At 44.2% G+C, this 143,860-nt stretch overlaps 6 protein-coding genes across 7 annotated transcripts; 5 read left to right on the top strand and 1 right to left on the bottom strand.

Annotated features, from left to right (window-relative positions):
• The first annotated feature begins 24,816 nt into the window (after window positions 1-24,816).
• LOC116893465 (zinc finger protein 582-like) lies at window positions 24,817-35,132 on the top strand. Its single transcript, XM_032895224.1, is given in 3 exon segments — window positions 24,817-25,503; window positions 25,561-25,655; window positions 34,853-35,132. Coding segments are annotated over 3 exon segments (855 nt in total). The 5' UTR covers window positions 24,817-25,023.
• A 511-nt stretch (window positions 35,133-35,643) lies between these two features.
• Window positions 35,644-50,178, top strand: LOC116892739 (zinc finger protein 471-like). Its single transcript, XM_032894613.1, has 5 exons — window positions 35,644-35,714; window positions 42,721-42,810; window positions 43,869-43,995; window positions 46,011-46,106; window positions 48,554-50,178. The coding sequence occupies exons 2-5, from the start codon at window positions 42,778-42,780 to the stop codon at window positions 50,176-50,178; spliced, it is 1,881 nt and encodes a 626-aa protein (XP_032750504.1). The 5' UTR covers window positions 35,644-35,714; window positions 42,721-42,777.
• Window positions 50,179-54,674: 4,496 nt separating this feature from the next.
• Zfp28 (ZFP28 zinc finger protein) lies at window positions 54,675-66,945 on the top strand. Its single transcript, XM_032894587.1, has 7 exons — window positions 54,675-54,979; window positions 55,576-55,667; window positions 61,523-61,649; window positions 61,844-61,927; window positions 62,481-62,638; window positions 64,035-64,149; window positions 65,139-66,945. Exons 1-7 carry the CDS (start codon window positions 54,775-54,777, stop codon window positions 66,821-66,823), a joined length of 2,466 nt encoding a protein of 821 aa, XP_032750478.1. The 5' UTR covers window positions 54,675-54,774; the 3' UTR covers window positions 66,824-66,945.
• A 3,112-nt stretch (window positions 66,946-70,057) lies between these two features.
• On the top strand, window positions 70,058-114,412 carry Smim17 (small integral membrane protein 17). 2 transcript variants are annotated; one of them, XM_032894611.1, is made up of 5 exons: window positions 70,058-70,375; window positions 71,387-71,520; window positions 107,358-107,591; window positions 110,216-110,292; window positions 113,694-114,412. In XM_032894611.1, the coding sequence occupies exons 3-5, from the start codon at window positions 107,450-107,452 to the stop codon at window positions 113,802-113,804; spliced, it is 330 nt and encodes a 109-aa protein (XP_032750502.1). In that variant the 5' UTR covers window positions 70,058-70,375; window positions 71,387-71,520; window positions 107,358-107,449; the 3' UTR covers window positions 113,805-114,412. The 2 variants fall into 2 exon arrangements, with proteins under 2 accessions (XP_032750502.1, XP_032750501.1); XM_032894610.1 differs by lacking the exons at window positions 70,058-70,375; window positions 71,387-71,520 and adding an exon at window positions 98,295-98,344.
• LOC116893463 (short coiled-coil protein-like) lies at window positions 86,319-100,679 on the bottom strand. The gene is made up of 3 exons (XM_032895223.1): window positions 100,635-100,679; window positions 99,004-99,115; window positions 86,319-88,064 (listed from the first exon to the last, which is right to left on the bottom strand). Exons 1-3 carry the CDS (start codon window positions 100,677-100,679, stop codon window positions 87,667-87,669), a joined length of 555 nt encoding a protein of 184 aa, XP_032751114.1. The 3' UTR covers window positions 86,319-87,666.
• A 23,144-nt stretch (window positions 114,413-137,556) lies between the features above and the next one.
• Window positions 137,557-138,522, top strand: LOC116892726 (olfactory receptor 2A1/2A42-like). The gene has a single exon (XM_032894600.1). The coding sequence runs from the start codon at window positions 137,557-137,559 to the stop codon at window positions 138,520-138,522; it is 966 nt and encodes a 321-aa protein (XP_032750491.1).
• Window positions 138,523-143,860: the final 5,338 nt, after the last annotated feature.

Raw genomic sequence — 143,860 nt, 5'->3', positions numbered from 1 at the left:
GCCTGGAATCCAGTCTCCTAGAAGCCTTCAGATGAAGATGTAGAACTCTCAGCTCCTCCTTCACCATTCCTGTAAGGAGAGGTTCTGTCACTAAGGTCTAGTTCCCTAATTGGTTCTTGATTTGTCAATAAAGAAGTTCGAGAGCCCATTGCTGGATGGAAGGTACAAGTGAGACTTCTGGATCCCAGGAGGAAAAGGCAGACACAAGGGAAGAGAGAGGGCTTTTCTGCCATGCTTTGGAGGAAACACAACACTTCAATCACGTAAGGCCTTGGTGCAGCTAGGACCTGTGGTCTCCTCCTTCAAGCTGAAGTTTGGCGGGGGCTAGCTGATACAAGCAACACATGCCTGCCCGGATGCTGCAATGCTCTCCCACCTTGATAATGGACTGAACCTGTAAGCCAGCCACAAGTAAGTGTTGTCCTTATAAGCATTGCCTTGGTCATGACGTCTGTTCACAGCAGTATGTCTATCCTCTTATTGGATTTTTCCTTTGTTGATTTATGAAGTATCCTTCAATGTTTCTTTTGATTACTTTTGGTTGAAAGCTTTTTATTTGATATTAGAATGGCTGATCCAGCTTAGTTTTTAGGTTCATTTGCTTGCAAAACCTTTTTCCAGCCCTTTATACTGAGATAATGACTATCTTTTGTTGAGATGAGTTTCTGTATTCAGTAGAATGATGGATTCTGTTTACGCATCCATTCTGTAAGCCTGTGCCTTTTTACTGGGAATTGAGGGCATTGCTGCTGAAAGATTAATGACCAATGATTGTTATTTCCTGTTATTTTGATGTTGTTGGTGGTTGAATGGTATGTTTGTGAGTGTTTCTCTTCTATTGGTTTTAATGGAGTGTAATTAATTATTTTTTGCATTTTATTGAGTACAGTTAGCCTCATTGTGTTAGAGTTTTCCTTCTAGTATCCTCTGTAGGGCTAGGTTAGTGGAAACATAGTTAGAATTTGGTTTTGTCATGGAATATCTTGGTTTCTCCATCTATGATGATTGAAAGTTTTGCTGGGTATAGTAGTCTGGGCTGACATTTGTGGTCTCTTAGGATCTTCAAGAACTGTGCCCAGGCCCTTCTAGCTTTTAAATTCTCAGATGAGAAATTAAGTGTAATTCTGATAGGTCTGCCTTCATCTGTTACTTGGCCTTTTCCCTGGCTACTTTTGAAGTTCTTTCTTTGTTCCATATATTTAGTGTTTGGATTATTATGTGGCAAAAGGATTTTCTTTTCTTGTCTAATCTGTTTGGTGTTCTGTAAGCATCTTGTACCTTTATAAGCATCTCTTTCTTTAGGTTAGGGAAATTTTCTTCTATGATTTTGCTGAAGACGTTTTCTGGGCCTTTGTGCTGGGAATATTGTTCTCCTATTCCTATTATTAATAGGTTTTGTCTTTTCTTTTTTCTTTTTTTTCTTTTCTTTTTTTTCGGAGCTGGGGACCGAACCCAGGGCCTTGCGCTCGCTAGGCAAGTGCTCTTCCGCTGAGCTAAATCCCCAACCTGGTTTTGTCTTTTCATAGTGTCCCAAATTTCCTGGATGTTTTTGTGTTGTGAACTTTTTAGATTTTGCATTTTCCTTGACTGATACATCAATTTCTTCTATTGTATCTTCTATACCTGAGATTGTCTCTCCCAACTCCTGTATTCTATTGATGATGCTTATATCTGTAGTTCTTGTTCTCTTTCCTAAGTTTCCCATCTCCAGCATCATCTCAGTTTGTGTTTTCTTTATTGCTTTCATTTCTCTTTTCAGGTCTTGGACAGTTTTATTCATATCCTTCACCTGTTTGATTATTTTCCTATATTTCTTTATATTTATTTGCTTCCTCTTTTAATGTCTCTACCTGTTTGGATGTATTTTCCTGTATTTTCGTAAGGGGTTTATCCATGCCCTCTTTGAAGTCTTCTATCATCTTTATAAGACTGACTTTATGATCCTTTTCTTGTGCTTCAGCTTCCTTAGGATATTCAGGGTTTATTATGGCAAGATATGGGATCTGGTTTTGCCATATTGCCCTGGGACTTGTTGGTTGTGTTCTTACACTGTTCTTTAAGCATCTGGTTTTCCCTGGTGTTGGCTGGATGATCCTGACGGCAGCAGGACTTCTTGGGAAGGTGGGGGAAGCCATGGGCCAGACAGTGGTGGTCAGGGTATCCTACTCTGTTGGCTGCGCCTCAGGCAGATACCACTCTGCAGGTTGTCCCAGGGAGACCAGCTTGAGTGGCAGGTGAATCAATCCAACTAAGATGGGAAGTCAGGTAGGGTTAGTTGGTTAGTTTTGTGCTGGACAGCATACCATGACAGGGACTGCCAGCAGTAGGCTGGGATGGAGATACCTCAGAAGCCCACAGCAGCTCCTTGTAAAAAAAAAAAAAAAAGGTGGCATCTGGGACCCTGAGAAGCAGGAGACACATCCCTCCAGGGAACCAGTCATCTGATATAAGGGAAGGGACTGCCTGCAGTGGGCCAGGATGGAGACATCTCAGCAGCCCATGGCAGTTCTTTGTGAAAAACAGTTGTTCCGATTTCTCCTAACCTTAACCCTAGACAATGGCTTTATAAATTTCATTTACGTGTGACTGCTTTTCAGTTGGCCTTGTTGTGCATAATTATCCTATTATATCTGACTTTCTTACTTCTCTCTCCTTCTGCTCTGGTGAATTCTGTGAAACTAGATGTTCCTTGATTTAATGATTCTTAAACAATTAGAAATTGAGTCAAAGGGGCACAGCACAGCCCTAGTGGCCCAGGTGCATGCTGTGTGTTCTCATCTTGGAAACAATGTAATAACTGCACAATGGTAGTTCCAGATTAGTGCTTGACTTGCAAAGAAAGTTTGAAGAAATTATTAGAAAATGAATTAGATCCATACTGGGACCCCAAGAAAGGAAAAAGTTATTGAAGTTATGAAATAAGTTTTGCACAACATTTGAGAGTGGTTCCTGGATAAGAAAGTATAGAATGCTTAAAATTATATACTAGTAAAACTAAATCGAGATACTGGGACTCGAAGGAGAGTCATTGTGTGTAATGTGCGGAAGCAGAAAGCTAGAGGAACTACTGAGTTAAGGGTTAACGTGATTCTTTCTGGCCACTCTTTGGCAGTCATTTATCATTAAAGCTTCACAAGAAAATGCAAGTAGCTGACCTCAGAACTCTGAGCTCTGAAGTATAATAAGTCAAAAGTTAAAGTTTAAATAATGACAAGTTTGGAATTATTTTTGGCCACAGGCCTGGGAATAGGAGAAGTTTGAAACTTTGGGGAACCATTGTAATTCTTGATTCTTTGTGGATGTGATTTGAGTTTGATTTGGCAATGATTATATAACGTCTTTTTTCTACCTGTTTTTGGAGTATCAATAAAAGACTGGGGCAAGAGAAAGGCAAGAGAGCAAGTGAGAGCAACTGGAGAGAATGGGAGAGCATGAGGAGAGCATGTGAAGAGGGAGTGAGGAGAGCATGTGAGGCATGTATGGAGAGGGCGGGTGTGAGTGAAAGGGGGAGTGCATGTGGTGTGTGTGACGTGTGTGTGAAGTGTGTGTGTGTGAGAGTGAAAGGGGAACACACAAAGGTGTGTAGGAGTGTGGGAGTTTGAGAAAAGTGCACGGGAGAAAAGCAGAGGGCACAGGAGAATGCAGAGTATGTTCTGCCCAAGCTGTGAGCGAGCGAGTGAGCAAGAGAGAAAGAGAGCAGAAAGACAGACGAGAGAGTAACTTTAAGCCTTGAAAAATTACCTGTCAGTTTGTACCCCCCCAAAATAGTCAGTGTTTATTGATTGTGTGCCTTCCAGATATCCCTGCTTCCAGTTGAGAACTCCGATCCTGTGTCCAGGCTGGGGAGCCCAACAGTTTTGGGCTCCCCAAAGGTTTCCACAGGGAGGCAGGATGCTCTTGGAGTCCTAAGGGGCTCCTCTAGACCAAGGAGCAAGGCCAGAGTTACACAATGGGGCTCTGGGGACGGTTTGTGCCACTCACCTCTGGAAATTAAAAATTTTAAATGATACTAAACACATAGGAAATAGACTTTTAACAAGATATTAAGGTCATTCAGTTAGGCCAGGTGTGGTGATCCATGGCTATAATCCCTGCGGGACTTTTTGAGTTGGAAGAAAGCAGGATTAGGATTTGGAGATCCTGGGCTGGAGAGATGGCTCAGTGGTTAAGAGCACTGACTGTTCTTCCAGAGGTCCTGAGTTCAATTCCCAGCAACTGTCGTGCCCACCTCGGCCGGCAAGGAAGACGCAACACGGTTGGATTCTTCTCAACAGCCTTTACTGCAGGACACCTTCATTGTTGACATGGGGACCACGAGCGGCAAATTCGCTTGCCTTATATACACAACAGTATGCTAATAATCTCTCAGGGATTGGTGGGGCAGGGGTCACCCCACTATCACCCCACTACTTGTCCTCCAGGGATTGGCGGAGAACAAATCACCTCACCAGCATGGTACCGCCCCCTCATTAGCATATTACCGGCCAAATGACACCAGGTGCAAAAGCCGCGCATGCGCAGTACTATTGTTCACCACAGGAGGGCGCCGGATCATACAGCTGCCCTGACCAGGGGACAAGCCTGCGCATGCGCGGTAAGTTGTTTACATTCAGACAGGGCTGGCTGTCGGCGCCATCTTTGTTTTGCCGAGCCGTTCCCTACAAGCAACCACATGGTGGCTCATCCACCATCTGTAATGAGATCCGATGCCCTCTTCTGGTGTGTCTGAAGACAGCTGCAGAGTACTCATATAATGAATGAGTAAACAAATGAACAAAGGTTTGGATATACAAACTAGGTATATCGGTGCAAGCCTTCAATCCCAGCACTCTCAGCGGCAGAGGCAGGCAGATCTCAGTGAGTTCAAGGCCAGCCCGGTCTCCAGTTAGTTCCCGGACAGCCAGTGCTATGTGGAGAGACTGTCTTCAAAGAACAAGCAAACAGAAAAAGACTTGGAGATCAGGCTTGGCAATAGAACAAGAGTGTCCTAAACTTTCCTAATGCTGAATACAGTTCACTGTTGCAGATACCCCAACCATAGAATTATTTTTGGTGCTCCTTCATAGCTGTAATTTTGCGACTATTATGAATTGTAATGTCAATAGCAGATATTTCCAATGGTCTTAGGCAAACCCTGTGAAAAGGTCATTCCACCCTGCAAAGGGGTCACAACCCACAGGTTGAGAGGAATCACTCTTCTCAGTGATCAGACTGTTGAACCCAAGAAATTGGAATTTCCTGCAGGAATCTCGTGCTGGGGAGTGGGAAAAGCTCAAAGTCTGGTGCCTGCCAGACAAGGAACTTAAACCCAAACCTTTCTTAGGACTCTGAAATGGAGTTAGGGGCTGTGCGTGTAGGATGTCACCATTGTTCTTTTTTTCTTTTTTTTTTTTTTTTTTTTTTGAGTTCAGGAGTCAGCACACAAAACCATATGAACACCAGTCTCAGTCAGACATGGATGACTAATTTGAGCATAGACACCTAAAGACTGATTGGTCAGGGCAACAGCTAAAAGCTGTGCTCCGAACATTTCTCAGGACCAGCTTAAAAGGCTAAAACCACAATGAGCTCATAGGCAGGGGCATGACGTGCTTCCTGGTGGTTGGTACCGAGTCAAGCCATTTTAGACATAGCAGTTTATATTGTCCTTTAACTTGATGGGTGCTAAGTGAAGTTTTTGGTTGAGGAATTTCTTAATATCAACAAACCTCATAACATGCAGAGTATCACATGGTCAGCACGACCCTGCCCTGAGTCAAGTTATTTGTCTTTGTCGGTGACTGGCAAAACATATTATAGCAGCAATAAGAAATAGTTGGTGGGCATGGAACAAAATGGCTACAGCTATGCTAGAGGGGCAGGCCTCAACAGTTTTCCAAACATGGCCATGCTAAATAGACCCCCTTTCTCTGCATTTCGATTGTAAGGAAAGTTGTAATAAAAATAAACAGGAACACTATGTCTAAAAGTAGAAAACATCCAGCATTTAAAACTGTGTAACTTGTATTTTTTTAAAGATTTATTTATTTTATATAAGTACACCGTAGCTGACTTCGGACATACAAGAAGAGGGCATCAGATCTCATTACAGATGGCTGTGAGCCACCATGTGGTTGCTGGGATTTGAACTCAGAACCTCTGGAAGAGGAGTCGGTGCTCTTAACCACTGAGCTATCTCTCCAGCCCGTATTTTTTTTTTTTCCCGGGGCTGGGGATTGAACCCAGGACCTTGCGCTTCCTAGGCAAGCGCTCTACCACTGAGCCAAATCACCAACCCCCAGCCCGTATTTTTTAAAAAGTTATTTTTACTTTCACCCTGGAGAGATGGCTCTATGATTAAGAGTAATTACCACTCTAACCTTCAATACAAAATTTATTCTGCCTACAAGATGCACGGGGATAAAGATGAGCTGAGATTGTTGGAAGGTCCAACCAATGACTGGCCAATTTAGGACCATGGGAAAGAGCCAACCCCCAACACTATTAATGGTACTCTGCTATGCTTCTAGACAGGAAGGAGCCTAGCATAACTGTCTCCTGAAAGGCTTCATTCAGCAGCTGATGGAACCAGATGCAGAGACCCACAGCCAAACAGCAGGCAGAGATTGGGGAATCTTATGGAAGAGTTGGGGGTAGAATTGAGTGATCTGGAGAGGTCGAGGATACCACAAGAAGACCTACAGAGCCCACTAACCTGGGCCTATGGGGGCTCACAAACTAAACCACCAATCAAGAAGCCTGCAGGGGCTGAACCCCCTACACATTTGTAGTAGATGTATAGCTTGGTCTTCATGTGGGTCCCCTAAAATTGGGAGGGGGCTGTCCCTGCCTCTGTTGCCTGCCATTGGTTCCCCTTCCCCTAGCTGGACTGCTTGGTTGGGCCTCAGTGGGAGAGGATGCACTTAGTCTGGATGTGACTTGATGTCCTAGGATGAGGTGGTCCTTAAGGGGACTTCCCTGAGGAGAAGGGGAGTGGGTAATGGGAGGAGGGACTTGTGAGGGTGGGACTGGGTGGGGCGGGGCTGAGATTGGGATGTAAAGTGAACTCATAAATGATGGGGAATAAAAGAGCAGTTACTGCTCTTGCAGGGACCTGGGTTTAGTTTCCAGCACCCATATGGTGGTTCGTGACTGTCTATGGCTCCAGTTCTGGGGCACTTGTGTTCTCTCTGGTCCCTGTTGGCACCACATGCATAGAATGCACATACATACACCCATACATACGTAAAATAAAACATTGTCTTAGTCACTGGTCTATTGCTGTGAAGAGGCATCATGACCATGGCTTATAAAGGAAGGCATTTAATTGGGACTGACTTACAGGGTCAGAGGTTAAGTTCATTGTCATCACGGCAGGGAACATGGTGGCATGCAGGCAGCCATAGTGCTAGAGAAGGAGCTTAGAGTTCTACATCTGGATCTTCAGGCAGCAGGAAGAAAGAGACACTGGGCCTAGCTTGACCTTTTGAAATCCCAAACTCCACCCACAGTAACACACCTCCTCCAAAGGGGCCAGACCATTAATCCCTCTCAAGTAGTGCCACCCTTTTGGGATGACCAAGCATTTAAATATACTGGCCTATGAAGCTATTGGTATTCAAAACATCACAAACATCTTTTAAAAAAATTATATTTATTCGTCTGAGTGTTTTGACTGATTATATGCATATGCATCATGTATATGGTTGGTGCTTGGTTGTTTTGGGTGCTGGGGCAGATCAATGGCGTTTCACAAGTTAGAGAATCTCTTTTGCCACTGAGCTACATCTCCAACCCTTGTTCTTTTGAGGTAAGGTCTTGCCTATTTTCCTTGTGTACCCTTTCTGCTTCTGCCTTCCGAATGCTGAAGTTACAGTGTACCACTGCTGTTTTATTTGGGTGAACACACAAACAGTATTTTGAAATTTCACATTCCACACGGTCATGTTGAGCATAGGGGAACATGATCAATTCTTGGAGAACTTATATCTTGACACCTTGCTGGTCTCATGAAATAATTCTAGGAACATTGGCATATTTGGGTTTTTCTTGAGATTTTATTTATTAATTAAAATTTGTTTTTATTTATGTGTATGTGTGTATATGCTCATGTACATGAGTGCCCAAGGAGATCATAAGGGGGCATCAGGTTTCTTGAAGATGGGATTATAGGAAGTTGTAAGTCACCCACTGTGGTATGGTTCCAGTCAAACTCTAGTCCTCTGCAAGAGCAACAAGAGCTCTTAACTACTCAGCCATCTTTCCAGTCCAGATTTCTTGAGATTTTCTATTTGGCTACTCATATCATCTGTAAAAAGAATCTTTTATTTACCTTCTGATCTACACATTGCCTTGTTTCAATCTTAGGTTAAAGCTATCGTTTTGTTTGTTTTGTTCTTTTCCCATATTAAGTGATATGTTAACTGTTTTCAATAAATGAAAACTTTTCAGTCACATTTTCACAAGTGTGCATCACGGTTAACTGGTCCCAGTTGCACACTCAACTACTTGCACAGGATTAAAACGAAACACCATACCTGTTCTCAGGAGTTACTGCATACACAGCCATGCCCATGCTCTCATAGCCAGAGAGGGAACCACATGTGACTTTCAAAGGATTACAGAATCGGAACCTCTTAGCACATGGCACACCCTTCACACAACATCAGAACATCTGTCTGCTTGACAGCTGGGTTGGGGTCTACTTGCCTCGAGACTACATTTCCCAGAAAGGAATGCGATGTTAGCAGCATCAGCGGCGTTTCTACACTTGCGCCATTTTCCGGCAGCGGGCAGAGTCTGCTGGTATTGAGGTGGGAGATCTTTCTGTGGGCAGCAGGCAACTGGACCAGGGAGGAAATAGGTAAAGGATCCGGAGCTATCCGGAAGCTCCACAGTGAGTATGGGAGCAGGCGCTGCGGAACATAGAGTCTCAGCCTTCAGACTAATTGCGATGCTTGGCCCCACCGTTTCCATAGTCTTCCCTGCCTTGGACTACATTTCCCATTGTCCCTCGCGGGCTTGAGTTATGTTGGTACCCCCAATTCAGTGCCCAGTTTCTCTGCCAACTGGTAGATTTAGGGCAGTTTGGGAAGTGTTCTCCACCTTCTGAAATTAGGGATGTTTTGCATTCAGTACTATGTTTGCTCTTATTTATTCTGAGACGAAATCTTGTTTTATTATATCTACTGCATATTAAAGGAGAGCTGACGTTGATTACGATACATTTAAAACAGTAAAATAATTTTAAAAAGCATTTATTCATTTGCATGTGTGTGGGTGTTTTGCATGCATGTATTGTCCTTAGAGAACAGAAGAAGGTGTTGGATCTCGAAGTGGTGTTACGTACAAGTTGGCAGTCGCCATGTGTGTTCTGAGATTCCAATCTGAGTCCTCCCCAGGGGCAGCAAATTCTCATAGCCATCTCAGTTAAAAATTTTAACAGTTTTAAGCACCGGGGTTAATGAGCGATTAGGAAAGAATAACATACCCAAGTGCGAGTATAGTCTTCTAAAGGGAGATCTTGTTTTATATTATATATATTGCAGGAGTTCCAAAACATTTTAGAACCAGAGCACACTAGCGTAGACACAATACTCAGGACATCTAAATGATCTAGGTTTAGGTTCACTGTCCAACCGTTGAGTGAGTCACAGGCTATTCGCACAATCGGATGTTGTACCAGTAAATGGTGCTTATAATAAGGGACTGCTTCCCATTACATCACGCTTAGTACTTACAAATTAGAAGTATTTGTAATGTGACAGGGATTCCTTTATGATCCTTTACGAGGTAGCATTTGTCCAATGAACTCAAGAGGTAGTTAAATGACAATGAAACAAAACTTTGGATTTTTTTTTTATTATTATTCATTTGGGGAGCGGGGCTTGTATGTCATGAACACTGGAGCGGAGGTCAGGGGACAACTTGCAGGAGTAGATTCTCTCCTCCCACCGTGTCAGACTTCTATGTAAGTCAAACTCAGTTTGTCACACTTCACAGCTAGTGCCTTTACCCTTTACGGCGCCATTTCATTGGCTACCTACGATGCTTTTCTGTTCTGTTGCTTTGTTTTATTATGTTTCGAACCCATCTATCAGTAGCTTGGTAGTTTGATTTCTTTTTGCAAAGCCGTGCAAAGGATCCAGTTGTGCTCGTCATGAGTAACTTCCCTTGATAACTGCTGTTTGTCTGAGACGGGGTCTCTCTGTGTAGCCTTGGCTGTCCTGGAACTCCCCCTGTAGGCCCGGCTGGCCTCTGCCTCCCAAGTGCTGGAATTAAATTCATGAGCTACCAATGCCTGGCTTTATTTATTTTTTGAGAGGGGAAGTCTCTATGTTGCCCTGATTGGCCTGGAGCTCACAGAGATACACTTGCCTCTGCCTCCTGAGTGCTGGGATTAAAAGTCTGTGTCACTGTGCCCAGCCCTCAGTATCATATTTTTAGATTTTGATTTTTAAAATTTTGTGTGTCATGTGTGTTTGTATTGGTACATGTGAGTGTGGTTGCTTGAAGAGTCTAGAAGAGGGTGTGCTGTCTTCTGGAACTGAAGTTACAGGCAGCTGTGAACTGCCAGTTGTGGGTGCTGGGCACTGATCCCACATTCTCCGCAAGGGCAGCGAGTACTCTTAACCACTGAGCCATCTCTTGCCCCTTGAAATCAAGTTTGATCATTGGGTGTCATATTCTATTATTATGGCTATGCCAAAAATGATTCTACACTTAACTGCTTGTGGAATCACTGATTTTGTGGGGTTTTTTCTTCAGCGGATATGATTGTGCGTGCAGCTTTGCACATGACTGTGTCTGCTCCATCTAATTGTGCGATTTTTCTCTGCAGTGTCACCCTATTTCTCCACTCAAAGTCGGTCGAGTTTGGGCTGTGGCGCTCTTTGTGAGTTTGGAAGTTGTAGAAATGGCTGGGTTGACTTGAGAGTGGTTCCATTTGATGCATGGGAGGATGAAATGGCTGAGTGCTGTGAATGCTGGAAGTCCTGTGGAGTCTGGGGTTGTGCACATTTTGCAAGCTCTCCTCGCTCCCTGGTCGAGGAGAGCCTTCACTGTCTTCTGAGTACCGTGTGGGTCTGGAATAGGTCTGAGGACCTCTGTCTGAGCTTTGAACTACCTGTGGTATTTCAGGACACACAAGAGGAAGGACCATTCATTCTATACCTCTTCTGCAGTAGCTAAATTGGCCTGGTGGTGATGGGTGACAGTTTAACCTAGCTGTCTATAATGGACAGTTAGAGAAAAACAGGTGGGGACATAACCATGGCATTCAGGGAGCTTCGAGGCAAGCTTAGACCTCCATGTTTGCTTTTTCCTCAGCTCTGACACCTGAGGACTCTGTCAGAGAGTTCTCCCCAAGAGAGAAACTTGGAGGAAGATCTGTCAGTCTTTGGATTCCTGAAAGTCATGCTGCTCGTGAGTTTTAAAGTCATGTAAATATTTGTTATCCCGAGACTTCCCACTCGGATTCCATGAGTTAATCTGGTCCCCTGAGATCTGTTTAAGTGAAAAAAAAAAAAACAACAAAAAAAACCATGGTCAGCTATGCCCTTTCTTGTTGTTCTATTTTCTCTGACAAATGCGATTTGTAAATTCAGTAGAGAGATTTTCCTAGCAGATCTTTCTTTCCCCTCATGAAGTGGGAACTCAAATTTGAAGGAGAGAGTGATCACACAGGAAAATGGGGAGGTGGTGTTGATCACCGTTTCAGCCCTTGGTTTATGGCTCTGCCTTGGCAGAGACTGATGTTTGGGTGTGATGGAGATGCCATGACCATGACAATGCTAGAAACTACTCACACACCTTCTTCAGCAAAGCCATGCCCACCACAAGGCCACACCTTCTAGTAGTGCCACTCTCTACAGGCCTATGGGGGACATTTTCTTTCAAACCACCACACTAAGCATTCGTATCTTTCTCCACCAGCTCCTTCAGTTTTAACACAAGAGAAGTACAGAGCTGAGGATCCTAGGAATAGCAAGTGGGATTCTTCAGACGGCGGGTTGGTGCTTGAGTTCTCAGAGCTTTGAAGCGCTTTAGAGATCTGATGTCTGCTTTGGCCCACTATGAGGATGTTTTAGTCATTCTTTTCACTTATTTGTAGTTCATAAAAGTATAATGCTTATGCTGTGTTCTGAGTAATGGTGAGCTGAGCTTGGCAACAAACTCTGGACTAGATGTGAAGCTCCTTGTCCTAAGATACACTACCTTCTCTTTGAGACAGGGTCCTACAACATAGCGCTAGCTGGCCTGGAACCCGGTTTGTAGATCAGGTTGGCCTCAGACTCACAGTGATCCACCTGCCTTGGCTCTTGGAGTACTGGTGTTATAGGCACACGATACCGTGGTGGTTAGAAAATATTGAAATATTTTCTTAAAATATTTAGTGTTGTAGAAATATTTAATCCCAGCCCTCTACAATTTAGGGAACAGTTCATCAAATATTTGTTATTCCATAAATTAGACGTGACACTTCTTCCCTGAAGTGAACATTTATGCCTTCTAATGTTTGCTACCGTGAGAAAAACTCATCTAACCTTTGAATTTTCATCCCAGACCTATACACAGAAATGTTGGCCCACAGCAAGGTGGGCTACGTGAAACTATTTTACCACTGTGTCTTCCTTGTGCTCATTTTCTTCTTGACAGCCGGTTCCAGCTGTGGTGTGCGAGAACCACCCCTTCCTGCAGAGATCTCCAGCTCCTGTCATGCCACCGTGAACCAGTCCCTGAATGAAATATTCACACCTCATTCATCCTTCTGGTTTCAGGGTTCAGAACTGTTCAGGGATGCTGTTCAGGGATAACTTTCTCCCAGGAAGAGTGGGAGTGCCTGGAGCCTGTTCCGAGGGATTTGTACAGAGATGTGATGTTGGAGAACTCCAGCCTCCTGGTCTCACTGGGTAAAGTGGTGTGGTTAGTTATCGGGTACCCTTGGCATAGCCCTTCCCGGTCAGTTAGCCATTGGGTGTCTTTCAATTCCGTGTCTGGTTACTTTTGAACTAACAAAAGGCAGCCAGTTGTTTGAAGCCATGTTTTCTGCTACTCTTAGGTCACTATTACATTTTTTGTTTTGTTTCGTTGTTTGTTTTTTCTTTGTTTTGGCCCTTCCTGCAATTATCTCCCTACTCAGTGACAGGTCCCTGGATCTGAATTCCAAGGCCGCTCAGTGTAACCACCTGGTGGCTTTTTCTCCTCTTCTCTAGGTCTTGCCATGTCCAAACCTGATGTGATATCCATCCTAGAGCAAGGGAACGAGCCCTGGGTACAGGAAAGGGCCACAGCAGGAAGTGCTGGGTTCAGGTGAGTGCCGGACCTCGTCAGGAGCCAGAGGCTCAGAACACCTCACAAACGTTGCCACTTTGCACCGTTAGAGTTAAGCAGAATTAGAAATCCCCAGTATTTGGAAGGCTTTGTATAGTATAGAATTAGGGATGGCCTTAATTAGAAGAGTAGAAACGTGGAATGAACCTACAAAACTCAGTTATTTGAAGTGGATACGGTAGAGAAAACTGCAATTTGGAGAAAGGAGAGCCTTTGAAAGCTTGTTTTTTTTTGGGGGGGGTGGGCTTTTTGAGAGGCAGTTTCTCTGTGTAGCCCTACTTGTCCTGGAACTTGCTCTTTGGTCCAGGCTGGCTTTGAACTCAGAGATCTGCCTGCCCTGCCTCCTGAGTGCTAGGATTAAAGGTGTGTGCCACATCCCTGCACCCCTAGCTCTAAAGCCATTTCTTTACAAGTAGCTAAAGTAATTTTTCCACATGACCAGAATAGAACAAGCACTCTGGGGTCACCGGAGTTCCCACAGCTCTGTCCACGAAGGTGTAGATTGCTATGCTCAAAGTCTCCTTCCGTCCATCAAGCCAGTAGTTTAATGTCCATGGACTGCTCTACTCTTAGCCCCCTTCCTTCTTAAGATGATAGGCAGCTGTTCTAGCCTTTGAGTGGGTCAGTATATAAGTGGGCATCCTAATATTTGGAGTCTGTCTCACCAGGTGGTTAGACCACAGTAGATACTTCTCAATTTTCTCTTAACCAATTAACTGATGTTTGAGAAAAAAGTAAATCTTTACTCTGTGGCCTTTTCTTATTTTAAAATTTTATTTATTTATTTTTCCACTGCAGATTTTAGTCCCCTTTTGTTCACCCCCCCCCCAAAAAAAACAGTTCCACATCCCATATCTCCTCCCCACCCCTGCCACCCCCTACCCATCCCGTTTCTACAAGGATGTTCCCACCCTACCAGACCTCTAAACTTCCTGGGGCCTCCAATCTCTCAAGGGTTAGGTGCATCTTCTCTGACTGAACCCAGGCCCTGGAGTCCTCTGATGTATATGTGTTGGAGGCCTCATCTCAGCTGGTCTAAGCTGCCTGGTTGGTGATTCAATGTCTGAGAGAGCTCAGGGGTCCAGGTTAATTGAGACTGCTGGTCCTCTTACAGGGTTGCCCTCCCTCCTCCTCAGCTTCCTCCAGCTGTTCCCTAATTCAACCGGCGGGGTCAGCAGCTTCTGTTCATTGCTTTGGTGCACATCTCTGTATCTGACTCTTTCAGCTGCTTGTTGGGTCTTTCGGAGGGCAGTCATGTTAGATCCCTTTTTGTGAACACCCCATGGCCTCAGTAATGGTGTCAGGTCTTGGGGACTCCCCTGTGCTGTACCCCACTTTGGGCCTGTCACTGGACCTTCTTTTCCTCAGCCTCTTCTCCATTTCCATCGTGCATTTTTTTCAGACAGGAAGAATTATGAGTCAGAGCTTTGACTTTGGGATAGCAAACCCATCTCTTACTTGATGCCCTGTCTTTCTGCTGGAGGTGGGTTCAGTCAGTTCCCTCTCCCCACTGTAGGGCATTTCATTTAACCTCCCCTCCCCCACTTTGAGCCCCGAGAGTCTCTCACTTCCCAGGTCTTTGGCACATTCTAGAGGGTCCTCCCGACCTCTGTTTCCATTCTTTCTGCTGGTCCTACTCTGTGACTTTTTCACCTTGATTTGTCCTTCAGTGTCCTAGGGATTGATTATGTTTGTGGCATTCATACTCGAGGTGGAAGCAGCCAGTGTCTTCCTCACAGAATCTGATGCCTCTTTGATAGCATTTCTTACTTTCCATTCTAGAAGCGTCTTTTCTCCTGTTGCCTTCACCCAGTACATTCTCAAATAGAGTGAGTGGACTTCAGGTGCTGCTGTGATTGTGCAGTCCTCTGGGGTCATCTGCTTCACGAACTTTATGAACATATTCAGAAGCAGTGGCCGCTTTCACCCATGGTTCATTGCATCAGACTGTAAATGAGCCTTTTTACTATTGATGCCAGTTGCAGTTAAGCTGCTACTGTGACTCAAGTCACGTGCCAGGTAGAACTGGATGGACTACACCCTGGAGCCTTTAAAAATTACGTGTGTGTGTGTGTGTGTGTGTGTGTGGGTATGTATGTGTATATGTGTATATGTGTGTATGAGTACGTGTGTATGCATGAGTGTTCACGTGTGCATGCATGTGAAGGCCAGTGTGCCTGTGTGTGTGTGTGTGTGTGTGTGTGTATGTGTGTGTGTGTGTGTATGTGAATGCCTGTATGCTGAGGCAATTGTGTGAAGGTCAAACGATAACGTCTGGGAGTGGATCCCTTACCTGACTAAGAGAGTTTCTCTTCTTTCTGGCCATACTGCATAATCCAGGATATTCCAGGAGCTTCCAGGTGACTCTTTACTGTTTTGTGTCCTCCCTCCCTCCCTCCCTCCCTTTTTTGCCTCTCATCTAATTGTAGGAGTGCTGGGATTACAGACATAGCTAGTGCATCTGACTTCTTGTAGGTCCTGGGATTAGACTCGGGTCGTGAGGCTTTGGTGCATTTATGCACGGAGCTATGTTGCCTTCTCCTGTGCAGTTTCTTCTTAGAATCTGAATAAGATCAGCGCATGTTGGCGCAGAAGTCTCACCCGGTAAACTGCAGTCTAAGCCAGGCACGAGGTCATCCTTCCCACAGTCCCCTTTAAGCCTTGGAAAAGTCTGAGGGAGACTACTCCAGAGTTGACAATGGCCACAGCAGTTAGTCAGATTTCAGGAACAGGAAACCACAGGAGAGAGGGAGGACCCTGTGTGCCTGAGGATTGGTGCTGTGCTGTTGCCAAGTTCCGGAAGACAGATGTGCCACATGCTTTTTTTCTTCATTATTTATTTAATTAAAATATAGTGTTATATCTATTTCCTCATGTTATATATTATTAACATTATAGAGATTATTTAAAGTACACAGGTAATTAAGCGTATAGTATATTGTATATGTAAATGCAATTTATTTTGTATAAAACGTAGTCATACACAGATTTTAATATCCTCTTGGTTTCTAGAACCAATGCACCATTATGTGGAGAATTACTATATGTCTATCTTCATGGAGGACTTTTTGCATAATCTTCTTTCTTAGAGATTTATCTAGTATATAAAACATTGTCTTCCCACGAGGTGTAATCTTTTCTTTGGACAAACAACTGTGTAACTTACTTTTACTAGGCATACTTGCTGTACCTGCTCAAGGACTAGGTCTAGTGTTATCGATAAGAACTCTTATATTTTGATGACTATTTCACATACTGTTTTAATTATAAACTATATATAGACACAGCTAAACAGGGCAGAATTTTTGCTATTGTGATGTTAATGAGGAGACTGAATTAACAAAAATATAATTCTATAAGGCCATCAGGAATGCTCGTCACAAATCTAAGAAGGAGCAAAAATTATACTTCTTTTTTTTAATCTGTATTAACTTGAGTATTTCTTATTTACATTTCGATTGTTCCCCTTCCCGGTTTCCAGGCCAACATCCCCCAACCCCTCCCACTCCCCTTCTGTATGGGCTTCCCCTCCCCATCCTCCCCCCATTACCACCCTCCCCACAACAATCACGTTCTCTGGGGGTTCAGTCTTGGAGGACCAAGGGCTTCCCCTTCCACTGGTGCTCTTACTAGGCTATTCATTGCTACCTATGAGGTTGGAGTCCAGGGTCAGTCCATGTATATAGTTTTTGGGTAGTGGCTTAGTCCCTGGAAGCTCTGATTGCTTGGCATTGGTGTTCATATGGGGTATCGAGCCCCTTCAAGCTCTTTCAGTCCTTTCTCTGATTCCTTCAACGGGGGTCCTGTTCTCAGTTCAGTGGATTGCTGCTGGCAATCGCCTATGTATTTGCTGTATTCTCGGTGTGTCTCTCAGGAGAGATCTACATCCGGTTCCTGTCGGCCTGCACTTCTTTGCTTCATCCATCTTATCTATTTTGGTGGCTGTATATGTATGGGCCACATGTGGGGCAGGTTCTGAATGGGTGTTCCTTCTGCCTCTGTTCTAAACTTTGCCTCCCTATTCCCTGCCAAGGATATTCTTGTTCCCCTTTTAAAGAAGGAGTCAAGCATTCACATTTTGGTCATCCTTCTTCAGTTTCATGTGTTCTGTGCATCTAGGGCAATTCAAGCATTTGGGCTAATAGCCACTTATCAATGAGTGCATACCATGTGTGTTTTTCTGTGATTGGGTTACCTCACTCAGGATGATATTTTCCAGTTCCATCCATTTGCCTATGAATTTCATAAAGTCATTGTTTTTGATAGCTGAGTAATATTCCATTGTGCAGATGTACCCCATTTTCTGAATCCATTCCTCTGTTGAAGGGCATCTGGGTTCTTTCCAGCTTCTGGCTATTATAAATAAGGCTGCTGTGAACATAGTGGAGCATGTGTCTTTTTTATATGTTGGGGCATCTTTTGGATATATGCTCAAGAGAGGTATAGCTGGGTCCTCAGGTAGTTCAATGTCCAATTTTCTGATTTCCAGAATGGTTGTACCAGTCTGCAATCTCACCAACAATGGAGGAGTGTTCCTCTTTCTCCACATCCTCGCCAGCATTTGCTGTCACCTGAGTTTTTGATCTTAGCCATTCTCACTGGTGTGAGGTGAAATCTCAGGATTGTTTTGATTTGCATTTCCCTTATGACTAAAGATGTTGAACATTTCTTTAGGTGTTTCTCAGCCATTCGGCATTCCTAAGCTGTGAATTCTTTGTTTAGCTCTGGACCCCATTTTTAATAGGGTTATTTGTCTCCCTGCGGCCTAACTTCTTGAGTTCTTTTTATATTTTGGATATAAGGCCTCTATCTGTTGTAGGATTGGTAAAGATCTTTTCCCAATCTGTTGGTTGCCATTTTGTCCTAACAACAGTGTCCTCTGCCTTACAGAAGCTTTGCAGTTTTATGAGATCCCATTTGTCGATTCTTGATCTTAGAGCATAAGCCATTGGTGTTTTATTAAGGAAATTTTCTCCAGTGCCCATGTGTTCGAGATACTTCCCCACTTTTTCTTCTATTAGTTTGAGTGTATCTGGTTTGATGTGGAGGTCCTTGATCCACTTGGACTTACGCTTTGTACAGGGTGATAAGAATGGATCAATCTGCATTGTTTTACATGCTGACCTCCATTTGAACCAGCACCATTGCTGAAAATGCTATCTTTTTTCCATTGGATGGTTTTGGCTCCTTTGTCAAAAATCAAATGACCATAGGTGTGTGGGTTCATTTCTGGGTCTTCAATTCTATTCCACTGGTCTATCTGTCTGTCTTTGTACCAATACCATACAGTTTTTATCACTATTGCTCTGTAATACTGCTTGAGTTCAGGGACAGTGATTCCCCTAGAAGTCCTTTTATTGTTGAGGATAGTTTTAGCTATACTGGGTTTTTTGTTATTCCAGATAAATTTGCAAATTGTTCTGATTAACTCTCTGAAGAATCAGATTGGTATTTTGATGGGAATTGCATTGAATCTGTAGATCGCTTTTGGTAAAATGGCCAGTTTTACTATGTTAATCCTGCTAATCCATGAGCCTGGGAGATCTTTCCATTTCTGAGGTCTTCTTCACTTTCTTCCTTCAGAGGCTTGAAGTTCTTATCATACAGATCTTTCACTTGCTTGGTTAAAGTCACACCAAGGTATTTTATATTATTTGGGACTATTATGAAGGGTGTCGTTTCCCTAATTTCTTTCTCGGCTTGTTTCTCTTTTGTGTAGAGGAAGGCTACTGATTTATTTGAGTTAATTTTATACCCAGCCACTTTGCTGAAGGTGTTTATCAGGTTTGGGAGTTCTGTGGTGGAACTTTTGGGATCACTTAAATATACTATCATATCATCTGCAAATAGTGATAATTTGACTTCTTCTTTTCCAATCTGTATCCCCTTGATCTCCTTTTGTTGTCTGATTGCTCTGGCTAGAACTTCAAGAAGTATATTGAATAAATAGGGAGAAAGTGAGGAGCCTTGTCTAGTCCCTGATTTTAGTGGGATTGCTTCAAATTTCTATCCATTTAGTTTAATATTAGCTACTGGTTTGCTGTATATGACTTTTACTATTTTTAGGTATGGGCCTTGAATTCCTATCTTTCCAGGACTTTTATCATGAAGGGGTTTTGAATTTTGTCAAATGCTTTTTCAGCATCTAATAAAATGATCATGTGGTTTGGTTCTTTCAGTTTGTTTATATAGTGGATTACGTTGATGGTTTTCCATATATTAAACCATCCCTGCATGCCTGGGATGAAGCCTACTTGATCATGGTGGATGATTGTTTTGATGTGCTCTTGGATTTAGTTTGCCAGAATTTTATTGAGTATTTTTCCGTCAATATTCATAAGAGAAATTGGTCCGAAGTTCTCTTTCTTTGTTGGGTCTTTGTGTGGTTTAGGTATAAGAGTAATTGTGGCTTCATAGAAGGAATTCGGTAGTGCTCCACCTGTTTCAATTTTGTGGAATAGTTTGGATAATATTGGTATGAGGTCTTCTATAAAGGTCTGATAGAATTCTGCACTAAACCCATCTGGACCTGGGCTGTTTTTGGTTGGGTGACCTTTAATGACTGCTTCTATTTCTTTGGGAGTTATGGGGTTGTTTAAATGGTTTATCTGTTCCTGATTTAACTTTGGTACCTGGTATCCATCTAGGAAGTTGTCCATTTCCTGCAGATTTTCAAGTTTTGTTGAAAAAAGGCTTTTGTAGTAGGATCTGATGATTTTTTGAATTTCCTCTGATTCTGTAGTTATGTCTCCCTTTTCATTTCTGATTTTGTTAATTTGTACACACTCTCTGTGTCCTCTCATTAGTCTGGCTAAGGGTTTATCTATCTTGTTGATTTTCTCAAAGAACCAACTCTTGGTTCTGTTGGTTCTTTCTATGGTCCTTTTTGTTTCTACTTCGTTGATTTCAGCTCTGAGTTTGATTATTTCCTGCCTTCTACTCCTCCTGGGTGTATTTGCTTCTTTTTGTTCTAGAGCTTTTAGGTGTGCTGTCAAGCTGCTGATATATGCTCTCTCCTGTTTCTTTCTGCAGACACTCAGAGCTATGAGTTTTCCTTTTAGCACAACTTTCATTGTGTCCCATAGGTTTGGGGGTTTGGGTATGTTGTACCTTCATTTTCATTAAATTCTAAGAAGTCTTTAAGTTCTTTCTTTATTTCTTCCTTGACTAGATTATCATTGAGTAGAGCATTGTTCAACTTCCATGTATATGTGGGCGTTCTTCCCTTATTGTTATTGAAGACCAGCTTTAGCCCGTGGTGGTCTGATAGGATGCATGGGATTATTTCTATCTTTCCGTATCTATTGAGGCCTGTTTTATCACCAATTATATGGTCAATTTTGGACAAAGTACCATGAGGTGGTGAGAAGAATGTATATCCATTTGTTTTAGGAAAGAATGTTCTATAAATATCTGTTAAGTCCATTTGGATCATGACTTCTCTTAGTCTGTCTATGTCCCTGTTTAATTTCTGTTTCCATGACCTGTCCATTGATGACAGTGGGGTGTAGAAATCTCCTACTATTGTTGTGTGAGGTGCAATGTGTGTTTTGAGCTTTAGTAAGATTTCTTTTATGTATGTAGGTGCCCTTGTATTTGTAGCATAGATATTTAGGATTGAGAGTTCATCTTGGTGGATTTTTCCTTTGATGAATATGAAGTGTCCTTTCTTATCTTTTTTGATGACCTTTGGTTGGAAATCGACTTTATTCGATATTAGAATGGCTATTCCGGCTTGCTTCTTCAGACCATTTGCTTGGAAAGTTGTTTTCCAGCCTTTCACTCTGAGGTAGTGTCTGTCTTTGTCTCTGAGTTGTGTTTCCTGTAGGCAGCAGGATGCAGGGTCCTCATTGCGTATCCAGTTTGTTAATCTATGTCTTTTTATTGGGGAATTGAGTCCATTGATGTTGAGAGATATTAAGGAACAGTGATTGTTGCTTCCTGTTATATTTGTATTTGGATATGAGATTATGTTTGTATGCTTTTTTTCTCTTTGTTTTGTTGCCAAGATGATTAGTTTCTTGCTTTTTCTAGGGTGTAGCTTGCCTCCTTATGTTGGGCTTTACCATTTATTATCCTTTGTAGGGCTGGATTTGTAGAAAGATATTATGTAAATTTGGTTTTGTCATGGAATATCTTGGTTTTCCATTTATGTTAATTGAGCGTTTTGCTGTATACAGTAACCTGGGCTGGCATCTGTGTTCTCTTAGGGTCTGTATGACATCTGTCCAGGATCTTCTGGCTTTCATAGTCTCTGGTGAGAAGTCTGGTGTAATTCTGATAGGTCTGCCTTTATATGTTACTTGAACTTTTTCCCTTACTGTTTTTTAATATTCTTTCTTTGTTTTGTGTGTTTGATGTTTTGACTATTATGTGATGGGAGGATTTTCTTTTCTGGTCCAATCCATTTGGAGTTCTGTAGGCTTCTTGTATGTTTATGGGCATCTCTTTCTTTAGGTTAGGGAAGTTTTCTTCTATGATTTTGTTGAAGATATTTACTGATCCTTTCACCAGACTGGGAGTCCTCACTCTCTTCTATACCTATTATCCTTAGGTTTGATCTTCTCATTGAGTCCTGGATTTCCTGTATGTTTTGGACCAGTAGCCTTTTCCATTTTACATTATCTTTGACAGTTGTGTCGATGGTTTCTATGGAATCTTCTGCTCCTGAGATTCTCTCTTCTATCTCTTGTATTCTGGTGGTGATGTTTGTATCTACAGCTCCTTGTCTCTTCCTTTGGTTTTCTTTATCCAGGGTTGTCTCCCTTTGTGCTTTGTTTATTGCTTCTATTTCCATTTTTAATTCCTTAACCTGTTTGATTGTGTTTTCCTGGAATTCTTTCAGGAATTTTTGTGATTCCTCTCTATAGGCTTCTACTTGTTTATTTATGTTTTCCTACATTTCTCTAAGGGAGTTCTTTATGTCTTTCTTGAAGTCCTCCATCATCTTGATCAAATGTGATTTAAAATCAAGATCTTGCTTTTCTGGTGTGTTTGGATATTCAGTGTTTGCTTTGGTGGGAAAATTGGGCTCCAATGTTGCCAAGTAGTCTTGGTTTCTGTTGCTTGGGTTCCTGTGCTTGGCTCTCGCCATCAGGTTGTCTCTGGTGTGTTACCTTGTTCTGCTATTTCTTTTTTCTTTCTTTTTTTTTTTTTTTTCGGAGCTGGGGACCGAACCCAGGGCCTTGCGCTTGCTTGGCAAGCGCTCTACCACTGAGCTAAATCCCCAACCCTTGTTCTGCTATTTCTGACAGTGGCTAGACTGTCCTATAGGCCTGTGTGTCAGGAGTGCTGTAGACCTGTTTTCCTGTTTTCTTTCAGTCAGTTATGGGAACAGAGTGTTCTGCTTTCAGGCGTGTAGTCTTTCCTGTCTACTGGTCTTCAGTTGTTCCTGTGGGCATGTGTCCCGAGTCCACCAGGCAGGTCACTTAGAGCAGAAAAGGTGGTCTTACCTCTGGTTCTGGTGCTGAAGTTGCTCCTGGGGGGCTGTTTTTGAGCTCTCCATGAGGGCGGCAACCAGAAGGGCCTGCCCCGCCTTTTCCCGGGGCCCGGTGCACCGGGGTCCCAGGTGGCGTTAGGTGTTTTCCTCTGGGTCAGAAATATGGGCAGAGTGTAGTCTCTTCTGGCTTCCCAGGTGTGTCTGCCCCTCTGAAGGTTTAGCTCTCCCTCCCACCGGATTTGGGTGCAGGGAGCTGTTGACCGGGTCCCTTCAGATCTGGGTGGTGTCTGGACCGCAGGGGACCTGCAGCTTGAGTGCCCCTATCTTCCTGTTCCCAGAGGCCCTATACAGTTTCCTCTTGGGCCAGGGATGTGGGCAGGGGTGGGCAATATCGGTGGTCTGTCCTGCTCTGCAGTCTCAGGAGTGCCCACCTGGCTGGGTGGTGAGCTCTCTCTCCCACAGGGTTTGGGAGCAGGGAGCTGTGGCCCAGGCCACATGCTTTTAAATGCAGACACAGGACAAGGACCCAGCCCCTCACCCCTCCATCTCTTTTCCCTTTTGGTTAACTGAGACAGGGTTTCTCTGTGTAGCCCTGTCTGTCCTGGAACTTGCTCTGTAGCTCAGGCTGGCTTTGAACTAACAGAAATCTGTCTGCCTCTGCCTCTGCCTCCCTGCCTCTCTGCCTCTCTGCCCCGCCCCGTCCCGCCCCACCTCCACCTCTGCCTGGAGTGCTAGGACTAAAGGTGTGTGTCACTACCACCGGGCTTCCATCACTTCTTTTTAAATTTTTGGTTAAATATACATAACCAAAGTACCATGTTAACTGCTATTTAAAGCACACAGTTCAGCAATATTAAGATCATTCACATTGTGTGATTCCACCCACATTCCATCACCTGATCTTCAGAGCATCTGGCAGAATCCTTATGATTTTTGTAGATGCATTTCTACTAGAGTATAATTTAAATGCTGGATATTGGCAAGTTCGTGCACCCGTGTTGCCACAGTCAAGATTTGTACCCTGCTCTGCACAACCCCTGAAGCTCCAGCCCAGGAAGCCTGCCATTTACAGAAGTTACTCTTGATTATATTTCTGTCCTTATGCTGCGACCCTTTAACATGCTTCCTCATGTTGTGGTGACCCCAGCCATAACATTATTTTCCTTGCCACTTCCTAACTGTAATGTTGCTGTTATGAACCGTAATGTAAACATGTGTTTTCCTATGGGGGTGAACTCTGTGAAAGGGCCATTCGATCCCAGAGAGGTCTCGTCCCACAGGTTGAGAATTGCTGATATAGGCTCTACTGGTGTTTTTCTAAGCATGGTTCAGAGTTAAACTATTTTAGAACTGGTATAACACCCTGTCTTTATCCACTTTTTATTTCTAGTGCTGACTTCCCCTCCATTCTGTTTGTCTAATTTCAAATTGCTTAGCCATTTTCAAGGGTGTATAGATGTCAAACCTTCATATATATATGTGTGTGTGCGTGTGCGCATGTGTATGCACATGTGTTAATACACACACACACATATATATCTTTCATATATATATGAAAGATATATATGTGTGTGCATACACACACACATATACACACACACACAAAATCTCATCGGGCAAGGATATATTAGAAAGGTAATTAATCACAGTGAATAAAAGACGAACCAGGAAATGATGGTAGTTGTAGGCACTGGGCCTATAACACAAGTTAGAGTGTAGTAAACATCAGCATGCTTCCAAGGGTAATCTTGGCAATGTCTTGGTCGCCTACAAACAAACATTTGGCTCTCCATGCTCCCCAACAGATTGCTTGGCTAGAGTGTGGGAAAGAAGATCTTCCCCCAAGGAGTCACACAACAGAGCCACTGCCTTTCCAGCTGTCGCCATGGGATACTTGTGTGTGACCACAGACACCATGCTGGGAACCCTGACAAGAATGCTGAGCAGTGACTAGGAGGGGGCAAGCAGAGGCGTGCATTTCTTGCTGGGGACCCTCCTGAGTGCCTTCCGGTTTTCACCATAGTTTTCTTTTTCTGTCTTTTGGCTTCTCTTCTCTTTCAGCATTGGAGTCTGGATGTGGCACCAAGATAACACCCTCCCAGCAACGCACTCACGAGGAGGACTCGCCACAGTGGGCGACAACAGAAAGCCTTCCAAGCTGCAGTCTTGAGAGCGCAAGTCTCTGAGATGACTGGGAAGGCAAAGGCCTATTTGATAGACAAGCAGGCAATCCGGCCAGAAACGCCGGGCCAGTGTTAATCTGTCACCAAGAAATGCCCGCATTAAACCAGCACATGTCTCTTACTTTTTACCAGACAAAGTCCCGTAGGTATAAAGAACACAGAAGAGACTTCTGTAAAGAGCAGTTCCTTATTAACCAAGGACTTCGTACGAATGAGAAACCCTACAAGTGTAGGCAGTGTGGGAAGGCTTTTAAATACGGCTTGTGGCTAATCCAGCATGAGAACATTCATTCGGGCAAGAAGCCTTATGAATGCAAAGAGTGTGGGAAGGCCTTCAATTCTGGTTCTAATTTCATACAACACCAGAGAGTTCATACAGGCGAGAAACCTTACGCGTGTAAAGACTGTGCTAAAGCCTTCAGTCGAAGGTCTTAGCTCATCGAGCATCAGAGAATCCATACTGGGGAGAAACCCTATCAATGTAAGGAGTGTGGCAAGGCTTTCAATCGTATCTCACATCTCAAAGTACATCACAGAATCCATAGTGGGGAAAGCCCTATGTGTGTAAGAGTGTGGGAAGACCTTTAGTCACAGGTCTCAGTTGACTCAACTGTTCATACTGGCAAGAAACTCTTTGAGTGCAGAGAGTGCGGGAAGGCTTTTAATCACAGGTCCACTCTAATCCGACACCAGAGAATTCATACGGGAAAGAAACTACAAGTGTAAGGCATGTGGCAAGGCGTTAAGAGTGAACTCATAGCTTAAGCAACAGCACAGAATTCACACTGGAGAGAAGTTGTACCAGTGTAAGGTTTGCAAAAGGGCCTTCAAGCGGGTCTCACATCTCACGGTACATTATACAATTCATATGGCTGAGAAGCCGTTCCAATGTGAGGAATGGGAAGACGCCTTTAGTCACTGCTCACAACTGACGCAACGGCAGATGATCCATTCCGAGGAAAAGCCCTACAAGCATAAGGGATGCCGGGAGAGCATAAATCATGATCCAACATCCGAGCACCTGAGGCTGTGTGATAGAGGAACACATGTGAACATAGTAAATGTAGAAAAGCCATCCCTTGGCACTTACCCACTATTAATCATCGGGGAATTGGTTGGCAAGCAACCACGTGAGTGGAAGTAATGCAAAGAGCCCATTAGCTTAGGGTAATCACAGGTTGTGCATCTACAAGGAAGGGTAGATAAGCGCGCTGCACATGAGACGCCGCTATCCCGTTTATTCTAAATGAAAAAATGTGTATGTTGTCTCCCAACACAATCCTAGTCGTGGGATTTTTGCGTTGTTTAAGGTTTGTTGTTTGTTTGTTTGTTTTGAGACAAGGTCTGTCTCTGCAGCCCTGGCTGGCCTGGAGTTTGCTATGTAAACCAGGCTGACCTGAAACTCAGAGAGATCTGCCTGCTTCTCCCTTCAGGGTATATTAGATGTGTGTGCCACAACACCCAGTTTTAGCAACAAGGAAAAGAAAGCCAAATCATTCTTCATTTAATATTTTTTCAAACTCCATGAACTGCAAGAAAAAGAATGGCTTGATACTTTTACATGCTAAGAAAGGTAAGATGAAGCTATAACTAGGGTGTGGTGGCCCACACCTTGAATCCTCGGCACTTGGAAGGCAGAAGCAGAAGGAGCTCTGAGTTCTGGGCCAGCTGGCTACACAGTGAGACCCTGTCTCCAAACAGCAACAACCCCATCCCCAAAAGCACAGAGGAATTTAAAGATTTTTTTTTAGAAATATCTGTGTGTGTGTGTGTGTGTGTGTGTGTGTGTGTGTGTGAGAGAGAGAGAGAGAGAGAGAGAGAGAGAGAGAGAGAGCCGAGGGCAGACTTGTGGAGTCATGTCTTTCTGTCTTCCTTTATGAGAGTTGCAGACGTTGAACTTAGATCATCAGGCTTATCCACTGAGCTACCTCACTGGCCTTTTTAATAATTAAAAAAAAAAAATTAACTCCCAGAGGAATGAATGGTTTGCAAGTTTTAAATACATGCTTGTATATGAAAACTCAAATGAGTATCCAAACACACTAAATGAAGGGGTCAGAATTACAAAACAGCTATGCATGGTGGTGAGTGCTTGGAATCTTAGCTCTTAAGCAGGAGGATTGCCACAAGTCAAGGCCAGCTTGGGCTACATGGTGATGCACTAAAAAACAAAGTACCAAACATCCAGGCAATAGATTAAAAAAAAAAAGGTAGTAGTCTCATGGTTGGTTTTGTTTTTTAATAGTCCAAGGAATTTTTCTAAATTCGGTTATTTATAAGATTGGGGCCTGGACAAGATATGGCTGTGTAGTCCTGGCTGGTCTCCAGTTTGGGGCAGTCCTCACTAGATCTGGGATTTCAGGCATGAGACCCAAAGTCTGACTCTATTTCTAATCTGAAATGTTCATAATCTAGAAGGCATAAAAATCTAGAGTAAAAGGTCTTCCTGTCCTATGCCCGAGTCTTACATTCCTCTCAGTTATTTCTTCCTGTTTCAGGAATAGCCTTGATTTTGGAGAGTGTTTCTCAATTTCTACGTAGTTCGATTGTTTTGGGGTCCTCATTTGACTTGTATCACAGGTAGATTTTTACTGCTCACCCGTTTTGCTGCTCGCCTGTCAGTGATACCCAGTTATTGGTAGCATCTGCCTCTTGCTTTAGAGTCTTGTCGCTGTGGGCTTTTCCACCTGGAATCTAATGGAGGCTTCTGGAAAGAAGTTCATGTCCTAACGAGAGATGTTAGCCTATCAAACCGATTTGCAACAGAAAATGTGCCTCAGGGTGGAGGGCCTTTGAGGCCATGCAGTGAGAAGGAACGAAAAGCTACCACTGCATCCTCAAAGTGATGCCCCAACCCACTCCCTGATCTAGCTTTGCACTCTCTGACCACAGTACACTTGATTTTTCTCATATGATTCCTATAGTTTTGCTGTATTTTAAAGATCTTAATTGCTGTGTTTTATTACCCGTGAACAAGACTAGATAGATGGCAGAGACCTCAGGGACTGATGAACATCAAGAGGGAAAGAGAGATAGAGGCTCCTATGGAACATTTCAACGCATCTTTAATTACTATAGGTGTCAGTTTATGGGGGTGGGGTGGAGATCATCATTAACATCTATGATAGAGAACGGGGCGCCAGCACCAGAAAATCCCCACAGTGCCCTTGAAATGCTATTTCCTTGTTCTTTGTATTAGTTTTCCTTCTATTGCTGTGATAAACATTGTGAGCAAACAACACAGGGAGCAAAGGGTTAACTTCCCTTCCAGCTTACAGTCTACTAGGAACTGAACTCAAGGCTAGAACTGGAGCTAAGACCATGAACCTCTCTGGCTTACTGGCTTGCTCAGACGTTTTGTTTTCCTACAGAGGACCATCTGCTCAAGGGAAGCACCACTCACAGCTGAACCCTCAGACACCAGTCTTTAATAAAAACAGACAAAGAAAACAACACCATCAACAACAGAAAGCCAAAACACCCCGGGGCTTGAGAGATGGTTCAGCAGTTAAGAGCACTGGCTACAATTCCTAGCACTAGTCACAACTGTCTGTAATTCCAGTTCCAGGGGGTCCTACACCCCCATCTAGACATACAAATAGGCAAAACACCAATGCTCAAAAAAAAAAATCATTTAAAAAATGCTCCATGCAGATACCTGTCCACCAACTAATCTGATGGAGACTATTCCCTCTTTTAAGGTTCCTCTTCCCAGAAGATTCTAGCTTGTGTCCAGTTGAAAAACAATCTAGCCAGCACACTCTATTGTGGGTATCTAGTTTGTAAAGTTATGTTGCCGTCTTAGGCTCTTCCTTGTCGTTTTGCCACAGTACCACAGTACCACGATTCCCAAAGACATGACAAATTTTTTGGGCCCACAACCCAATATTTTCTGACTTGTGTCTTCATGATTTTTTTTCTTTTTCTTTTCTTTCTTTCTTTCTTTTTTTTTTTCTTTTGGTTTTGGTTGTTATTGTTCTTCAAGACAGGGTTTCTTTATGTAGCCCTTTATGTAGCTGTCCTGGAAGTTACTGTTACTTAAATCTTGGCTCGAGCCTGGAAAAAGCACACCAAGCCAACATGGTTCCATGTGGAGAGGTTTAATGAGAGAAGAACAGAAGAAGGGAGAAGCAAAGGAGGCCGCCATGAGCACGTGAAGGGAAGAGGGGATAGAGGGAAGGGACAGGGAAGAGGGCAAAAGCAGAGAAGAACAAAGAGAGAGCAAGAGGGGAGTAAGAGGGAGAGGGGGCAAGCAGTCCGCTTTACAGTTAGGCACTGTTGGCTGTTGCCAGGCAACTGTGGGGCGGGGCACAACTGGCTGTTTCCAGGTAGCTGTGGGGGTGGAGCTTAGACAGAATACCAACACTTACTCTGTAGATCAGGCTAGCTTCAAACTCACACAGATCTGTCTGCTTCTGCCTTCTGAGTGCTGGGATGAGATGTATAACCCACCACTTCCTAGCTTTGTCTTCAAAACTTTAAAAAAAATTCTTTTTTTTTTCGGTCTTTTCCTCCCTTCTCTCATACACTCCATCCCAACTGTCATTTCTCCTCCCTCCCCTCCCCTTAGTTTCTCCCTCCCACCTCACCTCTCTCCTAGACCCAACCCTTCCTCCCTTCAAAAAAGAGCAGGCCTCCCAGAGACATCAACCAAACGGGATAACAAACTACAATAAGACCAGGCGCATGCCATCACATCAAAGCAGGATGAGACAACTCAGTAGGAGGAGAAGGATCCTATAAACAGGAAAAGTCAGAGACGGGCCCTGATAGCACTGTTAGAAATTCTGCAAGGACACCAATCTGCTTAGCCATAACATACACAGAACCTAGGTCAGACCCCTACAGGCTGCCTGATCTCTGAAAGCCCCCACGAGTCCATGATTTTGTGGCTGTGTTCTTGTGTCCCTGATCCCGCTGGATTCTCTGACCCTTCGTCTTTCTCCACAGGACTCCCAAGCTCCATCTAATGTGTGGCTGGGACTCCACATCTGCTCCCATCATTTGCTGGATGGAGTCTCTTTGGTCTCTTTGAAGCGATTCTGCTAGGCCCCAGTCTGCAGGCAGGGCAGACTGCAGGTTGAAGTTTTTGTGGCAGGATTGGTGTTCTAGTCCCAACCAGCCTTGCCTGGTTACAGAAGATGGTTGGTTTAGGCCCCGTGTTCCCCACTATTAGGAGTAAAAAGGATTTTTGTATGTTGACACATCAGCTGATTGCTGTTACCACAGTGTTAACTGCCTTGTGAGGCCCAGCAATGGTTGTCTCCATTTCTCTGTTGCAGAATATTCAGCTTGCTTTAAAACACTCTGATGGGCATCTTATCCATCCATGTTTGGAGGGAACCTGGGGAGTTACATCCACAAGAATATTTCCAGGGTAGAGGTCTAATGGGAGATACCTGGATCATGCAGCTTTACTCACTGCTGTTGGCATTCTGTCTAAGCTCCACCCCCACAGTTACCTGGCAACAGTCAGGTATGCTCCGCCCCACAGTTACCTGGCAACAGTCAAATATGCCTGACTCACTATAAAAGGGGCTTGCTTGGCCCCTCCACGTCTCTTACTCTCTTGCCCTTGCCCTCTTCCCCTTTGTCCCTTCTCTCCCCATCCCCCTCTCCTCCTCCCTCCGTGTGCTCATGGCTGGCCTTTACTCCTCTCCTACTCGTCTCTCATTAAACCTTTCCACGTGGAACAATGTTGGCCCGTTGAGTTTTGTCCAGACGCGAGCCTACCCCAACAACTGCAGCCCAACTTGAGAACTGTTGCTGCGTCTGGACAGTAGCCACCATCCAGCTGCCACGAGCTGTCGAGCTCTCAGTCAGAACATCAGGAAATTGGACTCGGGTACTTAGGGAGACCTCTGACTAGAAAATCCATTGATCTGGTGGCCTTTTAGGAGTTCTCATGATCCCTTCAGTAAAATTAGGATTAGTTTGGAAGCCCAGCCTACTGAGTTCATAAAAACACTATTAATAGTGGCTTGAGGAGTCCCTTCTTTTCAAAGCATTGAGTCTGAGGTAACTTGTCCCAAAATGTGAATGTCTACCTGGGGGAAGCATGTGAGAAAATTTTGGCTTAACAGAGCAACATCTCTGGCTGGAGAGATGAATCCGTGATTAAGAGAGCACTGGCTGCTCTTTCAGAGGACCCTGGTTCAAATCCCATGTAACCCACATGGCAGGTAACAATTTAACTCCAGTTCCAGGAGATCCAACACCGCTACATAGACAAATGTGCAGGCAAAACACCAACACACATAAAATAAAAATAAATGAAAATGGAAAAAAAGAGCAAAATCGTTGTAGTAGGACCCAAACTATCCAATGTTTTGAAAACAGGTTGGCTGAGCGTGGTGGCATTGTAATACAAGAGCATCACTGGGGCCTCGAACTTCCAGAGAACAATATTCCACCTTAAAAGAAAAAAGAAAGAAAGAAGAGAGAGAGAGAGAGAGAGAGAGAGAGAGAGAGAGAGAGAGAGAGAGAGAGAGAGAGAGGTATCTGAACCCTTTTCCCGGTAGGTGGCAGTAGAGTACTGTGAAACATCCTTCAATACCCTGGTGCTTTTAAAGATTATTAAAAACCCTTTCATCTTTTCACGTGTTAGCCCCAGATTGGTCAATATCTTCTGATTCCTTGCGTATGGCTTTGCAGGACAGAAATAGTGATGTTGTTTTTGTTGAGACAGGATCTCACTACGTAGCTAAGGCTGGAATTGCAGGTAAGCACGTCCTGGTATTTTCCCCTCGATCCAATCTGTGACACCCCCCCACACACACACACTTTCATGCTTTAGCGCTGAGTTGCCTCTGCAAGTTCAGTAAGACATTGGATCTAGTGCAATTTACCTTCCTTCCCTACAAACTTGGTTTTTGTGTGTCAGTTAAATTCTGGCATCCCCAGCCCCCACTGTAGAAGCGGGAGCCCACGGAGCTTAATACCTAAAGGATAGAGTTAGTCAGAGCCAAGCTGACTCCATGGCAGGCTGCAAACTGGCAGTTTGAGAGACTAGGCCCACGTTTCTGTTTGCCAGAACTGGAAAAGTCCAAATTAAGTCAAATCCAAGAAAAACCACCCCTCACAGGCAGCCAGTCAGGAAGCTGCCCCATGACGTAGCCTGAGCCTACCTTACAGGCAGCCAATTAGGAACTGTAGAAGCTGCCCCAACACATAGCTTGAGCCAAGTATAATTAATCAGCAAAAGTTCCCCAAATCCTCCAGAGCCTTAACCAATCACAAAGGCACCCATACCCCTGAAGAAAGAGCTAACCAATCAAGGGAAAGAAAGATAAAAGTCATCCACCCTAACAGGCTTAAAACTGACCCTGCAAAGTCCACATATGTCTTCCATCCTGATGTATGGTGGACCCCTGCATGCAGGTTCTCTGCAGAATAAGTTCTCTTTGACATTACAGATTATTTGAGGATGGGGTATCAGTGTTTGCAAGTCACAGACCCTTACAATACATCTACTCTTTACCTCAGTTGCAGGGTTAGATCATCTTGTTCTCTGTCTAGGAACACAAAAAAGTATAGAAAGTCAGGAAAGATGTGTCGATGGTGAGACCAACAAGGAGGCTTTTATCCATCCATCTCTCTCTCCATCCATTTCTACCCACCTACCATCTGCCTCCCCATCTATCAGTAATCCATGTCTATTCATCTACCATACTTCCCTCACCTATATGTTCTCTCAACATTTCCGCAAGGAAAAATAGCCTTTTGTTATTTATAAGACCATTTCAATCATGAGTTTCTGTTAATGAAGTCATTCCATGTTTTGTTTTGCTGATTTATGTTTTCTTCACTTCTGCACCTCTAGCTCCTGGGAGCTAAAAGTGTTTGGAAAAACGATTTCATTCTAGCCTAGGCCTCGAACTCACTATGAAACCAAGACTGGATTTGAATTTGTGGCAGTTCTCCTGCCTCAGTGGAGTGCTGAGATTGCAGGAATCAGCCCCTATACTCAACATGGTTCGTTAAGGAGGCTTTTCTCAACTGGGGAGTTGAGACCTCTTTTGGGGGGCGGGGGTCAGCCCACCCTTTCACAGGAGTTGCATATTAGATATACTTCATATCAGATACTTACATTATGATTTATAACAGTAGCAAAATCACAGTTATGAAGTAGCAATGGAAGTAATGTTATAGTGGGGGTCATCACAACATGAGGAACTGTATTAAAGGGTCGCAGCATTAGGAAGGTGGAGAACCACTATGTTAAGATACTTTAGGTGATTACAGGGAGCTAGCTGGTTGCCAGTGGAACCAATCAAGGGCTAAGACAGCTGTAACTCACAGCTCTATCTTTGGAATGGGGGAGGATGGGAGGTGAGGGTGTGTGTGGGGGGCCATGAGGTGCATAAAGGTAACACTGACTTACAGTAGCCTATGACTTCATCAATCATATCTAATGAAGCCTCAGCTTCTCCTGTCCCCTACCCCCTAGCAATTCAAGGCTTTCAGAAAGATCAAGAAGAATACAGCCATGTGCTAGGAGAGTGACACACTTCAACCCTGTGGGGTGAGAAGCTCCAATTCTTAGGGTCCTTCTGGACTTTGTCTTCGATTTGTTCATTTGTGTTCTTTAAGGTCTCCTATAGTAAACAACAAGAAGAAAAATCCTGCATTTCCTTGATATCTTTCATGCTAGCAAATTAATAGAACTCGAGAAGCGAGGGTGGTAGACACCCCAGTTTAGAGTCAGAAACACAGGCAAAACAACTGAAGTTTGGGAGTTCCATCACAAACAGTGGGAAGTTTTGTAGGGACAAGCCTTCAACTCCAGGTAGCATCAAGATTGAATTGATGACAACCAGGATATATCTTTTATGGAATAAGTTTTCAAAGATGTTGTAATGTTATCTGAAGAGATTAGGAAATGTCTGGTACACCCTTCCTACTTTATATTTCTTTATAGCCCCTCCCCCACTTGTCAGGTCTGTATCTGTGGAAATTAAGATTTAAGAAGCCAGGGAATTATGTTTGCTTCTTTTCCCCCCCTCTCTTCACCCAAGTGACCTTGTCTTATTTGTTTCAGCTTTTAATACAACTATTGATTTCTTGATCCTTCAAAACAGGGATACTTTTTAGTTTGGCAAAAGGCAGAAAAAAATCTGACTGTTGTATTTTGGTTCCTATGACGTTGTCACATTCGCTGCTTCCAACACTAATAATGACATTTCCATTTTGTAGGTGAAACATATGCTGGTTTGCTGGTCACGGAGGTGATCAACATGAGTGAGAGGGAGGAGACAATCAGATACAGAATAGTGGCTGTTCTTGTGGCAAAGCTTAGCTTGCAAAGGTCAAACTTCCAAGCCTGGAGTCGTGGAGGCTTACACCTTTAATCTCAATTTGGAAGATGGATTCGGAAAGATCAAGAGTTCAGAGTCATCTTTGGCTGCTTATCCATTTTAGAAGTTAGTCTGGGCTAACCACCTCAAATCTTCTCCCTCTCTAAAAAATCAGAGTCTCAAAATCTAACAATAAAGATCGAGCTTAGTTAAGTAATGAACAGTGACATCAAGAAGATTGATGGATGAATAGTGTGAGGCTCCGCAGCAGCTGGTAACTAGAGACATTGCTGGTCTCCATGAAAGATGGGAAGCCTAATGAAGAGCTGGAGCAAGAGTCGCCCTAAGCGACAAGGCCAGGAACCCTAGGCAACGCTTGTGCATAATCACGCACTCAGCCACACACTGTCCCAGCTCTCATCCCTTCTGCCACCTGTTGTAGTAGAACAGCCTTAAATTGTGCCCTTCTCCTCAAGCCCTGTCCTTTTCCTCTGACTCGTCTGAGAACCCGCCCCTTCTCCTTCAAACCGGTGCTCTCTCTAGGACTGCTGGGAGGACCGCCTTACTGGCTAAGCTCCGCCCCTCCCCTCAGAGTGCTGTGAATCCTCCCCTTTTCCGCTTAGCGCCTCCCTTACCAGACACTACTCAGAGAACCTGCTCTTTGGCCTCAAGCCCCGCCTCTTACCTCATATTCTGCTGAGGACCCGCCCTTCTCCACTGAGTCCCGCCCTCAATCTAGATTCTGAGAACCAGCCCCTTCTCCTAGCCGCGCCCTCACCTCAGACTGAGCGAAGAACCGCCCTACTCGCTAGCCCCACCCCTTACTTCGGATTGCTGAGGACCCGCCCCTTCCCCCAAGCCCCGCCCTCACCTCGGGCCGCCCGTACCAACCCTACTGCCTAAGCCCCGCCCTCACCTCAGATTAGGCTGAGAACCTGCCCCTCTCCCAAGCCCTGCCCTCACCTCAGACCGCTGAGAACCCGCCCTACTTGATAACCCCGCCCCTCATTAATACTGATAAGCTCACGTCCCTTCTCCGTTTAGCACCGCCCTCTCCAGGGACTCCGCTGAGAGCCCGCCCTTTCTCCACCAAGCCCCGCCCCTTACTCCAGATTCTGCTGGGAACCTTCCCTAATAAGTCCAGCCCCTCACAATGAACTTCTGAGATCCTTGCTCTTCTCTGCTTAGCCTTTTGCCTTCACCCTCAGACTAAGAAACTGTTCTCCGTAAGACCAGTTTCTCACCGCAGACTTCGCCGAGTACACCCCCCTTAAGCCCCGCCTTTCTCAGATTAGGTTTTTCTGTTGTCGCTGGCACAGGCTGCGCTTGCGCACATTTAGCTTGTATGACACCTCCCAGCGTCCCTCGGTTGACAGCGTCTGGATAAGGTAGCTGGCGGGTGAGTTGAGGCTCTTGTTAGGGAGTAGGAGCCCGAGCGCTGCGGGGAGGGGAGATCCTCGTGGTCCCTGTGTTTTCTGTCTGGAGGTAGGCGGGCGGTTGCGTGGAATCTGGGGGGCGCGAGGGCTCAGACGACTGGCGTCCGGAACTAAGTCTGTGCTTGGGTGTGCCAGGCCGGCGTGTGTTTGAAACGGACTGGGTTGTGAGTTTTCAGTGTGAGAGAGGGAGACAAGTCTCTGAGAGAAATAAGTGCTGTGAATGTGAGAGGACTGTGAAACGTATGGTAGGTCTGTCTTCTGGTGATCTGCATTACAACACTTAAATGCTTGGAATCTCCAAAGTAATATCTTGTTGACCGCTCTTGATTGGTGGCTGACAGACTCAAGGTAGCTTCACTAAACGGGATTAGATGATCAGTCCCAAACCCCATCGAGGAGAGGAGAGGAGAGGGGCTGAAGGGTAAGTTGATCACTAGAGGCCATCCCTTTTGTTGATATTTTGAGATAGAGTGTCATATACTCCAGCTAGTCTCAAACTCTTTATGTAAGTAGAAGATGACTTCGAAACCTTGATCTTCCTAACTATCTTTCAAATGCTGTCTGTGATTACTGGCAGGTGCAACCCACACTCAGATAAGTGAATTACACAGCCATGCTTGTGTAATGAAGTGTCCATAGAGACTCAAAAGGAAAGGATTCAAAGAGCTTTCTGACAGGGGTATCCCTGCATAGAAATCCTGAGGGGCGGTTGAGTGAAGCTGGGAATTTGAAGACAGGATTGTGTTGGAGACTTCAAGATGTTGAAGATGGTAGAGTCATGGGATAGCTGCATCCTAAGTGTGGATCCAGCCTGAGAGAGAGAAGTTCGCAGTAGTCAACAAAGGTGAAAAGATTTGGAGATCTGACTGACACGGAGATGCAGAATTTAGAGTTTGCCCTGCTTGTTTTTCTGTCTTTTCTTTGATCCAGTATTGATTTCCCCACTGTGCTCTTTTTCCTCCCTTTTGGAATGTGTTTTTTTGTTTTTAAAGATTTATTTATTTTACTTGTTTGGGTATTTTGCATATATATATACCAAATGCATGATGCATGCCTGGTACCATGGATCTCCTGGAACTGGAGTTGCAGGAGGTTGTAAGCGGCCATGTGGGTTCTGGTAATTGAACCCCAATCCTCTAGAGGAACATCCAGTGCTCCGAGCCACTGAGTCATTTCTCCAGCCCCACGTCTGGAAATAATAATGTTTGGCATTGTATGTTGGAAGTCATGTTATCTGCAGTGGTTACAGTTAAGCATGAATCTCAGAAGACACTGACTTTGGACTTTAGTGTGGAGACTGTGATAGCCTATGAAGGCCTTTGAAGTTGAACTAAATGCATTTTTGCATTGTGATATGGCTATAAGCCTATGTGGGCCAGGGAGTGAAATGCGGTGGTTTGAATAAGAATGGCCCCCATAGGCTCATATATTTGAATGCTTAGTCATCAGGATACCACTTGAGAAGAATTAAAAGGTGTGGCCTTGTTGGAGTAGGTGTGGTCTTGTTGGAGTAGGTATGGCCTTATTGGAGGAAGTGATTCACTGGGGGGGTGGGCTTTGGGGATTCAAAAGCCCAAGCCACTCCCAGTGGCTTTTACTTCCTGCTGCCTGTTCTCAGCTATTTCCCCAGAACTATGTCTGTGTGCCACTATGCTCTTGCCCTGATGAACATGGACTAAACCTCTGGAACTGTAAGCAGGCCCCAATGGAATGCTTTCTCTTACAGGAATGCCATAGTCCAGTGTCTCTTGGGAGATGTTAGAGGATATAGCACGTGAGGGGTTAACTGAAAGGGCAACTCAGATGCAGAATTCATGAAGCTGTCATCTATGACAGGGTGAGACTTTGGGGTGATACAGAAGTTTTGGGGTTACCCATGCTCCTATAGGTAACTCTTTACCCAATAAACCTGCTCTTTCCCCAGGTTAGGTTTTTGTGGGATCATTACGTTGCTCTGTCACTGGTACCCCTGTCTGAGGTAAACAGAATTTGTTCTATGTCTCCTCAGAAAAAGCTCATGCAATGAGAACCAGATATACTAATATATCAAATATCAAGAAATGCATGAAGCTCCTTGGAGAGGTTGAATGAGAAGGGTCATGGTACACACACACGTGTGTGTGTATGTGTGTGTATGTGTGTGTGTGTGTGTGTGTGTGTGTGTGTGTGTGTGTGTGAAAGCAAGAAACTGGGCTGTGAAAGATTATGTTGGTATGCATGAGAGAGATCAGTGCACAGTAAGATTGGAGTATGCCTGTGTCTGGCCTATATGACTGTGTGCACATTTGACTGACTGGGATGAAAAATAACAGTATGTGTTTTGTTTGTGTGAGAAAGTAACTGGAATGTAAGTTACTAGGGTAATTCGTATATATATTAATGTTAGAGGATATGTATGTATATCTGTGAAACAAGATGGAACATATAAGCAACTAACATTATCTCTGAAAGATAAAATTGTGAGTGTGTGAAAGACCACTATGGTTTTCCTTTCTTATTATTGATTTTGGGTTAAAATTTTTATTGTTTTTCAATTAGCTTATGAAATAATATATTCCTCTTGCCTCATTCTTTTTCTAAGTCTCCCCAACTCACTCTTGTTAGTCCGTTTCCCTCCACTAAAAAATTCTTTTTTACAGCCCCCCAAATTCCATTGTGTATACATACCATATTTTCTTTCTCCATTCATTGTTGATGGACATCTAGACTGACAGCATTTTTCAACTGTTATGTTCATGTTAGTGTGCCTGGGGTAAGCTATAGAACCCCTTGGGGAAATGCTCTGGAGCGGTATAGGTCTAGTTTTTTTTTTTTTTTTTTTTTTTGTTTTGAGAAATTTGATAGTGATTTCCTTGGTGAAAGCATTAGCTCGTTCTCCCACATGAAAGTTTCACCAGGTAGTTCAGGCTGGAATGGGACTGTCCTGTACCTCAGCTTATCCTTCAAACTCATTATCTCCTTGCCTGCGGCGGCTTGAATAGGAATGGCCTCCATAACTCATGGGTTTGAATGTTTGGCTCTAGGAAGTGGCACTCTTAGGAGGTGTGGCCTTGTTGGAATGGGCGTGGCTTTATTGGAGGAAGTGTATCACTGTAGGAGTGGCCTTCGAGGTCCCCTATGCTCAAGCTCCTGCCAATGTGATGCACAGTCTAATTCTGCTGTCTGTGGATAAAGATTTAGAGCCCTTAGCTCCAGCGCCATGTCTGTCTGCATGCCAGCATGCCTCCTGCTACTACTGGACTAAACTGATGAAACTGTAAGCCAGCCCCAATAACATGCTTTTCAAAAATGAGTTACCAGGGTCTTAGTGTCTCTTCACAGAATAAAACCCTAACTAAGACGCTGCCTTCCAAATGCGGGGGTTATAGTAGCATACCTCTGTGCCCAGAAAACATCACATTCATGTGGGTGGGAATGGGAGAAAAGGACGAGCAGTTCTGCATAAGATCAGCTTGGATGAAAGGGATACTTGGAACCATGGTGTGGTATTTAGGGATGTAGGGTTGTTGAAGTTGTAGAGTCTGAGCATGTGAGAGGAACAGATGAGAGGCTATGAGCTTGGTGTGGGCATGAGAGAGAGTAAGATCGGGGTGCCTGTGAAGATGTGCGTGCCCTAAGCCTCTCTGAGATCACGGTGTGTGTATCTGTGATGTGTCTTCTCTCTGGAAGGTCCTTGCTGGTGTGTGTAGCATGAGATTAGTCAGCAGGCGAGATCAGGTGGGTACTTGCATTTCCCCTTTTAGGCTGTACTCATAGCCCTACGTGCATGGGATGACTACTTTGAAAGTTTATAGAATTAGAATTTTTTAAAAAAGAATTATTTATTTTGTGTATAAGACTACACTGTAGCTGTCTTCAGACACACCAGAAGAGGGCATCTGATCCCACTACAGATGGCTGTGAGCTACCATGTGGTTGCTGGGAATTGAAGTCAGGACCTCTGGAAGAGCAGCCCGTGTTCTTAACTGCTGAACCACCTCTTCAGTCCCGGATTAGATTTTTAAAACATAAAAGTACTGTTACATTTTGAATTAAATTTTTGTTTGTTAGTTTTGTTGCCAGGGCTTATGCATGCCACAGCATGGAGTGGTGTATGTGTGGTGTGTGTGTGTGTGTGTGTGTGTGTGTGTGTGTGTGTGTGTGTGTGTGTGTGTAGTCCCAGGTATTTACCTCTCTGAGCTATTTTTTATCTGTCTGTCTGTCTGTCTGTCTGTCTGTCTGCCTATCTATCTATCTATCTATCTATCTATCTATCTATCTATCTATCTATCTAGTCAGGGTTTTTGCTGGCTAGTCTTGCACTCCTGGGAAGTACTCTGCCTCAGATGTCTAGTATTTGGGATTGCAGGTATTCACTACGATGGTACAATAGTACATAAACAGAGTTTTTTTTTTTTTTAAGAAGTATATTTACTTTTGTTTTATGCATATGAGTGTTTTGCCTGAATGTTTATCTATGTACCACAGGCATTCCTGTGGAGACCAGAGTAAGACATTGGTTCCCCTGAAACTGGAGTCATAGATGGTTGTGACCTGCCGTATGGCTGCTGGGAACCAAGCTGGGTCCTCAAGAGCAGTGGGTGCTTTTAACTGCTGAGCCATCTCTCCGGCCCCCAGCATTAGATTCTCTCTGTTTGGCTGTTTGCAACGGTGTGTGGCGTGGGTTAAGAATCCTAGAGCTAAGCATTTGAGAAACTGCAGTAGCTGGGCTGAGCCATCTAGGGAAAGGGAAGCCTTCCCATCTAGTTCAGAAAGGAGGAGCAATGGGTGAGCTAAGGGCGGACGTGACACAGTGGCGGAACTGGTTCCCAAAGTTCTGTTGTTCCAGAGTGAGAAGGAAGTGAAGGCACTGGGGTTTGGGGTAGAGAAAGATAGTGTCTTAGTTAGAGTTTCCATTGCTGTGGAGCAGACACCATGACCAAAGCAGCTCTTGACAACATTTAATTGGGGCTGGCTTACAGGTTCAGAGGTACAGTCCATTATCATCATGGCGGGAAGCAGGGCAGCAGGCGTACATATTGCCGGAGGAGGAGTTGAGAGAGTTCTGCCTCTTGATCTGAAGGCAACCAGGTGAGACTGACATCCTCAGGCGGTAAGGAGGAAGCTCTCTTCTGCAATGGGTGGAGCCTGAGCGTAGGAGGAGCCCTCCAAAGCCCACTCCCACAGTGACACGCCACCTCCAACAAGGCCACACCTCCTAACAGCACCATTTCCTATGGGTCAATCATATTAAAACTACCACAGATAGAAACCCTTGTGGCATTAGGTGTGGGATTTCAAACCGACTGTGCTAAGTCATAGATCAGAAACCTCCAAAGGGAACTATTCCACCTTCGCCCAGAAAATGGAAGGAAGGAGTAACTATTTGTAGGACCTTTTATCTACAGTCAGGCCAGATACCAGGAAGGGGCCTTAGGGATAACAATGTAGGACTTCTACCGTATGGGAGGGAATGACTGAGTGAGTATTTGTTCTACTCTCCTAGTGACCATGCATGCGTTGCCAGCTTAGCAGTTACTTTTCTCATTGCTCTAACAAAAATTCCTGACCAAAAAAAAAAAAAAAGACTCAAGATGGAGAGGTAGCTCAGTGGTTAAGAGCACTGACTGCCCTTCCAGAGGTCCTGAGTTCAATTCCCAGCAACCACATGGTGGCTCACACCCATCTATAATGGGACACAATGCTCTCTTCTGGTGTGTCTGAAGACAGTTACAGGGTATTTGTGTAAACAAAATAAATAAATATTTAAAAAAAAAGACTCACGACTTGAATACAGTCTGTCACGGCACAGAAGTCACAGTATCAAAGTGAGGAGACTGATCACATTGCCTTTGAGGGGTAGAGACAGAGTCATGAACTGATAGCTGACTTGCCTCTTTTGTCATGTTGTTGTTGTTGTTGTTTTTTGCTTTAAATTAACATGAGATCTCAGCCCATGGGATGGTGCTGCCCTCAGGGTGAATCTACTTCTTTTGTTAAACCTCACTGGAAAAACCTTCACAGACATGTCAAGTATCATGTCTCCTGGGAGATTTTGTGGTTTATTTATTTGAAATAATTTTTTTCATAAATATATTCTGATCACGGTTCCTCCTTACCCATCCAACACCATGCCTTCTCTTTCTCTCTTTAGGAAACAAAACAAACCAGGCAGATAATAAAACAGATAAACCAAAATAAAACAAAACAGAAAAAAAGCAAAGAAAAGGTATGAGAAACACTTACACACAGACACACAGACACACAGACACAGACATACAGACACACATACAAACAAACCCCAGAAAAACACAAAATCAGAAACCATAATGATATATAGGCAACAGATCAGTAAGGTATAAAAAATGCCCAGACATAGCAAAACATTATAAAACTTAAAGAACCTTTCCACGGAGTTAATTTTGTGTTGGCCATCTACTGCCTTGAAGCCTGCCCTTGAGCATAGTTTGTTCCCTGGTGAGACTGCTTGGGAGAGGTTGACAATTGGAGATAGCTCCTGCATTAAGGACAGTGGCTCATGTCTGCTTCCACTGTCAAACCCGGGACCCCTTTTGGCTTGGATTCATCCAGGTTCTGTGCATGCCGCCACAGTGTCTGCGAGTTCATGCGAGCATCAGTGCTGTTGTGTCTAGAAGACACTAGAAGACGCTCGTTCCTGGGTGTCCTCTATCCCCACTGGCTCTTACCGTCTTCTACCTCCTCTTCCACATATTTACCTAATCCCTGAGAGGATGGGTTGGAGGAAGACATCCCATTTAGGACCAAGAGTTCCAAAGTCTCTCTCTCTGTGCACACTGTCCAGTAGCTTGTCTTTGTGTTAGTTCCCATCTCCCATGGGAGGAAGCCTCTTTGATAATGGGTGAGAATCACACGGATCTGATTCCCAGCTTGGTGCCATAGATGATTTTAGATCCAGTCACATTGACAATGAAGTTGAAGCGTCTTGCCTGCTCTTAGCCACCTAAACCTGGGAGGAAAGACAAGGAACAGTTTACACTGGTAAATCTGGGAGGACAATGAACACCTTGGCTTTCAACTACCCTCTCTTCCCCTAGGCTGGACTTCCCAGGACACAGTTGTTCTCCAAGAGAGAAACCAGAAGGAGACAGAACATGAACGTTGAACTAATGAAAGCCATGCTACAGGTTAGTTTGTGTCTGCTCTCTTCCATGGGAAGGGGTCTTGATTACCACTAAGTAATGATACTTGGGAAATTCTGACCAAGTCTGTTCCAGGGCTTGGTCATTCCTTCTCCACAGGACATTATCCTTAAATGTAGAGCCCACTCAGAACCCCTTTGTCTTCATGCCTCATATATACACTTTTATGATGTAGAATCTTACTAGTTCATGGTTGTACCGTCTTGAATGTGCCTGGTATCATTGGATCCTGAAAGTTAAGGAGGGTTGGGCCTGATTAGTACTCAGATGAGAGACAGAGTCTGATTATGAAGCTCAGGCTGCTTTCAAACCTGTAGCAACCCTCCGGCCCCCTGCTCCAGTGTAGGATTCAAGGCGTGTACCGCCATGCCTTGTCAAAAGACTTGTCTCCTTTTTACATCAAACAGAGGTATCTCAGTACTAGTATGAGTCGGGTTCCGGGTTAGATGGACATACAAAGCCCCTCCTGTGTATCCGTCCACATGAATTTTAGTCCAAGTCTCTTAGAACATGGAGCTTGTAATTGGCAACTGAATTTGAGGAAGTCTTGTGACATTCAACCCTCAGCCTGTGATATCTGACACTGGGGAATGTATGTCAAGCAGAGCTGACTGGTTGCAGGTAGGCAGATCCGACCTATTTTGATCATCAAAGATCATGGATGTTTTGAGAGTGTGGGAGGAGAAAAGGAGTGTTTTGTTTGTTTGTTTAATATTCTGTCACTCATCACAAGTCATTTTACTCTTTTTCTTTTTGTTCTGAGATGGCAGGAGGTGGCCCAACATGTTGGCCAAGCTGGCTTTAAACTCCTAGACAGAAACATCTTCACTTCCTAAACGATCACACTTAATCTCTGTCCCGCTCCCAGCCAACTACTAGTTTGTTTTCTATCTACATATTCGAACTTTCCAGACATTTCTAATAAGTGCAGTGATGCAAGATACAGTCCCTAGAACTGACTTGCAAGGGGAACTCTTCCCTTTCCCCCAAACAAAAGAATAAAAACATAACGAAAATTTGCAAATGTATTTGTATCATCTCAGGACGCAGTGACATTCAAAGATGTTGCAATAGACTTTTCTCAGGAGGAATGGGAGTGGCTGAATCCTGCTCAGAGGAGTTTGTACAGGACTGTGGTGCTGGAGAATTATCAGAACTTGGTTTCAGTGGGTAAGCAATGCTTTTCCCTGTGGATAATCCTTTCATACTTTTATTACCAAAGCTGTGTTTATTGTGTCAGGGTTAGATGAAAAATTCAGATGCAGCCTGTGAATTTGATGTACATCAGATATTGGCAGGTATATCTTCAGGCAATTGGAACTGCAGACATGGTGGGAACTGTGGCAGGTACCTCTGTTTTATGTTGCCTTTATGTTACAGTTCTGCTATTCTCAACAGTGTAACTGTTACACCTCTGCGGGGAAAGGTTTCCCCAGTGTGTTACAGCTCTGAGGGGAAAGGCACCCCTAAAAGTTTAACAGCTCTGGGGGTGGGGAAAGGGGAGGCAGGGAGATTTCTCCAAGGGAAAGGTATCCTGACAGGATGGAAAGGAATACCAAAAAGTTACATTGCACAGCAAATCTCACAAAAGAGATTTATTGGGAGAGACACAAGAGGGTGACTGCCTTTGCTTTGGTGAGAAGTAGCAGGGGAGGGGAGGTGGGCATTGTGTAGTGTTTCTTGGAGACACGGGAGTGGGGGAGTGTGGGGACTTGGGGGTGGGCCTGAGGGTGGTGGCAGAGATTTCCAGGCTGGGGATTGCTGGGATTTCGAGTTCAGAGCTTGGGGCTTTTTACTGTGCACACGAGTGTGTGGTGTGTGGTGTGTGGTGTGGTGTGTGTGTGTGTGTGTGTTGGAGTAGTCCTGCTGTTAGCGCAGTTAGAGTGTTCTGTATGTGGAACCTGGAGGTTTGCGCCTGGCCACTGGACAGTCTCAAAACCGGTAGGAAGTAACAGGGATAGAGAAGAATATGGCCTGGTTACTAAAAATATAGAAAATCACTTTTCAAATATGTATCCTAAATTTTTTTATGACATTGATTTTTATTAGTGGAGGGGGCATGTGTATGTCACCTACACATTAGAGTATGACTTGTATAGAACCTGGATCAGCTGAGGTCATCAGGCTTGGTAGCAAGTGACTTTAATTTCTGAGCCATCTCACTGACCCCAAAATATGTATTTTTATTAATTTATGATAAATAAGTGAAATCCAATGTCTTAAAATATCTTCAGATGCTTGCTCTTATAGATACTAATATGGGCCCTTCTAAGCCGGGGAAATACACCAAAAGTAAAAACTACAGAGGCTCTGGATCCTGCCGTTCTCCTCTGAAGAGTGTTGTTTTGATACAGAGTTTCAAGTGCTGGGATTACAACCACAAACTCCTATGCTGTGTTCTGTTTTAGACAGGTAGTTCATTTGACTCAAACGCCAAACTGTCTCTAGTAGTCTTTAAAAATTTATTTATTTTAGTTTTAAAAAGAGATTTCATTTGTGTTTTAAAGTATACATTCAAAATGTCTATGCTGCCAGGTAGCAGTGGTACATGTGTTTAATCCTAGCACTTGGGAGGCAGAGACAGGTGGATCTCTTGAGTTAGAGGCTAGCCTGGCCTACAGAGTGAGTTCCGGGACAGCCAGGGCTACACAGAGAAACCCCAAAAAACAAAACAAAAATGTATATGTGTGTGTGTGTGTGTGTGTGTGTGTGTGTGTGTGTGTGTGTGTGTCTATCTGGAGGTGTGTACATTGAGTGTAGTTGCATGCACAAGAGGGTCTTAAATCTCCTGGGGCTGCAGTTATGGGTGTGGCTGAACTGCTAGTTATGGGGGCTGTGAACTGAACCTAGTTCTTCAAGAACAGCCTGTGCTCCCAAGCACTGAGCTATCTCTTTACACTTATCTCCTGTCGGGCTATTTAAAAAAAAAATCTCATTTATTACTGTGATGGCCCTTTACCTTGAGCTAAGTTCTTACCCTTCCCCCACTCCATAAGAAACAGTATAATTGCTGTAGGGTTGCCTGTTGACAGCTGCCACCAGACGACTTCAGAGTTTTATGTAGTCTGTCCTTCAAATGTGTTTGATCCTTTTATTTTGTAGTTGCATCATATTTAAGGAGCTGACCTAGGAAGCCAAACAACCAAAACATGGCTTGTTTTGTGTCTTTTTTTTTTTAAATGCAGGAGCATGCATTTCCAAACCATCTCTAATCTCTTTATTGGAGCATGGGAAGGAGCCTTGGGAGGTGAAGTGTCAGGTGACAAGAAGCCCAGTACAAGGTAAGAATTCGAGAAGCAGATTGAAAAACCTTTGTAGGGAATGGCTCCACCACCTTCAGAGGTCCTTACCTGGGCTGAAGCTGCCCAGAAACTCTTCCTAAGCCTGAGGATCCCGGGTGTGAATTGAAGTTTCCTTGCCTGGCTTGGATTCCCTTCTCTTCACGCTTGTCTCTTCTGCTTTCCTCTTGTCTTGGTAGTAAGTCATTTTGTACAAAGGAGAATGTCCTAGTTTCACTTCGGATGCTGTGATGAAGCTCCCTGAAGCTTTAAGGGGGACAGTGTTTATTTTAGCTGTAGTTCCACATTGTAGTCTGTCATTGTGGGGAATTCATATAGGCGTGACATTGAAACAGCTGGTCACAGACAGTGGAAGCATGCTTGCCTGCTATGAAGTTAGCTTTCTCTACTAAGACACAGTCCTGTTGTTTTCAAAGCAAACATCCTAGCCATTCCATTTTACCAGTGAAGACTCCAGCTGGATGCTGGGGTGACAGTCTGCTAGCTCAGAGAGGCAGAAAAAGCACCCAGCTGACCTTCCTATTCACTGATGTCTCAGAACAAAAAAGCCTCTGTCTCCCCATGCTGTCTTAAAAACTACCCCTTTCCTCAGTGTCCCTCCTTTCTGTTTACTATGTTCACTCCCTGTTGGCTGGTTACTTGCTTTGCCTCTTGACCTAGGTTTGACTTTATTTAGCTTTTGGATCAAAGGTGTGTGCTGGAGCTGAGCCACACTACAGCAAAGTTTTCCCAGTTCACAATCTTGAGTTGCCAATGCGATCAAATGTCCTGCAACACAGAATGGTGCGGCCTATATTCAGGCTGGATCTTCCCACATCAATTCAGTCAAGACGATCCCCTACAGACATGCTCACGATTCAGTCTGAGCTCCATAGTCCTTCACTGAGACACCTTTTCCTAACCATCAGATAACAACAAACCCCCATATTCTTTTTTTTTTTTTTTTCGAGCTGGGGACCAACCCAGGGCCTTGCGCTTCCTAGGCAAGCGCTCTACCACTGAGCTAAATCCCCAACCCCCATATTCTTTTTAAAAGCAATCTTTTCTTAAGAGTCATTCATTTATTTTATGTATATGACATGCTATATCTGCATGTCCACCTGGTTGTGAGCCACCATGTGGTTGCTGGGACTTGAACTCAGGACCTCTGGAAGAGCAGACAATTGAGCCATCTCTCCAGCCTCTAAACCCCTATATTAACTGACCTGAAAAGTGACACCTTTCCTACGTTGTTGAAAGTGAGAAAATGAATGAAAAAAATTCCTTGCTACGAAGCCTGAGTTCTATGAGAAATAAAGCGTTTGGTGAACTGAGACACTAACACATAAAGGCTTACTTAAGAGCACTGTCTTCTGACTAGGAAATTATATTCACTCGCTTGCCTTTAAATCCCAAGGGAAGTCATAAAGCATAGTGTGTGTGTGTGTGTGTGTGTGTGTGTGTGTGTGTGTGTGTGTGTGTGTGTTTGCTGGAATCTCTTGAGGGTTCCGAGAAACAGTAGTAATTAAATATATTGGCCGTTAAACTAAGTGAACTTAACTATATATACTAATTAATTAAAAGTAGGAAACAGGAGGCTGTGAAGTTACCTGAGTGGCTGAGACTTGGTTTCCATTCCCAGCACCCACATGGCAGCTCCCAGCTGTCTGTAACTCCAGATCTAGCGGAATCTTCTGGCCTCTGAAGGCATGCACAGGGTGCACAGAGATACATGCAGACAAATCATCCATACATATTGAATGAGTAAATAAATAAATGGTTTTAAAGGTAGGAAATATTATAGAAGTGAATTTAATTTGTATTCTGGCCAAATTAGCATTATCATTACAGATGACTTCTAGGACCTCATCTTAGTTTTCCTTGTCATTTCCCCATGTCATTCTGTATCTCTTCCCTGCTGCCACAGTTGTTTCTAGCACAGCCTAAGGGGGGGGGTTATTTTTTTGGCCCATGCTTTCAGAGTTTTACATCTATGGTCAGCTGGCTCTGTTGCTTTTGGACTGGTGGCCATGAAGAACAATGGAGGAAGGGCATGATGGAGGAAACCTATTTAGTCATGGCGGGCAGAAAGCAAATAGAAGCCTGCCTCTGCTATGGAATTTCCTCCTCCTTTTTCCTTTATTTCAGTCTCTCAGTGCATTGGATAGTAACACCCATGTCCAGGCGTTACCTTCCTAGTTGTTCTTTGGGAACAGTCTCACATATACACTCAGAGGTGTGCTTTCCTAGTCTCCTGTTCAGTTTTTCATCCAATAAAGATTAATTATCACAAAGCTCTTATTCTCAGGCACATCCTTGCACCTTTTCCAGTTGAAATACTTGCATGCGATTGTATGGAATTTATTAAATTGTTTAGAATTGCTTCACTTGAAGTGTTGCTTTTGTTAATAACACATGATAAAGAAGACTCCTTGTTTTACATTTTTCAGGTGGAGAATCTGTACAGAAGACACAAGAATTATCTCTGAGGCAATTGGCTTTTGATGCCGTGTCAGTGGAGAACATTGCAAGCCTCGGTTGTGAGTCTCCCACTTCTGGAAAAAAGCAGCAATGCAAAGACCTTTTTGATAGACAGAAGATGAGTCAGGATATATTTAACCTGAAAGAAACAGTCACTCACAAAGGAACTCACACTAAAGAAATAGGCTACAAACACACGGAATCTTTACAATCTGTCCATCTGGATAGTGTAGAAGAGAATATTTATAGTCACAAGACAAATAAGAAAAGCTTCTCCCAAAATCCCAAGGTACGAAAATACAAGAAAATCTGGGCAGGGAAGAACATTTTTAAATGTAACGAATGCGAGAAAACCTTCACCCACAGCTCATCTGTGACTGTGCATCAGAGAATTCACACGGGCGAAAAGCCGTATAAATGCACAGTCTGTGGAAAGGCCTTCAAGCAGAGCCACCACCTAGCTCAGCACCACACAACACACACCCACGAGAAACTCTTTGAGTGTAAGGAATGTAACAAAGCCTTCAGCCAGAATTCATACCTTATTGTACACCAAAGAATCCACACCGGAGAAAAACCGTACAAGTGTAAGGAGTGTACGAAGTCCTTCAGGCAGCCCGCCCACCTGGCTCAGCATCAGAGGATTCACACTGGGGAGAAGCCCTATAAGTGTAAGGAGTGTGGGAAGGCCTTCAGGGACAGTTCTACCTTTGCTCAGCATAAGAGGTGTCATAATGATAAGCGACCCTTTCAGTGTGCTGAGTGTGGTCAAGCCTTCAGGTGCAACATGTCCCTAACCCGTCACTCTAGGCATTATCATACCGGAGAGAAGCCATTCGACTGCGCTGACTGTGGGAAAGTCTTCAGTGTTCACATAGGACTAACTTTGCACAGGAGAATTCACACCGGAGAGAAACCATACCCATGTAACGTCTGTGGGAAAGCTTTCCGCAGTGGGTCGTCCCTGACTGTGCACCACAGGATTCACACAGGTGAGAAACCTTACAAATGTGACATTTGTGGGAAGGCCTTTAGCCACAGCATGTCGCTCACTGGCCATCAAAGAGTACACTCTGGAGAGAAACCTTATACATGCAAGGAGTGCGGGAAAGCTTTTCGGCAGAGTATACATCTTGTTGTTCACTCAAGAATTCATACTGGAGAAAAGCCCTATGAATGTAAGGAATGTGGGAAGGCCTTTCGAGAGAGTTCCCAACTGGCCACTCATCAGAGAAACCACACAGGAGAAAAACCTTTCGAATGTAAGCAGTGTGGTAAATTTTTCAAAAGAAGTACCTATCTTGCCAGACATCAGAAAATCCATACAGGAGAGAAACCTTATGAGTGTAACGAATGTGGCAAAACCTTCACGCATACTGCCTACCTCATACGACATAAGAGGGTTCACACTGGAGAGAAGCCGTACAAATGTTCTGAGTGTGGGAAGGCATTTGGTGATGGCTCCTCCCGTGCTCAGCATCAGAGACTTCACTCTGGTCAGAGGCCCTACGCATGTGAGAAATGTGGAAGGGCGTTCAGAACAAAGTCATCCTTTAATTGCCACCAAAGCTGTCACACTAGAAAGAAACTGTAAAACTGTGTCCCCGGTAGTGACCCTTTAGCCGCTGACAAACCTGGAGCATTCATCAGAGAATTTAGCTTCCAACCAGATTGTTCACGTGGAAGATTTCACAGAAGTCAGAGAGCTCTTGGGAATTCGAGGGATGGGGAGGAGTCTTCACAAATGTTCTTAAACCATCCATCATTGGTGAGTACTTGACACAGTCATCTTGGGCATCCCTCTGTCACCAAGTCCTGTGCATATACTTGCTAAGTATTCCCATTTATTTTTGTTCCCGTTAGCCTGCTCTGAAACACGATTGTCTCGCTTGGACTTTTCCAAATGTCTGTAGCTTGTCCTGTTTCCTTCAAGTTTATTATTCATTCGTCTTACAGTCAGAAAAACGCTTTATAAAAATATAAATGTTATTTATGTAACAATTCTAATACTCCTTGTGACATGTTTAATGCATTTGAAATGCTTGGCGACGAGACTGACTGTATTAAGTTTGGATGGAAAACATCCCTCCAATGATCAGGAGACAGATTGGCCCAGAACACAGAGGCCGCACACAGGGGCAAAGGGACACGAGGTGGGGTATCCTTGAGCTGATGCTTCATGGGGTCCAGGGTTACAGATTTCCTTTGCTGAATGGCAACAAGCAGGCATGAGTGCTGGGAGGTCATCTCATGTGTGGAATGTGATCATTGTGACATACGTGCCCAATCCACCTTCAGCAGTCTGTTTAACAGGAAGCCCTGAGACCAGGGATCCCAGTTTGACAGAAGTGCTTCTAAGTTCTTATTCTTGGCACCAGCTTGAGCCATCTGTGGACAGCATGATAGTTGGAAGTGTCAAGGGTGACTGACCTTCACTTCCAGCCTGGGAAATAGATATCAAGAGAACATAAAATGATAGGACTTCAGCACACTGACCCGTACAAAGTGCCTAGAAAAATGTGTGGGATCAGAAATATTATTTCTAAACCAGGGCCTCTGGGACTTGGGATACAGCTTAGGTGATGCTAATAATTTAGAAACTGAAAGTATCTTCAGGTGGATGACAATTAGCATGTGCAGTGTTTAAGATGGAAACTTTCTAATGATTCTAAGGTTACGGTTCCTTCTTGGTAAAGAAATTAAATATGGTCTGATATGGAGAATCTGTTTGGAAGTGCCTAGAAGTTAGAGATTGGAATAAATTTTAGGATTTATTTGGAAACACACACACACACACACACACACACACACACACACACACACACACACTCCCCAAACCAGTTTAGCTGAAATAGCTCCAGTTTCTCCATGAGATCCTATCTGAAAATATAAGGTGGAGGGTGATACCAATAATGACTTCTGCTCTCTGCACATGCCCGCATGGGTGATCAAACCCACAAATACAAATACATAAAAATAAAATTTAAAAGGGTGATTGTGGCTGGGATTGGTGGCACTCTGGAGGTAGAGTCAGGTGGATCTCTGAATTAGAGACCAGCCTGGTTTACAGAGTTCTAGGGCAGTCAGGGCTACATAGTGAGACCTTGAATAAAAACAAAATGAAAAGATCACATGCAAGATGAGTACACACTGCAGAAATAGGAAAATAAGGGGACTCATACTTCTATTCTAGCTGTTCTAGAGGACTATGGGTGATTTTTGTAAAGTCCATCTCATGGTAGGTTCTGTTGGACTTTATGCTCTATGCTCGCCTTTTCTTGTCCCCCACCCACCCACACATAACATATTATAGTTTAGGTCTATTTTTCCCAGAGGCTTTTGCCAACTGGTTTCTGTATCAGGAATTCACTGGGAGACAACAAATATTGGAAGCTGGGAGTTAGGGGAGAAACCAGGGTATGTGTTTCAGCTGCTTGTGCTTTGGGTGAGATGCAGTGTGTAGTCTCTTCCAAATTCTTTCACAAGCTGTGAGTTCTGACTCCAGCTTCTGTCAGGGCAGCCCCTAGGAGTTTGGCTCCTAGAGAGGGTCCTGGCTCGTGGATCTTGGTAATGGTTCCAGATGGTTCTAAGTCAGCAGCTCTCAACCTGTGGGTTGTGACCCCTTTGGAGGTTGAAAGACCCTTTCACAGGAGTTGCATATCAGATATCTTGCATATCAGATATTTACATTTCTATTCCTAACAGTGGCAAAATGACAGTTATGAAGTAGCAACATGCTATGAGGAGCTGTACTAAAGGACCACAACGTGAGGAACTGTATATTAAAGAGCTGCAGATTGGGGAAGGTTGAACACCACAGTTCTAAGACTCTAGAGTTGAGTGTGATTTTCGTTTAGCTTGTTAACTGTGGTAAATTAGGTAAATTGAGTTTTGAATGTTGAACCAGCCTTCCATCCCTGAATGAACCCCAGGTAGTCTTTTAGTGGCCAAGTTGAGCATCCTTAACATGACTGTTTAGAATCTAAAATGCTTCAAAGTCTGAAACTTTCTGAATGCTTACATGCCATCACAAGGGGCAAATTCTACTCCCGATCCCATGTAACAGGTTGCAATAAAAATAAGAAAACTAAAATTTTGTTTTCAAATTGCCAGAGCTAGGGATGGCTCAGTGGCTAGGAGCACTTGCTGTTTTTAGAGAGGACTTGGATTTGGGTCCCAGAATCTAGCAGCTCATAACTATCTGCAACCCGACTTCCAGGGGATGCTGCTTTCTGGCCTCCACAAGGACTGTGGGCACACAATGCACATAAATACACAAAGACAAAATACTCATACACATAAAATAAAAGCAAATCTTTCAGGGGCTGGAGAAATGACTCAGAGGTTAAGAGCAGTGTGCTCTTCCCAAGATCTTGAGTTCAATTTCCAGCAACCACATGGGGGCTCACACTCCTAGGATCTGATGCCCTCTTCTAGCAAGCAGATGTACATACAGATAGAGCACTCATTTACGTAAAAGAAACAGGTAAACCCTTTAAAAATCTTTCAGGCGACAATCAATCCTGCAAGATTGATTCTGCTTAAAAATTTTTAGTGTAACATTTCCTTCAGGTTGATGGGGTATTTGTGAAGCATAGATGCTTTTTATATTTAGACTTTGGTTTCCTTTCTAAAATATTTCACCATGGTATGCACATATCTCCAACTCAGAAAAACATGAACGCTTCTGGTCTCAAACATTTTATATAAAGAACATGCCACTTGCTCGGTGGCAGAGATGACACACACCTGTAAAACTAGCACTTCTGGAGGCAGAGGCAGGCGGATCTGAGTTCGAGGCCAGCCTGGTCTACAGAGTTCCAGAACAGCCAGGGCCACATGGCACTCTCTCAGATGATAATTGAATGACAAAAACAGGCAGCTCGCAGCCCTAAGCAGGACATTTATGTATACCTTCTCAAGGGTCGGGGAACATCTTACTATACGGAGGAGGAAGGTGTAAGACTGAGAATGGCAATGAGAGCTGGGGAATGGTTCTGGGCATGTCATGACTGTTGTACTCATGAACTTATAGGAACTGTGACTACCAGCACAAAATCGAGTCAATCACTATTCTAGCATGGGTGGAGGAAGGGCTTGCCCCTCCACACCTAGCTGAGGAGCTATAGGCAACTGAAGGCACCTGGGAGAGAGGGAGTCATTTTTCTTTTGGGATGTGGCCCTTGGTAGATTGTCCACACTCAAGTGGGCAGTGTCACACCCTTGTACTGGTAGGCAGCACTAACTGGATTTAGTTGGCTATATCCAGTGTTGGGGAGCGGGGCAAGAATGTGGAAGTGTTGCTGGTGGTTGGGAGAGGAGATTTGTGCTGGAGATGATCAAGATACAGTGTGTGTGTGTGTGTGTGTGTGTGTGTGTGTGTGTGTGTGTGTATCCCCACCCCACCCCACCCCGTTTCTCTGTGTAGCCCTGACTGACCTAGAACTCGCTCTGCAGATCAGGTTGGCCTCAAATTCAGAGATCCGGCTGCCTCTGACTCCTGAGTTTTGGGATTAAAGGCAAGAATAAATATTTTAAAGGAACACCCAAGAAGAAAACCTGGGGGAAGCCTGCAGACCTAGGACTTGGTGGTACTTACAGAGGGGCATTTTGAACATTAGACCCTAGAGTTGAGGTGGTCTGGAGAGTATTGAAAGTATGGCAGCAGTTGAATCCCAAACTGAAAAGTACTTGCAACCAGAACCACTGTGGACTTGTCTAAAGCCCGGCATTACCCCCGCCCAATTCACACCATCCTCCAACTGCCCTCCCTCAAATCGATCTCAAACCACGCTCCACTAGCCCTGCCGCTGCACACGTACGCTCCGATTGCACCTCAACTCCCAGAAGCCTCTGAGGAACTGTTTTGTATTTTGCGGGACCCATGTTTCCGGCAGGGTCCCACGGCTCTCCTAGGTGGTCTTTCAAAGACCACTGAGCCTGCTGGGCTCAACCAGATTTCTCCGCTGGGGACTACACTTCCCAGCGGGCCTTGCGCTCAAGCAAAGTCCACTTCCGGCGCGTTCCGGCCGAACTGTCTGAGGGTGGATCCTTCTGGTCCCGGTTCGGCGGGGCGAGGGCGTGGCTGCCCGGGGCGTGGCGGGCGTGGGTGTTGCCGGGGGTGTGTCCCTGAGCAGCGGCCTTGGGGTGCCTGCAGCCTGGCAAGGAGAGCGTGCGCCCCTCGCGTGACATGCGGGGGGTGGCCAGTATGGGGTCCTGCGAACCCCGGGCCCTCCTGGGGCGCGGCGTGCTCTGCACAAAGCCCTGGCCTGGCGGAGGTCCGGCGGGGACTACAGCTGTTCCCGGGCGTCCCGCCCGGGGAAGGCCGCGCTCCAGGAACAGCCTGGCTTCCCAGGGCAGGCAAGGAGCAGTGACCTCGGGGCCTGCGCACAAAGGTGAGTGTCATGTGTCCGCGCTGAGTGGACCAAGATGAATCTATTCTGGGTGTGAAGGAAGGATAAGGTTCGAGGGTTCTCGAGGCCCTGGTGTTGGAGATGGTGTCTCTGTGCTCTTGATTGTGATGGTTAATTAAGAATCAGTCCTTGAAAGCTCAGCTTGAATCAGAGCAGTCAGGCAGAGGTACTGGAGGGACATTGACATCTCCAGGGTCAACTTAGTTTAGACTTGTCTCCACGTCCATGCTTCAAGAAATGAAACTCTCAGTGGGACAAGAGATGGCTTAGCCATTGCGAGTACTTGTTTGGTTCCTAGTATCCACATGGTGGTTCACAACCATCCCTAACTCCAGTTACAGGGGCTATAACATTCTCCTCTGAACTTTATGGGCAACAGGCACATACGTGGTGCACATGTATTCATGCAAGCAAGACAAAAAAGAAAAGAGAGACAATCCCACTCCACATCCCACCCTCTCCTTACTCCCACACAGTGTAATATGGGGATTTCATCTCTCTTTTAAAAACTGTCCCGCTCTGCTCATGCAGGGTGTAGTCTTGTGTAGACTTGGTGTCTAGTCCTTCCTTTCCCCCAGCTCTGCTTTCCAGAGATACCAACTTCCTCCAGGAGATAAACCGCAAAGAGGAAGCTGCCCCTACAGGGACTAAACTTAAAGCCAAGTCTCAGGTGAGTCACGTTTCCGCTCTGCTTCCTGAAATAGTCTTGCTTTCACAACACTTAGTGTTGTTTATTTTCTCTGAAAAGTTTTCAGTTAAGGAGACCTGTTCTGGTTGCTGCTTCTTCCTATTCTGGTGAGTGATGGGCTATAGGGATAGCTTCAAACTGATTCTCCTTCCCTTTCATCCCAGCTATTCTTTCTTGGTTGAGGAAATGACTCATCCCCTTCATTGTTCCATTTATTTCAGAAGGATTTTTGTTTGTTTGTTTTGATTTGGATAAGGTCTATCTACATAGCCTTGGCTGCCCTGGAACTCACTATGTAGACTATACAGACCAGGCTGGCCTTGAACTCACAGAGCTCTGCCTGCCTCTTACAAGTGCTGGGATTAGAGGGGTTTACCACCATATCCTACTTCAGAAGGATTCCTGTGTTCAGAACTGTAGCAGTCCTACCTGGTTTCTATGATGCTCACAAGGGAGGAGAAATATATAATGGCTGGGGCTTGTTTAGTGGGTTGAGGAGAAGGCTCAATGGGTAAGAGCACTTGCTCTTGAAGCAGATGGACCTGAGTTTTAATACCCAGTACCTGTGTAAGACGGCAGGTATGTACCTATAGACTGGAATTTCCAGGCAGAGGCAGATCCATTTATAGAGCTCTCTGGCTAGTCAGCTTAGCCAAAAAGGTCAACTTCTAATTCAGTGAGAAAACCTGTCTCAAAGCAATAAAGAAAGAGGCTCAGCATGCTGGTTATGGCAGGGACACACATATACAACACACATGCGCGCGCACACACACACACCACAGTTTTTGGTTGTGAACCTAGCCCCACCCACAGTTTTGACTGGGCTGGTAGTATAGCTCAGAGGTAAACTACTTGCTTCCAAGCCAGACAACCTGAGTTTGATCCCCAGGAGCCACAGGAAGGAGGAAGAGAACCTGAAAAGTTTTCTTCTGACATTGACATATGCACTTGTAGACCCATTCACACACACACACACACACACACACACACACACACACACACACACACGCACACACACACACACATAAATGTAATGAGATTTTTGGAACTGATTTTAAGTTTAAAGAACATTTCTTGATCTCTAGGAGCTTACAACAGAAAAGTTCACAGAAAGTCAAGGCAGCATGTAAGAGTCCAGATTCCCTACCTTGGGTCTGGTACCCCTTTCTCTTATTTCTTTAATTTTGAGACAGGGTCTCACAATGTTGTCTTGGCTAACCAGGAGCTCACTATGTGGACAGCTTTGAACTCATGGAGCTCTTCTTGCCTCTGTCTTCCTAATGCTAGGATTAACCTTATTGTTTACTGTTGATCTCATGACTGTGTTTCTGTGATATTTGCTTCTACTCCCTTCTCTTCTGAATGCCAGATAGTTCACCACAGGTCAGCTCTTGCTACTTTTGCTCAAAACTCTCCAAGGTGTCCTTGAAGAAAGGCCCCATCCCGAAAGTGACAGAGCAGATAGATGACTGAGACGTGGTTTCTCACTACCTCTGACTTCTGCCTGTCATCTTCATTCTCTTTGTGTCTGGAAAGTTGCCTTCACATTTCATGATCAGAGCCTTTAAAATCTCAAATATTGGGGCCGGAGAGATAGGTCTGTGGTTAAGAGTACTTACTGCTGTATCAGAGGGCCAGAGTTTGGATCTCAACATGGAAATCAGGCAGCTGAAAGCTGCCTGTGCCTGTAGCTCCAGGGGATCTGATGCCTACTTCTAGCCTCTGCAGGCACAGGTGCATGGGTACACACACACACACACACACACACACACACACACACACACACACTCACACACACACACTCCCCACCCACACACACACACACTCATACATACACACACCACCCAACACCCACACACACACCCCCCCACCCACCCCACACACACACCCCACACACACCCACACACCCCCCACACACACACCACACACATACACACACACCACCACACACATACACCACACACACACACACACACACACACACACACACACCACACCCACACACACACCACACACACCACCCCACACACACACACCCCACACACACACACACACACACACACACACACACACACACACACACACACACACACCCCCACACACACACCCCACACACACACCACACACACAACATCCACACACACACACACACACCCACATACACACACACACACACACACCTCGCACACACCCCACACACACAACATACACACACACCACACACACACACACACACACACACACACACACACACACACACACACACACACCACACACACACATACTCACACACACACACACACACTCACACACACACACACACACACACACACACACACACACACACACACACACACACACACACACACACACACACAACACACACACACACACACACACACACACACACACACTCACACACACACACACCCCCACACACACACTCCCAACACACACACACACACTCACACCCCCTCCTTGAAACCACACTCACCCCCTCCACACCCAACCCCCCACCCTCGCACACCCACACACACACCCCCATACACACACACACACCCCTACTCACCCACCCATCCCTCCCCCCACACACACACTCATACATACACACACACACACACTTACACACACACACCCCCACACACACACTCACATACACACACATGAAGGGGAGAAAATGAATGTAAAAAAATCAAAAGGGAGGAAGGATGGCATGGCAAGGTGTGCGGTCATGGGCTGTTGCCTCAGGCACTCAGGATGCTGTGATGAGTAGGACCAGCAGCACCTTGAGCCTAGGGGTTTGAGATAAGCCAGGCATCAGAGCGAGATTGTTTTTTTCAAGAAGGAAAAGAAAAGTCAAAACAAATTATTGCCAGCTATGAGAAAACACCCTACTGCTTTTCTTTCCCTCAGGAGTCATGCAATTCTCTTCTCCTTGATGGTGACAAAGTAGCAACAATTGCTAGAGAAATAGACACAAGCACTCTAGGACTCAGGCATAACGAGACACTGAACATATTTGTCCCATTGACTCACTTAGAAAAGTGATTTAAAAAAAAACACCTTTAGGATGAGTTTTGTAACCTGAAGATTTTCCCTTTTAAAAAAATTTTGTTTAAAAACTATAAAATCATTCTATTGTGGTTCCACTTAACATGTAAACTGTATTACTGCATACACAATGTGGTTTTTCATATTACCCCCAAAATTAGGCACCATCTTCTCATTCTCTTATTTTTGTAAAAACATACAGATTTCTAAAAACATAAATATGACTTGGTTTGGTTACTAAAGCAAATCTGAAAAGTATTAGAGGATCTGAAGGAGAAAATAATAAGTACAAGATTGATCTTCCAGAATCATGAAGTTGGGACTCTAGGACTGGGCGCTGTAGACAGCCTCTGGGAGACCGTGTGAAAATACAAAACATAAAACAAAAGGTCAGCAGTGGTCTGAGACCAGGATTTTCCTTGCTTTCTTTGTCTATTTTGAAAGAGAGTATCTTTACTTACTCTTTGTCAGTTCTTGGTATGCAATCAATGTACCTTGATGATAGCCTCCTTACCCCCAACCCCACCCCGTCCCCCAACTTCACGTCATTTCCACTGTATCCAGTTAGTGCAGTCTGCTCTAGTGTTGTCTAGTGCAGTCTGTTAGTGTCGACTGCTCTTGTTGGCACTCAGTTCTGTTCTTTGTAACAGGACACTATGGCAGGCAGGATGTTGAGGGCCAAGAAGCATTTGTTTTAGGCTAGATGGCTCAGACAGGCATGGTAGGCCATGCTTTGCTCAGGCTCACAGAGCAGTTCTCAGCTCTCCAAGTGCTGTCAGCATCAGCTCTTTTCACTCTCCAGCTAAGGAAATTTCTCTATCAGGGGTTTACTAACATTGGACTAGGAGATGGCTAAGTAGGTAAGTGTTTGCTAGGTAAGTACAAGGCCCTGAGTTCATTCCAACACACACACACACACACACACACACACACACACACTCACACACATTCACACACACACCCACACTCCTACCCCCCACTCACTCACATACTCACACCAACTCACACTCACACACATTCACACACACACACACCTACTCCCCCACTCACCACACACCACACCACACACATTCACACACACACACACACACACACCCCCCCCACCCACCCCACACTCACCAACTCACACCCCACACACATTCACACACACACACACACACCCCTACCCCCCACCACTCACATACTCACACCAACTCACACCACACACATTCACACACACACACTCCCACCCCCCTCACACACACTCACATACACTAACTCACACTCCACACACATTCACACACACACACCACACACACCCCTACCCCCACACACACACCCCACATACCACACCAACTCACACTCCCCACACACATTCACACACACACTCACACCCACCCCTACCCCCCACACTCACATACTCACACCAACCACACACATCACACACACACACCCACACCCACTCTACCCCCCTCACACACACACTCACATACTCACACCAACTCAGACTCACACACATTCACACACACACACACTCACTCACACACACTCCTACCCCCCCCACTCACATACTCACACCACACCACACACATTCACACACACACACTCACACCCACTCTTACCCCCCTCACACACACACTCACATACTCACACCAACTCACAATCACACACATTCTCGCTCACTTACTCACTCACTCACTCACTCACTCACTCACTCACTCACTCAAAGATAACCACCAGAGCCATTTGGTCCTGTTTTTCCAAGATTGAGTAAGGTGCCTTTAGGTTAAAGTTACGGTGGTGTCTTATTCACAGACTGACATTCTGTGGGAACTTTGCTTTGTAGTATACAGACCTTCCAGTAGAAGAGCTCAGGTATTGGTCAGTGCCGCGATTTTTATTATATTTATTAGGTTTGGTGTCATCAGGTTTGGTACAGTGAGAGATACTCAGATTGGAAGGCTGAAAAGATTGGCTTATCTATCTTTCTTCCTGGTCTTTTATTTTGAGACAGGATCTTGAGGTGTGTGGTTGCTCTTGTTTTCTTCTTAATGAGCCTCCAGTGAAAGTGGCAGGCAATAGCATCCCTCAGGCCCTGCTGAGGGATGACCTGTCCTGGATTCTTTCCCGGTCCTTGGTCTTGTGCTGTTCCAGGATCACATGTGTCACAAGGTTGAGACAGACTCTAAGAACCTGGAGTGCCAAGGAGAACTCAGCTTTCATTCTGTATTGTTAGAAATTGATGACATTTTTATGTGATTACATGCCTGTGCTGATTTGTTTTATGTCAACTTAACACAAGCTATAGTCATCTGAGGGAAGGGAACCTCAGGAAAATGTCTCCATTGATCAGGTTGTTTGCAAGCCTGTAAGGCATTTTGTAACCTACTGATCAATGGGGCCCAGTTCATCATGGGTGGGGTCACCCCTGGGCAGGCGGTCCTGGGTTCTATAAGAAAAGTGAGTAAGCCATGAGGAGCAAGCCAGTAAGCAGTACCCCTCCATGGCCTCTGCTTCACCTCCTGACTCTGGTTTCCTGTCCTGCTTGAATTTCTGTCTGACTTCCTCCAATTATGGACTACAGTGTGGAGTGTAAGCTGAATAAACCCTTTCCTCCCAACTTGTCATGGTGTTTCATCATAGCAGTAGTGACCTTAACTAAGACACTCTCCAAATGCATTTCCCTCCTAAAGGACTAGGATGGGGACTTGAACACAGGGTGGGGTGGACACAGTTTATTTAAGAACCCTCTGGTGACCTGTGATCATGGGCACTGGCTGAGCAACAGTACATTTTTGTCATTTCAGGGCTTGGTGACATTTGGGGATGTGGCTGTAGTTTTCTCCCAGGAGGAGTGGGAATGGCTCACCTCTGAGCAGAGGAGTCTGTACTGGAAGGTGATGCTGGACAACTACAGGAACCTGGCATCCCTGGGTGAGGGAATCCCCACTCCCGCCCTACTTTTTCCTCATTCATGCCTGAGGTAGTAGAATCTTCCATTTATTCTTCCACGGTCCCTGCAGGGCCCACTTTTGTCGAGCCAAGGGGACTGCATTCCAAGTCAAAACCCCCAGCATGACCACATCTTGGTTTTCTTTCTTTTTTTCCTGTTTTTCTTATGGATCTAGGACTTTGTGCTTCTAAGCCAGATATGATTGCCTTGCTGGAACAAGGCACGGGCCCCTGGATGATGGGAAGAGGCCGGTGCACAGGTGAGTGTGAGGAAGTGGACAGTGTGGCTGCTGCTGGCCCAGCTTATTCCCTCAGACTCAGAATTGCTCCATCCTCTCTCTGCTCTGCAGCATGGCCTCAGGCCCTCTGTAGACAATTTACTTTTCTCCGCATGCCTCCTTTGCCTCCCAGTCTTATAGAATCATCTTTGTTATCTATCTATCTATCTATCTATCTATCTATCTATCTATCTATCTATCTATGATGTGTCTGTATGACTTAGTTTTGTGTATGTGGGTGCTTTACCTGTGCATGTGTCTGGGCACGGCAGCATATGCATGCCTGGTGCCTGCAAAGGGTAGAAGAGGACAGTAGATCTTCTGGAATTGGAGTTACAGTTGTGAGCCGCCATTCAGGTGTTGGGAATCGAACTCAGGCCATCTGGAAGAGCAGCAAGCCATCTCTCTAGCCTTTCTTTAAGAATTATCTTGCGTGTTTGGGTATTTTGCGGGCATGCATGTCTGTGCACCATGTGCGCACCCCCATCCCCACACAACACATAAAAGAGCTGTTTGCTTTGTTAATTTCTTTTAGACTTGAAGGCTGTGCAGGAGACCAAGGAGCTCCCTCCAAAGGACTTAAGTGAAGAAACATCCCAGGCAGTGCTAAGAAGACGGCTCCTGCACCGTAGACCCACGTGCTACATGTCAGGGGCATCCTGGGATGGAGGTGCTGGGTTCAAGGCACAGAGGGTGAGTTGCTATGTGTTTATGTGTGTGTACCTGTGTGTGTTTAGGTTTAGGTGAGTATACCCGTGTGTATTTATATGTATGCTACAAGTCAGAGGCTAATGTTTGAGACACAGAGGGTAAGTTGGGGGTAAACTTCGGGCAGCATTTATGACTCCTTGGAGAGTAGAGAAATTTCCACTTGAACACAATCCTCTCCACAAGAGATGGAGGAGGAGAGAGTTATGGCAGTTCCTCGAATCATAGAGCAAGAGTGTGGGGGTGGGATGAATCACAAACATGCTATTCATGTGTCTGATGTGATTTAGAGCGAATGTCTGAAAACTGTGAGCAGGATCTCGGTGGTCCCTCCTATTCCTCTCTGCTGGGAGAATTCCTTCCCTGAGAAGATGAGGACATCTACCCCTCCTCATAAAGTCCTAATGACCAAACGTCTTAGTTAGGTTTCTGTCGCTCTGATAGACCATCATGACCAAAAGCAACCTGGGGACAAAGGTTTTATTTCATATAACGGCTTGTAGACCATTGTCCAGGGAAGTCAGGGTGGAAACTCAAACAAGGCAAGGAACCTAGAGGCAGGGGCTGATGCAGAGGCCATAGAGGAGTGCTGCTTACTGGCTGGCTTCCCATGGCTTGTTCAGCCTGTCTTCTTATATCTGGACCACAGGTCTAGTGGTGACACCAGTTACAGTGGGTTGGGCCTTCCCACATCAGTCACTAATTAAGAAAATACCCTACAGGCTTGCCTGTAGGCCTTTCCGGTAGGATTATTTCCTCAACTGAGGTTCTCTCTTCTCGAATGACTCTAGCCTGTACCAACTTGACAGAAAACTAGCCAACACACCAATGTATGGTTCCACCAAAGTTCATCCAGGGGAACTAATGCACTTACTGGCTTTAACTCCAGAGCATAGGTCAGGAGATACTGGGAGAAGTGTGGGTGACCCCAAAGTGGCTGTACCAGAAAGTCTTCACCCATTATGATGGTAGCTCTTACACACTGGCAGAGATAGAATTCATTTTTAACAAACCTCTCCAGCCTGTATACTTCCTGATACCATGTGCAGTTAGGGCTGAACTGCATTCAGGTGTCTGGGATGGGGGCTGGATCTCAAGTGAGTCCTGCGACTTTCCCCTACCTGTCTATGAGAGTGTCACCAGCCCACGGTTGCTCTGCTGGTCTCATGCAAGCAGACAGCTGATCTGATGAAGGTAGCAGAGTTTTCCCAGAGGACCCCACTCTGTGACACCCCCCAACCCCCACATACAAAATAAGGCCATTCCCAATCTAACCTCAATTGCTTAGCAGCCAGTAACACAGACTTCCACTTCCAGTGGATGGACACATTTCCACCCTACTCTGGCCACCCATTTCACACATATGTTCATACCATTTCAGGGCTCAAAGACCAACTCGGATATGGCTAGAGATAGTCCTCCAGAGCTTGTGTCAGCTCAGAAGAATTTCCGTAAGAATGCGACATGGGAGAACCGTGATGACCTGGGGCTCTTAGGTAAGGCCTGCTCCCTCCCAGGTCTGAGCCTTACCTTCAGAAGCCCTTACTTCCTACCTGTGGAGATTAGATCCCCGGAGCTGCAGTTACAGGTGATTGTGCACTGCCTGATATGAGCTCTGAGAACCAAACTCGGATCCTCTTCAGGAGAAGTCTGTCTTTGAGGGATCCTTCTCCCTCGTTCTAGTTCTTCTTGCAGTAACAGTTGTTTTCAGTCAGAATCAGGAAGCTGCTTACTCAGTTTCACGGTGACTAGAGAATAAGCAGACACTGTTGTTTTTAGGTGTTTCTGAAATGCATTTTATCTCTTTATTGGGGTAAGAGAAGGAGCCCTCAGGTACAGAGACAGCTAGCACCCAACTTGTTCTCAGGTGAGTATGCAGATGGCGTGGTGATGTCACTGTAGCTCTGATCAGGATGCGAATCCTCACCATCACACACTTACCAGGTCTCATAATCCTAGAGAGAGAATCACACTCTTAGACTTCAGAGTGACTCCTCTTCCTTTCTGCCTTCTTTTAACAGCTCATTTCCCTGTAGTTTTCTTTTTATTCTTACTGCTTGGTGCTTGTCAGCCTCTCAGGTTCCTGAGCATCTTTAAATGTTAAGTGACCTGTTGGTTTCATTTTGCATACTTGCTGGGCATCAGCAGAGGACTGGAGAAAGGAAAAACTGTGTCTGTCTGTCTGTCTGTCTCTGTCTCTGTTTCCCTGTCTCTGTCTCTGTCTCTGTCTCTCTCTGTGTGTGTGTGTGTGTATGTGTGTGTGTGTGTGTGTGAGAGAGAGAGAGAGAGAGAGAGAGACAGAGACAGAGACAGAGACAGAGACAAGTGTCAAGTTCAGGTATTGCAGGGAAACAAAGGTGTTATTCCTAATGGCTCCTTTATGCCAGCAGGATAGGGCAGACAGAGGATATATTGCAAGGAGACAGAGCAGATCTCTTCCTCTTGGTGCGTAATAAAGGAGATGTGTTTTCTTGGTCTGTTTCAGGCCAGCAGTCTGTACAGGAAGCCCAGGATTCGCTTCCAAGGCAGGACTCACATGCTGGAAGGGTAACAGGCAGCACTTGGAGCACTGAACGTGCGTGCTCCGCCTTCAGAGGAGATCAGGATTCTGAGTGTGTGTTTGAAAGGAATGGGCAGGACACAGCATTTGAGAGCCAGAACAGAGCCTTCTCAGAGGGGAGAGATGGTGTGTGTCTCAACTCTGGAAGATGGTTTCATTTGAACAGTTCAGAAGAGAGAAGTCATAATTGTGACTCAGGTAAAACTTCCCTCCCAAACCCAACAGTCATAAAAGAAACCAGAATCTATTCAGGAAAAAAACTTTTCAAATGTAATGAATGTAAGAAAACTTTCACCCAGAGCTCATCCCTTACTGTTCACCAGAGAATCCATACTGGAGAGAAGCCCTATAAATGCAATGAGTGTGGGAAGGCCTTCAGTGATGGTTCCTCCTTTGCACGACACCAGAGGTGCCATACAGGCAAGAAGCCGTATGAGTGCCTGGAGTGTGGCAAAGCTTTCATTCAGAACACCTCGCTAGTCCGTCACTGGAGGTACTATCACACTGGGGAGAAACCCTTCGACTGCATTGACTGTGGGAAAGCCTTCAGTGACCACATAGGACTCAATCAACACAGGCGGATTCACACCGGAGAGAAACCGTACACGTGTGACGTGTGCCACAAGTCCTTTAGGTATGGCTCATCCCTCACTGTGCACCAAAGGATTCATACTGGAGAGAAACCGTATGAGTGTGAGATTTGCAGAAAAGCCTTCAGCCACCACGCATCCCTCACTCAGCATCAGAGAGTGCATTCTGGAGAAAAGCCTTTTAAATGTAAAGAGTGTGGGAAAGCATTTAGGCAGAATATACATCTTGCTAGTCATTTGAGGATCCATACCGGGGAGAAGCCCTTTGAGTGTGGGGATTGTGGGAAGTCTTTCAGCATCAGCTCTCAGCTTGCCACACATCAGAGAATTCATACAGGAGAGAAGCCTTATGAATGTAAGGTTTGTAATAAAGCATTTACTCAGAAGGCTCACCTTGCACAACATCAGAAGACTCATACCGGGGAGAAGCCATATGAGTGTAAGGAATGTGGCAAGGCCTTCAGCCAGACCACTCACCTCATTCAACATCAGAGGGTTCATACCGGAGAGAAGCCCTATAAATGCCTAGAATGTGGGAAGGCGTTTGGTGACAACTCATCTTGTACTCAACATCAGAGACTTCACACTGGCCAGAGACCTTATGAGTGTGTGGAATGTGGGAAGGCATTCAAGACCAAGTCGTCCCTTATCTGTCATCGTAGATGTCACACAGGAGAGAAACCTTATGAGTGCAGTGCATGTGGCAAAGCCTTTAGCCATCGTCAGTCCCTTAGTGTACATCAGAGAATTCATTCTGGGAAGAAGCCGTATGAATGTAAGGAGTGTAGGAAAACCTTCATTCAGATTGGACACCTCAACCAACATAAGAGAGTCCATGCCGGAGAGAGAGCGTATAACTGCAGGAAGGGCAGGAGGGCCTTCAGGCAGATTGCACGTTTCACCCACCATCAGCGGATTCATTCTGAATCGCCAGCTCACCCTACTTTGCCTTCCACATCGAGTCCTGTGGATCTCTTCTCCAAGTTCGTCTGGAATCCATCCTCACTGTCATCGTCATAGTCTTAAAACCTCACCATTTCCACCACAACTCGTCTCACTGCCCCTTTGTTCATTTTTGTTGCTTAAAAGCCCTTTATGTTACAACCATGTTGGGTTATTTTTGGAGTGTAAATGTAATTAATTTGGTCACATAAAACTTACATTCACTGGTTAAAGCCTATCTTAGCACAGTGCCTGATCCATACCAAGTATTCAGCAAACTTGGGTCTTTTGAAATTTATTTTTGAAAATGGAAAATTTTTGTAATCAGCTCTGATAGAAACAATGCAGTAGAAAAAGATTAGGAGAAACCAGAGTTTAGAACAGGAAAGAAGTTCTCTAGGTTGGTAATGAGGTTGGCTTCTTTTCCTTGAAAACTTGGTTCTAAGCCAGGGGTATGGTGGGCTTACCTGCAATGCTAGAGTTCATGAATTCAAGGCCGATCCTGCAACTTAGTGAGACCCTATCCAAATAAAAATGAAACAGCTGGTCCTACAGTGCTGAGTGGTATTGTGGCTGTGGATTTGAACTACGTGAATGTAAGGTAAGGATAATGAGTGAGGAAGTTCTCCTGTACACTTGGCAATATCCTTAAGGACAGACAGCATAAGTGTATGTAGGCTACTTGGAACAAATGAATCAAAATAATTGGAAAATACAAGATTTTATATACATGAAGTTAAAACTACCAACAAATAAGAAAGAAAATCGAAGGGTTTGATCTATTTAAAAGTCACTGCTTTGTGAATGCATTCTTGGTAAACTTGCAAAGGAGTATGAGCTCTGGGGTAAACCGATCTACAGTAGAGGCAGCAAACTGACTTACAGAGAGTCTCACCGACTCTTTTCGTAGGGCCCATAATCTAAATTCCTGAAAATACCTTTATGTAGCTTTAAATTGGACAAATATTTTCAACATGATAATTATGTGAAGTTTACATTTCACTGTCTGAAGGTGAAGCATTGGCATGAAGACACATACTTACATACTTTTTGTGGTGCTTCTGTCTACAAAGGGGAAATTGTTCTGTGATGAAGACCGTTTGACTCAGAGAGGAAAAAAAGACGATATCTGAATCTTTATGGAAAATGCCTGCTGAACTGCGCAAAAACAGTTTGTTCTGTTTTTGAAAATAGAGTTTTACTGAGCCACACCCAGTCATTGGTTTACACATGGTCTTTGGCTGTTTGCTTACAGTGTCAGGATTGAGTCGCTGCACTGGGGACTGTCTGGCCCTATAGAGACACAGACAGAGCTGAAGAATGGAGGGGAATGGACAGAGCTTTCTAACCCCACGGCAGTAATAAGCCCTGACGGAAACCAAACAAAACCAAACAAGCCAAGCAACCAACAACAAAGCCCAAGAATAGGCCAGTGCGGTGGCTCAGCCGGTAAAGGCTCTCTTGCCATCTGGTGACCTGAGGTGGATGCTCGAAGCTCTAGTGATAGAAGGAGAAATCTCACTAGGAGAGTCCTCCAACCTTCACACAAGCGCTATCACATGCGTACCCCAAGCACATACAACACATATTTAAAATACAACTTATAAAGCAATTTATGAAGAGGTAAAATTATTAAATGAAATAAAAGCCTATAAAAGAGAAATATATGTAGAAGAAGTATTATTAAAATGTTTATAAATTATCTTTTCAAAACGGTCTCATAAAGGTATGTGGACAACTTCAGGAAATAATTAGGCAAAATCATAAAGATTATTTTTTTTAGAAAGATGTTTATTTGTTGATTGATTTATTTATTTTGAGGCAGAGTCTTTCTTTTTAGCCTTGGCTATCTTGGAACTTGCTATATAGACTAGGCTATCTCTGAGTTCACAGAAATCTGTCTGCCTCTGCCTCCCAAGTACTGGGATTAAAGGCATGTACCACCAGGCTTGGCTGTTTATTTATTTATTTATATATGTGGTGTGTGTGTGTGTGTGTGTGTGTGTGTGTGTGTGTGTGTGTGTGCACACCACGTGTGTTTGTGTACCCACAGAAGCCAGAAGAGAGCACTGGATCCTCAAGAGAACAACTCAGAACAGGAATTTAAAAAAAAATGCCAATCCAATCCAAAGATATTTAATACATGCTGAGGAATGACAGGAGGAAAATACTGTCTCATTTTATGTTAAGAGCAGCAAGCTTTGTATCTGTAGTATAGATGCTGCAACTCATAGCATTCAAGTCTCAGTCAAGGTGGTCCAGGGAGCCTTTGTTGGCACTGTGTGGTGTAGCAACATCCACACAGCAACGTACACAAGTTACACAGCCAAGGTTGCAGCGGAGCCGTAATGCAAAATTGGAGATTGCTGCCAGAAAAGCCTCAGGCTCATTACGTGTTGAAATCTGAATTTTTAGTTGTACATTCAGGAGCCTATTGTTTGCATTTTTTCAGTGTTTATATTCAGTGAGGCAACTTAAGAAGCTGTAATTTAGAGTTCACTGGGGCTTATGGTATATGGACTGTTGGGGACACACCTGACTGTGTCTGTGCCTTTAGGGGCTGGAGAAATCAGCTACCATAGTTGCACACTCGGGGTATGCCTTGAGTGTTCAAAACGACCCATGCTTACATAAAGGTAGTCTAATTTGAGTGTTTTGACTGACGATTCTTTTGCTAAAGGTAGCCAGGCAGCAAGAGAGGGAGAGGGGAGAGACTGAAGCTGCCATCTGGAGGCTTGAACCACTCCACCCAACATGTTTGCCTAGTAACAAGAAGTGAAGAACACTAGAGGCGCTGCTATGGATTTTAACAACTTTACATTAATAGTTGTAATGGCTTTTGTTTGTATGTTTGTTTATTTTTGAGACAGGAGCTCTACATAGCCCTGGCTGTCCTGGAACTCACTATGTAGGCCAGGCTTGGCTCAAACTCAGAGATCAGCCTGTCCAATTTATCTCCTGAGTACTGGGTTTAAAGGTTTGTGTCACCATGGCCAGCGAGTAGTGACTTTAAGAGTATGCTTTAATTACACCGAACATCTGCCTTATCTGTTCCGAAGCTCCTATGTGTCAAACACTCTTTTGTCATTGAACATAAAGTCCTGAATAGGGTGAAGATGTGTAGTCTTGGAATGTTCAGCCTTGTAGACACAGGTAGACACGGGGTTAAGGTGGGTTATGTCAGGAAGCTAAAGCATGTAATTGGTTACACATTGAAATCACAAGTACACAAATCAAAATCAAATATTTTTATCCTATCTTTTTCTGTGTCCCTGATGCTTTCTAAATCTCACTCGTCTTGAACTCCTGGACCCAAACACGAGGCCGAGAGGTTACTAATGACTGTATTCTAAAACGGAGGACATCAACTAGGGAAAAGAGCCGCGACCAATTGACCTACTGGAAAGGCTTCTTGTCATTCTCTTGTGAAAATCTTGATCTAGACTCACCTAGCGAGGACTACATATCCCAAGTGCCATTGCGAGGGGCAACTCACCCACCTCCGGTATAAACCGGAAGTCACTGACGCTTCAGACCAGTCTTGGTGGAAATGGGCTGGAAGTTGGATAGGTCTGGGAAAACTGCCAGGAGCGATGTCTTGATCCGCGCAAGTGTGGTCTGGCATCCGTGGTACTGACACATGTGTTCTGTGTGAATGTGGGCATGTGGGACTGACTGGAAGGAGACGGCGGGAAAGTGTGAAACGGGATGCGTGGTGGGCGGGGTATGTGTCTCCTGGCTTGCTTTCAAGTTCCAGCAGGGACTACTGTGTGTACTGGAATGAGTGAAACACTGATACGTGGTTGAGGCGATACCTTTTCACCTTCAGATACGTGGTCTCAGATGGCAAATTCAAGAATCTAGAGATAGTGTGCAGGCAGTTTAAGTATTTCTTGCTTGACCTTTCTGGAGGAGACAGAGCTCAGGACTTCTCTAAAAGCAATTTTTACTTAGGTAAAAATGAGAGATAGTTTGGGTCTGGCTAAAAAGGTGAGAGGTTGAGATTTGAGAAAGATGTTATTTGGAGTGCCAAGTGTTAGAGGGTGTCGGTGGTCTCTAGTGCTGGTAAACTCCAGTCTAAAGATTTGGAAGGTCACTTTGGTTTATACTGTGGAGCCAAATTCAGGAAGGTACCTAGACTTGCTCAGAATTACTTAACCAGACTCTGCTACATTCTTTCAGGGTGCTGTACACTGATACCGGCTTTTAGTTTTTCACCCGTCAGCTCCTTGTCCTGTCACGGGAGACTAAGACTTGGATTGGAGAGGATATTCACAGCTTTATTTAGAAATGTCAAGGGATTTCCAAGCTTTATTCCATGTAAGAATTTATTCACCTTTCCCAAGGTTACTTGCTTCCTTTCTCTCACTGCCCACCCTAGTAACAAAGAGGAAGGGGCAAGAATTGTTCATAGTCCTCTGAGCCACTTAACTGTTCCATTCATTCCAGCCCACTATGCTTGCTTCCCTGGACAGAGTTACAACGGCTAGTGTTTATTATGTGGCAGACACAGACTGGGTCTCCTGGTAATTCTAAGACCTTTGGGGAAGGGAGTATTAAGAAGTAGAAAATACTTAGTCACTCTTTTTTTTTTTTTTTTTTTTTTTGATGTGGACCTCAGACACTCTTTCTTTTTAATAGATAAGGACTCTGAAGCACAAAGGGGGCAAGTAATCACCAGGAGGTGAAAGGCAGGATTAAGAATCAGCAAATGATGACTCCAGCGTCCCCCCACTTTTCTTGCTGTCATGAAATCTCCTCAGGGCCTGTATAAGGTAGGTATTTTTTAATACCCTTTGACAGCTGTTCCAGATGGTTAAGTAACATCAAGAGTTCAGACTTCAAACTTCCACTCCATGAGTTTTTGTCTTTTATGACTGTAATGATTTGTATATGCTCGACTCAGGGAGTGGCACTATTAGAAGGTATGGCCCTGTTGGAGTAGATGTGTCACTGAGGGTGTGGGCTTTAAGACCCTCATCCTAGATGCCTGGAAGTCAGTATTCTGCTAGTAGCCTTCAGATGAAGATGTAGAACTCTCAGCTCCTCTTGCACCATGCCTGCCTGGATGCTGCTCTGTTCCTGCCTTGATGATGATGGACTGAACCTCTGAACCTGTAAGCCAGCCACAATTAAACGTCCTTATAAGAGTTGCCTTGGTCATGATGTCTGTTCACAGCAGTAAAACCCTAACTAAGACAATGACTCTTAGTTCTTAGGCTAAATGGAGAACTCTAATATATTCTTCATAAGACTTTCATAAAGATTAAATGAGCTCACACATCCTAGGTGCAGTCCCTGCCACATATGAGTTCACTTAAGAGTTCATTTTATTATACTAATCTTTTGAGAAGGCGATGGAATTTGTACTAAAACAGTCAGAATCAGGGGCTGAAGAGACATATCAGCAGTTAAGGGCACTTGCTGCTCTTGCTGAAGACCCAGGCTCAATGCCCAGCACCTACATGGTGACTCACAACCATCTGTAACTTCAGGTCCATGGGATCCTATGCTCTCTTCAGACATCCTCGGTTCTGCATGCATGCATGTGGTGCAGATAACACAATTCGGGCACACACGCGCACATGCACACACACACACATGTGCACACACACACGTGCACACACACACATACACACACACACACATACAATAAAATAAATAAATAGTTTAAAAAACTTTAGAATTAATACAGCTGGGCTCCCCCTTTGTAATTAAAGGAACGAGTCAGAGTAGGTAACAAGGGACTTCTTCAAAGCTCATTTGCCATGAAGCAAACTGAAAACTGGGTCTCACGACAGTTCTCTGAAACTCACAAGGGCTATTTGTTGTATTGAAGTTACAGCCTTTGGGGAACATGGCTCATCAAAGCTGGACTAGTTAGTTTCATAGAGAGGTGTATTTTCAAGTAGTGTCTACTTGAATAAAGAGTTCTGGGGTCTAGCAGACTTAGCTTGGTGACTATTTCTCCTTACTTATAGGCTGTTTGATTTGTAAAAAAGCTTTCCCAGGGATTTCATATATAAAATGGTGATGTTATTCCTCTTTTTGAAGATTCTGAAAAATAAAAGAGTATTAAAAGGACCGGAGTGATGGCTCAGTGGGTAAGAGCACTGGCTGCTCACCCAGAAGACCTGGCTTCTGTCTACACCCATACTATGGCTCACAACTGTCAATAACTCTAGACACATGGTAAGCCAGTGCTCTTTTCTGGCCTCCATGGGCCAGGCTGGCAGGTGGTACACACATATACATACAGTCAAAACATCCATACATATAAAATGAGATACAATTTTTTTAAAAATTAGAAAAAGTATTAAATATGCATCATATTCTTTACATCGCTGTTCATGAATGGGTCTGGCTGTGGGAAACATCGAAGGATTGGTTGGTTGTGTTCAACCTGCAAATCTAGAGTGGAAGGGAATTCTTAGCTATATTTAGGTTTCCACTGAAGAGCTGATCAGTTGGACTCAGTGTCTTGGTCTGGCTTGTGTGTGTGTGCGAGCATGTGTGTGTGTGTGTGTGTGTGTGTGTGTGTGTGTGTAGTGTGCTGGTGTGTTTCTGAGTTGTATCTGCAACTTGATCTCCACAACTTCTTCCTCAGTTGTATGCTCTCTAATTGAAGTCCTCCTACAAATGAAGAACCAGGAATAAGTGTAAGTGACAGAATCAAGTTGGTTAAAGACCTGTCCCCATTGAGCAAGTCAGTAGTCCGTATTCTTTCTTTCCCTACTGAAATAAAGTCTTGTGGGATTTGGCAGTGTTTGTTTCCCTTTGTTGTACTTTCTTCAGAAGGCTCCATTTCCTAAGATGTCCACAGCCTCTCCAGACAGTTCTGCCAACTTCAGAATCAAGTGTTCCAGTACCTGAGTCTGAGGGGAACATTTTTCATTCAAACCACCAGGAAGTCCATTTCACTTAAACTCCTTGCCTCCTTGGTGAAGGATCTTTGTGGGGGATGTAACAGCCCAGTTTGACTCGCTGCTGGGAGGGGAAAGTGGTCAAAGGACTTGCAATTCCTGAGCTGTACCTGGAAAAAAGTGTTTTTCCATTGAAAAAAATGCGTACAGCCTAAGCAGGCGGCAGCTGGTGAGTATCTCACCTGGGTCCTTCAGACCTTTGGGATTGCTTGCACATTCTTTTATCCCGTAAATGAGAACAGTGCGACTCTTTGCCCTAGAGCCAATGACCCCAGGGACCTTGGCTAAGATTTTGTTTGTGTCATTTTAGGGCTTAATAACGTTCACAGATGTGGCCATAAATTTCTCCCAAGATGAGTGGGAATGGCTGAATCTTGTGCAGAGGAGTCTGTACAGGAAGGTGATGCTGGACAACCACAGGAACCCAGTTGCCGTGGGTAAGGGTAGCACTGGCACTCACCGTGACTGCGGATCTTCTTAGGTCTTTATCAGTTTCTGACACTATCCCTCTTTAGACCAACAGTAGCCCTTGCTTACAAACTTCACAGTCAACTTTCATATTTTATATGCATGTCTCTGTATTTCTTTTTTTAAAAGATTTATTTATTTTATTTTTTGCATCTGTGAGTGCATAGAGGTCAGATGGGGGCATTGGATACCCTAGAACTGGAGTTATGAATGATTGTGAGCTTCCATGGGGGTACTGGGATAGAACCTGGGTCCTCTGGAAGAGCAGTCAGTGCTCTTAACCACTGAGCCATCTCTCCAGTCTGAGGTCTTCTGCATTTCTAAAACAAATGTGATTTTCCTGGAGCAAGAGAAGGAGCTGTGGGAAATAGAAGGAGAGATGTTCAGAGGTCTGCACCCACTGGTGATTAAAGCTGGAGAAGTCATACTCAGGAGCTTCTTCCCTTTGGTGTTTGTTGCCAGATTCCTCTCTGACTCTCTCTCTACTGGTTATAGTAGAAGTTCTTGTGTTTCTTCTCCACTGATACAACCTATCACATTTACCTTTATTTATTTCCTATGCATACCAAAGTCTGTTTCTTGACTTCTGTTCCACTGATGTTCCCATAGTTCTGATCAGGTGGTCTTGAGTCGTACAAGGAATGGAGCTGAGCTTGAGCCAGTGAGCAGGTCAGGGGCAGTATTCTCCCTCAGTTTTACTTCACCTCCTGCCTGGGCCTTGCCCTGATTTCCCTTGCTGATGGACTGTGACCTGGAAGTGTAAGCTGAGATAAATCCCTTTCTTTTCAAGGTTTAGAGTGTTTTGTCACAGCAGCTGAAAAGTGGGACAAATAGGCATCTAATTCGAGATAAAGAACAGAATGAGGGCTGGGGATTTAGCTCAGTGGTAGAGCGCTTACCTAGGAAGCGCAAGGCCCTGGGTTTGGTCCCCAGCTCCGAAAAAAGAACCAAAAAAAAAAAAAAAAAAAAAGAACAGAATGAATTAAGGAATTAATGAATTAAGGAATGCCAGAATAAGTTATCAATACTCACTGGTGTTTCTAGAGATCAGAGTAGGAATAAGTGAATGGGGAAACTGTATCTAATGAAATCAAGTATGCTTGTCTTTAAGAAAAGCAATAAAACATGTAAATTGAGGACAAGTGAGTGGAAATATACAAATCCACAACACAGAGGACTTAAAAGAATCGTATGAAGAGTTAGGGTGTGGGTTTACCTATGCAAGGCCTTGGATTTGACCCTCAGTGACTACCCCTCCCCAAGTTTAAATAAATAAAATAAAATCATAAACATCTGTCACTAATCTGAAAGCCTAGGTGGAAAGGGTGGTATTGTAGGAGAGCACAGAGGCACAGAGGAGCACAGCAGATACAAGAGAGAGATCAGAAAGCAACACAGGAAGTTGTTTCTGAGCTGCCGCCTCCCACCAAAAGAGGATAAGCCACAATCTAAATGGCTTCACAAATCCATAAACCCTTAAAGGAAAAATGCCCTCCACATTACTTAGAATGAAACTTGGGGTAAATAGTAAGAAAGCAAGCTGTGGTCAGAGAGCTGGCTCAGTGGTTAAGAGCACTTGCTGCTCTTGCGAAGGACCCGCGTTTGGTTCTCAGCACCAAGTCGGTGGCTCACAGTCATTTGTCACTCCAGTTCTGATGTACACTTCTGGCCTCTTCGTGTACCAGGCACGTATGTGGTATATACACCTACACGCAGGGAAAACTCATACACATAAAGCTTTAAAAATTATTTTAATATAAAATGAAAAAGAAAGCTTACCAAAATCATTGTTGATAAAGACAGCAGGCTCTTTGACAACAGAGTTTACCAAAACCACCAAAAATGTAAGTTTCAGATAAATTCCAAATACTAATATTGGTGCAAAGGAAAGGCTGTACATAATATTGTCTTGTGGCCAGTGCTGGTTCATTCCAGGTATGCATGGATGGTTGTGACATCTGATTTCACTTAAGAGACGGTAAAAGCCACAGGCCTCTTCTGGGTTCCAATAACCATTTGATTGGTGGGGTTTCTTTCTAACACCTAGTAGAGGAATTGTCTGCCACTATCTTTCAGACCTGGAGTACATGTGGGTGACTAAAGAATTACATTCAAATCAGGACACATATTCCAAGGCGAGAATGGTGGAGAGACTTACAGAGTGTGCCCTGGACTGGTGCATTAGGTGGAAACTGGTGATGTGAAGACTTTGTGAAATGTAATCAGTTGGTCAGAAAGCACATCTTAGGCATGAGATGCTCTCACTCATAGAGAAGCCCTTATGAAAAGGGACTATGACATTATCTTACCTAAGAGAATGCCTAATTTCAATACAGATGAGAACATACATTGTCATGAACAAATACATACAGACTTTGGAGAAAAACAGATAGAATTTAATGGTCGTGAGAAACATTTAACAGAATATCAACCCTTCCTCTTCATCAGAGAACAGAGGGCACTGGAGAGAAGCCCTATGAATGTGTTGACTGTAGGTAAGCCTTTAGTCAGGGTTCCCGTTCTGCTTAGCATCAGAGAATGCACACAGGACAGCCCTAGGGATATGAATGTGGAAAAGCCTTCGGGCAGAGTGCCTGTCTTGCACAGCGCACTCAACCTGAAGGGTCATCCTGGGGCATTTCTTTCTCACTGCCTGCCACCAAGGCCTGTAGTTTCAGCCTTCAAAATGCCCCTTTCGAATCCACATTATATCATTGTAGTGCAAGATACAACCTTGTCATCTGTGTTTCTGTGATAATGTGAAGCTATTGTCCATCTTGTGCTTGCTCTAATGCCATCTAATAAGTGCAGTTTTATCTTTCAAAAATAAAAATATACGATCATGTTTTTTTTCCATTTAGAATATATTTTAAACATAAACAGGCAAATATTAAAGGCTTACTATGCAATCCTGGGTGTATAGTTAGTGCTAAATGAACGTTAGCTATTGGAGTAAATGCTTCCTAAGGTTGCTGTGGTGGTACATGCCTTTAACTCTACCATTCTCAAGGCAAAGGGTCAGAGACAGGACGATGTCTGGGAGTTCAGGGCCAGCCTGGTCTGTATAGTGGGTTCCAGGGCTATGCAGTGAAACCTTGCTTTACATGGAGCTGTGAGAAAAAGATGGCGGACCCCAACTAGGAACCCTACAGTCTTGGAACAGAGGGAAGCCTTTGCTCTCCAAGGTGGCAGTAAAGGTGCCCCAGGAAGTAAAATAATGGCTTACCACTCTTTGTGTAAGAATGTCAGTATCACAGATAACACTGTTGATGATGAGTCCTCCTCACCTGACAGAATCAGTCAATTAGAATAGCATCCTGTTGTTGTTACTGTGAAAGGTTTCCCAGGGGACAGTATTAAAAACAAACGAGAAAGCTTCAACAGGTGAATAGCTGTACCGCGTCAACTGAACATGTGGCTCAGTGCTTTAACCTCTAAAATAGCATGGATGCAGCTGGGTGTGGTGGCGAACGCCTTTAATCCCTGTGCCTAGAAGACAGAGATGGAACTCTGCGGGTTTGAGGCCAGCCTGGTCTACACAGTGTAGACCCCTTTCAAAGCAAGTATTAGGGAAGTGAGATGTGTCTTATAGAAATAGTTGGGTGAACATGTTTTTCAAGTTAAATAGTCATGGATAGTGCAATAACTCCAATGTACTTTGCAGTGGACAGCCTGAGTCTGACTGTACATATTTGTGATTATAGGAAGGGTTGTAGTTTACTGTTCATGACTGCTGTACTCATTCTGGTGATAGTGAACATTTAGTAATGATCAGGTAGAGTTTTGGGTGCTGGGGATAGAACATGGTACAAAATGGACATGGTTTCAGATTGGTTGGGAGAAGACACACACCACAGTGCTGTGTGATAAATACATACTGTGTGCCATAAAGATAAATTTGAAGGAGGCTGTAGGGAGTACTGGGTGTGGGAAACCTTGAATGACATTGGAGGCAAAGGACGAGGGAGTAGCTAGAGCCATCAAAACCAAGGTGCAGTGAGAGCATGACAGGCTCATGGTAAATAGTCATGGTATGAGTGTCTACTGGGGAATCCGTGACCTAAGGAGGACCATGAGAATCTTGTCAGTCATGGTGCTTAAAGACCTGAAAGTGGGCTGGGCAGATGGCTCAGCACCTAAGAGCACTGGCTGCTTTTCCAGAGGTCTTGAGTTTAATTCCCAGCAACCACATGGCAGCTCACAACCATCTTAATGGGATCCAATGCCCTCTTCTGGTGTGTCCGAAGACAGCTACAGTGTACTCATATACATAAAATAAATCTTTAAAAAAATCTTAAAAAAAAAAAAAAGAACTGAAGGTAGGGTTTAGTTTCTAAATTGTGTGTGTGTGTATGTATGTATGAACATGTGCATGTATGAAGGTGTGTGTGTTAGGTGCATGTATGAAGGTGTGTGTGTTAGGTGTGCATGCATGCGGGTGTGTGTATGTTATGTGTGCATATGTATGAACATGTGACATAGCACATGTGGAAGGTGAGAGGACAACTCTCAGGCATTGGTTCTCTGCTGCTGCCGTGAGATCCAGGATTAACCTCAGGTTTGTCAGGGCCTTTGCACAGACATTTTATCTGCTGAGCCATCTCACCAGCCCAAATTGTCTATGATACGGGAAGTTTTACTCAGATTGTGTGTAGAGCTTTCAGATTTCCTATGCTTAATTTCAGGGTTTTCGCTCACAGTAGGGAAGAGATGGGCTAACCAAGCGTTATTGGGGTACTTACCTCTCTAGAAAAACACAGATTTGTGGTTTCACACAGGAAAGCCTTCTAAGAGACTGAAGACTTAAATGTAAAAGAAGTACAAGGGAAATTGACAGGGCTGTAATTAAGCATTACAGGTAACCCAGAAGATGACATTGATTTCTTTGAAATCGATGTGAGATCTGTCTGTCTGTCTGTCTGCCTCTCTCTCTCTCTCTCTCACACACACACAAGACAAAGACTACTCTGAAGAAACAAATGTGGGTGGCAAAGGGGTATGGCCCTTGATATTCAAAGTCATATTACAGGGCTGGGGATGAGCTTACCTGTAGTGTACTTGTCTAGGTTGGGCAAGGCCCTGTGCTAAGGCCTAGCAGCAACATTGGCAACTGACATGGGAAATATAAGCAATTAGTGGGAAATTTCCAGGATTATTTCCTGGAAATGATAATTTGCTGGTAATCAAGGAAATGCATGTTAGAGTGATGATATATATCCCCCCCAACAAATTCAACTTCAATTTTAGAGATATGACAATCTTCAGTTATTAGTGACTTCATGAAAAATAAGAATTTAAAAAATGTTGGTTATTTATGCTACTACATTATGAGCCATTTGAATTAGAATTCTTTAGAAAGTATACAAAGGTAGGTGGGATGGCTTTATTCAACTTGATACAATCTTGAATTACCCGAGAAGAGTGTCTTGAAGAGGTTGCTGGCTACATTGGGTTGGCTCACAGGTCATCCCAGTGTATGTATGTGGGGATTCTTAATTGCAGTAATTGATGTGGAAGGACTTAGCCCACTGTGGGTGGCACCATTTTCTGAGCTTGGGCCCTAGATCGCTTAAGTTTAGAGAAAGAGAGCTGGATTAGGTATGGTACAGCCATCCTGTTCTGCTCTTGACTATAGGCGTGATGTGGCCAGCTGGTTTAGGTTCCTGCCACCCTGAGACTCCTGCTATGATTCTATGGTTCCTGGTGGTGTGTCCCAGAGAATCTGTGGCCTGGAGTCAATATCCCGAGTAATATTTTAATAAGCATCCCTAGCATTGCTAGTCCTTTGAGAACTGCTATAATTGTTAAAAGCTTGTAGGAAGAGAACCTCCATCTTTGCTCATTCTACAGAAAGCAGTGATACCAAGGGCAGCTATGTGGAGGTCCAGGCACAGTAGGGTTTATAAACTCATCACGATTGGAGCTCCCATTGTCATGCAGAAGATGTTATGACAAGGTGTGCAAATTTGAAGTGCGGTTGGAGAAGAAGCAAGAGGGAGAAGATTCGGAGCCCAATTGAGTAGCTCCAAGCAAGTTTTATTTGACCCCCTTGTACCTTTAGTTCCTCATTCTAGAAACGAAAGAATAATGAGAGACACTTAGCAGTTTGATGAAGGATTAGACGGGAGAAGAAAATGCTTCAAGGCATGGTGAGATTTCTTAACATCTACTGCCAATCCTGATAACTTGAGTTCAGTCCTGGGACCCATGTAGTGGAAGAAGAGAACCGGTTCCCTGAAGCTGTCCTCTGAGTGCCACAATGTAAGTTAAAAATAAGTTAAAAACATTAACGCTGCATTACAAGTGGGTTCTGATCTGTGAGGCCATTTTAGGACAAAGGTTCCTCATATCTTTGATGATGTACCTCTCCCTGGTGACCAAATCTTCACTTATTTAGGTATGTATGTATGTATGTATGTATGTATGTATGTATGTATGTATGTGTGTATGTGTGTATGTGTGTATGTGTGTATGTGTGTATGTGTATATTAATTAATTAATTAATTAATTCATTCATGTTTTTAGGAAGTGGATTTTATTCCAGTGACTTTTTCTTTAAAGAGCCTGCATAATTCAAAACACACATAACTCAAGGCTAATTCTGACAGACAGTAATAGATATGCCTATTCTTCACTTAAGGGGATACAAAAGACAACAAAGGTACTACTTTACAAGATAGTTTTGGTTACATTTTAAAGTATAGGTATCTGAAGCATTTTTAAATTGCAAACCTTTTTATCATTAAGAAAATACCACTTGAGCTGGAGAAGTGGCTCAGCGGTTAAGAGCCCTGACTGCTCTTCCAGAGGTCCTGAGTTCAGTTCCCAGCAACCACATGGTGGCTCCCAACCATCCATACAGGGATCTGATGCCCTCTTCTGCGTGTCTGAAGACAGCTACAGTGTACTCATATGTAACAAATAAATAAAACAGAAAAAAAATAAAATACCATTCAAAGTTCATCTTTTCAAGTGTTCAAAGTAATATGTAGTAATGATATACCTTTATAAATTAGCAATCACATCCCTCTCTTTTTCGAATTTAGTTACTGGTTTGAGGTTAGGGGCCGTGTGTCAGCACCGTGGACAGCGCACAGATGCAAACCTTTAGTGTATGCATGTTTTTGACTGTACATGGGTGCATGCATGTATGAAGGTGCACATGCATGTGGGATACCAAAGTTGATGTCAGATGTCTTCCTCAAGCACTCTTCACCTTCATATATCAAGGAAGGGCTTCTCACTGAACCCGGAGATCACCATTTTGGATAGATAGGCTAGCCTGCTTGCTCTGGGTTATCCTCGTGTCTGCTTCCCACACCACTGGGAATAGAGGAAGGCTGCCATTCTCACATGGCATTCACATTGGTGCTGGGGATCTGAATAGCAGTCCTCACACTGTCATGGCAGGTGTTTTTATTTATTGGGCTACTTCCTTAGCTCCCAGTATCTACACCTTTCTTATGACCCCAGCCTACAACATAAAAATAACCATAAGAACTCAGGATCACACTTTACTATACTCAAAATCAGCAACCTGAACCAGAGGCAGGTCATTCCAGTTTTTTTTTTTTTTTCCTGCATTGCCTTCCAAGGATGTTTTAGAAATTCAGTTAAAAAAATTTATAGAGGGTGTAATAAAATTTAAATATATCTCCAACTTTATATATGAAGGTGGAGAGTACTTGAAGGAGACATCTGACCGTACTCTACTGAGGACTAAAGCTGCCTCTTTAAAGTGACTCTGCAGTTTTTGTCTTAATTAGCTTCTGTCCTGTGCTCTCCACAGTCCACAGAGAACTGTGTTTCCCAGCAACAGCGGGGGTTTTTTCTACTCAGGTAGTTACTTGAGGTGTCTGTATTGGAGGTTAAGGAGCTCTCTCTGTTATACTGCATAAAATCAGCACCAATATAGGTCATGTAGTAACTGGTCCCAGGTTGGGGCAATTCATGGTGCCGTGAGTCAGCACCGCGGACAGCGCACAGCTTGCTGTCGTTTTAGTCCGCATACATTGCTCTGTGGTTCAGCACCACGGATAGCGTAGCCGCTGTCTGGTGCGTTATGGGCCGTGGTTCAGCACCACGGACAGCATACTTTCTTGGTTTCAGAACTGCAGACAGTCCCCAAAGCTGTTTAGCTCTGACCAACACTAAAGGAAAGCAGTTTCTGCAGTGGTTGAGTAGTTGAGTGGTTTCTGCAGTTTCTGGCTCTTCCCTTCCACCCCCAAACTGGTTAGGACCAGAGACAACTCACCTACAAATGGTTCAACAGGTCAGACATATTCCACTGGCTTAGCACAGCATGCTGCTCAAAGAGGACTTCCAGCATCAGAGATCAAATTGCAGCTTTTTTATTTTTATTTTTTTGAGCAGTATCCTAAGCCTACTTTTCCAATCTCCGAGTCGTAGAGTTTTCTGCTTGGGGATATTTGTTTCCTTCAAGGATGTCTTGGACCTCACCCACAGAAGCACAGGTCTGGGTTTTCACTGCAAACAAACAAACACTGATACCACTCAATATACTACATGACATTCAGTTGCATGGACGCATGACCCAGCTCTTCCTAGATTCATCCCTTGCTTTTATACCTCAAAGCAATCTGCTTACCAGCCTTCTTAGCTCCAACAGTATGGTGAGTATCAAATATACCCACATTTGTCATCTAATGACCACTGCACTTCAGGCCACCATTTCCTCTCACAACTGTCACTGCAAGAGCCTCTTATACAGTCTTTCCATCATGCTCCCTTCTGTTGCATTCCCCACACAGAGATTTTGGGCACACTTTCATAATGTAAATTAGAGTTCATCTCAACACTCCTCAGTTCTCTGCTACTGCTTCCCAAGCAACCCACAATCAAACCCAACGACCTTCCTGTGCTTTCAAGTCCCTGGATGCCTTTCAGAATTTATATCTCACTTCTGTCCCTTGTCTAGCCTCACTACCCACATTGTTCTCTTTATTCCTTTGTGGCTTTATTGATTCATTCTGCCATGGGTTCTTATTTAACTAGCTCCATCCCATCTTTTAGGTCTTAGTGCAAGTGCCACTTAGGTCTTCTCTGGGCTCTGGTAGCTCAGTGTAAGAACACTTGTCTATCATGCATGATACCCTAGTTCTATTTCCAGTAGCCCCCCCCCACTGATAGAAAGATGACAGATGATAGATATGTAGATGAGTAGGTAGACAGACTCTTGGAGTCACTACCACACTGAACCATCTCATAGGGTTTAGTATGAGTTACATTTTATTGCTTTGTGTGTCTCTTGTGTACTTTCATGACTCAGTGGGTAAAGGTTATTGCTGCCAAGCTTGGGAGGGAAAGAACCAATTCCAGCAAGTTGCCCTCTGCCTCTCACAAGCATACCATTTCATGCACATGTGTAATGCACACACTCAATAAATAAAATAAATGTTATGTGTATCTTTTTCATTTTTTATTGGATATTTTCTTAATCTACATTTCAAATGTTATCTCCCTTCCCTGTTTCCCCTCTGGAAACCCCCTATCCCATACTCCCACCCCCTGCCTCCATGAGGGTGCTCCCACCCATCCAATCCCTCCCACTTCCCCACCTTGGCATTCCCCTACAATGGAGGAATCAAGCTGTCAGAGGACCAAGGTCCTATCCTCCCGTTGATGCCCAACAAGGCCATTCTCTGCTACATATGTGGCTGGTGCCATGGGTCACTCCATGTTTACTCTTTGGTTGGTGTTTTAGTCCCTGGGAATTCTGGGGAATCTGGTTGGTTCATATTGTTCTTCCTAAGGGGTTTCAAACCCCCTCAACTACCTTTCTATAACTCCTCCATTGGGGACCCCATTCTCAGTCCAATGGTTGTCTGAGACCATCTGCTTCTGTATTTGCCAGGCTCTGGCAGAGCCTCTCAGGAGATATCCATATCAGACTCCTGTCAGCATGCACTTCTTGGCATTCCCAATAGTATCTGGATTTGGTGACTGCATGTAGGATGGATCCTCATGGGTGGCAGTCTCTGGATGGCCTTTCCTTTAGTCTCTGCTATACACTTTGTCTCCATATTTCCTCCTGTGACTATTTTGTCCTTCTAAGAAGTACTTAGGCATCCACATTTTGGTCTTTATTCTTCTTGAGCTTCATGTGGTCTGGGAATTGTACCTTGGGTATTCTGAGCTTTTGGGCTAATATCCACTCATCAGTGAGTGCATATCATGTGTGTTCTTTTATGTTTGGGTTACCTCATTCAGAATGATATTTTCTAGTTCCATCCATTTGCCTAAGAATTTCATGAAGTCATTGTTTTTGATAACTGAGTAGTACTTTATATGTAAATGTACTACATGTTCTGTATACATTCCTCTGTTGAAGGACATCTAGGTTCTTTCCAGCTTTTGTCTATTACAAATAAGGCTGCTGTGAATATAGTGGAGCATGTGTCTGTGTTATATGTTGGCATCTTTTGGGTATATGCCCAGGAGTGGTATAGCTGGGTTCTCAGGTAATAATACTATGTGCAATTTTCTGAGGAACCTCCAGATTGATTTCTAGAATGGTTGAACTAGCTTGCAATCCCACCAACAATGCAGGAGTGTTTCTCTTTCTCCACATCCTCACCAGCATCTGCTGTCTCATAAGATTTTGATCTTAGCCATTCTGACTGGTGTGAGGTGGAATCTCAGGATTGTTTTGATTTGCATTTCCCTCATAAATAAGGATGTTGAACATTTCTTTACATACTTCTCAGCCATTAGATATTCTTCAGTTGGGAATTCTTTGTTTAGCTCTGTACCCCATTTTTTGATAGGGTTATTTGATTCTCTGGAGTCTAACTTTTTGAGTTCTTTGTATATATTTGATATTAGCCCTCTATTGGATGTGGGATTGGTAAAGACCTTTCCCCAATCTGTTGTTGGCCATTTTGTTCTATTGACATTGTCCTTTGCCTTACAGAAGTATTAGTTGAGTATAGTTTTCACTATTCTGTTTTTTTTGTTATTCCAAATGAATTTGCAAATTGCTCTTTCTAACTCTATGAAGAATTGAGGTGGAACTTTGATGGAGGTTGCAATTTATCTGTAGATTGCTGTTGGTAAAAATGGCCATTTTTACTATAGTAGTCCTGCCAATCCATGAGCATTGGAGATCTTTCCATCTTCTGAGATCTTTGTTTCTTCAGAGACTCAAAGTTCTTGTCATACAGATCTTTCACTTGCTTGATTAGAGTTATACCAAGGTATTCTATATTACTTGTGGCTGTTATGAAGTATGTTATTTCCCTAATTTCATTCTCAGCCTATTTATACTTTGAGTAGAGGAAGGCTACTGATTTGTTTGAGTTAATTTTATCCTCAGTCACTTTGCTGGGAGTTCTCTGGTAGAATTTTTGTAGTCACTTAAATATACTATTATATCATCTGTAAATTGTGATATTTTGACTTCTTCCTTTTTAATTTGTATTCATTTGACCTCCTTTTGTTGTCTAATTGCTCTGGCTAAGACTTTGAGTAATATATTGAATAGGTAGGGAGAGAGTGGGCCTCCTTGTCTAGTCCCTGATTTTAGTAGGATTGCTTCAAGTTTCTCTCCATTTAGTTTGATATTGCCTACTAGTTTGCTGTATATTGCTTTTACTATGTTTAGGTATATGGGCCTTGACTTCCTGATCTTTCCAAGACTTTTATCATGAAGGAGTGTTGATTTTGTTAAATGCTGTCTTCATATCTTAAAAGATGATTATGAGATTGTTCTATGAGTATTTTTTATATAGAGGATTATGTTGATAGATTTTCATATATTTAACCATCTCTGCATCACTGGGGTGAAGCCTACTTGATTATGATGGATGATCGTTTTGATGTGTTCTTGGATTCTGTTTGAGAGAATTTTATTGAGTATTTTTGCATTGATATTCATAAGGGAAATTGGTCTGAAGTTCTCTTTCTTTGTTGGGTCTTTGTGAGGTTTAGGTATAAGTTTCATTGTGGCTTCATGGAAAGAATTGGGTAGTGCTCCTTCTGTTTCTATTTTGTGGAATAGTCTGGAGAGTATTGGTATTAGGTCTTTGGTGCCTGATATCTGTCTAGAAAATTGTCCATTTCTTCCAGATTTTCTAGTTTTGTTGAATGAAGGCTTTTGTAGTTCTCTATGAGAGAAGTCTAAGAGAACTCTCTATGAGAGTTTTGCTGGAATAGCATTTGTGTTTTTTTTTTCTGAAACAGCTTTTTATTAAACAGCAAAGCAGAACTTGAACACAATTTTAAATAGTTATAACAAGGTCACAAAAGGGTTGCAAAATGTCTGCAATGTAAGGATTACACGTCCATATAGCTAAGTCACTCAAGGCTCACACTAATACAGGAGATGATCCAAGTCAAGCTGCATTAGTGGGTCTTTCCTGTTATAGACCTTACTATGATTTCTGATAGCAGCTCCTTATCAAATGGAAGCTACAAACTCAAATTTTAAACTTTGTTAAAAGAATGACTAAAATTCTGCAAACTAAGTAGTTGAGTTTACAGAAATTCTGAGAAAACAACTGAGATAAAATACTAAGGTTAATAATTATCACATATACAAAACTCTCTTATATTCATGATTCTTATACTAATATACTCTCAATTAATTTTGCAAAAGTTCATCTCCTGGGTACAAACAAACCTTGAGACCAAACTCTTAACTGGTCTCTCCTAATCCACTTACATTAGACTCAGTCCACTTTCATTTATGTCCCAAAAGTGCAGCTGTGGGTCAGAGGTAACACACATCTAGAGGGAAAACATTGGGAGTTAGTTATTTCTGTTTATCCAGTTTTCCTTCCTATTTCTATCTTTCCTCACACACCAGCATTCCTATCTTTTCAACACCAAATGGACTATTTTATGCAGTAGGGAGTTTTTACCTTCTCAATGTAACAGTTTACATTTCAAAGAAAACCCTTAATTTTTTATAACTTCAATCTATTTTTCAATTGATTAAATAGAAACCAGCAATCCTATCTTATTACTAAATATCACAAATGGCAAGCCATAGATAAGAAAGTGTCTCATTTTGGTTAAGTGTCAATGATTACAGTTCAGGTTACTCTTGTAGGAGATGAAGTTACTGTCAGGGAGGGAGATGGGAAGGAAGAGGCAGATGGAGGAGGAGAGGCACAAGACGGTGCACAAGGTACAGAAGCTGTGCATTCAGTACATGGTTTTGGTCACTTTTTCACAACATGGTTATTTTCTTGTATATTTTACTAATTAAGTATATGATAAGACAGTGCTAAACCTATATATATATAAGCAAATTGGCAAAACATTCATCTTCAAATTTCATAAATATCTGTAATTCTAATATAAAGTCTCTACAAGTGCACACTCTCATAGACTACCGTATACACAGGACGCTAACTCTTCTGTTAGGCATCAGTATTACCGAGATCTGACATTCTCTTTATAAATACTCAGGGAAGCAAACAAAGGTACTCTAACTTTTGGGTCATATTCAAGCCTTAAGGGGAAGGAAAAAAGCAGCAATCCACAGAAGAGAGGGAGGGGAACCCTTTACTTCCTTTTGCTTTTTGTATCAGTTGTTTGAAAAACACTAGAAGCAGACATGAGGTTTTCTATATATTGTCCAAGAACTTGATTTTCCGATTTTAGCTTCAGATTTTCTTCCTTAACTGCATCTACTCTTGCAGAAAGATCTTCAAGTGTGTGCTGGAGCTCCAACACCTGATTAATGAGTCGAGTCTTTTCTTCCAGGTCCACTTGATTTTCAGCATCAACTGTGTCCATGTCAGCATTCATCATCTTGGGGAACAGATGTTCAGTTCCTGAATGCAAACTCTTTAATGAATGGTCTTGCGTTTGAGGCGCCGGGAAAAGGCAGGATAGGTAGGACGCCTCAGGCCGCGGCTCTCCGACCCAGCATTTGTGTTTTTTTAGGGTCTGTACAGCATCTGTCCAGGATCTTCTGGCTTTCATAGTCTCTGGTAAGAAGTTTGGTGTAATTCTGTTAGGTCTGCCTTTATATGTTACTTGACCCTTTTCCCTTACTGCTTTTAATATTCTTTTGTTGTTTTGTGCATTTGGTGTTTTGATTATTATGTGACAGGAGGAATTTTTTTTTTCTGGTCCAGTCTATTTGGAGTTCTGTAGGCTTCTTGTATGTTTTTGGGCATCTCTTTCTTTAGGGTAGGGAAGTTTTCTCCTGTTATTTTGCTGAAGATATTTACTGACCCTTTAATTTGAGAATCTTCACTCTCTTCTGTACCTATTACCCTTATGTTTGGTCTTTTCTTTGTGTCCTGGATGTTTTGGGTTAGGAGGTTTTGCATTTTGCATTTTTGTTGTCTGTTGTATCGGTGTTTTCTCTGGTATCTTCTGCCCCCGAGACTCTCTCTTCTACCTCTTGTATTCTGTTGCTGATGCTTTCATCTATGACTCATGATCTCTTTCCTACATTTTCTATCTTTAGGGTTATCTCCCTTTGTGCTTTCTTTATTGTTTCTATTTCCATTTTTTAGATCCTGGATGGTTTTGTTCAATTCCTTCACCTGTTTTGTTGTGTTTTCTTGTAATTATTTAAGGGATTTTTGTGTTTTCTATCTAAGGGAAGCTACCTGTTTATCTGTGCTCTCCTGTATTTCTTTGAGGGAGTTATTTGTGTCCCTCCTAAAGTCCTCTATCATCATCATGAGATGTGGTTTTAAATCCAAATCGTGCTTTTCTGGTGTGTTGGGGTATCCGGGATTTGCTGTGGTGGGAGAACTGGGTTCTGACAATGCCAAGTAACCTTGCTTTCTGTTGCTTTTGTTATTGTGCTTGCCTCTTGCCATCTGGTTATTTCTAGTGCTACCTGCCCTTGCTGTGTTTGACTGGAGCCTTCCCTCCTGTGATCCTGTTTGTGTCAGAACTCCTCAGAGTTCAGCTGTCTCTCTGATCCTATGATTCTGGGATCCTGTGATCCTGAGATCTTGGGTGTGTCAGAGCTCCTGGGAGTCTAGCTTCCTCTAGGATCCTGAAATCCTGATGTGGTCCAGCTCCTGAGATCCTGTTGTGTCAGAGGTCCTGGGAGTAAAGATTTCTTTGGGTGTTGCAGGAGTGGGTGGGAAAACAGAGCCCCGAGTCTGCAAGCTGGAAGTAACCTGTGCCCCTGGCTGATGGGGTTTGGGTTTCCCTGGTTCCTGTGGGGTCCCAGTTCTGTTGGGTGTTGGGAACGATGTTGTGGCCTCAACTGTGATCCTGGGCATTTCACATTCTCCTCTGGGTGCAGGTTCAAACGGGAAGGAACCGTGCCACTGTGATCCTTGGGCATGTTAAAACACCTGGGAGTGGGACTGGGTGTAGAACCAGTGCCCAAGGTTTGCTTAGGGCATTGGTTCAGACCAGAAGGGATCTGTGCCACTGGCTGGGCAATGGGCCAGGGGTTGTGGTTCCTGTGTCTCTGGCTCCTGTGGGACCCAGTTACTCCGGGAGCTGGGGCAGATAATGTGGCCTCTTCTATGATCCTGGGCGCTTCAGAGCACCTGGGAGTTGGGCTCCTCCTTGTGGGACTGGGTGCACAGACAGAGCCCATGGTCTGCTCGGGGCATTGGTTCATACTAGAAGGACATGCTATGTGTATTTTAAAGGACATACATTTTATTAGTGGACCATAGATAGTCATTGTCCTGATCACCAAGACCTACTACATATCAATTGTCTAATAAGTATTTGCTGAACAAATGTTTTAAATGAGTGATTGAATGAAATCCTAGCCTCACATTGATCAGCCTTTTGTCAGTTAATCATGGAACCCCAACAAGATACTTACAGGCCTCATCGCTTTGTTGAGTCATGGCCCAAGGCTTGGGGATCTTGTTGTGATTTTCAAGATCAACCCATCCTCCTGACTTGATAATTCACTGGGAAGACTTAAGAACTCCTCATCTTTTTTCTTTTTCTTTTTTTTTTTTTTGTTCTTTTTTTGGGAGCTGGGGACCGAACCCAGGGCCTTGCGCTTCCTAGGCAAGCGCTCTACCACTGAGCTAAATCCCCAACCCCAAGAACTCCTCATCTTATAGTCACCATACTCTGAGCGATGCTTTATCACAGTGGGGAAAAATTACAATACGGTCATCAAAAGGAAAAGACTCATGGGAGTAAAATATTGTTGCTTTGTTTCTTGGTAATTTGTGTTGCCATTCATGGTACATTATGTAATTGCAGGGTAATGAGGAATACAGAACAGAGCTAGGCATGGTGGCATACATCTTTAACCCACTTTAACCCTCTCAAGCACTTGAGAGGCAGAGGTAAGCTAATGTGTGTGTTTGGGGCCAGCCTGGTCTACATGATGACTTTCAGGCTAGCCAAGGCATCTTGGAGAGTCACTGTCTCAGAAAGAAGGGGGATGGAAAGTAAGCAAAAAGAGAGAGAGAGACCCCAATAATAGAATCTATCACCCCAATTAGTGGCACACAGCTTTGGTTAATCCATTTTCCTTTCATTTCCATTTAGACCATAGCACATGAAAATCCCTTTCTGCACACTGCAGTGTGTTCAATTTCCCATTAAAGGCATTTTTGACTGGTCCTGGTGGGAGATGTCTGCAATGGAAGATAATTGCAGCACTGAGGCAGGAAGATCACAGGTTCAAGCCCTGCTGGGCTGCGAAGTTAGTACCAAGCTAGTCTGGGATACTTGGTGAGACTATGTGTAGGGGTTTGAATAGGTTTGGCTCCCATAGACTCATGCGTTTGAATGCTTGGCCCACAGGGTGTGGCATTATTAGGAGGTGTGGCCTTGTTGAAGTAGTGTGGCCTTATTGGAGGAAGTGATCACTGTGGGCATGGGCTCTGAGGTCTCTTATGCTTAAGCTCTACCCAGTACAGAATTCCAGCCTCTTCCTTTCTGCCTGCAGAAGACAATCTCCTTCTGACTGCCTTCAGATCAAGATGTAAAACTATTGGCTCTCCAGTATCATGTCTGACTGCATTCTGACATTCTTCCCACTATGGTGATAATGACTGAACCTCTGAACCTGTAAGCCAGCCCCAATTAAATGTTGTCTTCACAAGAGTTGCCTTGGTCATGATGTCTCTTCCCAGCAATAAAACCCTAAGACACCATGTCTCAACAAGTTAGTAGCCCGCTTTCTAGAAAGCGGCTAACTTCATAGGAAAGTGCTTGCCTACTATGCAGCCATCATGCCTGAGACCCTAGGTTCAATCCTCAGAACTTCAAGTAAATAAATAAACTTATTTCTTATCTTAATTTCTATTGTTTAAAGAGATACCATGACCACAGCAACTCTTATAAAGAAAACAATTTAATTGGGGCTGGGTTATGTAGTTCAGAGGTTTAGTCCATTGTCATCCTGGCAGGGAGCATGGCAGCATGCAGGCAGACATTGTGCTGAAGGAGGAGCTGAAAGTTCTACATCTGGATCTCTAGGCAGCATGAAGAGAGAGTGACACTGAGCATGCCTTGAGCACTTGAAACCTCAAAACCCACTCCCACTGACACACTTCTTCCAGCAGGGCCACACTTCCTGATGTCACCCCTAAGCATTCACATATATGAGCCTGTAGGGGCCAATCTTATTCAAACCACTACACTTCTGAAAAGGTTTTAGGAAAGTAAATTACCTTAAAATAAAAATGCTAAGTAAGTTACAAATAGTGGCACCTACCTCTCATCCCAGCTCCTGGGAGGTGAAGGCAGGGTGATAGATAGTTCAAGGTTACCTTCAGTCATATTGCAAGTTTGAGGTTAATTTGGCTATATGAGACCTTGTCTCAAGAAAAACCAAAAGAAAAATAAATTGAAACAAATAGTATTGTTGTGATACATAGAAGTGTAAGCATCCATGAAGAATGCATCTCTCACTAATGGAGAAACACGACCCAAGGTGAGGAAGGGAGCCTGGGAGACTGTTGTGAGCGATGCCCTTAAAACCCTCCATTATTGATGTTAATATTATAGTTAGAGTTAAGTATGGCTGGGTTCATGGAAAATCCCCAGCCAGCTGCAGAAGACTAATACAAATCTGGTGGTCAGGATGCCCAGTGATATGACAAACTGTGACCTTTCTGAGAAACCAACATCCTGCTGACATCAGCTGACCACAAGAGCTCTGTGTCCTTGGCCTACGTAAATGTTTCACACTTCGCCCCTCCCTTCGTTACCACTGTCATGGTATAACTTCAGCCTTGGGAAAAAATAAAATTGTCGCCTTGATCAGGCTCTTGTCTTGGCGTTCTTCTTCTCGTCGCTTGTACCCCATTCTCTCCTAGGTGGTCCCCAACCTCTGCTGACTGCCCTGCGGGCAGGAGACTGGAGTCTGAGTAAAGTTGAAATATTAGCTTAAGTTCCAGATACCCTCTTCATGTCCGTCTGCTGCCTCCCCTTCCTCTCTCTCTCTCTCTCTCTCTCTCTCTCTCTCTCTCTCTCTCTCTCCTCTCCCTCTCCCTCTCCCTCTCCCTCTCCTCTCCCTCTCCTCCCTCCCCCCCCCACCACCCGCCCACCCCAGAGCTAGAGCTACAGACAGTTGTGAGCTGCCATGGGAGTTATGGAAATTGAACCCGGGTCCTCCGGAAGAGCAGCCAGTGCTCTTAACCACTGAGCCATCTCTTCAGTCCTTTTATCTTTCTGAAAGAGAAACTGTCCCAAGGAATTTGTTCGTGACATCATTTTCCCAGGCCCATTTTCGAAGAACTCTCAAGATCAAAACTAGAGTTCTTTCCTGTGCTATGACCCCATGTTCAGTAGTTATAATAGGGAGTGGAGAGATGGCTCAGTGGGTGAAACTCTTGATGACCTGAGTTCAAGTCCTCAGCACCTGTATAAAAGCCAGGGGTGGTGACATATACCTGTGACTCCAGTGCTAGCAGTGAGAGGTTTGGGAGACAGATGGTTTCCAGGGACTTACTCTCCACAAGCACATGTATAAATGAGGGTTCCTCCCTCTATACCTACATATACCACATGTACAAAGAAAAAAACTAAAATAATAATCTGATAGAAACTCATTTGCTTAATTAGTATGTTTGTTTAGTGTATGTGTGTGTGTGTGTGTGTGTGTGTGTCCCCACACACATGTGTCATGGTGCTTGTATTCAGGGTCAGAGGATTTTTCCTTTCACCATGTGGGTCCTGGAGATTGTACTCAGGTCTCAGTAGCAAGTGCTTTTTCTTCTTAAGTCACCTCCCTGGTCCCCGGTTGTAGAATGCTTTACTAAACACTCACTTTGCATAAGAAATGAGTACTAATTCATTTAACCCTCAGAATAACCCTCTGAGGCAGGAAATATTCTTATCCCCATTTTTCATTTCAGGCAAAGAAACTGGGATCCAGTCAATTAACATCTTAATTTTGCACTACTACACACTTGAATCTCCATTCAGGATCCTGGCTTGCTAATCCCTCACAACATCACAAGCTAATCTGCCATTTCCCTAACATCTTGGTACTAAAGGAGATGGTGAGTCCTGAATGGAGTGGTTTGGTTTGCCGTTCATCTTCCTCCAGTTCACGTTTGGAGGCTCATCTCCTAATTTTCAAAACACAAAGTGCCTCCCAACAACCACGGAACAATGAAATATAAATGGTAAATATTGGCAAATTGTCTTGTATTTAAAAACATTACTTTGATTTTTGACCATTTCGTACATACATACATTTATTCCATGACTCTGTCCCCCTTACAGTCTCTTATCTCCCTCCTGTGATTATCAATCCCTACCCCAGACCCAACAATTCTCAGGTTCATGACTTTTGGCTTTGTTTTGTGATATTTTGTTTTGCTATTTTAACCAGGGCCCTATCCCCTGGAGCCTGGGAGGGAGTCATCAGGAGGAACAGGGGGCAGTAGCTTTCCTGTTCTCTGAATGTATCAGAGTAACAGTGAAGCGGTGAGAGGTAGAACTGACCCTGTGTCCCTTCTCCATCCCACACATGCTGCCTGTGCTTGTTAAAACCAGACTCGGAGCTAAAGAGCAGTGTGTCCCGCACTCCATCCTATTTATTTCAATGTCCTCCAAGGCTTTCAGACCTGGGGCAGCCTGGCCCCCTGGCTCTGTAACAGGGAAGACAGAGAATGGTAAACAGCTAAGGGTGTTAAAAAAGACATGCTGTTTACTAGGCAGTGGTGGCACACCCTTTAATTCCATCACTCAGGAGGCAGAGGCAGGCATATGTTTGAAAGTTCAAGGCCAGCCTAGTCTACAGAACAAGTTCCAGGACAAGCAAAACTACACATAGAAACGCTGTCATGAAAAACCAAACCAAAGCAAACCAAACCAACCAGCCAGCCAGCCAGCCAGCCAGCCAGCCAGCCAGCCAGCCAACCACACTGTCCTGGAGAAAAGCCAGCAGGTAAACCATTAGTAATAGACAATACTGTTGTTTATTCTGTGGTATAAACCAAACCAAACCAAACCAAACCAAACCAAACCAAACCAAACCAAACCAAACCAAACCAAACAAATGCCCATGGTGGGAAAGAGATGTTGGAAGGTCATGTAGTGAGTAAACTGAACACTTCCTGGGACTCTCAATCAGTGACCACAGTTAAAGCAATTAGCAGTTAAGCCCTGTTAAAGCAGGCCTTCATGTGTCACTTCTGCTGAATGTTAGAACCGTCAGCTTGAAGCCACCTTTGCTCCCTCTATCAGGTGACTTCAGTTGCCCACTGGGTGTTGGAAACACCTGATGTGTCTTGCTGTCTGTCTGCTATTTGTCATTCATTCATTTGTTCATTCATTCTTCCTTTTTCTTTTGTTTGCTATGTACTTGATAAAATCTTCCATTTGGATCATCTTCCAATGAGAACGCATACCTCTTTTAGTTACTTTCAATGGTGCCATGACAAAATAGCCAACAAAAAACGAGTAAAGGAAGAAAGGGTTTATTTTGGCTCCACCCTTTGAGGGTGTGGACAGCCACAGGAGGAGGAGCTTAGAACAGCTGGTCACACTGCGTCTACACTCAGAGGCAGGGAGCGATGGATGCTGTGCCCAGCTCACGTCTCTCCCTTTTCATTTTGTCTGGAACCCTAGAGCATGGGATGTTACTGACCACTGTTACCACCACAGCTAACCTGATCTAGATAATCTCTCACAGGCATGCCCAGACCCTTGTTTCCTAGGTGTCCTGGTCATCTTTAACTCATCAACTTGACACAGCCAAGAGAGGAAAGCTTTGATTGAGGAATTATCTAGAGGCAACGGCTCTCCACCTTCCTAATGCTGCCACCTTTTAACACAGTTCCTCATGTTGTGGTGACCCCCAACCATAAAATTATTTTTGTTGCTACTTCATAACTGTCGTTTTGCTAGTTATGAATCAAAATGTAAATATCTGATAGGAAGGGTATCTGATATGTGACCCCCATGAGAAGGTCTTTTGCTCCTCAAGTGGGTCGAGACCCACAGATTGAGAACCACCACTAGAGGTTCTGTTAATCTGTGGGCGTGTCTGTGGGAAGATTGCCTTAATTGTTAACTGACTTGGGAGGGGCTAACCCAACGTGGGCAGCGTTATTCCGTTATTCCATGGGTAGGTGACCTTGGGCTGTGTAGGGAAGCTAGCTGAGATGAGCCTGAGGGTGAACCAGCAGGCATTATTCTACAGTTACTGCTTTAGGTTCTACAAATACAAATCTGGTAGTCAGGATGACTAATGATGTGATAAAGTGTGACCTTGCTGAGAAATACATCTGACGTCAAGATGCCCAGTGTGATGACCTGTAACCTTCCGAAATACCAACATCCTGCTGACTAATAGATAAGACAAACCTGTGACCTTTCTTTTTTTTTTTTTTTTTTCGGAGCTGGGGACCGAACCCAGGGCCTTTCGCTCGCTAGGCAAGCGCTCTACCACTGAGCTAAATCCCCAACCCCTCCTGTGACCTTTCTAACATCCTGTTAACATCAGCCGATTGACCACAAGAGAGCTATGTCCTTGGCCTGCATAAATGTTTTCCATTTCCCCCATCTCTCTGTTACCCCTGTTATGGTATAAATTCAGTCTTGGGAAAAAATAAAATTGTCACTTGATCAGACTCTTGTCTTGGCGTCCTTCTTCGCATCTCTTGTCCCTCATTCTCTTCCAGATACCCTCTGCAACCTCATTGACACTGAGACACACACCCAGAGCATGTCACATACAGAGTTGAATGCCTGCAGCAAACCACTGAACTGAGAACAGGACCCCTTGGGGGGGATTAGAGGAAGGATCGAAAGAGCTGAAGGGGCTTGCAACCCCATATGAACAACAATGCCAACCAACCAGAGCTTCCAGGGACTAAACCACTACTGAAAGACTATACATGGACTGACCCAGGGCTCCAACAGCATATGTTGCAGAGAATAGCCTTGTTGGAGCACCAGTGGAAGGGGAAGCCCTTGGTCCTGCCAAGGTTGGACCCCCCTTCCCCAGTGCAGGGGAATGAGGGGGCAGTAAGGGGAATGAATGGAGGGGAACACCTGTATGGGGGAGGGGGAGGGAGGGGGACTTATGGACAGGAAACCGGGAAAGGGAATAACATTTGAAATGTAAGTAAAGTATTTACTGTTCTACGCCCAGTTTTCCAATTCAAAGTTCCCACGTAAGAGACAAAGACTTCAGCACTGTCTCAATTTGCTCAGTTGGTTTCACTTAGTAAAATGCTCTCCAATTCAAGTTTATCTGTGAGTAAAAGGATGCTGTACAACCATTCATATATATTCTATGCATTTGAGTACAGATCAACCCCCTACCCTCCACACTTGTTATCTTTTTCATTGTGTCCTTGGTGGGCTCCTAGATCAATTCTATCTTATTTATAGTGCCCTAATAAACTTCTCCACACAGTAAAAAAAGAAATGTAAATAAATATATCTAATAAAAAGTATTTAAAAAATAAAAGAAGTCAGGGGCAGTTTGTCCTTTCAATATAATCCTGGGGCTATTTGAGAATTATGACTATTAGTTATGTGGTTACATTCCAGTTTAAAGTATTGGAAATATATAATAAACAACTGCAGGGACCTTGAAAAAAAGGGGGAAAAAGAAAATAAGTTTCCTTGTCTACAGCTCAGTTATAACACTAAACATTTATTTAAAAATTATATTCATATGAGCTCAGGTGTCAAATCCCCTGGAGCTGGAGTTATGGATGGTTGTGTGTGGGTGCTCTTTTTTTTTTTAAATTTATTTACTTATTATACATAAATACACTGTAGCTGTCTTCAGACACACCAGAAGATGGCATCAGATCTCATTACAGATGGTTGTGGTTGCTGTGAATTGAACTCAGGACTTATAGAGCAGTCAGTGCTCTTAACCATTGAGCCATCTCTCCAGCCCCAGTGTGTGCTCTTAACTGCTGAGCCATCTCTCCATCCACCCGAATTAAAATATTTTTGATGTGACTTTTCTGAGAGCAACTTGGCAATGGTCTCTGTTGTAAAATTCGAATGATGGTGATTACAATACCACTAACAGTTATTGGACACTTTCTAAGAACTCTGAATGTTAAATGGGGCTTGGTGGTACATCCCTAATAACCCCAACGATTGGGTGGTAGAGGCTGGAGGATCAGAAGTTCAAGGCCACATACTGAGTTCAGAGTTTGGGCTATAGATCTGACCTCGGAAAAAACAGAACAACAATTGACAACTCTACATGTATTATTTTCTTATTTTTACCTTCACAGAAATCCTGAGAGTGGTGGTGGTTATTCCTATTATTACCACTTAGCAGGATGGAAAACCTAGGCATAGAAATATTAAGTAATATCCCTAGATGACAGTTCCTAACTCCAGCTATGGAACCTCAGGGTCTCCAGGCTGCCAGGCCCTTGTCCTAGTTCCTTCCAGTCTTCTCTCATCCTACAGCCAGGGGGTTTTTAGAGGAGAGAACCTAGAAAAGGCATGTGCAAAAATGTTGGGCATAGCAGGTGTCTGCACGCTGGACTGTGACATAACTGAATTGGGGATGGAGGGCAAACTCCACCTTGGCTAGACTCTCAGGATCTGCACTACATCCGTTCTCCCGGCAACTAGACCACAGGCCAGCGGCCTCTGTCACTACTGCATTCTGTCTCCAGTTTTCTTCAAACGCAGGCTCTCAGCAGGGAGGAGGAGGAAGAAAGGAGGCCGCCTCCTTCTCTTCCCCCGACGTCCCACCTCCCACCCGCAGCTTCCGCGTCTGCGCAGCCGCAGTCCTTGCAGCTCCAGTTCTGCAGTGCCTGGAAGGGTCTGATTGGGGAGGGTGAGTCCTTAGAGGGACCCCGCAGGCGGGAAGGGGGCGGGAGATTGGGCTGGGGGCGTGGGCAGTGATCCGGGGAGGTGCATTCACGTGTGACTGTGCATGCGTGTGCATGCGTGTTTCTGGGGTGGGCGGGTTCACAGTAGAGTTGCTCTAGGTCTGGGGTATAGGAATGGAGGGTCCATGTGGGAGAAGGTGACAGGGAGGGGCGCCTAACTAGATTGGGTCCTCTTTTCTGCTAACCTGGTCGTTTACTCGGTGTCTGAACATCGAACAGGAATTTCAGCAACCAGGGAGAAGGGATCTTACAGGGAGCTTACACTCTGGCGTCTGTGGTCCTTCGTGGGTCTGTGCACGTGCACATTGTCTCTCCGTCCCCTAAGGGAGGTTCCCATTTTTCTGTTGGGCTTGCTGCACCTGGGTATCTGATTGCATGCATGCATTGTGTCTGCCCTGAGCTCTTTGTGTGGTATCCTGCAACAGGCCAGGAACATGGGTCGTGAAGTACCACAGGTGCAGGGTTTAAGAGACAATCTCAACTCTCCAGAGCTCTGAGGCTGTAATGGAGCCCCCTTACCCATCCGTGCAATGGAACCGTAACTGTAACTACTAAGTAGGGCCTACAATCAGAATGTTTACCCCAGGAAACAGTGCTCTGTTACTGTTGTCCTCATCGTCGTCATCGTCGTCGTCGTCATCATCATCACCACTATCATGAGGCTTTTCCTCGATCTCACGCCTCTCATCCTTATCCATCTGCAGGTGATACGTTTTCTAATTCACAAAGAATCCAACAGATAGTGCGACGTGAACCCCCTGGTTCCCTCTCTCTTCCTCGTCCTCCGCCCCTTCCACACACTGTACTTGCAGGGTCTAATCTTTCCCCCAGGTTCCCCCATGTGCCACTGGCTCCTACCTGCCTTTTCTTATTTTTTTTTTAAAGTAACATTTATTTGTATGGGACACAGAATTCAGAGGACAACTCATGGGAGTTGGTTCTCCTGGTAATTGAACTCACGCTGTCAGACTTGGCAGCAAGTGCCTCTTATTCGCTGAGCCATATTGCCACTCTCCCTAGCCCACACCTGTAGTTTTCTTCTCCAGCTCCTGCTTCTCAGCCTAAACCTGTGAGAAACCATTGTTCACATTCGCACTTTTGTATCTTAATTTGGTTTCAAAAGTCACTATGTATGTAGGTGAGGATGATCTTGGCCTGACCCCTGCCTCTACCTCCTAAGTGCTGGGGTTGCTGGGGACTTGTGCTGTGTTTACCAACACAGTGCTGGGGACAGAGTTCTAGGCAAGCACTCTGCCATCCAGCTACATCCCTATCCCTGTTATGTCCACACCAACAGTCTTATCTTTTCACCCTCCTCCCTACATACACACCCCAACTCTCACTGAGGTTGCAAACTGTCAGCCCTAGGGTCTACTGTAAGTCAGACATTGCTATTTGTTTCACGAGATGTTTCCTTTTTAAACATTTGAAAAAATGGGTATTATAAACTGCAGGCTCTGTCTCTAAATGAATGAATGAATGAATGAGTGAATACATAAATGAAAGTCAGAAGAAAGAAGATCACAAGAGGGTAATATGAAGATGAGGAAGGGAAGGGTGGAATGTAGGCAAAAGGACATGAGTTAGAAAGATGTTACAAAGATTTTTTTTTAGTTTTTTGTTTTGTTTTGCTTAGTTTTGTTTTTTAAATGGTATATAAGTGAATTCAACTTTCTGGATACTGAAGCAATAAGAACCATGACATAAATAACCAACCAACCAACATAGTTGGAGGGCTGGGCATGTATTTGAGTGGCTTCATTAACCTGACCTTGCAATGCTTTTATTTGTGAGTTCATTAGATAAAAAAAACGGTTTGTTTTTTTTTGTTGTTGTTGAAACAATTTAAAAGTGCAAACGATGTCATCTGAGATTGTTTTCCAGTCTCCTGAGAAATCAGGTGGCAGCCATGTGTCTCTTGTGTTTGCTAAGCTGCAGAGGCAGGGCAGCCCCTCCCAAAAGGACACTTGATTGGTCTCCTACCATCCTCAGTTGTTCCTCCCACGCCACGACGTGGCTGTTCGTTCTTATTTGTTCTGTGACGTATTCCTCTGGGTTTGCATTTTGTTTTTCAGTTGTGGAAGTGAAAGCCACAGGGAGGTTCTTGGTTGATTTATTTTATTCCTGCTCCGTTTCTGATGTGCTCCGGAGGTGCTTGTGTTCCGATCCTTGGGGACAGCATTTCCATCTGCCGCACAGACACATGGGCTGCCCTGGATGGTCCTGCCCGCTCACCTCCAGGAAGTCTGGAGCTATCCAGTGTGCAACCGGTGCATCCATAGGCTCTCAAGACTCCACAGGGGCCTGGCCCAAAGTTCTGATGAGAAATCTTTGGGAAATTTCAAAATGGGTGCAAGTGTTTAATTAAGGAGAGGTGATGTTTAAATTAAGGGTAGTGTGGTGGTTTAAATAGGTATCCCCCCCCCCATCATAGACTCATATGTCTGAATGATCAGTTCAATGGGAATGACACTATTAGGAAGTGTGGCCTTATTGGAGTAGGTGTGGCCTTGGAGAAAGTGTGTCTCTGTTGGGACGGGCTTTGAAGTCGGTCTCTCTTGTTCAAATTTTGCCCAGTGTAGGACACAGTCTCCTCCTTGCTGCCTGCAGATCACGATGTAGAACTCTTAGCTCCTTCTCCATCCAGCACCATGTCTGCCTGGATGCTGCCATGCTTCCTGCCATGATGATAATGAACTAAATCTTGGACGCTCTAAGCCAGCCCCAATTAAATGTTTTCCTTCGCAAGAGTTGCCTAGGTCACAGCGTCTCTTCACAGTGATGGAAACTCTAAGACAGTTAGCCTTGAAGGCAGGGTGCAGCCTCAAGCCCACAACGTCAGGAGAAGGAACGTGCCCTTTAAACTTTTGATCAGTGGGTGATCTGTCCCTGCAGAAATCTCAAAATGCCTCCACGAGGTTGGCTGCTGTTGTCACCGGCGTCTTTCATGGATGAGGGGGTTGAAGTTCAGAGAGGTCGTGTGTCCCAGGACACACAGCAAGTGCATGGTGGAGGTTACATTCAAGGGCACAAGTTATCCCTGTGCTTTACCTGCCACTGGTGATGGTCAGCAGCCAGAAACTTGTAGCCATTCCCTTCCCACTGTCCTGGCAGTTTTTAAAAACATGAGTGCTTGGGATTTGAACTTGGGTCTTTATATATTTAAATATATAACATGTATTCACACGTATACATACACATGTGTAGGTAATGCAGGTTATATGCAGGCAAATATGTATTTCAAGTTAATCCACACCGGTCTCCATTGTATATATGAATAAGAATTTATTTACCCACTTCCTGTTGATAGACATCTAAGTTATAATGCTTTGACTTCTTGGGAGACACTACACAGTCTAATCTGGCCTCAAATCCGAGATCCTGTGTTGGTCTTCAGGATGCTGATATTACAGATGTTCTGGCTGCATCCAGTGGTTGTTAAGATTTGTTTTCTGGTCGCATGTAGCCCAGGCTGGTATAATGAACGGGCTATGTAGCCGAACTTCTTTTCCTGCTACCTCCACTCTCTGAAATCTGGGGTTAGAGGACTGCACCACCGCCGCAGCTTGTGCCCACTTTGTAGAACTGGAGAGTGATCCTGGGGCTTTGAGCATGCCAGGCAAGTGCTCGACCCCCTGCCCAGCCCCAGCAGGTAGTACTTTTAAAGTATTTGCATTTTAAAAATTGTATTTGTTTGCATATCTGTGTGCATGCAAGTACCCTCAGAGGCCAAAAGAGGATGTTAGGTTCCCTGAAAATAGTTACAGAATGTCGTGAGCTGTCGGATGTGGGTGCTGGGAACTGAACCGGGGTCCTCTGCAAGAGCAGCCAGTGCTTGTAACCACTGAGCCATTTTTTCCAGTTAGCTATAAAGCTGTAGCTCCAATTCTGAATACAAACACTCATGTTGTTCTTCTGTGTATAGCTTATGCAAATGTGCACACACAGTAGCCCATGTTGGCACACAAAAACCAAAGGCTGTTTTCCTCAATTCCTTTTTTTTTTAAATGTTACTTAATTTAAAATCAGTATGTACGTGTATTTGCACAGAAGTACTCTCAGAGGCCAGAAGAAAATGTTAGATCCCCTGGAAATGGAGTTAGAGAATGTCATGAGCTGTATGATGTGGGTGCTGGGAACTGAACCAGGGTCTCAAAACTGCCGAGCCTGGTGGATGCTCGCTGTTCGGCTGCATTGCCGGCCAGCATGCTCTTGAAATTTTGTCTCTGCCCCTCCACCAGTGCTGAGGTTACAGATTTGTGCTGCCTGGCTTTTGTTTTTAAAATATGGGTGCTTGGGATTTGAACTCAAGTCCTCACGCTTGCACAGCATGCTCTGCCCACTGAGCCGTGTGCCTAGACAGCTTTGTCTTTTTTTTTTTTTTTTTTTTTTTTTCTTTTTTTTTTTTGAGCTGGGGACCCAACCCAGGGCCTTGCGCTTCCTAGGTAAGCGCCTACCACTGAGCTAAATCCCCATAGACAGAGGCATGATGGCTTCCACAAACAAGCAGACAAAGGATAGTTTTCCCTCTGTCTTCCGTAAGAGCCCAGGATGGCAACATTGCTTTCAGGGGGGTAGGCCTATAATCAGCCTTAGCAGATGGTGCTGTGGGGTTTTACTAAGTGATTGTTGGGCTACAGACACTCCCACCAGAGCCTGTGAGTCAGCTTGCTTTTAAAAGCTACCTCTGGGGATTTCCCAGGGAGACTTTCTATCACAGCGGGAGGAGCGCCAGGCAGCTTCTTTTCATCTTTAGTTTTTTATAGTTCTTGAGAATAATAATGCAAACAAACACAGCAAAAGTAAGCAGATACCAGACTGTGTTCTGAGCATTCCTGCTAAGGCTGCCCCATTGGCAGCTGAAGTTGCTCCCTGCTTCCTAACCGAGGGGCACCCCAACAGGAAAGAGATTGGTGACAGAGCCGCAGAGCGTGGCATCGCATACCTGCAGCCTCAGTGTCCAGGAGGCAGCAGCAAGAGGATCGGGAGTTTGAGGCCAGCTGGGGGATATATTGTGAGTTCATGGCTACCCTGAGCTACCTAGGCAGCATTTAAAACAAAACAAAACAAGGTCTGCCGAGATGATTTGGGGAGTAAAAATACATGCTGCACAAGTCTGGTGACCTGAGTTCTACTCCTTGGTCCGATGGAAAAAGGACAGAGCTGATTCCTGAAAGCTGTCCTCTGATTCACACACACATGTGTATGTGCATGTGCATACACACACACACACACACACACACACACACACACACACACACACACACAAATCTTAAAACCAACCAACTAAACAGAGAGCATATACATTGTCACCAAGCTGAGGCATTCTTCCTGGTCCCAGTTGAGAGCAGGTGTTTTTCTTTCAGGAATTTTTGGGTGGGTCTAAAATCTTTGCCTGTGTTTCTTTGGATGTTAGGGTAAAGAGATGGTGCCCTTTGCCCAAGCCTATGCCATTGCAACCAACCAGAATAGAGAAGGACAAAGCTGGTAGGTATTTTATACTTAGCTGTTTCCTTTTGTGTGTGGAGGGTGGAGTGGGGTGGGATGGGTCACAGTACACATATGGAGGTCAGAGGACAACTTAAGGGAGGCGGTTCTCTCCTTCCACCGAGTGTTCCAGGGATCAAACTCAGAGCATCAGGCTTGGCAGCCGCCATCTTTGCTCGCTGAACCAATCTTGCCAGCACAAAGCTATTGAGTGAACTGGGGAGTAGGTTTAAGGGTTGGCATCATCAAGGCGAAGCAGTGAGCGAATCCCAGGAGATAGGGAAATCATGACAGAAGCTTCTGGATCTAAGGACCAAAGTCTCAGACAAGGGTGAAGGCCGGGACAGCAGGCAGAGAGCAGAGCGTTTTCTAACAGCAGGCGGGCTTGCTGACTGGCTGTGTGCAGCATGAGGCAAAGAAAAGGCTTCTAGGAAGGGTGGAGGGGTCCTGAGCAAGAGTGGAGGGCGTGGGAGGAGAATGGGCTGGAGGTACAGAGAGCTGAGTTGCCTTGGAAAACGATGCGTTTAGTTGTAGGTTTCAGAGGCCGTTGAGACATTTCCAAGAGAAACAGAGTGGTTGGTGGGCGGATGGCTCCGCGGTTAGGAGAGCACGTGGCTCTTCCAGAACCCATGTTGGGCAACTCAAACCTCTTCTAACTGCAGCTCCTGAAGAATCTGACACTCTCTTCTGGCTTCCAAGGGCACTGCACTCAGGCACACATACGCAAAGACACCCATGCATACATATAATTTAAAAACTAAACAAAGCTCTTTAAGTAGTTGTCATAGTTTGGGTTTTATTTCTGTGAAGAGATACCATGATCCCAAACCGCTTTTATAAAGGAAAACTTGGGGTTTGCTTACAGTGAAACTCTGAAAGAGTCTTAGATCATTATTGTCATGGCATCGTGTAGGCAGACATGGTGTTAGAGAAGCAACTGAGAGTTCCATATCTTGATCCTCAGGCAGCAGAGAGAGACTAAGACACACCGGGTGTATCTTGAGCAAGTGAAACTTCAAAGCATGCTCCCACAGTGACACATTTCCTCCAACAAGGCCACTCCCTGTGACGCCGAGGTTACCAACACATAAGTCTATGGGGGCTCTTCCTATTCAAACCACCTCAGTGATAACTGGTCATACAGATAGAAAAGATATGGTTCACACAGCCAGTATACACAATTTAACATAAATATGTGTTCTTATATCATTTATTTAATATAGAGATAATTTAGTGTAAATTGTATGCTCTGTGTGTGTGTGTGTGTGTGTGTGTGTGTGTGTGTGTGGGCAGTGCACATGTGTGTGGGGGTGTGCATGTTTGTGTGTTGGGGGCTATGAATGTCAGAGGACAACTTTGGGAGTCATTTCTCAGGTTTCACTGTGGGTCTCTCTGTATCCTGGGCCTTGTTGGTTAGGGATAGCCAGTGAGTCCCAGAGAGCCTCCTTCCTGGGTGTGAGGCCCCCATTCTTGGATAGCAAACATTTTCCTGACTGAGCCATCTTCCCTGGGACACATATCTCACTTATGAAAGGTTTTCAGGTATTAATGCCCAGAGCCATTGCTTTATCTTCATGCTTTTGTCCTTTCCTTTACTTTTCCCCCATTATGCAAATTTTAAATGTTCTGTTATATTTTATTTATTTAGCTGTATTGTGTTTTTTTTTTTATCTGTGTGTATGTATCATGCAAGCATGTTGGCAGGCACAGCTGGTAGCTAGACAACAGCTCGCAGGAGTCAGTGCTCTCCTGTCACACAATCCTGGGAATCTAACGCGGGTCATTTGACTTGGTTGGCAGTCAACTCTACCCACTGAGCCAGCTTGGTGGCCGTTTATTTCCTTTTTGTTTCAGAGGTATATATGGTTGTTGAACACATTCGAGGGGTTAAATGCATTACAATAAGCGTATGATGACCAACCAGATCAGGGTCATTGGTTGTCTATCCCCTCAGATACAAGAATGTTCAAAATCCTATTTGTTTTTAATTAATTGAAGTATTAATTAATTGCATTAATCATTTAACTAACTGAGGTCAACTACAGTTACCCAACAGCTATTTGTATTAATAAAAAACCAAGCACTTTAGTCTGTTTTTCATCCTCTTACTCTGTCTCCTTCCCCTGCACTCTCTCCAGGCTCCAGATACTACCTCACACCAATATAACAATACCCTTCCATGACATCAGCTTTTTAGCTTCCACATATGTTCTAGTTTCATTTCTGTTACTGTAATAGAAACAGGCAGCTTCTTGGAGAGTTTACTATAGAACACAATCCCATGCTACAGAGAAGTCACACTGACGGGAACTTGAGACTCGTGGTCCATCAGATTTATAGTGAAGAAGCAGAGAGAATGAATGCATTGCGTGCTCACTTGCTTGATGATGCTCAGCTCAGTTTCTCCATTCTTACACAGTTTGGTACCCTTGCCTAGGGAATGGTGTCACCTACAGTGGGCTAGATCTTCCCACTCAGTTAACGAAGATGATCCCCTACTGACATGCACATAGGCCAACCCAATGTAGACCATCCCTCCCTCGCTAGTACTCTATCCCCGGGCGGTTCTATGTCATGTCAAGCTGATAAAGCTGACCATCCCAGTGTATAATTGTTATCATGAGGTGTCTATCTTTGCAAAAGTGTTTCTGTAGCCATCACACCAATTTTCCCCTAACTACTTCAAGAACACCTTTAAAACAAAGTTGGGTATTCCTGGTGTGGTGACAAACACTTGTAATCACAGCACTTTGTAGGCTGAGATGCGAGTATTGTGATTTGGAGTCAAGACTTGGCTATACAGAAAGTTGTGGCTAGCCTGGTCTATATAACAAGACCTTGTCATAGACAGACAGACAGACAGACAGACAAACCAATAGGCAGGCAGGCAGACAGACATTTCTTTACATTTCTGTATGCCACCCCTACAATCAATAAAGTCTGTAACACACACTGGGTTTCATCAAATCCCAAGCCCACATACACTTTCTAGATTTTTCTTCAATAAGTATTGTTTTGTTTCATAGCACACTGCTTGGAATCTGCCACCAAGATGGTTAATCTTGTCATCTAAATCACCAGCTATGATGGCAATTTAGAATCACCATGGAAACCCTCTGGCTATATCTATGAAGATGTTTCCAGACTGGTTTAACTGATTAGGAAACATCACCATGAATGACTCCTGCAGTCCAGGGAGTGGGGTACAGGGCTGAATAAAGAGGAGAAAGTGAGCCAGCACTAGCATCCGCCATTTTTCTGCTTCCTGATTGTGCACGCAATGCTCCCTGCTGCTTCATGCTCCTGCAGCATGCCCCTCCCCACACCCAGTGATAGCTTGCTTCTTCAAACTGTGAGTCAAAAATAAACCCTTCCCTTTTAACCACTGAACCACCTCTCCGGGCCCCTGCTGTCTTTCTAACATTCAGCACCTTGCCTAGCACCCTTCACTGTATGACCACTGTCTGTCAGTCCTTAGGTTTTGAATCCTGTACCTGAAGACACCCACAGGACACTGAAGCAGGAGAAGTAAAAAGAAAAAAGCCACGCCTCCCCCTGAGGAGATGCAGAGCCTCAGGACTGAGCAGACACAGGGACTACTGCCTCGGGACAGCAAGGCCTGGGAGAAGCCATGCCACTCCACCTTCCCCAAGGACTGGGAGGCTGTGGAGGTCGGGGCCTCCAGCTGTGACAGTGATGAGAAAGGTGAGGGGTCCTGTGGGAGCTGGGCAAGGGAGATGCTCTCTGCAGAGCTTAGGAGGAGCTGAACATCCATTCGGTCACTCACTGACTTGTGGGATGTTGAACTGGTCATTTTTTTCTCTGCATAACATTTAGTCACATTATGCAACACGCATCTATGGGTTTATACTTCTGTAGGTCAGCAGTTTGACGTGACCTCAGGGGACATTTCTCCTGTTGTCTGCTTTGCACATGCCTGTGGGGTCATAGGGAGCTGGCAGAGCTGTTTCTTAGATGGCTTTCTTCACACATAGCTTGGTTGACTAACTGGAATACTCGAGCCTTGTGTCTCCAAGAGGTTTGTTCTCCTGGGTCCTTGGAGAGTAGTGAGGACAGGGAATGCTGGGATACCCAAACACTTAAACTTAAAAAGAATTGTGTGTGTGTGTGTGTGTGTGTGTGTGTGTGTGTGTCTATGAGAAAGTGTATGCAAGTACCCACAGAGGCCAGAAGAAGGCACAAGATCTTCTGGAGCTGGAGTTAAAGGCATTTATGTTTGATGTGGTTGCTTTTAACCATTGAGAATCTCTCCATTCATCCATCCTCACATCCCTCCTAGGCACTGAGCATCCCTCAAGCCCTTCTAACCACTGAGCATCTCTCCAGCCCTCCTAGGCACTTTTAAGCCTTTGCTAGCAGCTTGATGATCCTATGTGATTGTATGAAACTCCACGTGGAGATATAACACACATGCATGTGCGCACACGTGCGTGCCTGCGTGCATGGGTGCACCCACACACACTCATCCCCCCACACACTTAGAGACACACACACAGACACACACACAGATACACACACACTCTCACACACACTCTCACACACACACCCCAGACACATAGACACACACACAAGCACAGACACACACAGATACACCCACCCACACAGACAGACACACACACACACACACAGACACATACACACACAGACAGACACATACACACACAGACAGACACACACACACAGACTCACACACACCACACACACACACAGAGACACACACAGAGAAACACACACAGTGATACACACACACACACACACACACCCCCCCACACACACGCACAGACAGACACATACACACTCTCACACACACACCCCCCACACAGAGGCACACACAGAGAAACACACAGTGACACACACAGAGACACCCCCACACAGACAGACAGATAGACACACACACACACTCTCACACACACACACACTGAGACACACACACAGAGACACACACACAGACACACACACAGACAGACACACACACACACAGACACACACACACACACAGACACACACACAGACACACACAGAGAGACAGACACACACACACACACACACACACACACACACACACACACACACACACACAGACACACACAGAGAGACAGACAGTCAGACACACACAGACACACAGAGAGACACACACAGAGAAACACACACAGTGACACACACACACAGAGACACACACAGACAGACACACAGACACACACACACAGACACACACACAGACACACACACACATACACACACAGGCACCCCTACCTACTTATCTTAGATAGGGAACCCACAAATGAAGTTACTAACAAGAACATGAATGGGCAGAGGTCACAGTGTGTTGTTAAACCCACAACAAATGATTCAGGCCCTTATTCTAATAATTATGCAGCTTAAATGTCAGATGGATTGAGGGCATCAAGCCTGTTTTTAGCTGCTTTCTAGAACATAGGTTGGCTTAGGAAGTCAAAGGTGAAAGGTAAGAGATCAGTTAAGACAGACCCCTGGGCCAACATGCTGGATCAGTGGATAAAGATGCTGGCTATTAAGGCTGACGGGCTGAGTTTGACCTCCACATGGTAGGAGATAACTGATTCCCACTGACCTACACACGTGTGCTATGGTGTGTGCCTCCACTCACCCCTCAAAGTGTTAACAGAAAAAAAAAGTAGACTCTAAGTTGGGCATGGTGACTGACTCTTGTAATCCAGTACTTAGGAGGCTGAGGCAGGAGAATTGCTCATGCGTGTGAGGCTCACCTGGCTCAGAGAGAGGTTTCCAGGCCAACCTGAGTTTCATAAAACAAAACAATCTCTGCTAACTTCATTCAGCTCAGGATTGAGAAGGATGCATGGGTAGTAACTGTGTGGGGAATTCTTCCCTGGAAGTTTCTCTTGTGGAAGGTAGGGAAGATCCTGGAATAATTTCTCTTTGTTGCCTCACTCAGATCTTAGCTGGAAGCCCATTAGGGAACTTTTACCTTCCGGACAGGTGAACGGAGGAGCCCATCAGATGGCCCAGTTTTAGTCATATAGTCAGCTGTAGGATCAGAATTCAGGCCTGATAGTGTTATTAGCCACACACGTACACTCTCTCTCTCTCTCTCTCTCTCTCTCTCTCTCTCTCTCTCTCTCTCTCTCTCTCTCTCTCTCCTTCTGGTGTGTGTGTGTGTGTGTGTGTGTGTGTGTGTGTGTGTGTGTGTGTGTGTGTGTGTGTTTAAACGTGTCAGGTCGTTGGACGCCATGGAGAGAGCTTGGGGAGCTGACCCCCGAGTCTGGTTGCTCATCCACAACCCTTTTCTTCTCTGCTCCTTTGCTTCACAGATCTGTCTTCTCAAGAGACTGGGCTGTCTCAGGAGTGGAGCTCAGTGGAGGAAGATGAGGAGTCAGAGGATTCTCAGGTGTGTATAGGGATTATTTCCTTTGTTATAAATGTTACCTTGAAGATCTCAGTGAGTTCTTACATTTCATTCCTCAGCCTGGAATGACTTCTCTGCTCAGAAGTTCCAAGTGCTCTCTTGTGGGAGATATTCCACATTCCTGTGGTGATCAGACATAGTGGAGGGTCCCCATATGATATGTGTGTATCTCTATGGACACAAACCACCCATAGCTTTCCACTCACAATCATCCATCCATCCATCCATCCATCCATCCATCCATCCATCCATCCATCCATTCATCCATCCATCCACACACCCGCCCATTCACCTATGCCACTCATATATTCATCTACCCATTCACCCATCTATCCATCCATTATTTATTCACCTGCTCACCTGTCCACTCATCTATCTACCTATCAACCCATCCATTCACTCACCCTACTCATCCATCCATCCACTCACTCATCTACCCACCCGCCAACCCACCTATAATACCATGCATGCATCCATCCATATGCCTGCCTACCCATCCACCCACCCCTTCATGCAGTCACTCTCTCCCACTGATACCCTGGGTTCGATCTCCTGCGTAACATGAATCTGTAACCCAGCCCTTAGGGAGTAGAGGCAGGAAATAGGAAGCTCAAAGATCATCCTTGAGTATGTAGTGAGTTTGAAGTCAGTCTTGGCTACATGAGACTGTCTCAAAAAATAATTTAAAATGTTTTTCCATTAATTATTCAATCAATCAGTCAATTAATTTACATTTCAGTTGCAACTTCCTGCAACTTGATATGCCAAGGCAGATTGATATCTATGGGAGGTTTCCCCTTCACTGAGGAGAAATGGAAGGGGGAAGGGGAAAGGGGGAGTGGGAAGATGGAGGTGAGAAGGAGGGACTAGGAGGAGAGGGGGGAGGGAAGCTTTGATCTGGATATAAAGTAAAAAAAGGTTTATTTAAATAGGGCCATACAGAAAACACGCAAACATGTTAATGCATATTGGTCATTTTCAAATTTACTTCAACTTTAGAAGAAACAACGTATTAGTGAGCATTCCTGTCATTGCTACCACAACACCTGATGATGCATGAGAGGCAAGATTTACTTCGGCTCATGATTTAGGGGGCAAAAAACGAGGAAGCAAAACAATGGGGAATCAGGGCTTTGCATAGGTTTACCCCGGATCTACTTCCCTCAGCTTTCCCTATCTCCCGAAGCCTCCACAGCCTCCCAGAACAACTCTGCTGTCTGTGAACAAACACGCGAGGCAGGACTCTGTGGAGATATCCAGAAGTAGACCAGAACAAGCACTGTCTGACCTGGGAAGAGAAAAAGGAGTTTGAGTATTAAGAAGCAGGTATCTGAGGCTGGAGAGATGGCTCAGTGGTTAGGAGTGATTTCCACTCTTCCAGAGGATCTGAGTTCTGTTCCCAGCACCCGTGTCAAATACCTCACAGCCACCCATAACTCCAGCTCCACGAGATCCAATGCTCTCTTCCGGCCTCTGTGGGTACTGCATTTATGTGGACAGAACCCACTACCACCAACAGGCACACATACACATGTAATTTAATATAAATCTGGGGTTAGAGAGATGGCTCAACAGTTAAGAGCACCAGTCTTAACTTCAACTGAATCAGAGGACTAAGGTTCAGTCCCCAGCACCCACATGGCAGCTTACAACCATCTGTAACGCTAACCCCAGAGGACCTGAATCCATCTTCTGGCCTCCCGGGGCACCAGGCATACACACAGGACACAGACATACACGCAGGCAAGATGCCCTCCCCTATATACAATAAAAAAATTAAAAGTAAAAGTTTATAAAACTAAAACGGATTTTTTTTAAAAAAGAAGGGAAACAGTTGTCTGTAGTGATAGGATGATGTGGCAATGTTTTTGGCTACAGTAATAGGAATAAAAGAAAGTGGTTAACTGTGGAAATGCTTCGAAGGCAAAGCCAACAGCACTTGCTGATGCCCTTTTATGGGTGGAGAGAAAGGAAGCCCAGAGCCATGTTTTAGAGGAGGGGGTCTGAAGGAACAACTTGCGGTGCTCAGAGGAGAAGTACTTGGCAAGAGTGAGGATCGAGTTTGGATTTTCAGAACCCATGTAAATGCTGGGTGCATGTGGGCATCTGCCTGTAATTCTAGCACTCTGAATGTGGAAGGTAGAGACTGGGGAGTCCCTGTTGCAAGTAACCTAACTACACTAGCCTATGTCACCAAGTTCTGGGTTTGATTGAGAGCCCCTGCCTCAATGTATAAGGTGGAGATCAACTAAGGAAGATTGCTAATGTTGACTCAGGTTTCCACAGGCATTTAAATGTGCACACGCACGTGCACACACACACACACACACACACACACACACACACACACACACACGTCCCCGCCAGCAGGGACCCAGTTATTCAGGGTCCCTAAGAGGCTTTCTACCTGTGGGCCAAAATGGGGGTGAAGAGAAGAAGGAGACCAAGCAAAAGTTCTGTTGTCAAGGTCTCGTTTATTGGGGTGAACGTTACAGCTTTTAAGGCTTTCAGGTAGGGGGAGTGTCCTTTGTGAAACACAGAGGAGGGGGAGGTGCGGATATAGGTAGTGATAGCTGGAGGCAAAGAGGTCAGGCGGTAGACGATGAGGTCAGGCGGTGGAGACATCGGGTGTTGATTCAGGAGGTAACAGGTATCTGCTAAGGGAGCTGAGGCATCCCTTGAATGTTATCTTCCTGTGCCTTAAATTCATGGGAGAGGCTTTCATTCAACAATCTTAAGACTTAAGGCAGTCATCTTAGGGGTGAGTCTCTGTGGCCAAACAGCCCAGAGTCACCTAGTCACTTTGAACCCTGCAGTTCAAAAAACGGCTAGGCCCAAATCCAATATGGCTCCGTGCACACACACATGCGTGTAAATATATATGTGTTTCCACAGGCATTTAAATGTGCACACGCAGGTACACACACACACACACACACACACACACACATACACGCTCACGCGTGCCTGTGTAAATATATACGTGTGCCCATACACATGCAAACATGAATGCCCCAAACATGGGGAAAAGTTCAAAGCTGCTGTTATATCTATAAATGAATGTTCATACAATAAGATAGATGGTTGGGAATTTAAAAGAGGGGTTGGGTCAAGAACCACACACCCGTGTCACAATACTCAGTCTTTCTATACAGTGATACTTCACAATTTTCACCCTTTATTCTGAATTTCTTTTCTTCAAAGCACAGGTACATTGCTTGCCTCCATGTTTATCTAACATCAGGTTATTGTGCCATGCAGTTTAAACTCCAACAGCTTCTCTGCTGGTAGACCCTTAGTCATACGGTCACCTTTCCCTGCGGTTAATGGTGTCAACCTCCTTCCTTTCCAGGGCTGATATTTTCTTTCTCCTCCTCTCTTAGGGCTTTGTGGAGTGGTCCAAGGCTCCACAGCAAACCACCATCGTGCTGGTAGTGTGCGTGCTGTTCCTATTCTTGGTTTTAACTGGGATGCCCATGATGCTCCACATTTAACTACCACAGAAGCCGCTGTATGGAAGCATAATCCCACGTCACATTAAGAAACTGTCCTGGCTAGAAACAAGGAATGGATACCGAGCATTAAGAAATGCCTTTCACATCCATCGAGATGAGTTTATAATTACTTGTAATTTATTTATCCGAAAGATTTGTTTTAATTATGTGTCTGTGTGTATATGTGTTGTTGTGAGTGCAGTACCCGCAGAAGCCAGCAGAGGGAGTTTGATCAAGCCCCTGGAGCTAAAGTTGTAGGCAATTGTGAGCTGCCCGACATGGGTGCTGGGAGCAGAGCTCTGGTACCCTTAACTGCTGAGCTGTGTCTATAGCTTTATGAGATCCCCCCCCACCCCATAAAACTTTTTATTATGAGGTTTCTGTATTACTAAAATTTATTTAAATGAATACATCATTGATCATAAAAACATTATTTTGCACACTATTGAGAAGTTGTGTAAGAAACTGCTGAGAAAGAAAAAAATGTGAATTAATTGTAAGACATTATGAATTGGAAGACATCTCTTCAGAGAAGCTAAAAAATGTGCAACTTAGGGTCAATGTCAAACCATCTCTGTCTTCTACAAAATTATCCTTGTACAATTTAACATTTTGCCTGACTCTGTGTCTGTGTACCATGTGTGTGCCTGGTTCCTGTGGGGGCCAGAAGAGGGTGTTGGGTCTCTTAAAACTGGAGTGACAGATGGTTGTGAGCCACTGTGTGGGTGCTGGGGATTGAACCTGGATCCTTTGGAAGAGCAGCCAGATCTCGTAACTGTGGAGCTATCTTTCCCGCCCCATCCCACAGCATCTTCAGTGTGTAGTCTTTCCATATAGTCTTCCTTTTCTTGCTCTTTTATATGAGCACACTTGCCTCTATCTTGATGTGTTAAGTTGGTGCTATTTTTGTGAAGTTTTGGACTCATGGCTTAACCTTACATCACTGAGAGATCTGAGTAATTTTTTATGCTTTTGAATAATTTCTGTAGCTTGAGGAATATCAGGTCCTTGACAGCTTAAAAAAATTTACTGTGGCTGGAGAGATGGCTTCATGGTTTATAGTGCATACCTCCCTTGCAATTTGCTTCCTGGCATCAAGGCAGTGAACAATTACCTATAATTCTAGCTCCAGGGGCTCAGACTCCCCCTGCTGGCCTCAGGGGACATGACACCCACATGCACATACCCACCCATATTCCCCCACACACATACATATAGTTAAAAAATAAATCTTTTAATTTTTTAAAAAGAATTCACCGGTAATCAATTCCAAGGTTTGTGAGAGGGAAATCTCAGATGATGTTTGGAAAGCAGTTTGAATTATCGCAAGCCATTACTACGATAATTCTATCTTGGTACCTTATGAATACTTTTTTACTTTTTGGATTCATTTTGATGATTTATAATAGTCTTTTATCTTCTAGAGAGTCCTTCATTCTGTAGATCTTTTGAGATTATAAGCTTAATTATGAACACTATTTTTATAATTAAACAAAAAGATTCTCTGCATTTCCCCATCACTGTTTTCCTTTTAACTTGCCATTGTTGCTCCCTTGTTATTTATTTGCTTTTACCAAACACCTATCTGGCTTTTATCATTGTTTTACCAAAGATCTAGTGTTTGGCTTTATTTATATGTATTCTTAGTTTGTAAAATTATAAATATTTGTATTTATTATTTCTTTTGTTATTTCTAATATGTTAACTTACAGACTATACATACCATGCTTAGTTCTGACTACTTATATTTCTTGTGTCACATTTTAAGCAGAATACTTAATTTGCATTCTCTCTGTATTTGCAATAACATACTTAATAGTAGAAAGGCCCTTCTGGATATAATAACGCTGGCCATGTCTTGACATTATATAATAATCTACATCCTTGCTTATCTTGACAGTTTTTTTGTAGCAGCCCTAGTAGATGCGTCAAAATCCAGTGGTTTAGTTTGTTTTCTGTCTAACATTATTTTTGTAGGTCTGTGGGGCTGGGGACATGGCTCAGTGGGTAAGAGCGCTTGCTCTGCAAACATGGAGACCTGAGTTTGAATCCCTGGGATCCACATAACAAACAGGTTGGAAAGCAATGGAGGAAGACATCATGTCTTGCTCTGATCTCCACAAACACATGCATGGGTGAGCACATGCATACTCACATGGATGCAACCACCCCCCCCCTGCATCCATACATCCCCCCCTACACACACACAAAAGGAAACGGAGCCGTCTAATTCTTCTGTCCTGTGAATGCAACCTATGGTATATTTGCTTCCAAAACATTTGTGAAGCTTCAACTATGGCCAAGAGCGTGTCTGGACTTTATACTTGTTTGATGGGTGTTAAAGCTGAACACCTACTCCTTGAAGACTAGAGCTCCATGTATGTCTGTCAACCCAGCCTCATCAGCGACGCGGCTCAGCTTCACCCGGCTTTGGACTGCTGCATCTGTTCTTTAACTCATCAGTGTTTTTTTTTTTTTTTTTTTTTTTTTTTTATTATTCGTTTTATTTACACACAAATTGTATAATTCAATACTAACAAATCCGGAACTCTTATAACTTGCTGATTAGATGACATATGTAAAACACTAAGCACATCAGGCATATAATAATCACTCAATAAATGCCAGTTTAAACCAGGTTCTGACTCTTTTATTGCATGAGAAATGATTTCCTTTAGCCAATTCAATAATTTGAAATTCTCCTGGTCAAGTATAAATTGGTACGAGTGTCCTTCTCTTTTTTCAAAGCCCCGTGGGCGTGCACAGAATCTGTCTACGGTACCGTTTTGCTTTGTGGATTTTCTTTTTCATTTTTTTTTAGGTGTATTTATTTTACTTTGTGGGTAGAGTGTTTTACCTGAATGTGTGTATGTGTACCACATGTGTGCCAGGTGCCTACAGAGGTCAGAAGAGCGTGTTGACTCCTCCTGGAACTGGAGTTACAGATGGTTGTGAGCCACTCCGGGTTCTGGGAACCAAACCCAGGTCCTCTACTAGAGTAGCCAGTGCTGTTAATTGCTGAGCCATCTCACCAGCATATAGAGTTTTCTTTCTTTAAAAAAAACTTTATTTATTTGTTTGTTTATATATTTTGTGTATATGTGTGTGAGTCTTTTTTTCTTAAAAAACTATTTATTTGTTTATTTAGTGTGTGTGTGTGTGTGTGTGTGTGTGTGTGTGTGTCTGTGTCTGTGTCCGTGAGTGAGGAGAGGCAGCTCTCCTCACAATGTACAGGATCTTGTGTGTGTATCAGTGGGGATTTAGCCAGTGTCCCCGCTCATGGAGGAAGCTCAGCAGGGGTCTTCAGGTCCAAGTAAGCCTAGTGGGGTCCCCAAATGGGTAATCGCAGCCACCAGGCAATCCCAGCAGTATCATTTTCTGCCCTGGTAACTCAAGCTGTGTGGCTCTTCTCTGTGGCTGTTGTGACTCACTGTACCCCCTGGATAGTATTCGACATCAGCCGGAGGAGGCAGCCATGCACAAGGGCTTAAGAGGGGCACAGGCAAGCTCAGAGATAGGGAGAAGCAAATTCCTTCTACTACTGATACCTTCGACACATCCCTCCCACACAATTCTCAACCTCCTTTGACACATTCTAGACAGCTACAAAGAGTTACATGAGAGATAGAATGTTTCCCATGCCCCTTCTCTGCTGAAGTGTGAGGATTTCTAAGAGCAGTTCATGGAATTTACTGTTACTTTTTGTGTGTGTTGGAAAAATGTTTATTTTTATGTGTATGAGTGTTTTGTCTGTGCACTACATGTCTGTAGTACCTGCCAGAAGAGGGCATCAGATTCACTGGAACTGGACAAGGTGATTGAACTGGGGTCCAATTTTGAGACCCTTTCTCAAAACAAAAATTTTTTTGAAAAGCAGTAAGCATTCTTAACTGACTTATCTCCCTAGCCCTTAGTTATTTTTTATTTTTTGAAAATGTCATACATGTATATAATGTATCTTGGCGGGGGCCAGCGGGGACCCAGTTATTCAGGGTTCCGTAGGGGCGCTACCCTTGGGCCTAAATGGGGGGGGGGCGAGAGAAGAAGGAGACCAATCAAAAGTTCTGTTGTCAAGGGCTTGTTTATTGAGAGAAATGTACAGCATTTAAAGCTCTGAGGCAGGAATAGAAGCGGGAACTGAAGCTTAGGGTGGGGGAGTTTGGGAAGTGCCCAAGGATATAAGGTGAATCACTACACTGCAAGATGTCCTCCTATAACAAAGAGGCAACAGTCTTCCGGGGACATGTCCTTTGAAAAGGTCGAACCCTTCTCAGGAATCTGCTCAGGGACATCCGGTGTTTTGCTCAGGCTAAAACATCCTGTCATTGCTCCCAGGGTCTTCCTGGGAGAGGCTTTAGTTCAACAATCTCATGTCTGTATGGCAGTCATTTCAAGGTTGAACCTCTGTGGCCATGCAGCCCAGAGTCACGTAGCCACCTTGAGCTATGCAGTCACAAAGTGGCCAGGCCCAAATCCAATATGGCTCCCTACATCTTGGTTATTCCCATCTCCCTTTCTTATAGCTTCCTCCACCCCCACAACATATTTTTTTTTTTTTTTATCATATCTCCTACTTTGTGTCTTTAAAAAAATAACCCACTAAATTCAATTAGCGTAGTTCATGCTTGGTGTGTGTGTGTGTGTGTGTGTGTGTGTGTGTGTGTGTGTGTGTGTGTGTGCATGTGTGTGGTTATCCCTGAAAGCATGGAAAACTTACCAATGGTCACCCCTTTCAAAAATAAAATCTCTCTCTCTGCCCCACTAGCCACCAGCTACCTTTAGCACCTCAGAAAGGGAATGGGACTTCAAAAACCCCTCTTCGTCTACCCTTAATTTTTGTTTATTTGGGACAGAGTTTCATTACATAGCCCTAAGTGGCCTAGAACTCCCTGTGTAGATCAGGCAGACCTCAAACCCACAGAGATCTTGCCTCCGGGAGTGCTGATATTAAAGGTATTTTTTTTTTTTTAAACTTGGTTTCTTTGTATAGCCTTGGTTGTCCTAGGACTAGCTCTGTGGATCAGGCTAGGCTTGAACTCACAGAGATCTGCCTACCTCTGCTTCTCCCGTGCTGGGATTAATGCATGAGGCACCACTGCCCAGAGGATGCTAGGATTTTTAACTGGCTGGATTCAGTGCAGGTTTCACACCGGCAGCTGCAGCTGGTGACTTCATAAATTTAATAACCATTTCTATGTAGAAGACAACATTTGGCAATGTTCTTTCCCATCATCGGCCCTTGAATTCTTTCTAACCGCCCCTCCCCCTCTCCCTCCCCCTCGCCCCACCACTTACCACCCCCCTCCCAACCCGTGATCCCTGAGCTTTTGGGAAGAGGGTTGATATAGACGTCCCAGCTATGGCGGAGCAGTCGTGGTTGCATATTTTCAGCCCTTGGGCAAGTAAACAGCCTCGACATCAAACGCAAAAGGAAGCTTCTTTGTCCAAGGTTGAGAAATGATGTAATTAAATGTATCTTATTTTCTCTTCTGGTATGCGATTACGAAGTGCCCTTGTCGCCACTAGATGGCAGTGTTTAATAAGGGATAAGGAAGCAGGCACACGATTTAAAATTAAATTTAATGTGGAAAAATAAGGTACCTGGTGACAGGTTTTAAATATTTCAAGATGAAATGCTTGAGCACAGTAGCTAAATTTTATTTTTGAAATGCTAAAAAATGCTAACAGTTAATACTTATCATTCTAATAGTTTTAAATATTTTAGAATATTTTTGAAGGGACTCATGCTGTTTCCACAGTGAATGAATTTCACATTCCTATCAGGTTGCAGTTTATTCAAATTCTGATAGCGTGCTGTTCTATTTGTCTTATTTATTTGTTTGTTTACTTATTTTGTGTGTATTTTTGTGAGTGTGTGAGTGTGCGAGAGAAGGAGGGAGAGAGAGAGAGAGAGAGAGAGAGAGAGAGAGAGAGAGAGAGAGACTGAGCATAGAGTGGGCGTCATGTGTGTATGGAGGTCAGATGACATCTTGTAGACATCAATACTCTCCCTTTATCATGTAGGTCCTGGGAATAGAACTCAGGCAGTTAGTCATGGCAGCAAACCCCTTTCCCTACTGAGCCATCTTGCTGACTTATCTTTGGGTTACAGGTGTGTATGGTGTGTGACAGAATTTTTTTTCAACAGGAGAGATACTTTGCTTCCATTTCTCATTAATGTATGTTATGAGACAGAGCAGTGGAACATCTCTCGAGCCCTGGATTCAAAGCCTCACTTTCTCCTGCATACCAACTATCAACTTGCTTCCGCATGAAACAGTGTAGATCTCTCAGCAGAGGACAGAAGAGAGGGTGCAGTATTCACTGTAGAGAAGAGGATGGAAGAACGGGTCTGGTTGCCTAGCAACGCTTGCCCAGTCTCCTGGAGACAAAATCGGCAAGAATGAGAATGAGCCCAGGAGGTGGGGGAGGGGTGTTTGCCTCAGCTCCTCGCGACTGCACAGATCTAGGGCAGTGGCATGCACACCCCCCCCCTTGGCTTAATCAAAAGCTTGTTGCTTGTATATTCAGTTGGTGTGTGTTTACAATTTCATGCTATTCTATGCACAAGTTAGGCCAGTAATTCGCAAGATGTAGCTCATGGATCCCTGGGAGAAAGCAAGGCTCTTTTTGGAAACTAACACATTCCAATCCCCCTTTTTCCTTCTAAGAACATTTAGGATTTTTTTGAGGGGACCCGGAGGGGGGGGGTAGGTAATTTTCTACTTAGTTTTCCAGATGATGTAATGATTCATGTGTTTGATTTAGGAAGTAGACGTGAGACAGAATGTTGACATGGCCGGAGGTTGTGGTGTAATTACAATTACACCCGAGCCTGTGGACCTGAGTTTGATTCCTGGGACCCGCCTGGTAGGAGAGAACAGACGTCTGCAAGTTGCCCTCTGACCTCCATGCGCATGCAAGGACACGTACAACATCCCCGGCAAATAAATAAATTCAAAATGTAGATAGGAGAATTCAACTGTCCTTTACTAGGGAAGGTATCAGTGGGATTTGCAAGAGTATGAAATAATGCCACATTATTTCCAAGTACTGTTTTTGAGAAGTTAATTGTTGTATATTCAGAGTATATGTATAATGATGATATTGTATAATAAGTACATACAGTATAATAATGTATTCATTACTTATAACTATGAACATTTCTCCATTTCAGCTTAAATATGGGATACAAACAGATAAACATCAAATAAGGAACAGATTGTTGAACATTCACAGTCATTTTTGAGACAGATGAATGTGTTTGAGAATTACCATCCTAGAGATGTAATTGCTAAAGCAGTTTTCCTGGGTCAAAGGATCAAGGTGTTTTAAAAAAAAAGGATTACACTCATTTGCTCGCTCTCTCTCTCTTTCTCTCTCTCTCTGTGCCACTGAAGTGTGTGTGGAGGGTTAATGACCTCAATGCCTCAGGTGATCTGAGAAGCTCTGGGTAGGAATATTGACTTCACCGTTGATACCTGTGGGCTGTCAGTTTCCAGAAGTTTCTAATAAGAGGACCATGGCATCTACTACTCTGAAACTGCAGGCAACCATACCACACGTGGAGTCTCCACTTCACTGAGAGACTGCGGTGCTTCAGTTGTTCCTATTAAAAGAATAATTCTGCTTCTGGAAATGCCTGTCCTCTTTCTTTTATTTCCACATCACTTACACCAATCCCAACCTAACAGTGTGGATTTCTTTCTATCATAAGGGGCCAACTCAGGTCAGTGGGCTTGGTGGCAAGCTCCTTTAACCACTGAGCCATCTTGGTAAATGATGTTAGGCTGTGAAGTTATGCAATTGTTTTGATGATTCTAAATGCTTACAGAAAATGTAATCTGGGTCTGATTACGTTTCTTCTTTTCCCTTTTATTGGAAATAGACTTTTTTCTCACATAATAAACCTTGAATATGATTTCCCCTCCCTCTCCCTTTCCCAGCTCCCTCTTCCCGTCCCATCTGGATCTGTCTTCCTTTCAGTCTCTCATTAAAAAATAAATTAACTTTTAAAGTATGATAATAAATTAAAACAAAAACTAACACATCAGAGTTGGAAAAAACAAACAAATGGAAGAAAAAGAGCACAAGAGAAGGCGCAAGAAATAGATCCACTCATTCACACACTCAGGAATCCCATTAAAAAAGTTAAACTGGAAACTGTAACATATATGAAGTACCTGTGGGATAAACTGAGAGAAGAAGGTATAATAATATAACTATAACTATATAACTATAACTATAGAACCATATATATATATTTATATATAAATATATATATATTTTAGAAAAGAGAAAAGCACCAAAATATGTCCTTGAGTTTATTTTTTTGTTAGCCTGAGGACAACAGCCACACCACTAATTGAACATGGAGAAATCAAGTTGGTACCTACATAGAGCAGTCAATCCTACGTTCCAACAACTTTGGTACAGGAAGGTATTCTGCCCACTAAAAAAGGAGAAACATAAACAAGCCAGCCAGAAAACTTTTGGTCTCCAATGGTGTCCAGCCTTCAAAATATGTGGCCCAAAGCTTGTGGGAGCAACCAACCACTTTCTAAAAAAAAAAAAAAAGAAAGTAGTGATAAAATGACTCCTAATGGCACTCTGCTATACTCATAGATCAGTGCCTTACTCAGCCATCATCAGAGAATCTTCCTCCAGCAGCAGATGGGAGTAGATACAGAGACCCACAGCCAGACAATATACACAGAGACACCTGAGCACTCAGTCCCAAGAAGGATGTATTTATCAATCCCTCCTTGGGGCTCAGGGAACCCTTTGAAAGAGGACGTGGAAAGAGTGCAGGAGCTAGGGGAGGTGGTGGACAGCAAGAAAACAAGGCTCTCTAAACCAACAAGATCAACAGCCATAGAAACTCACAGAGGCTGTGGCAGCAGGCACAGGGCCAGCACAGGGCCAGCAAGGTAGGTCTGCAGCAGCTGCGGTCCCAGAAAGAAGTGGACATGTGCTCCCTCCCTAACCCAAAGGTGATCTCCAATTGACAACCATTTGCAATTGGGTCTCAGTGGGGAAACAAACTACTCTTAAGGGTAGGCTACATGCAGGTCTGACTTTTATCTTTTTTTTTTTTTTTTTTTTCCCGAGCTGGGGGCCGAACCCAGGGCCTTGCGCTTTTTGGCAAGTGCTCCTTCCCCTGAGCTAAATCCCCAACCCCAGGTCTGACTTTTTATTAACTTCCCAGTCAGCCAGTTGTGTTAACCTTGGTGAATGAGCTCCTGTGTTGGGTGTTAGGGGTCCTGTTCTTTCCAAATGTCTCCCCTGTACCAGTAAGTTGAGAGTTGTCCAAAGAGAGAGCTGAATGTAGATTCTGATATCTGTACACCACCATACTCCAAGCGACTTTCTTCAGACTGGGGCATGGCTAAAAATAAAAACTTGAGGTTCTGTTTTATTTTACCATTAATTCATTAATAATTAATTAATTAATTAATTAATTAATTAATTTTGTTTTTTGAGACAGGGGTTTGTCTGTGTAGCCACTGCTTTCCTGGAATTGGCTCTGTAGACCAAGTTGGCCTTGGACTCAGAGATCTGCCTGCCTCCGTCTCCTGAGTGCTGGGATTACGGATATGAGTCATCACTGCTTGGCACATTTTTTTCCTTTTCACTTTAATAATAAATGAAAAATGCACTTTTAATTTGATGCTGTGATTCAATGAGGAACTAAAGAGGCAGGAAGCCATGGCATACAAATAATTCTCTCCTCAGCTTTGTTCAAGCCCTGAGCCAGAACTCTTTATCCCCAACTCTCATAGTTATAACAGCTAAGCTTTCCCCCCATCAGATCATGAATTATTTGGGACTTGTCTGCTTATTTGAGATAATGCTTGTCTTAGTCACTGTTTTATTGATGTGAAGAGACACCATGATCAAGGCAACTCTTATAAAGAAAGCATTAGCTGGGGGCTTGCTTAGAGTTTCAGAGGTTAGTCTGTGGTCATCATAGCGGGAAGCAGATAGGCATGGTGCTTGAGCAGTAGCTGAGAGTTTTACATCCTGGTCTGCAGGCAACAGGCAGGGAGAGGGGGAGGGGGAGGGGGAGGGAGAGGGAGAGGGGGGAGGGAGGGAGGGAGAGAGAGAGAGAGGCAGGCTAAGCTTGGGCTTTTGAAACCTCAAAGTCTACCTTCAAGGCCACACCTAATATGGCCACACCTCCTAATCCTTCCCAAACAGTTCTATTCCCTGGTGACTAAGCATTCAAATATATGAACCAGTGAAAGCCATTCTCTTTCAAACCACCACAATGCCTCATGTAATCCATACTGGCTTCAAATTCACTATGTAGCCAAGGATGACCTTGAGCTCTTTATTCTCCTGCTTCTGTCTCCTTAAGACTGAAATTACTGTCTGGCTCTCTGAGACGTTTTTGCTTTGTCATTATTACCAGCATCATTATCAGTCTTTTTGCTTTTTTTTTGGTACTGGGATTTGAACCCATATCTTCAAATGCTCTTCGACCACTGAGCTTCATCTCCAGCTCTAGCACCCATTTAACAAAGGGGAAAGAAAGATATTACCCTGGACAGCCCTTCAGTTTAAGTATCAGGACAGCCACATCATAGCCCAAGACCAGCCATTGACAAAAAAGAAGTATTCAAAGGAAATATTGAGACTGTGGCTTTGTTGACAAGTGCTAAGGGAGGCTGCTGGTTCCCATTGACTATATTTAGGAGGCTGGCAAGATGGCTCAGTATGTTAAAGTGCTTGTAACCAAGTGTGAGGATTCCTGGACTGGTTTAAAGAGAGAACTGATTTCCCCAAGTTGTTCTCTGACTTCCACATGTGTGCAGTGGGCTCATATTGTTCAACATTCATGTTAGTGACAGTGCAGGAGACAGAAGGGAGAAGACCAACATGCATATAGGAGTGCCATATTAAAAAAAGTGTATGTTGAGCCAATGACTTTTTCAAACATGGTAGGACAATTGAGAGGATGACATTTCAGAACCATGCCTGACTTCAAAAGGAAAGTCATCCATCCATTCCAGGAACTGACCACAAACCTCCCTAAGCCATCAATTCCAGGACCAAGGCCATAAAATCCCCCATCCTAAGAGCAGCCTGGAGGTAAACACAAGAATGGGAAATATCTTATCTCAGGATAGGCCATTGTGCTGGGCAGTCTCATATGGTTTGGGTGTCTCATCCCCGGTTAAACTCATGGCAGAAGAATGCAGTTCACTGACCACCTGAGCAGAAGCCAGTCCAAAATTGACCCATGTCACATCCCAGGCACTCACCAATGAAGTTTTAGATTGCTTAACCCTAGCTAAATATCTCCTAGCTCCCTATAAAAAGGCCGATGTACCTTTGTCTGGGGTCTTTGCCACTTTTGTAAATGGCAGATACCTGCGCCCAGGCTTCTTGCTTTTCTGAAATAAAAACACTCTTGCCAATGGCATATGTGAGTGATACATTGTATCACTGTTTCCCCAATGTTAGAGAGCAGTGTCTGCAAATACATCTGTGGACTGTTTTAAAAACATAAGGCCTGTGACATGGAGTTGTGGAAGGCTTTCTGGTGATCTTGAAAAACACACTGAAAGACGGAGGACAAAGGAGGAAAGAGAGATCTAGTGGTCTTTTTTTGCTGTTTCTTAATGTCTTTGCCTATATGTATATTGTGAAGTACACACATGTAGTGACCAAGGAGGTCAGAAGAGGGCATCAGATTCCCTGAGACAGGAGTTAACATTGTGTGCTGTTATGAAGGTCTTGTTAATTGAACCCAGGTCTTCTGGAAGACTTCTGGAAGACTACTGAGCCACCTCTCCAGCCTCAAGATATCCTGTTGAAATTGAGCTGCCAGACGTAGTAGTCATGTGACCTCAGCTATGCGCACTGCTCGCTTGCCATTGCTTTTAAATGTCCAAATCTGGGGTCAGTGGTATGGATCACTGGGCAAAGGTGTTTGCCATCAATCCCTGAGTTTAATCCCCAGGACCACCAGGGTGGAAGGAGCAATTGGATTACCAGAAGTTGTCCTCTGACAGCACACGCCCACGCTTAGATGCATGCACAAACAGTAAATAATATGATGTAATTAAAAAACATCTAATGTTCAGGTCCCCTGTGGGCAGCTGTCACTGCAGGGATGGAACACTCGCTGCTGGTGTAGTGCTCTCTTCAGGGGAGAGAAAGAAGTTGGTCTGGTTGCCTAGCAACCCTTAATAGCCTAGCTCTGTAGATGAGTCACAGGGAATGAGACAGAACAGAAGTAGTGGGGGAGGGGCAGCTCCCTATTCTCCCAGGGTGGCTTTCTGGACTAGGGGAAGCCTGTAGAGCCTTCATTTTATTTTCTAATGGTTGCCATTTGTCATTTCACCATCTGTTTGCATAAATTAGGTTGTTAGTTGTTGGGATGGGTTGGGGATCAGCGACTTTTTTGTTTTGTTTTTGTTTTGAGACAAGGTTTCTCTGTGTAGCTCTGGCTTTCCCTGAACTTGCTATATAGACCACACTGGCCTTGAACTCAGAGATGCACCTGCCTCTGCTTCCAGAGTTCAGGGGTTAAAGGCGTGCACCTGGCGGGATCATGAACTTCTCAGGGAACCCACACATTCAAAGTAATTTTCCCGAAATGTTTAGGTATCATGGTTTATTCTCTCTCTCCTTTCCTTCCTTCATTCCTCCTGTTGATTCAAGGTAGACACACTATGCTCAAAACCGTCCTGGAGGAGGTCATTAATAGTCTTTGGGATGTAAAGAGATTCTATAATTAAGTAAGTCAGTGTGCCAGCGTAGATGGCGGGAGGGCTTTGGCAGTTGATGGGTGCTGGAAGAAGAGAATTGGTTTTCTTCAAGGATATGGCCCCTGGTAGGCTGCCTGCACTGGAGTGGATGTGAGCAGCACTCATTCGACTCAAGAAGAGACACAAAGTTGGCAAGTGGGGGCAGTGGAGGGTGGCCTGGAAAGAGTTGGCTGGGGCAGAGAGGATTGAATACAGTCGAAGTACATAGTATACATGTTTAAAACTGTCAGAGAATAAGTTAGGTATATTTTGAAGTAATTTCTTACATTAAATTCTTAAATATGCCCTTTTTCCCCTAGGTAGAAGCTTCACTTATAAGGTTTCTAGTATTTGGTTCGAAGTTGCTGTTACTATCTGTAATTATTTTCCTGAGTCTAAAGTTGCACGGAAAATGCAACGAATGTCCTTTACTGACTGGCCAGACAGAGACAAATATTCTAAGAGACAACTGCCTTTGGGCCATTTCTGAAAGTAATCCCCTCTGTTTCCAAACAACTCGGTCTTCGACAGTAGCCTCACTTAGTTCAAGTTGGACTGACTTAGCTCTATTTATTCGTCTTTTGATGGGCCTGGGTTGCTGCACCCTTGTCTGGAATATCATTGCAGTGACTACGAGCTCCACACATAGCTGCAAAGTCCTACTTTCAATCCTTTGGTTATCTCAGTTTCATTTCTTTTGCTGTGATAAAAAAAATACCAACAAAGAGGCGACCTAAGGAAGGAAAGGGTTCACTTGGCTTATGATTCCACATTGCAGGTCACATTTAAGGGGGATTCGAGGTGGGCATTTGCAACATCACATTGGCAGTCAAGAGCCATAAGAGAATAAATATAGACCCTTGCTTAGATGCTTGCTTTCAGTTGCCTTTTATCTTCTCTCATACTCTTCATAATCCCTATGGCTAAGGAATGGTGCCACCCACAATGGGCTGGCTTTTTCTATACCAATTAAAAATCAAGATAGTCTCCCACAGACATGGCCACAGGTCGACATATCTAGGTAATTCCTCACCAAGACTCTTCATCTAGGTTATTCTAAGTTGTGTCAAGTTGACAGTTACAATGAACCAGTACAGTGGTATAAATCAAATGCACGATTGCTGAACCATTTGGAAATTCTGTGATTTACTTACGTCAGTCCCTGTCAAAATTAATATTCTGCAATGTATAAAGTCACAGCCTACCCACAGTGCAGGAGTCCAGTTCTCCAACTCATATCCGTGTTGGTTTTTTCTGGCTTATGGATAAACTAGTCCTGGCTAGTTTTTATCAACGTGACCCAAGTCAGGGCCATCTGGGAAGAGGGACTTTAACTGAGAAAATGCCTCCATTGTACCTACCTGGGGGTAAGTGAGTGGGGGCATTTTCTTCATTAATGATTGATGTGGAAAGGCCCACCTCACTGTGGGAGGAGCCATCCCTGAGCAAGGCATGGAAAACAATCCACTAAGCAGCTTTCCTCTGTGGTCTCTGCTTCAGTTCCTGCCTCCAGGTTCCTGTTCTGTTTGAGTTCTTGTCCTGATTTCCCTCAGTGATGAACTGTGATTTGATTATTTAAGCCAAATAACAAATCATTTTCTGCCCAGGTTGGTTTTGGTCATGGTTTTTTATATCATCAATAGTACTTACTAACCATGTTAGGGTGTATGTGGTAGTTTCTTCTTTCTTTTGTGAGTGTGAGGGTGTTTATGTCTGTGGGCCCACAGAGGTCAGAGTCCATGTTGAGTATCCTACTTGATCACTCCCATCCCATTCCTTCAAGAGAGAGACTTTCAGTGAAATTGGAGCTAATCTGTGGCCAGCAATCCTCAGCTATCCTTCTGCCTTTGCTCACCATAGCTATTAGCATGGGTGTTGGGAGTTTGAACTCCAGTTTTGTGTTTGTACAGCTGTAGTGATAGAGTTTTACGACCCTCTTGACCCTCACACATACTCCTATAAGAAACCTCATTGAAATTCATGTATTCATCAAGGTGGACTTTGGTGATATTCTTAATTTGATCTGTTATTGTGTCTTAGTTAGGGTTTTACTGCTGTGAACAGATACCATGACCAAGGCAACACTTATAAGGACAGCATTTAATTGGGGCTGCTTACAGGTTAAGAGGTTCAGGAACATGGCAGCATCTAGGCAGGCATAGTGTAGAAGGAGCTGAGAATTCTACATCTTCATCTGAAAGCTGCTATCAGAATACTGGCTTCTAGGCAGCTAGGACTAGGGCATGAAAGTCTACTCCCACAGTGACACACCTACTTCAACAAGACCGTACCTCCAAACAATGCCACATTCTGGACCAAGCTTATACAAACCATCACATATTGGTTTCCTATCTGGGGTGAGAAGACATTTGTTTACCAGGAAGAGTGTCAAACTCTAGAAGAATTTTAATGCAACCACACAGCTGCTCTGGCAGTGGATCACTTCCAAAGACCCTCCAGGTTTGTGTTATCTGGCTAGAATGCAGACACATCACACCCCTTTAATCCCTCTGCCTGGAATACAGACATAACCTTAGTACACACCTTTAATCCCAAGCAATGTAGCTAAGACTAGTTTGTAGAAGGAAGCAGCTGTGTTTGAAAATAATGTCTATTTGAGCTGCTCACAAGGTGATGAATCAGAGAAAGATTGGACAGAATGAGTCAGAGATAGTATGCACCTAACTCTCACGAGAACAGACAAGAAAGAGAGGCAACTTAAGAAAGCAGTGGAGACCAATTAGACAAGATGGATGAAGCAAAGAAGTGCAGGCCAACAGGAGCCGGATGTAGATCTCTCCTGATAGACACAGCCAGAATACAGCAAATACAGAGGCGAATGCCAGCAGCAAACCACTGAACTGAGAATAGGACCCCCGTTGAAGGAATCAGAGAAAGAACTGGAAGAGCTTGAAGGGGCTCGAGACCACATATGAACAACAATGCCAACCAACCAGAGCTTCCAGGGACTAAGCCACTACCTAAAGACTATACATGGACTGACCCTGGACTTTGACCTCATAGGTAGCAATGAATATCTAGTAAGAGCACCAGTGGAAGGGGAAGCCCTTGGTCCTGCTAAGACTGAACCCCCAGTGAACTAGACTGTTGGGGGAGGGTGGCAATGGGGGGAGGATGGGGAGGGGAACAAAAAAAAAGAAAGAAAAATAAAAAAAAAGAAAGCAGTGGAGAGGTGGGGTGGAGAGAGAGAGAGAGAGAGAGAGAGAGAGAGAGAGAGAGAGAGAGAGGAAGGAAAGGAAGTTTATAAGGACAGTTTTACAGAGACAGGTTGCAGGTGAAGACAGAATGAACCAGAGAAGGAGGAGTCGGAAGATTAAATTGCCAGAGTTGGTGTGAGGCCAAGCAGAGCAATTCAGTGAGAAGTGGAGAGAAGCCGCTTGGAGACGAGTTTGAGCCTGAACAGCTGAGTTGAACTAGCCAGTCAGAGTTCAGAAATAACTAGAAAGGGTGGTCCTATTCAGCGGTAAGCCTCTGAGACGATTACATCAGGCGAGTAGCAGAGTCTCCTGTGTATTTTAACAGCTGCTGTACTCCAAGTTGGAGGTGGCAATACCCAGCCTATAGGGAATAGCTACGGTACCTCCTGACGTGACATTGCTGGTTCACGTGGAATTTTTATTTTCAATACTGTGAGAAACAGACATATTGTTTACCATGGTGGCTGCATCCTTTACAGTACTTCCAAACATGAACGAGTAATGGATGTAAGGCTGGAGGTATGAATGTACTTGGGAACATCTGTGCTGCAAACTGAAACGAGCAAGATGCTAGCATTTCCTGTGAATCTTGCTACAATAGAGGGAAAGGAAGTACTGACATGTGCTGTAAGAAGGATTAACCTTGAAAACATACAAGGGGGAAAGGTGCCAACCACAGAGGCCACACACTGTGTGCTCCATTTGTAGATCATACCCACACTCTAGGTCAACCCATAGAGCAAAAAGATGAGGGATTGTGGGGAGAGCTCAGTTGGTAAGGCTTTGTTTTGAGAGTACTAGGACTTGAGCTCCAAGAACCTATGAGGTGGCTCAGTAGATAGAGTACTTGCCACACAAGCATGAGGACTGATGGGTTTCAGGAATCACCACACAAACCATACGAACATTGATCTCAGTTAAGCAAAAATAGTTTATTGAACAAACACTGTAATACTGGTAAATCCAGGGACATAGCTCAGAATTATTTGAACTATGACTACAGATATCTTTTTCTGTCAGCTTATAAAGGAAAAAAACCTGTGAAAACCACAATGAGCTGATATACAGGTGCAGAAAGTGCCGTCTGGTGGCCAACTCTGACTCAAGGTAATTTAGATGTAACAGTTCATAGTGACCTTTGTTTTGATGGGTCCTACATAAAGCTTTGTGGAATTTCTTAAGATTAGCAAACCTCATACAGAACACTCAGAACATACAAGACAAAACAGGATATGTGGTCAGCATGTCCTTGCTCTGAGCCAAGTCACCTCTCTCTCTCTCTCTCTCTCTCTCTCTCTCTCTCTCTCTCTCTGTGTGTGTGTGTGTGTGTGTGTGTGTGTTAGGGATGGAGAGATGGAGGGAGGGAGGGAGGGAGGGAGAGAGAGAGAGAGAGAGAGAGAGAGAGAGAGAGAGAAAATAACAAGAATCAGAGTTCAGATCCCAGAACACATATAAATGCCATGTGGCCATATAATTTCAGCCTTGGAAGGCAAACACACAGGATTTCCCAGAGAAATCTGGCATGTGGGTGAGCCCTGGGTTTGATTGAACAATCCTGCATCAATGAACAAGGTGGGAGAGCGATTATGGCAGATTCCTTACATGAACCTAGGGTTTCCATATGCACATGCACAGATATGTGCATCTCCCCACATGTGCCCATATACATGCAAACACACACACACACATTCACACACACCTTATATATTGAAATGGAAAAAAAAACAAGAAGAGTGGAACAATCAAGTTTGTTCCAAGTGCAGAATGGCATTCAGAGGCCACCGACTCATTTGCAAATAAGAGACGGCCAGTGATGGTGGCTCACAGGTCACAGCATGGACTCAAAGCACAAAAAATTCATGCAATGGTCTAAGACCAAATTTTATTGTTTCATAAACAAAGTGGGAATGATTCCTTACAGATAATCCCATCCCCCACAATCACTTGGCTTATGGTATGTCTTATGTACAGCTATGGATACATAGAACACTGAGAATAGACAAAGAAGATGAGATTCCTGCATTCAAACAGGGCTATTGTCTCTTGGGTTGTCTGAAGAGACAAAGCAGAACATGAAAATGTTGGATCTTTGATTTTTCCAAGGGTCTAGAACAGGATTCGTGTATAAAATGTGTTGATCAATGCAGGAGTCAGCTTTTTGAGAATCATAAAATCATATAAGATAAAATGGATATGAAAGACGGAGCTGGGTAATGATGGTGGCGCATGGCTTTAATTCCAGTAGAGAGAGGAACGCAGATCCTTGTCAGTTCAAGGTGAAACCGGTCTATAGAGTGAATTCCAGGACAGCCAGGCCTATACCTTGCCTTGAAAAATCAATCAATCAATCAATCAATCAATCAATCAACCAACCAACCAATCAATCAAACCAACCAACCAAGTAGTCAATCAATCAATCAATCAAATGAAATATGGAATTGGGTCCAGAGAGATAAGGATGGAGGATGTTAGAGGGGAGACACTGGGAGGGTAAGAGAGAGTGGAAGCTGTGGTTGGGATGTAATGTATGAAAGAAGAATAAATAAAAAAAACAGACAAAGCAAACAAACAAGCAAACACAAAGAGGGCACTGTTTTTGCAGAAAACCAGAGTTGAGTCCCCAACACCCATGTGGGTCAGTTCAATGGCCTTTAACTCCCCCTGCAGGGCATCTGGCACTCTCTCTGGCTTTGAAGGCACTACACTCATGTGCATGTATTCCCCAACCCTGCAACATATTTAAATAAAAATAAAACAAAACATGAAATATAGAATTAGGAGAAGGGAGGCAGAGATAGAGAAACAGAGCAGGCTAACCATACATTCAGAGTAAGATTCTACAACAGAAAGAGGAAAAAAAACAGGAAAGTTGAACAAACCGTGTAGCTTTTTGTAAAATGGTTGCTTTCTGCTTTATAATTCTTTGTCTTTATAATAATTTATATGCTTTAGTTATGGGTTCTACTTGGGCCCCTCATTTATCTGTCTCCTAACATTATCTGGTCTCTGGCTGGTTTAACTCTCACCAACTGTCTTCAAAGTCTGATAGCTCAATTCACTTTCATCTGTCTCTTAGCTTCACTCTTCAGAATCTCTCCTGTTTTGTCTTGTGTTGTCTTGCTTTGTCTTGTCTTCCCCTCCTCCCTTCCACTCCCCTTTCCTCCTTCTCTTCTCTTCTCTTCTCTTCTCTTCTCTTCTCTTCTTCTCTTCTCTTCTCTTCTCTCCTCTCCTCTCCTCTCCTCTCCTCTCCTCTCCTCTCCTCTCCTCTCCACTCCTCTCCTCTCCTCTTCTCTTCTCTTCTCTTCTTTTCCCCTACTCAATCTTCTTTCTTCCTATATCAACAGCCTCTTCTGACCCTACTCTTTGGTCTCCTGGACACTACTGCTGCTACTGCTGCTGCTGCTGCTACTACTACTACTACTACTACTACTACTACTACTACTACTACTACTACTACTACGCCTCTCTCCAATTCCTTTCTCACTTCCTAACTCTCAGCTTCTGCTGGCTTTTATATTCACTCCTGTTTCCAGATGTCCAAGAGTCAACTGTCACTGAAGAGCTTTGAGTCATTTAAAGGACTAGGCACATAAAATATTTATGTTATAGATAGAGTAAAACAAACTCAGGGAGATGCAAAGACAGAGCAAGTCAAGGGTGAAGAGAGAGGACGCTGAGGAAGAGATGGGACTATGGTGACAGGGGGGACCAGCAGACATTTTGATAGAAAGAATGACAGAGAAATACTTGGGGAGATAGCCAGACACCCAGAGATAAGAGAGGAGAAAAATTCGAGTTGAGAGATGCTTAAGATCTGAGAAGACAGAGGAGAAAGGAAGCAGGGACAGCATGGTGCCTCTGATGGCTAGAGTTTGATTCCCAGGACCATACAGTGGAAGGAAAAAAATGATTCTTTTTTTTAAATGTATGAGTGCCCTGTCTGCATGTACACCTACATACCAGAAAAGGGCATCTGATTCCTTTATAGATGGTCATGAGCCACCATACAGTTACTGAGAATTGGACTCAGGAACTCTGGAAGAGCAGCCAGTGCTCTTAACTGCTGAGCATCTCACCAGCTCCTAGAAAGAACTGATTCTTACAAGTTGTCCTCTGGTCCCAATACTCCTCAAAGATAAGTGGACAAAGACATAAATAATGTAAAGACAAAAGAGAGGAAGCAAAAGAGAGATGGAGAAAAATGATAAAATAGAGAGAAATCTTCCTAGTTTTTCTCTCAGGTGACCTCCATTCTCATATGTAGAAAAGGTAGATGGGGCCTGTGGGGACACGGGGCCAAGATCAACTCACTAAAGCCTCATTACTGATGGCCAATAATGGATTCTTGTGGGAGTGAAATGTGGTCCCAATGTCCTGACCCAGGGAGAGAGCAAAGTGGGGAGTCTTGTAATTGCTCCCCCAGTCCCTCTGTGTCAGAGCTCTCTACGGATCTGGGTAGTCTGGATAATTTGCTATTTTTTCTGCTTCTGAGTCCAGGAGCCTCATACATACTGTGCATTCTTAGAGGTGGGAAGGATCTATCTACTCCACGATGGGGATGTGTAGCCATGGAGCAAGTCTGAGTGAGGAATTGGACAAAGAATCCATGTGGTAAAGGAGGAGGTGAGGCGTTTTTGTGAGGTGAGTTTGTTGAGGTTCCAGATTCTTGACTGAGACCCACAGGGAGTCAGTAAGATGTTCTGTGATTCAGAGAACCCTCTGTACAAAGCAATGCACATAGAAATGTTTTTGGGTGATTTATTCTCTCTCCATCTTTCTTCTATCATAGTCTTGACCAAATATCTACTAGGTATGTTTGCAGGCATCGTTCATGATTGACATCCAGGTACCTATGGCTTCAGTGAGTTTGTAACCACTGGAAGACTGAATATTTGTATATTTCAGGTCCAGCCATGATCTTTCTTCTAAGTTCTGTGCTCATTTAGGATGCTTGTTAGGCCATCCTAGTCTAGGGATCCCACAAGGGCCTAAGGGATGTAATAAATATGAAGAATCTTGCATACTTCTGTTCCTTGCACTTGGCGGGCTGATGTAGTAGGAAATCAAGTTTGAGTCTAGCCTGAGCTACATAGTGAGTTTCAGGCTGACCTTAGCTACACAGCAAGCCCTAGTCTCCAAAAGCCAAAGAGGAGCAAAAGAAGTAAGTCCCCAAAAGAAAACTCCCTTCTGTAAAAGGAGTGTGAGTTTGCAGTCAAAGGCTTAGGAAAATTTGAAAGTTGCTAATCCAACTGTATGTATGGTACTTCCTTAGAGCCAAGGTCCACATTCCCACTGAGAGTAGAATCCGGAAGTCTTCTCAGACGTCCCAGTTAATCAGAATATGTCACCCTGTGATTGACATGCATAATAGCAGTCCCATGATGCTTGGCAGGACCTTGGCTAGAACCAATTCTCATCTTTTCCTTCACTCAGCACACACAGTGGCCCCCTTAGCCCAGTCCTGCAAACCCACACTGTATGACCCGGACTCTGACTTCTTTTGTATATCTATGCGCTCCTGACTTCAATGCCATCTCCCAAGTCATGATAGACACCTTTCTAATGGATCTGTGCGAACTAACACACTCCTCAAACAAGCTTGTAAGTGATGTGCAGAGGTTGTCTGCATCTTACAAATTAAGAAATAGAAATAGATGCGAAGTCATTTTTCTCTTAGGATATGGTTAGAATCAGTAGAGAGCAAACTGGCTGCAGAGATTGCCCCACCTCTGCCACTCTTTCCCCATCCTTTCAACCAGTGACCTTTGGATACTTCATCAGAAGACCTTGAGGCCAGTCTGGGATGTTTCTGCGAAGGAGTTTTGGAGGGTGGGAGATTGTTGTGGTCTCCCTAAGGTAGGCCCTCTTTGGAGAGAAACAGGCCAGATTTTCCCATGAGCACTTTGCTTTCTTTTTGTTTGTCTAATCTGGGCCCAGCAACAGAGAGTTAGAGCTGACCCAGAGGTTTTATGTGCAGCCGTTTCTTACAATGGATCTACCCAGCCACTGGTACTGAAGAGAGAGTGAGAGTGAGGATTAAGACAGGGAGAGGGGGGGAATGGAGGATGGTGAGAGATGAAGGGGAGAGGAGAACAGGAAGAAGAGGGTGAGGAGTAGGGGAGCAGATGAGGGAGACAGAGAAGGGACCATCAGAGGCAGAACCACTGGTGGGAACAGAAGCACTGAGAATTGTGAGGAAGCATAAGTAAGTGGAAGAAGGAAGGACAGGAGAGGAAAAGAGAGCAAACGGCACAGAGGTGACTGGACAGGGTGGTGAGGAAAAGGCAGAGAGACAGGGAAAGTTAAAAAGAGAAAACGGAGGGAGGTTGAAGGGAGAAAGGAGAGAAAGAAGAAAAGAAGAGTAGAAAGAAGGAGAGGGATGGAGGGAAATGAAAGACAGGAATTGGGGGTGGGCAATGTTTGTGACAGGTTGGCATGCTTTGTGAGAAGCCAGGGAGAAATGTTGGTGGGGGGAGGGAAAGGCGACTCTGAGAGGGGAGGGAAGATAAGAACAGGGAGGAGAGAGGGAAGGGGGAAGGGAGGAGAGGGAGAGCGGTGGGATAGTGGAGGGGAATGGGAGGAGAGGGAAGGAGGAGAGGACAAGGAGTGCCTCTGGCTTGTCTATGTCATGGAACCTTTGTAGAGAAGTTTCTTTCTAGCAAAATTGAGAAGGGCCTCTTGTGATTGGACAACTTGTGATTTAATCTTGGACTACACGCACAAGCTTGGACCTTAGGAATGATGGCTACTGAGTGGAAGGATGGCTGGTGAAGCAGGGGAGAAGAGAAAGGAGAGGGGCAGCAGAAGGTGGTGTTAGAAGGCTTGGTGTGTGGACCACCCTGGGCTTATGTTGACGGTGTGTGGGGTTACTGGCTCCAGAGCAGGCTAGATCTTACAACCCCTAACACAACCTCCTCCCCACACCCGCAAGGGGCTTGCCCCACTATGTAAGTTTGGTATATTTTTGAGCTGAAGGACTGAATGAGAAATGATGAGTTAGGGTTAGAGGTAGAGGTAGACTTAGAGTTGGGGTCCCGGGGTCTTATGAGGATTTAGCCAAGAACGGCCTGAATGAACCTGGATGTGAATTATTGTGTTAGATGGTGATGTGGTGCTAGGGAGACATAGAGAGAAAATGGAAGGGGGGTTAGGGAATAAGAAAGGGAAACAGTGAGGAGAGGAGAGGAAGAGAGAGGATGGAGGAGAGGAAAGAGAGGAAGGATACAGACGGAGAAACAGAGGAGAGAGATTGGAAGGAGTGAGGGAGGGGAGAGAGAGGAATGAGGATGATAAAAAGGAAGAGGTGGGCAGAGAAGAGGGAGGATGAGAAGAAGCAGGAGAAGAAGGGGAGGAGGGGTGGGGAGTTGAGAAGGCTGGGGAGGAGAAAGAAGGGGAAATGAGGGAGAGAGGGGGAAGAAAGGGAAGGGGAGGAAGAGAGGCAGAAAAGAGAGGGGCAGAGAGAGATTCTTTTACAAAACAATATGGAAAATGCATTTTAATTAATTTATTTATTCTCCCCTCTCTGTCTGTCTCTGTCTCTCTCTCTTTGTGTGTGTGTGTGTGTGTGTGTGTGTGTGTGTGTGTGTGTGTGTGTGTGTGTGTATGTGTGTCCAGAGAGGGGATGGTGGGAGAGGAGGGGGGACAGGGATGTCAAAAGAAGAGTGAGGAAGGAGAATGCTGGGAAGAGAGACTAAGGGAGAAGAGGCTGGGTCTTCCCATCCCTTACAGTCTCAGCCAAGACTGACTGCAGTGACCCTATTTGTCTTTGTCTCCAGGATGTGCCCAGGAACCCTCAATGATTCAGGAACCACGGAGTTCCTACTGCTGGGGCTGTGGGCCCCACCTTTCTTGCGCCCTCTGCTGTGGGCTTCACTTCTTCTGGCCTACCTCACCACCGTGCTGGGTAATGGTGCCCTAGTGGGACTAATAGCCCTAGACAGACGACTGCACCGGCCCATGTATCGCCTGCTGACCCACCTGGCCCTGCTAGACACCGCCTATGTGAGTACCACGCTGCCGCAGGCTCTGGCACACATGACCATGCGTCGTGCCCGCCTCTCCCTGGTGGGTTGTGGCACGCAGCTGTACGTGGGCATCTCCCTGGGCAGCTGCGAGGCCATCCTCTTGGCTGCGATGGCCCTGGACCGCTGCCTGGCTGTGTGCAGACCTCTGCATTATGCGACCCTGGTGACTGCACCCCGCTGCGCGGCGCTGGCTGGAGCATCCTGGACACTGGGTTTTGCACTCTCTGTGCCCAATGCGGTGGCCACACTGCGCCTGCCCTTCTGTCCTGAGAGGCCAGCGGTGGACCATTTTTTCTGCGAGCTGCCTGCGGTGCTGAGGACAGCGTGTACAGACACCACAGCCAACTACAGGCTGGTCTACGGCCTGGGCGTGCCCATCCTCCTGGTACCCTTGGTCCTCATCCTAGCCTCCTATGCCTGGATTCTGGCTGCTGTGAGCAAGTTGCCTTCTGCTGGGAGTCGCCGCAAAGCGTTGTCCACTTGCAGCTCACACTTGGCTGTGGTGGGGCTCTTCTATGGCACGGTGAGTGCCATGTACCTGCGGCCCAAAGCCTCTAGTCAGCTTCCTGCTAGACACCACAAACTGGTGGCAGTTTTCTATTTGGTAGTCACACCTGTCCTCAATCCACTCATCTACAGCCTTCGAAACCATGAGGTCCACATGGCAGCCCGCTATGCCCTGGCCCGGCTGCGGGGGATGCGCACTGTGTTGCACTAAGCCACTTCTGCGGGGCACAGGATTTTCCCTCAGTCTGGTCAGTTCAAATTCCGTGGAGGTATCTTTCTAGTTTATTTTTAAGTTTTTTTTTTTGAGAGAGGATCTCAGTACAGCCCTAGCTAGCCTGGAACTCATTAGGTAGACCAGGCTCGACTCGAACTCACACAGATCCACTTGCCTCTTCCTCCTGAGTGCTGGGATTAAACGGATACGTCACTACATAAAGATTTCTTTGAAAAAAAAATCTTAATATAATATCTTTATTGAAGTTTTGATAATTTTTCAGACTGTATTTTGATCAAATCTATTGCCCACTCCTTCCCCTAAGTCCTCCAAGATCCACCCTGACCCACTCCCCTCGGAGTTCAGTTTGTGGTCCCTAAATACTCATGGGTGTGGGGCCCGTTAAAGCAGGGCTGACTTACCGGTGCATGCCAGATAAACACTCTATTTAGATGTGAGCTACATCCCCAGGCCTGCTGGGACTTTCAAATGAAGAATTAGATGATAAATACTTTCAGAGTTGCTGGGGCTACTCCACTTCTGTGACAGGGGTGGTGGTGAGGTGTTGTGGGGCGGGGGAGAGGGAAAGGGAACAGATAAAGCAAGAAAGGAACTTGGAACTGCATCCAGAAAACTATTAGTGGACATTGGTGTCTGGATATTACAGAATATCCGTGTATCAAAAAATCTGTAGTGAGGATACTCAGAGAGGCTGGAGGGAGGGAAAGAAATGGGAAAAGCAATGTAATTCTATTTGAAGTAAAAATGTATAAAAATTTGAAAAAAAGAATTTATTTTACACATATGCATGTGTGCCCGAGTGAATGTGTGCATAGCATGTGCGCGTAACATGTGCATGCGGTGTCCAAGGAGTCCAAAAGGAGCTGGATCCCCTGGAACCGAAGTTACAGATGATTTGGAGCACCATGTAGGTTCTGGGATTTGACCCCAGGTCCTCTGGCAAGAGTAGCCAGCACCCTAACTGCCGAGCCATCTCTCCACCCCTTACTCTTTTACTTTCTAAATTACTTGGAAAATGTAAAAATAATTTGAAGATAGCAAGGGCATGTTTTAGCAGCCCTGACATCAGGCAAAAAGCAAACTCAACAGCCTCAGAAACCCAAAGGTGGCGGGCCAGGTCTGCTGTGTCAGCACTAGGCAGGCAGAGGCAGGAGGACTGAAAATTCATTGTTCACTATGACGACTTTTATATATATGTTCACTCACTCAAAGTACATCGTGTACTTGGACCATATTTACCCCCCTACCCCTTCTTTCTGCTAATCCCAGACTTCTGGTCCTCTGTGTTTTTCTGATCTTAAAACAAGACTAAAAATGTTTTGAGTTTTTTTCCATTTAATAAAATGTTGTCTAAAGGTATCTTATAAATATTTTATTGTCTCGACGAATCTTTCTATGCTGAGTTTTCTCAGGACTTTTATCATAAAGGAAGGTTGATTTACAAATATTTTAATTTTTAGTTGCATGTATATGTGTGTCTATGCATGGGTATGTGCACATGAATGATGGTGTTCTCAGGATACAGGACATGGTATATCTCCTGGAATGGCTGTTGTGAGCTGTCACACGCAGTGCTGAGACCTGAACTCTGCTCCTTTGTAAGATGACTACATGCTCTTATCTACTGAGCTACCTCTCCAGACACTGTTTTTGCTTTGGTAGGAAAGCAAATGCACTCCCTGTGCCTGCCATAGCCTTAGTTTTTATCATGTGCTTCAGTTTCTCTGGATCTAAACTCTACATCACTACTGCATAGATCCTCACTGGGTGAGCCAGGAGACATGATTATATCATAGGTGTCAATAAACCGGAATGTAACCTCTTTTTGTCAACTTCTGCTGCTATGACAAATACCTAAGACAACCACATTATTATTATTATTATTGTTGTTGTTGTTGTTGTTGTGGTTGTGGTTGTTGTTGCTATTCCTCACTTTGGGCGAGGAGGCATATCACAGAACACAGGAGTGTAGTTACTCTATCATCCTATAGGTACACTGGGAATGCTCACACACCGAGGTATAAGGGACTCATCTCTTTTGTTAGAAAGGACCAGGGGTCATTTTTTAATGATGTACAGAGAACAAGAGATGTGATGATCACTTATAATCATGATTTATTTTGGGCATCACACACAGGGCACAGAAGTAGAGAATACATTTGTGCTGACTTTAGAAAGAAAAAAAATGTGTTGGGTAGTTCAGAGGATATTTCACAGTAAATCGTGGTATGCAGGTGTCTGTAAGTGTATGAACCTGCTCATGCTGGTAGCCAAGGAGGCTGAAAGGGGAAATCAGATCTCCTGGAGCTGGAGTTATAGGCATTTGTGGGATAGCTGATGTGGGTGCTGGGAACTGAACAAGTCTTCTGCAAGAATAGTACTCTCTCTTAACTACTGAGCCGTCTCTCCAGACCCCTTGTTATCCCTTATTACATATTTATTTATAATTAGATAATTATTGAATTACTTAACTTGTATGCATGATTATGTATGTGGAGGTCAGGGGACAAGTTGTGAAAGTTGTTTCTTTTCTTGTACCACACTAGTCCTGAAGACCATACTGTGTCATTAGGCTCAGCTGCTGGTGTCTTTACCCACTCAGCCACATCACTGGTCCCTTAATAGTTGTAACATAAGCAGAAATCTGTAGCTGTTTAAAAAGGACTCCAGTTTAGGATTTTAATTTGAATGCTAGATCCAAAAACTGGTATGGACAGGTGTGTGTGTGTGTGTGTGTGTGTGTGTGTGTGTGTGTGTGTGTGTGTGAGACTTTGGAGTTCTGAGAAATTCTCTAAGCACACTAACCTGTCTTTTGGCTTCTGTGGAGAAGTGAGCCATGACATGGTAAGACGTGAAGACGGAAGGGTGGGCAGGAGAATTCTTTAGGCCATTACAGGTCAGTGAGGGGAATGTAGATTTCTTGTGTGTAGACAGAGGTAGACGCAATCAGATAGGTCAGAAGAGAAAGCTAGGAAGAGGGAACCACGGCAAGGTTCACAGTCTCTAGGTCAAGCAGGGGCTCCAGACGCTTTGCCTCCCTCTGCAGAGGCACATAAAGAGCACAGTTCTTCAAAAGGGAATCTTCAGGGCTCTCATTGCCTGTTTAGAGCCAAAGTCTGAAGTCTTTGGTTTCTGAAATCCCAGTTAGCCCCAGGAACTCCTGGAGCAAGGGTGTAGCTTTGTCACAACTCAGTCCAGTCCAGAGAGACAGAGAAGCAGAAGGTGAGGGGCAACGGGTTGTGCTGGAGGGAAGAATGAGCATGGGGCTCAGTTCGATTGGCAGATGATGTAACGATCCCTGGGAGCAGAATATTATTGTTCGTCATTCTTTGATGGTGATGCCGATGGAGGTGGTAATCACAGTGATGAAGATTAAGGCTGTATTATGGTGATGCAGCTGTAGCTGCTGATCTGGGGATGATGATGAAGATAAAGATTACAGTAGCTTGGTGATGATGGCGATGGAGATTATAGTGGTATGGTGATGGGGTGGTGACGGTGGTGGTGATGACTATGATTATAATCTGATGGTGGTGATGGTGATGGTGATGGTGATGGTGATGGTGATGGTGATGGTGATGAGTTATGGTGGCGGTGATAAACATGATACTGATGACCATGTTGATGATGGCAGTGATTATGGTGGTCACCCTGAAGAATCCAATAAAAACACAAAACCAGAAGTTGTAATATACACAAAGGACCAGAAAGGTAAAAATAAGTAAATAAATAAACAAACCTGACAGAACATTATGAAACAAAGAACTTCCAAAAATGTCACTGAGTTTGTTTTGTGTTGGCCTGCCTTAAGAGTGGTTTACAGTGATTCTTTTAATGAAACATAGATTTTAAATTTATGTTTATTTATGTGTGTATGTGTTTGGGGTGTGTATATGTGTGTACGTGTGGTATGTGTATGTGGTATGTGTGTGTTATATGTGTGTATGGTTTGTGTATGTGTGTCGTGTGTGTGGGTATGGTATATGTATGTGTATAGTTCATATTTGTGTGTGTATGTATGCGTGTGTGTTATGTGGTATGTGTGTTCGTGTGTGCTTGTATGTGTGTATGGGGTATATGTGCATGTATGCAGACAGTCAGAGGACAACTTCCAAGTTCAATGCTTTTGTCATACAGATATCAGAGATCAAACTCAAATTATCATGCTTGTGCAGCAAGTACAAGATACTCAGAGTTAACTCCCCAGGTTTCTGGCGCCCTTTAAAGATCACTGTGGCTGTGTTTGATTTTTGAATACAGTGCTACCCTAATAACTAGCACTGTTTTATGCAGTCTTCCAAGTGAGGGAAATCCTGTTATCAGAACTTCACGGGTAAGCAAGGAGATTTAGAGGGAGACTAGTTGGCCTTACTCATATGTGGCAGGAATTTTTCCATTCCCTCCAAGGCACCCATTGTTAATTGGATTTTGTCCTCCGTACAGCACTACTTTCTTGAATTTTTAATTTAGTGAGTGAGCCTTTCCCACCTGCTGATGTTTTTCCTTTCAAACTGCAGCTCATGGCCTCTTAGTAAATCCCATATGGCTTCCATTCTACCTACAACGGAGTAGAGTTAGTCTGCATTGGTGAAGGGAGGTGCCATCCTGTGTACTTTTGCCTTTACTCACTGGGCACATTTTTATTTCTTATCTTTGACCTGGGGCTGTCCTGGAAACCTTAACTCTTTAGGAAAAGGAATTCCTGGGGATGGAGAGATGGCTCAGAGGTCCTGAGTTCAATTCCCAGAATCACATGGTAGCTTACAACCATCTATAATGAGTTCTGGTGCCCTCTCCTGGCATGCAGGTGTACATGTAGATAGAGTACTAATACATAAAATAAATAAATGTTTAAAACAAAAGAAAAGGAATTTCTCTCTTTTTTGATGAATCCTTTTTTTCAGATTTAATTTGTTTTTTGTCAATAACACACACACACACACACACACACTTTTCATATATAATTTTGATTACTGTCCTCTCACTCTCTATGATTTCCATGCCCCACACTCCCACAAATCCATTTTCTCCATTTACATCTTCTTGTTCTGTTTTGGTTTTGCAGTGCACTAAGTTTAACCAAGGCTGTCTGTGTGACAAAGGTTGTGAAGTGAGGAGGAAATGCCAGGGACCATAGATGTCAAGGAAGCCAACCCTAGTGAGATGCAAGTGTAGAAAGAGGCAAGGATGAAGAGCTAGTCCAGAACCATGTCACGGGCACGGTGGCACATGCTTTTAATTCCAGTGCTCGGGAGGCAGAGGCAGAGGCGGAGGCGGAGGCGGAGGCGGAGGCGGAGGCGGAGGCGGAGGCAGA

Source organism: Rattus rattus, chromosome 2, assembly GCF_011064425.1.
Source record: "Rattus rattus isolate New Zealand chromosome 2, Rrattus_CSIRO_v1, whole genome shotgun sequence".
In the NCBI taxonomy this organism is placed as follows: Eukaryota; Metazoa; Chordata; class Mammalia; order Rodentia; family Muridae; genus Rattus; species Rattus rattus.
This window is presented reverse-complemented; position numbering and strand designations above follow the sequence as displayed.

Bases quoted from the DNA above. Each gene is read 5' to 3' on its own strand.
- LOC116892739 (XM_032894613.1), top strand. From the start codon at position 42,778: ATGAACGTTGAACTAATGAAAGCCATGCTACAG. The intron at 43,996-46,010 runs GTAAGCAATGCT...TTTTAAATGCAG, and splicing joins TCAGAACTTGGTTTCAGTGG to GAGCATGCATTTCCAAACCA. The intron at 46,107-48,553 runs GTAAGAATTCGA...TACATTTTTCAG, and splicing joins GACAAGAAGCCCAGTACAAG to GTGGAGAATCTGTACAGAAG.
- Zfp28 (XM_032894587.1), top strand. From the start codon at position 54,775: ATGCGGGGGGTGGCCAGTATGGGGTCCTGCGAACCCCGGGCCCTCCTG. The intron at 54,980-55,575 runs GTGAGTGTCATG...CCTTTCCCCCAG, and splicing joins CTCGGGGCCTGCGCACAAAG to CTCTGCTTTCCAGAGATACC. The intron at 55,668-61,522 runs GTGAGTCACGTT...TTGTCATTTCAG, and splicing joins AACTTAAAGCCAAGTCTCAG to GGCTTGGTGACATTTGGGGA.
- LOC116893463 (XM_032895223.1), bottom strand. From the start codon at position 100,679: ATGGATGCACCGGTTGCACACTGGATAGCTCCAGACTTCCTGGAG. The intron at 99,116-100,634 runs GTGAGCGGGCAG...TTTGTGAATTAG, and splicing joins TAGCTCCAGACTTCCTGGAG to AAAACGTATCACCTGCAGAT. The intron at 88,065-99,003 runs GTAACAGAGCAC...GATCCTGGACAG, and splicing joins TGACGACGATGAGGACAACA to ATGCTGTACAGACCCTAAAA.
- Smim17 (XM_032894611.1), top strand. From the start codon at position 107,450: ATGCAGAGCCTCAGGACTGAGCAGACACAGGGACTACTGCCTCGGGAC. The intron at 107,592-110,215 runs GTGAGGGGTCCT...TTTGCTTCACAG, and splicing joins CTGTGACAGTGATGAGAAAG to ATCTGTCTTCTCAAGAGACT. The intron at 110,293-113,693 runs GTGTGTATAGGG...CTCCTCTCTTAG, and splicing joins AGGAGTCAGAGGATTCTCAG to GGCTTTGTGGAGTGGTCCAA.
- LOC116892726 (XM_032894600.1), top strand. From the start codon at position 137,557: ATGTGCCCAGGAACCCTCAATGATTCAGGAACCACGGAGTTCCTACTG.